The sequence below is a fragment of the Uloborus diversus genome, chromosome 10 (assembly GCF_026930045.1).
Source record: "Uloborus diversus isolate 005 chromosome 10, Udiv.v.3.1, whole genome shotgun sequence".
NCBI classification, from domain to species: Eukaryota; Metazoa; Arthropoda; class Arachnida; order Araneae; family Uloboridae; genus Uloborus; species Uloborus diversus.
Window position 1 is genome coordinate 18749430 of NC_072740.1, and position 121723 is coordinate 18871152.

The 121723-nt window shown below is 32.6% G+C and overlaps 3 protein-coding genes across 3 annotated transcripts; 2 read left to right on the forward strand and 1 right to left on the reverse strand.

Moving 5' to 3' along the window:
- The first annotated feature begins 345 nt into the window (after positions 1-345).
- On the forward strand, positions 346-44226 carry LOC129231350 (astakine-like). The gene is made up of 4 exons (XM_054865642.1): positions 346-403; positions 11732-11803; positions 17626-17698; positions 43898-44226. Exons 2-4 carry the CDS (start codon positions 11759-11761, stop codon positions 44101-44103), a joined length of 324 nt encoding a protein of 107 aa, XP_054721617.1. The 5' UTR covers positions 346-403; positions 11732-11758; the 3' UTR covers positions 44104-44226.
- Positions 44227-55963: 11737 nt separating this feature from the next.
- LOC129231679 (epsilon-sarcoglycan-like) lies at positions 55964-84424 on the reverse strand. The gene is made up of 9 exons (XM_054866042.1): positions 84412-84424; positions 79150-79286; positions 77271-77343; positions 67164-67362; positions 66896-67070; positions 65415-65638; positions 59494-59517; positions 59156-59323; positions 55964-56069 (listed from the first exon to the last, which is right to left on the reverse strand). Exons 1-9 carry the CDS (start codon positions 84422-84424, stop codon positions 55964-55966), a joined length of 1119 nt encoding a protein of 372 aa, XP_054722017.1.
- Positions 84425-85336: 912 nt separating this feature from the next.
- Positions 85337-107784, forward strand: LOC129231426 (charged multivesicular body protein 1a-like). Its single transcript, XM_054865739.1, has 8 exons — positions 85337-85484; positions 92361-92380; positions 94885-94962; positions 99582-99728; positions 101798-101866; positions 102977-103036; positions 103669-103874; positions 107466-107784. The coding sequence occupies exons 1-8, from the start codon at positions 85469-85471 to the stop codon at positions 107485-107487; spliced, it is 618 nt and encodes a 205-aa protein (XP_054721714.1). The 5' UTR covers positions 85337-85468; the 3' UTR covers positions 107488-107784.
- The last annotated feature ends 13939 nt before the right edge of the window (positions 107785-121723 follow it).

Here is a 121723-nt window from a genome sequence, read left to right on the forward strand (position 1 = left end):
TATTGCATGAATAAATGTTGTTCTGATTTATCAAAAATGTTCATCGGTACTTTCTTATTCTCAAGGCCCTTGTTATTGAAACAGCAAATGAGCATTGTCGTTAAACTGGAATTAGTAGCTCTATCATCAAAATAAGAGCAATAACTTGCACATTGTTAGTTTTCGCGATTAATTTAACTCTCAACGCTCATGCATAGCTAATAAGCCAAGATAAGTGCTTAATAACTAAAGCTCTGATAATAAATTAGTACTAATTAGTAATAATAAATTAGTATTACTTTTGATCTTTTACAGAATTACTGATATTTTATGTATTTCTATTTCTGTAGTACGTTTCATTCGCAGATCGCATTTCGGACTAAGAAAAGCAGTACACATTGGTGGGTGCAATTCTTTCATTCAGGTGAGCAGAAATTGTATTTTTTATAATTTTCAAAATTATGCAACAAAGTAATATATGTTATTGCAAAATTATACAACAAGTATATTTTAAAAACTTTTAGTACCGAACCAAAAAAAAAAAAAAGTATTGCAAAAACTTAATAACTGATTGCGAAGATTCAAGTCAGAAGTTGTGGTTTCAAGATCATAGAATGGTGTGCGTCGTACCTCTTTATGCAGTATATAGTATGGAATAAGGAAAGCTAAGATTATTTTCAGTAATTTTGACCTATCTTGAACTCCGAACTGCAAAATACTAGGTATGCCTTAAAGTTACGTAATCAAGATTAGCTGTAACTTATACACAATAGTTTCAAAGTACCGGAAGAAATTAAACCAACTTTGTTCAACTATTCCAACCAGTTTCAAAAGTCAACTGAAATTACTCGTAAGAAGAAATGAAACTTAAAATTTATTAAGTAATCACTTCTATAAAACGTGAAAAGTCTTAACATAAAGAACTTGCGAAAGCAGAGGCTGATGTCTTCTATAAAAAAAGTTTGCAATCATATCACGCACACAATTTGCAAATTTTTCTCTCATATTTCCGTTACAGTTTATTTTAGGTATAAAACTTTCAAATTACTCGCTATGTATTTCTAAACACATACTAAATAGGATGAAGTCCAAAAACTTGATTCATAAAAACTACGAAAATGTTTCTAATTGAAATGATTGTTGTAAAACATTATGTGATAAGGAAACATGTAACATAAAACGAATTCTTCACTGTTCAAATCTATTAAGAACGTAGAGGAATCACGAAGCCACCGTAAATCTATCTAACTCACCATTATGAGCTTGAAACAAACATAAAGCTATCATAAAACCCTGACTTCACGCGACAATTGCTTGTCATCAACTTCCAGGAGACACCAAAGACCTTTCACCAAGGCACTGTAAGAAGGACGTCAAGAAAACAATGCTTTGAGACTTGTGGCCGACGTCATGCTTGGGAATAAATTATTTATAACTTTCTTTTAGGAACACACTTATATTCTTTTTAATTTAGACAGGGTATTGTCTAAGACTCAAGATTCAATTGGTGAACAGAAGACTAACATCTGTTTCCCGGAACCATCCAGTTATACCAATCGCAAGCCATCCAACACAGGATTCGACGTTGGGCAGTAAAATTTCGTTTTCTTAAACCCAAGCATTTATGTTACTTATTCTACAGTGAACTCTTCTACAAAATTTTGTGCACTATATTGTGTTACGTGGTAAGTTCCAGCTGATTTTTTGTAGAATTTTCGAAGTTCTGTTTTTTCTTTTTATGTTATGAAAGTTACTTTGATGAAAACCAGTTGTTACGTATTTTCATTACTAAGTTCTATTTTGTATGTTAAGCATGGTTTTAATTTGAAAAGAAACACATGTTTTTCTTCGTTTTGTAAATGTTTAGAAGAAACTTTAATGTTTATGGAGTAGAAAAAATAAGCTTTTTAAGAGCTGGGTAAAAAAAAGAGGGAGGGGATTATTGAATAAACGTGTAGAATTTAATATTTTTATATGAAATAAATATATATCTAACCATTCCGTTATTTCAAGCAAAATGTATTCATTGCTTCCATTTTTAAGGCTCTACGTAAAAAATATCAAAATTCATATCAAGCAATTTTTTTTGTACAATATTTGATTTAAAATAAAGTTTCAGATTGTATAAGTGGATTTATGCAAAGTAATTAAGCACGTGGGAGTAGCCCGAACGGAAGTACCAAAACAGTTTTCCAAAGTTAAATAAGTCCAAAAATATTTAATGCCTTGCAGGCAAGATTTTCATCAGTGTCAAGTTTCAAATTGGAGATTTTGGTCTGAATTATTAAATGCAATTACAAATCTCAGCAATCTGAAACTTAAAAAAATCTTGCATCTTTGAGTTGCTACTGTTGAAATTCTTTACATAAATTTGAAAAGCAAACTTGTTACTCTCTCTTGTAAACTATGCTGCATGTAAATATTATCGTTTCGAATAGTGAGTTTTTCAAGTGTTAAGTTTGCAACAATTAGTCAAAAAACAAAAGATGACAATTATATATTAATATTTCTTTAATATCAGATAAATATCGACTTCGTGAAATAAAATATTTCCATAAATGCAAAAATGTTTTTTTTTTTAAATATTTATCTCAAAACAAAAGTTTTTTTAACGCTTTAAAAGTTCCCCATCCTTCGCTGTCGCTTACATTTATTAAAAATATTTTTCCTTTTTCAAATCTTTATAAAATAATTTCGCTGCTTTAATGGTATATCAAACTACTGTAAGCTTGCGATTCCCCGGATTCACTAACTTATTCATATTTTTATCTGTATTTTTCTCACAAACAGTTTATTTATGCTAATGATTACCTCTCCCTCTTGGAAGTATACATTGGCAAATCCATCGTAGCTTTGCTCAAACGGATTGTTTCGGAAAAATCAAGTTGAATTTGTTAATACATGCAGGAGAGGATCAAAACATTTTAAACTGGTTAATGAAAGTCTTGATGTGCTTTACTTGATGTGCTGTTGCAAATTTTTGAAATGATTCTTCACGCAGCAACTAGATAATAACTTTTATGGTACTTGAAGACGTCAATGACTAAATGTTACAACTGCATGTTGATTTGAGAAACTGCTATTTACTTGAACGTAAAAAAAGAACTTACTGTAAAAGAGAAGATAATGATTTTTGTAAAATAAATATATTGAAGTTCGGCATTTTTTTTTTTTTTTCATAATAAATATTATATGAAATTTCAACATTTTATCTCTCTATTTGGTTGATCTTTAAGTTTGCATGTTAAGCCCTAAAATTCGAAAAAGGATCAAAAATGGGGAAAAAAAATTAAGGCTTTGATTTTTCTTAAATTGATTATTAGTAAGTTATAAGACATGCGTAGGGGAAAGGGGGTCCATGTGAGCACGGGGCACATGTGAACGAGGTATGTTTTACTAGGATTACGTCGAGCAAAAAATCTTTAAAAATTCTCAAGTAATGGCAGTACTAGTCCTATACTTCTCAGCCAAACTTTCAGAACAAGGAGCCAATTTATGCTCCTGTGATGACAGCGTCTTGTTTTAGCAGATGACGATGTAATTTTGTCACTGTCCTCTTTACGTAAAAACATATTTTAAGCTAACTAATCAGTTAAAGCTTAATTATTGCAAACCATTATATGGAACAGTGAGAAACAAAGGGATGTAAGTGGACATTTTCTAAGTTTTGAGTAAAACGCGTTTAAGGATAACATCCTAGGTAGGCTTTCATTGATTTTTTTTTCTAAATCATGCTGTATAGCAGCAACTACCAGGGCTACTAGTACCATCTCTTGCCCCAAGACAAAGGAGAGGTTCACATACCATGTGTACTGATTATCTCCAAATTTTTAATTTTGCCACTTACATCCCTTTGCCTCTCACTGACTCATATGAACATTCAAGTAAATTTATGACAATGTTTTTTTTAATTATTATTATTTAATCGAGAATTCTTTATTTTTGCAAGTAACTTCTGAAGTAGATAGGGCACTTGTGAATACAACATTTATTGGCACATGTGAACAGTTCCCATATCCTCTACGTACTATTAATATTAGTGTAGGGTATTTATTATTAAAAATGTGTAAATATTTACAATAATTTTTTCTCTGCAATCAGTTTGTAAATTTATTGTTAATTGATATTATTATTAAATATTTATTTCTATTATTATTTTAAAATTTATTTGTAACTTAATACTTTAAGAATTCAATGTTATACTATATTGTTCCCATGTGCCCCCCCCCCTTCCCCCCTTCCCTTTCCCTTACTTAGAATGTAAAAGCAAACGAGTATTAACCGTATTTTTCGCCATGTATGACGTCAGAAAATAAATCATAAAATTAAAATTTGTAAAGGTTCTGAGTTGTTGCATTTTGAAGTCACCATATGGCAGTTATTTTATGTTCGCAACTACACAGTTAAAATTCTTTGAAATGTTCAAGAATTATATGAAAAAATACTGCAGTATGGTAAAATTGTTTGGTGCGTAGTAATACAATGAAAATAAAGCAATGAGTAAAAGTATAAAAATTTGTTTACAATTTAACAGGTATAATTAAAATTGAAAAGTTAAATATTCCCACCATTTAACTGCCCAAAAAACGCTTAAATATTCCAGTGAATGTCAAGTTATGTCATGTCATAGTTTTAATTTCTTTAAATTTTATTTTAGTTTAACTTCTTAATTCAATAACTTTTATTTCCATACTACCTTCTTCGGAACGCTGAAGTAGATTTTGAGTTTGCTTTCCATTTTTGAGCTTCGAGTGACTGAGGTCTTCCATACGTTTTATCCCTAGCTCGGCTGTGTCATATGCTACTGTGAACTTCTTGATAAAAGTTAAAATTTCAAAGAACTCGAAGTCTTCCAAATGCCTACAAAATATTTTTGTATCAAGCTCCATCTTGATTCAACAAGCTAAAACCTAACATGAATTTTCCTCAATCAGCTGATGCAATTTATTGGATTTATTTTAAACAGGAAAAGGATAAACCACTGAGAAGTGGCATTTAGTTTTGCATTTCATTGAAGATGATGGAATCTTTTTGTAATCTTCTTCTTCACGGATTTAGTACCCATAACATATAATGATGAGGGCTGCGTACGTAGCGCTTTGCCTCCATTACATACATTAGTAAAAATTCATTAAATATATTGGGATTAGGAAACATTTTGTTATAATTATGCATATATATATATATATATATATATATATATATATATAAAATCTCAGAAATGAAGGAAAGGAAACTATGTAATGTAGGAGACTCTCTTTTGTCGTGGATAAAAGGAGCTCCCAGACAAGATAACATCAGAACAAGGCCAGGATGCTTCTCCCAAGCAGAGGCGGCAAATAGGGGGGGTCAAGAGGGGGCGGTTGCACCCCCAAATTTTTTGAGCAGAATGATAGAAAATGGGTGAATTCAATTTATGTAAGTCGAAAATAAATGTTCACTAAAGGAAATCTCGCTGGTTCTAAGCAACTATTTGATGAAACTCGACACATTCTCAGACTAGAAGAAGTGTTTTTCGTTATTTGGATGATGACTTAGAAATTCATGAAGTATTTTCGGCTTTTTCAGAACATAGAAAACTGATAGAAAACCATGGTTAATTTTAATTAAAGACGACATTGCCTTATATAGGCTAAATATTTCACACTTGTGTGCCCAGTGTTACGATGGTATGTCCAATACGAGAGGCTCGTGAAAAGTGGTGTGGCAGCATGGTTTTCACAAGAAAATTCCTTGATATTTTACATTCACTTTTACGTTCATTTTTTAAGTGTATATTTATTTAATGAGTGTTCATTGCTTTCTTCTGCTAGAAACACGTTTCAGCTGCTCAATACACTATAATGCTTTCATAGAAACTTCTTCAAAATGCATGTGATTATTACAAAAAAAAAAGACATATTAACCAAATACCTTTTATGGGGCTCTATAATTATGCAATCGCGGAGTGACACAAGATATTCTTCAAGAGTTAAAACGATAAAACCATTTCTCTATAACTTCAAAGCAGTGATTTGACGACTGGAAGAATTAATGCAAAACGATTCTTTCAATAGTGAAAAAGCTCATGCCCTTTAGCATGTATGACTTCGTTTGAATTTTTATCCAATTTGTTTGCATCGGGAGAAGGTTTTTGAAAAATGCTTTACTCTATCAAAATCTATGTCTTCAAACCACAGTTCAATCTACAATTGATCTGTGTGTACATTTCAATCAATCATGAAATTTTTCAAAAAAAAAATTCTTCCTCGTAGACAATTTTAAAGAGGTGCAAAAAAAAAAAAAAAAAAAAGTGACAAATCCACATGATGATGTGAACATTCATTTTTGAATATTTTGTATGATTCAGTTTCGAATGAAATTAACACAAAATTTGATGATAATTATTTTTCTGTATGGTTGGCTGGGATTATGGTTATTTGGATTGGGTTTTGAAAACGAGAAATAAAATGTTTCAACTGTGAGTAAAATTTTTAGCATGAGGAAAGAACAATTACAAGTAATATACCGACAGAATGGTTTTCACATCCAGAGACTGCAGTTTTGTCCTTATTATGGGCTCATCAGTCTGGAATAGTGAATAACAGAGCTGGAGGCAGATGATATCTCATTGAAGCTGCGAGCACCAACATGACTAGATTATTCAATGATGAAAAGTTTAAGCCCCTCACAGTTTTTGAAGTAGCATGGGTGATTTTGAAGAGCAAGATATAAAAAGTGTTTTTATATATAACTTCGTGTTACTTCAATTATTTTTTAACTATTACAATCGGTTTAGCTAGTAGAGAAAGATTTTTTTTTTTTTTTTGTGTGTCTCAGGAGGTTAGAGAAATATTTTCGAAGCACAAAGGGGAAAAAAATACCTTTTCTATTTAGCTGAACTGGCAAAACAGCACGACATTGGGCACTGATAGATTAGTAACACGATTCCCCGCTCTTCCGAATTCCAAAAATCATGCATTATAACTTTTCCAAAAGGTATAAAAACTTTAGTAGCGAGATGTTTTGTATGATAACTTTTTAGTCAATGAATCAAAATTTTGTTTCTAAACACTAATTTTATTCATACTAAACCGATTTTATGACAACTTCTTGTTAGCTAATGTGTGTTTGGTTTCGCTTTGGGTTATACATATTTAAAAAACTCGACCCCCCAAATAAAATGGTGAAATGCCGCCCCTGCTCCCAAGGTTTGGGATTTTCATGGCATCTTGGCTAAAAATATCAGAAGAATTAAAGCCGTTAGTGGATAAAAGATTTAGAATAACTGTTCTTTGATCCTTGTTTTTATCGCAATTCCAAATAATATGATCAGAATTTTCGATTTTTTGGCAAGTATCACAAAGGGGGGAGTTACATTTCCTTATTTTGATTTTTGTAATCTAATAATTGCTATAAAATAGAGAGCAAGTGTTGCAACTTCATTTGTGAAATACCAAAAAAAGACTACTAAAAGTAAAAGGATAGTTCGGACAACCCAGAGTCGAATTTATGATAAACATGCTTTGACACTCCCAACGATTCAGAGTACTAATCATTCACCAGACTTGAACAAAATTCAAAGCAGAGAACAAACATATCTGATGCAGTTCTTGTACTTGATAATTGTTGTATTCCAGTTATTAACTAAATAATGTACTGCAGACCTCATACCAGTTATTTATAAAATAATGTTTCTAGCTTTGAAATTCTCGTTTCTTTCTGTCGATGAACTCGACGTAGGAGGGAGGGAGGAAGTCTCCCAAACGTATCGGCTCGGTCCCTAATGAAATCACTTCTAAGAAACACTTTTAAGGATTACTTTGAATAAGACACTTTCAAACTTACTAGAGTAAGATTCTTGACTTAAAATTTTTTGAAACGTGGACAATATTTCTTTTAACTGAATGTGATCTGAACACATTGACGATTTCCGCTGAATACCTTCATGTAATTTTAAAACATAGGGCAGAAAAATTAAAAACAATTATTCTATCGCTTATTTTCGAACTCATTCTTGTACCTTAGTGCTAATTCAGACATTAGTCAAGCTTTCGAAATGATAAGCCAATTTGGGTGACTGAAAAGTGGTGTCGTTTTTTAAAAACAAGCTTTTAGCCTTACTCAGTGATGTATTTAACTTCATTATCTCAACTACCTTTTTTCACTCTAGTTTACAAATTTTTGCTGATATTCAAAATGTCATTTCCAGATATTTTTTAGGTTGGAAGCAATTGACTTTTATCTGTATGGGATTGAAAATTTACACATTAGATATTAAAAAGATGTTCGTTACCTGAGTAGCTAAACAAGACGGGGGAAGTTGATTAAAAACAAAAACTTGTTAAAAATTTATATGTTTGGAAAAAAAAACCTTACTATCTGGGATCCCCTTATGATACTTTCCGTCACAGAGCTTGCGTGCTTAAAAATAAAATGTCAAACTTTAACTTCCTTAGTCATTACACATTTCGTCTATATTGCATAACATTTTATATTCATCACTAGGGGGGAAACTAGGGAGACTTGACCCTTGGGGCGGTTCATTCCATGAAAAGGATATTTAAGAAAGTTTTAATTATATTATTGCTTGACCAATCACACAACAGTATTTTGCAAGACGAAGTCATTTAAGAATTATCAGTGGTTTTCAAGAAATTCTGAATTAAATGATACTGCACCTTACAAGTCAAGTTTGAACGTTTTGGAATTTGTTGAATTTTAACCTCCAGTTTTGAAAGAAATGAATTTTCAAAGTATACATGTTTTAATCATTTTTCTAGCTATATATTGATATTCAGAAGTTTCATATATTTTTAATCTAAGTTGCTAAAAATTTTAGGTGAACAAAAGAAAGCTACCTAGGGAACTTTGACCCGAGCTAAACAAGGTAGACCCAAATACGAATTTGGTGTTTTTGTTTAATTTGATGTTTCTTCAAGGAATTTTTGTTAATGAATAGCTAAAATATTGTGATTTAGGCTTAATGCTTTTATTTGATTTAAGTAATAACTCTAATATTGCGAATATGAAGACCTGTTTTTGTTTTTACTAAATGAATAACTAAAATGTATAATATTTTGGTCGAATAAATTGTTTTGATTTGACGATTAATTAAAATACTAATAATATTTAAGCTCAATGATTTGTTTCTCAATGAAATAACTGAAACATTGTTTGGGTCTGATATGATAAAGTTCAACTTCTGCTGTTCTGCTGATGTGGAGTAAGATTAATTTAAAAAAAAAGGAACACTTCACCTAAAGAGTGAACATTTTGCACATTCACTTCAAGTATCACTTATTAAAACAAAAAACACCATCAAACCTGCGTTTTTGATTTCAGTAGCTATGAGTCTTCTTACGTTCATGAAAGGGGTCATGTCTCCCTAAGCGTTGGGTCAAGTCTCTCTAGATATAGGGACACTTGACCTATATTTAGACTTGAGGAATATAATTTTTTGTACCAATTCTACTTAGATTTATGCTATTATTTTTACCCGTAACAATGTGAAAATTAACAAGCTATATATATATATATATATATATATATATATATATATATATATATATATATATATATATATATATATATATATATATATATATATATATATATATATAATCTTTATTTCGTTCTAACTTTTCTAAAAAAAAATGGAAAATAAAAAACCAAAAATTGGTCAAGTCTTCCTAGTTTCTCCTTTAGTGAATTCAGCGAGAACTGATAGTGAAAGTAAACAAAGCAATTTGGCACTTGGTGGCACATTATTCAGGTCATTAAAATGAAGGGAAGGGAATAGTTTTACGCTTTCATAAAGTTAGAAAGTTACAAACCACTCGTTAAAACTGAGTACAAACCGGTTCCTTAAATATTTTTTGATAATCCAAGCTCGTAATACAAAGACCAATTTTTGAGTTAAAAGTTGTAGTTTCAATAAGGCATAATCTGAATGAGTGGAATTTTGTTCGTACATTATCTGCAACTATGGCTGTACACAGATGACGCTTGTAATTGTTTACTTATATATTTTCTTGAAATAAATAATTATGAACGCTACATAATGTAAGTGAAAGTAAATTACAATTTGCCGTTTTCTTTTTTAAGAGTTTGATATTGTGAAAGTGCTTATTATTTTAAGATATTAAAATACTTTTTTTATGATAATAAAAAAGCGGTCTAATGCGAAAACGTAAAAGAAGTTTAAAAGGCAATTTATGTTAAAAATGAATATTTTAAATTGAAATTCAAATCCTGGAAACGGAAGACTATCCTTAAACAGAAAATCATACTGATTCAATATTAGAACATGTGATGTGGGATAAAATTAATTTTAAAACTAAGTATGGTGACGCAAATAACGCCTGAATGAATGAAAAAGCGGGGAAAATGCATCTACCTAAGGAAGATTTACGATATTTTGTCATAAGCATAGAATTTCTGCACATTGAGTTTACTCTTTGAAAAACTAACTTGCAACTTGTGTTCGTAACACACATTGAATGAACTCAAAAAGCATTGAATTTGAATCGTCATTTTAAGCAGTATTCAGTTACGCTAAAGAATGGTCAATTATGTAGGCTTTTAAAGAGTTTTAACTGCCTTATTTTGCTTCTTGATTTGTTTCTTCAGAAAAATGTCTTACGAAAGAAAGACTTAAAAATAATTTATGAATATTTCGCAAATAACTTTTTTAATTTATGAGTGCACTTAATTTTATTCGTTTTTGACAATATGTTTATTGGAAGAGATTATTTTACAGTTTAAATAAAATATTTTGACTGAAGTTGCGAAAAAGTGTTCAAAATATTTAGGGAGTACAAAAAGTAAAGGTTTTATTTTAAGCCAAGGATATCCTTAAAGAGTTTTTCCAAGATTTCTTGGGTACAAACAGCGCTTCATATTTTATAAACGTGTCTGAAAATTTCCTTTGCAGATTTGTGCTTTAAAATGCTGGCTACTAACAGTCTCATATGGAAATGACATTTGAATATTATTCCTTTTAATATTTAGTAGAGAAAAAATAGTACGACTTAATCAACTCTTTTGGATTATTTCTGTACATAAGAAGTTCAGCTTGTCGAAATAGAAGTAAATTATACAGCTTAGTAGATAAAGATGTGTTACAAATAATACTTTGAGGAAAACCATCTTTAAAGATTCATATTTCTGTCTAAAGCGCTTTTTTTTTTGAATATTGATATGATAAAGTAGAGAATTTAGAATTTATTTTTTTCTGCTGTTAATTTTAGTTCGGTAATTAACCTTATCCAGTTGACTTGAACGGATTCAGTCGTACCGTTAAAAATGAGTATATTTAAATTCCGATCAGAAAGAAACATTTCACGCTTAAAGGAAACAAGAACGATGTTCTTCAGCACAAAAATCTTCATTTCCTTTAAAAAAAATTCTTAAAAGGCTCACCCGTTCAAACCCTATAATCAAGCCCCAAATACGTTTAATCTCTTGAACGTGAGACATTTTTGTGAGTGGATTACATATTTTAATGATTCGATTTTGAGCCACACCACTTTAGTGCGTCTACGCAAACGCGTACTATCTTTCCTTTCATTAGTACGTGTAGCTTCAACATTCTTACATTTTTAACAAGAATGCTTTATGCGTGACCCTAATATCAGGCTCATGGCTGACAAATGTCATTCTTGAAGCATATGCAGTTTTACATTCCATACCATTTAAGAACACTTAATGAATTTATTACATTTTTTTTGCTGTAAAAATTTATTTGCTTTTACTGAAATATTTGTTATAGGTGGTGTGCGGAACAAAACTTTTCATCATGAAGAGAATAATACTACTGTTTGCTTTTTCACTACTCTTTCAGGTTAGAATTTTCTCTTTCTAGAAGAAAAACAATTTTAAAATATTTATGATTACCGTTGTTTGGTATGTTAAGCAATTATTGCATAAATATATTTTGAAGAAATAATTTACCTAAACAGTAGTATAGAGAGTAGAATGAGCTTTTCTTTTTCTTTTTTGCTTGTTTCAAAAGAAAAAAAAAATTCTTTAGGTTGACGGATCTTCACACGTCAAACCCTAGTGACTCAATCGATGCGAATATTTTGTCAAAAAGTTAAGTTCAAATATTTTTAGAGCAAATGCAACATTAACTGGTGTTTGTTCTTGATACGATGGCTATATTTTACTGCAACTGCCCCCGCACTTTTTTCATCATCAAATATTGCCTCAATATTAAGATTTAAATTCAAAACATTCTGGATGAGATTTCCCGAACACACCAAATACTGTTTAAAATTTCAGCTTTAAAACTTCAATTTTGAATATTTTCCTGATGAAAATCCCCAAGCGCACTCCCTCTTTCCTTTAAATTCAAAGATGACCTAAATTTGCGCTATAAAGACTCCAATTTGAGAAAAAAAATCAGGAAGAGAATCCTCTTAGCTGGCGTAAAACCGCGTTTTTAAGACTTCAAGTTAAAAAAAAAAAAAATCCGGAGATCTTTTTCTGAAGTTCCCAAAGGAAGTTCAAGACTGAGCTCTTAGGATTTCATCAGCTCAAAAAAAAAAAAAAAAAAAAAAAAAAAAAAAAAAAACTGGGAGAACCATTGAACTACTTTGTTCCTCCATAAGGAGACATAAAAATCGTCAAAGTTTGATTTTTTTTTTAAAAATCATTTTAAAAACTACTCCGTTTTCCTCTGCTTAAAAGGACATTTGAATCTTGTTTCAACCTTCATTAGAACGAAAGATATAATTAGTTTTGTTGCATGCATATAACTAAAATTGCATTTAACTTTAAAACTTTAAACGCGTTTTTCTTCATGATGCAATTTGTCCCGATTTCTTGCATTCAAACTCTTATAAGTCAGGAACCGATAAAGTAATAAAATTTGGAGCATATCTTTTTCAAACAGTTTACTTTAATTTTCATTCGGCGAATTTAAAAAAAAAAACGTATACTGCAAAAAATATGATTTTTGCAAAAAAAAAAAAAAAAAAAAAACCCCTTCGAATTTACTGAAATTTTTCTTCAAATATTTTTTTCTTTTCATTGAATTAATATTTTCAAAATCGCCAAATAAAAATTAAAGCTTTGATATTTGTGCATAATGGTTTGAAAAAAAAAATTGAAAATTGACCAAGAATATTTTGAGTTATAGCACTTTAAAGCGACCCCATTTAAAAAAAATTAAATTTAAATAAAAAAACATTTTGTTTAATATTTATGTTATGATATTTCTTATTGAATAGATGGTGAATCAGTGCAAAAAATTTCAAAATTTTAAATTATTTAATAAAATATTTTTCAAAATGTGTCCCAAACCCCCTTAAGTCAATAAAAGCTAAGTCTGAAATTACGTTTTAAAAGACGTTTAAAAAAGGTTTAAACTTTGCAAAATATCTGGGAGCAAACCCCTTGCTCTAAGTTTGCCAAAGATGGTTTTAACTTGCGTCTTTAAGACATCAGTTTAAGATTTTTTATCCGGGACGTGCTTACCTTTACATTACCAAAAACAATCCAAACTTCTTCGTTTTTATTGCTATTAATTAGATTTTATTTTTAAAAAAATGTTATTGGGACAACTCTGGAAACTCCTCTCCGTTCCCCAAACCGTCGACAAAGCTCTACTATTTATATATTTAATTAGAAGCTAAACAGCTTCACATACATAGAGGACTGCCTGCCAAGCGCCTTGCATTCGGACACACACAGGAAAGATTTACAACACAAGAGAAGGAAATAACACCCAGGGCACCGGCGAGAATCGAACCCACGACCACCAGCTTAGAAGACGAAACTTCTACCGTAGACCCACAGAGACCCCTTACAAAACTCTACTAAAACGCCGTTTTTAAAACTACAATACTGAAACATTTACGCGAGAGAACATTGGAAGCCCCCCCCCCTCCCCCACAGTCACTCAAGATAGCCTAAAATCAACTTCAACTTTCTAAAAATTTGGCCCCTGCAATTATAAGCCCCACTCGCCGCCTCTGATTGGCTTAAAAAAGCGAACGTTTCTTGAAATTACATAACCTTCATCAAAAAAAGCCTTCATTTTTTTTCTCCTTCTAAATTTATCTTCTTTCATCAAACTTTAAGTAAGTTAATGAACATATTAACCAGCGATATCTGTATAGCTAAAACATATCGCTGACATAATTAAAAAGTTACAGAAGAACCTCGATTATCCGAGCTTCGATTAACCGAGGTTTCTGTTAACCGAGCCGATAATGAATTTTTTTTTCTTTTGTCTAAATACGTAAGCCCATAAATGGACGAGGTGTTTTATTTCTGTGCCTGTGCTGCCTGCTGCTCTTCCTCAAAAACTAATTTCTAAGAAACATAAGAAAGACCTATATTTAGAGCAGATGACAGATGCTAACTACACTATAGAAATTTTGTTGCTGAAAAAAATTGCGTGATTGGAGAGCTATTGCCAGAAATTTGGACTTTTGCGAAGAATGGTAACAGATTTAACAACAATTATGTACAATTAGTAAAATAATGAATTTTCAATTAAAAAATTAAATTATTTTCTGGAAATTTTGTGGTTTTTTTTTTTAAGGCATCTGTTTATATTTTAAATTCTCATTGTAAAAACATCGATTGACGTTTTAAAACTTACTAAGAGTTATTTTCCTGTATAAGTATTTTTCTTGTTTTTAAACTGTAAAGCATTATTTTTTCATGTTCGTTTTTATCCTTTAAAAATATTCTATTGTATTTTAACTAACACGTTTTAAAGCATTGCGATCCTGATATGTGTTTATACAAAGTTTCTACTAACCGAGATTCCCGATATCCGAGGCACCAGCGGTCCCAATCAGTTCGGATAACCGAGTTCTACTGTATTGCGATTATAATTCATTTATTTCGTTCAGACAGAAGAAGTAGGATGCGACGACTACAATCTCTTCCATAAAGAATAATGAATCGTCAATACCCACTCGAGTGCAAAATGAAAGGATTCGAGAAAATTTCATTGCTTCAGACTTGTAGATATAACATTGTTTTAAAAGAGGGTTAACTCGTATTTATGCATTTAAAGGTTTTTTTTTTTCTTTTTGAAAGCCTGCGCCCGATTTATAGAAGTATTGCAGTAAGTCACATAGGCATATCGCACCCCGTTGTAGAGAAAGAGAATATAATCTGACCTTGCCCTGATATGCATTTAGAGGAACCTTCACCATGAAATATTTTTCTTACTGCTTCTTTACATACACGTAACAATGCTCACATTTATCTGAACTCATTGACCGTTACATGCCTTGTTGCGAGCTTTATTTCCCACAAGTTCAGCAAATGTTTGTCTATGAAAAAAGTATTTCGTTATTTGTGATTGGTTAATATTTCTCTAGTGAGGAAGGAAGCATAATTCATCAATGGGTAGAACCCCCCCCCCCCCCCTAAAAAAAGAAAAATCGGAATAAAGCTTCAAATTAGTATTTTTAGTTCATTAAAGGCCTAAATGAATCTTTAACCAATCTTACGTCAAAAGAAAATTTTAATGTAACAATAAACGAGAAAAATGTCCTTACAAATAGTTAAGGTTTTATGAGCTTAACCTTAAAGAACTCGCACCATGAGCAAGATACTCACTCCAAGAAAAAGAAGTATAACTGATATTCTACGCCACACACACATAAGGAAAAGGTGTTATGCTCTCTAGTTTCTAGTTGTTACCATCTGTTGATGTCCACGGTGTTCCGCAATAAATAGTCAGTGGCTGATTGTCACGAGCGGGAGGTGGGAGGGGGTGCCAGTCAAAATAGTATGAATGTTTTTCCCATCGGCTGAGTTCTGGTGAGCCTTTTCTTTCGAATTTGAGAGTTTTTCTCATCAATCGAATACTTGCTTGATTTTCGAAAACTGGTTTGAATTTTGTTTTGTCAAATATTAAACCAAGTATGTATCTAAATGGCCTAAAATTAATGCATAAATCAATTACTATAGTGTTTGAATTAATTGGGACAAAGGTATTTTGCGGGGACTTTCAACATGCTTCTCAGCTAGCTCCCCTAAACAATTCTGTCTATCTTAATGCCATCAGGATGTAAGTTCTGACTGCTTGAAACTAGTCTAGATAAAAAGAGTTTCAGGCAAATTGGTTAGATGACAGATTGGTTAAACAGTTCTTTTTGATGCACTAAAACTAAAAACAATGAGTTTTCCACACCAGAACTTTTTAATTAAGGAATATGCACTCTAAAAAAATCGACGCACCGTTGTCAATGAAACGAAATTTTACACACGTGGGGACAACATTCAGAAATAAAGTGATTACAAAATGAAAGCAAAATGATCAATTATTACCGGGAAAACCCCAAATGAACAGAGGTTTTAGTACCCTGTTGAGCCACCTCAAACACGACTGTACGAGGCGAAACAGTCGACCACTGAGGCATAGCAGTCTCTTGCAATGTCCTACGTCATCCCGTACCACAGTTACTGTAAACGCACCACTAGTTCTATCAAACCCAGTCCAATTTACCGTCTCAACTGATCCCAGATATGCTCGATTTGTGACAAATCAGGGCATCGCGCAGCCAGAGCAGGTGATAATGGTGAAGAGGAAGTCCCCTGACACCTTTGCTGTGTGTGATCGACCATTGTCCTGTTAAAAAAGGGCTCCTGGGAGTTCCGCCATGAGTGACAACACATTTGACTGAAGCATGATACAAACGTACCGTAATGTCATGGTGCGGTGGATCAATATTAAAGGTGACCATGTTTCGTTTACGATAACACTCATAGCATCACTCCAAGTGTGAGTGCGGTGTGCCGCTGAAAAGCAAAGGCTTTATTAGGATATTCACACTGCCGTCTCCACTTGGAATAATGTCGAGTTCGACGGGATTGGACGGAAAGCGAATGGATCCAGTTCGTCTTTAGGGATGAATCCAAATAGAATTTGGGCAATGAGGACATTTTTTTACGCTTGTGGGAAAAAAAGCCATTGTACGCTCCCAAATAGTGCCTAGTATAGTAACTGTGGTACGAGACGAGACGACGCGACGTAGGACATATCATACGAGACTGCTTATGCCTCAATGCTTGAATGTATCCCTCGTGCATTCACGCAACAGGGTATTAAAACCTCCATTCATTTGGGATTTTTTCAGTTATAAATGATCATTTTGCTTTCATTTTGTAAAAACTTTCTCATATCAGTGTTGCCCACCCGTATGTAAAATTTCATTCTGACTACTTCTTCTTGGTGCGTCGATTTTATCGTTTGGAAGTGTTTTTCGCTGTTCTGGGAGAACATTGACGAATCTGCAAAATTAATTGAAAATTAATTATTGTCGTCACTGGGTCCAAACGTGGTCACCCCATACGGATAAACACTGTGTTTCAACTTTTAGCCACCAGGGCAGTAATACAACTATGTTTCATTGTATGAGGTTGTTTCATGTATATTTGGTTCTACTGTAAAATTACACATTTTGAAGTTGCGTCAGTGTTCTACCGGAACAGCTCTGTATAGTTTTTATTATATTTCGAGTACAAGTACAAAAGTTACTGATGAGTGGAATTTTTCTTGTTGCATAATCTAAGTTTTTTCTACTCGCCTATTTTTTTTCTGAAAACTCTACGAGTGTTATCATAAATTTCAAAAATATATGAATAACTAAACTTGCATTATTATTAAAAATAGTTATTCTTTTTTCTTTATAGGTTGCTCTTTGCTACATGCCACGAAAATGCACAACCTCAGATGATTGTGCACCTTACGAATGCTGTGTTCTAAGTAAGTGAATTAAAAAGTTAAAATTTTATTGTATTTATTCACTAAACTCTAACATTCTCGGTAAATGATAAGGTTTCATAACTAACTTTTGTTTTTGCGAAATTCCTAATCTACTTTACTAAAAAGGAAAAAAAAAAAGTGATAAATGACTAACAACTAATAATCTTTATAAATGCTTTGATAACTCAAGATTCTAACCAAGGGTTAGAACCATACGTTACTGTAATAAGGAATAACGTTATAATGAATACTCTTACAGTAACGTAATAATTCATTATTACCTTGCTGTAATAATATTTGTTTTAAATAAGCCGCAATTGGAAGAACAAGGTGAGAAATTTTTAATAAGCAGCAATTGAAAGAACAAGGTGAGAAATGCTCTTGATGATTTTAACTCATGCTCCCGTGTCGATGTCGAAATACAAGGTCCTAAAATTGCCGGACATTAAAGGAAAAAAAAATCGCCAACTTGAGCTAGGAATGAACAACTTTAACAGCCGCTCTAGCGTCGTTAATATTCGAAGATCGTGATATTCTGAATAACGTTCCAGAACCTTCCATTTCTCGCTAAATTTGGCGACTTTTCTTAAAATTCTCCCGTTCTTAAGACCTCATATTCAAATAGCGGGGAGGGAGGGGTACGAGGGCAAATGATTTAAGAGTCGTGAAACATGTTTCACTACTCTTTTAACTGCTATTTTTTTAAAAATAATATTACACTATTCGTTTGGTTCCGTGGTAAGTAGTTACGGTCTTTTAACATCATTATCTGCAAGAAGGCCTCATCAGTGGTTACCTTAAATGAGCGATGACTTACTAGAAAACGGCCTAGTTAAATCTTTATTTGGCTGTTTAGCGCTCTCAGCACTCGCTAACGCGAGAGCCAATCTTAAATTAAGTTTCGAATTATTTGCCATTTTTTTTCACTAATGCTACTGAACAGCAGAGTTCACTCTGGATTTAGTAAAACTCCTTTTTATAGTTATATTAATTTTGCAAATATAAAAGAATTTTAGTAATATTACGCTACAATGAAAAATAAAAATTAAATGAAAATCTTTGATATTTAATTATCTATTATGGATGTAATTTGCGACATTAAAACAGGTAAGAAATTTCGTTTTCTTTTTCAAGCCATCCTCGTTCTTTCTCGCAAAGTGCATTTTTGCAATGAAAGAAATATTTACAGAACTTTAACATTTTAGATATTTTTTTTTACATTTTGCATAAAAGAAATTCTGATCTCTAAATTTTTTGTCATTTCAATAATTTTAATAGAATGCAGCTACTAACTTCACGAAAAATTAAGAATAAAGCTAAAACTTGTTTTAATTGATTGGTGAAAGATGAAACTTATGCCAAAAAGGAAAGTAAACAAAAAGAAAATATTTCACTCACAACTGATATTTTTTTTAATATTGCTTTCTGTTTCGCAAAATATGCATTTGATTAATTTGTGGGTCAGAAAGTGACGCATGATTTATATAATTCTCATGTATATTTTCATATTTATGCAGAACGCATTTCATATTCAATTATATACTTTTTAGAATACTTTATTGTAATAGCCATTGCGTTACTACGATAGTGGATGGGAAAATTTAAAGTATGTCGTTCTTGTTTAAATATGAGTCTATGATGGTTAAAATTTAAATTTTTCATTTATGTTTACTTCGTTATATTGATAATTAAGACATTATTTTTTGAATCTAATAAGATTATATGACTAATAACATACGGATATGACACAACGTATTGAAAATTTTAGTTAATCTTGTTATTCCCTACGTTCTTTCTTATATATCTGCTCAATTTAAAGAAAAAAAGAGCGTTGACTTAGAAAATAAACTTTTAATTTCTCCTTTGATCAATGTTAATATATTTGGTGAACTACTGTTCTCAAAATAATAGCTTTAGTGTGTCAAGATACATAAAGTAAAGCGATTTTCATCGGGAAATTTCCTCTGAGTCAGTCTCTTTCGGTCACGTGACGAAACCAATAATAGGGCTTTCTATATAGGAGGTGGTGCTTTTACGCAATGTGAATTTTAAAATAATAAATCCTGACTTGTAATTGATTACAATATTTTGTTCCAATAACTGCTTTTTATTTCGGAAACAATTGGTTTTTCCGCATATGATAAAATAAGAATAATAAAGTAAGAAAAATGTTCTTTATAACATATTTTAAAACTTTAGTTCTGGAAACATGTTCCGGAGGTCCCTGAAAGTGGGGACAACAACCCGGCAATCGGACACTAGAGATAGAAAATTAAAGTCTGCTGCAATAATTGCAATATTTAGTCCCTGCTTATCACATACGAATTTATCACTTGGAAATGATATTATATGTTGTTCCTACTCTTAAATAATTTGAGTATTTCATGAAAAAACGTGTTCGTTCAAAGGTTTTAATTCGAGCAATCAATGGGAAAACTAGTAATATAGGATACTGTTGCAGTCTTACAATTATAAGAGAGTCTTAATTTGTGTATTCCTTTTTGATTCTGGATTATTTAGGCATATTCGGCATAAGCAGCAATATCTCAAAATGTTCTCAAATCCCGTTAGTGTGGATTGTTTGGGAGGGAATATTTCTTCGAAATACGTATCATACGAAGGCTACTTTATTTAAAATTGAACAAAAAAAATCAGATTCAAGTTTGAAAAACAAAATTATTTAAAAAAAAGTATTTCAGAAAATGAAAATGGGGTATTGGAAAACCGTAAATAAAATTTATAGTATTGATTACGCATCTTCATATCAAACTAAACGAAGGAAAGGAACGTATACATTTAATTCTACTCCCGACAGCACCTAAATATTCTTTCAAAATCAGTAAACATTTTGAAACATTTATCCTAGAATTAATAAAACTTCTCGTATCGTCTTTGGATTTGCCACATCGATTAAAAGTTTCTTTTAAGAAATCAATATCTGATTAACTGATTTAAATACGGAATGTAATTTTTGATATGTACATTTCAAACTTCATACAATTTCCCCCAGTAAAATTTTGCAGCTGACTATAAATTCCAATAGAAAGAAATTTGAAATCCTGCAAAAGAACTGTTTGTAGTAGTGGGAACTATGGGTAACAGAGTATTGATCAATCATGTTTGACTATCGGGTTTCATCGATAGGTTTTCTTTACTCTAGTTATCAGTATCGAATTGGAAATCATGGATTAATTTAGTTGGTTCATTCCACGTCAAATCGGCCAAATTAATAGTCGGCCGTGCCGTCATGTCTCAGATTTTGTCCATTATTTTTTTACGAACAGATAAATATCGATAATCATATCTCCGGAGTACCAACTAATATCTGCATAAATGATTTTTGTAGTATGATTATATCATTATCTTGCTATGCTCGAAATATTAGAAGGGTGTTTTTTGTTATTTTGAAGTAAAAAAATAAGTTTGTTTTGGCGAAAATGTACTTCAAATACAAGTTTTCTATAACTTTAAAGCGCTTTTGAGTTTAAAAAAGCTCAGAAACTTTTCAGAAAAATTAATACTGGAATGGCAAACAATAAAAATTGATTTGTATCAATCGTAAATCGTTAAAACATAGTTCACTTTGGACAAGAATTGCGCAAAAACCTACGTTCTTTCGTTTCAGACTTGACTTGAAAAAAATCTTTTGATTGAAAATACAGTGAAACTTCACGACAAGCGGATAACTCGATAACCCCCGTAACTCGACATTTATTTTTCTTACGGTTGGCCCAATGCTAATTTCAATGGGCGAAAGCCTAGCTAACTTGACACGGATTTGCAAGAACCCCTTGAAGTCGACATCCAATTGCTATTGTCTAGTCCATTTTTTTTTCATCCCTTTTCAAAAATTATGGATTTATTCCTCACGAGGTATTCAAATGATATTGGTAATTTTAATTATGTACTTTTCATTTTTTTTTTTTTTTTGAAAAGAAAATTCTTGGAACTAATTTTTATAATGTGAATGTTAAGCATTAGTAGGGGAGTGATACAGAAACTCTTAAGGAGTTAAAATTATGGAACCTCAGTAAGTTGACATCCGCTTAAGTCGACACGTTTTCATGTCCCCTTGGGTGTCGAGTTATCGAGGTTCCATTGTATACTAAATATTAATAATAATAAGAAGAATAGTTTTAAAAACAATTCTAATATCCTTGTTTTGCCTTTTTTTCAACATTAAAAAACAAAAATAATAATAATAATAAATAATAATTACTATTGAAAAGGTTTCATAACATGAACTTGTTTGTATTACTTAACACCGTGACCTCCACTCTTACATTATACTCATGCAGTCCAACTCCAGATTTCTCTGAGGAAGATTATTTTTACTGATTGAAGCATATTTTAAAATATCTTAAGTTCTGATTTTCTCATCGTTTGATACAAAACAAATGTGTTCCATCAACAATCTTCTTAAAGAGCTCAAACAAAAGATATTGAAGGAAACTTTAAGTTATTCTGCAAAAAAGAAAAAACGTGGAAGATAACTTTTAACTGAATTAAGAAATAGAGTTTTTTTTTAAAATACAGTCGGCATAAGCAAGCCTTTTATTTAACATTTTATAATCGTCGAAAGCTGTGTCGATTCACTTTCAAAGCGCAAGAAAAATAATACGTACTATGTGTGAAAAATGTGTGTGCAACAAACTGTGTTGTTTGCTTCATTTAAATAATGTAAACAATTGCTTGTACTCGTACCAAGTATAAAATTATGCAAATCCAACCGAAAAGAATTTTCTTCAATCAAAGTAGTCAAAAAGAAAAAAAAATCAGTTTTTTAGACAGTGAATGTGAACCAGTTCATTTAGGTAACAACGAAACCATTGCAAAACTAAATGAAAATCTCTGAACTAATAATGATTTCGCCATTATAGTTTAAAAACGACCTGCTTTTGTACCTGATACTAGAGCACAAGCAGTTGCTTATAATTTCTTTCATAATGCAAGCAACAATATTTAGGTCATAGTACACATTATTCTTCTAATGCTTTTGAAAGTAGATCGACGCATAGATTTCGTCGATTATAAAACATTAAATGGAAAGCATACTTTTGCCGACTGCATTTATTCTCAAATTTACTCTATCTTAATTCAGTTAAAAATTACTTTATTTTTTTTTTCTGATTGCAGAACGAATTAAAAGTTTCCTTCAATTCCTTCTGTTTGCGATGATGAAGGAGCATTTTTAAAAAGATGGCAGATGAAACATATTTCCTTTGTATCAAAAGAGGAAAAAAATCAGGACTTCTGTTAATTTTAAAATAGGTTTCAAAAATATTTTTGAATGTACTTCAATCAGCAAAAAAATTCTTACTCGGAGAAATCTAGAGTTAAGACTACATTGGTAATGTAAGAGTAGAGGGTCATTGTCAGCTGTTGCGCATAACACTGACTTTAGATGAGGAGTGGCACCACTCTACTATTCACAGAGTACTTTCTATTGTTTACACTGAAGGAGAAAAGTACTAGCATAAAATTGATACCTCATGCAGTTTAATTGATTGAAAAATAGAGAAATCAGAGAGATTTTTCTACATTCATACCAAAAATGTGTCTCCGAAAAGTGATCAAAAATCGAATTTTTGAGAAACTCTCCGTAGCTTAATTTTCATTCAAAATTAAAAAAAAATCATTTGAGCTTCTCTCATAGATATCTATTCGTAAAACAATAATGGACAAAATATGAGAACTGACGACACATGGCATTAGGCGATTTGACGTGAAATGAGCCAGTTGAAATTCTTCAGTGTTTCCCTTTTTAAATGACGTTTTCTACCTTATTTTTTTAAGCTTATTTATTAAGGCACCTTGTCAGTTTGGTTGCCACGGTCTCTCATTTCATAAAACTTTTAAAACTCATTCTGCTCTGATTGCAAGTCTGGATTGAAAAATTTGTAACGAATCAATTGTTATATTTGGAGAAAGGAAAAATAAATTTATTACAGAATCCTAAAGCCACTTTCATGTTTTGTTGCTTTTTTTTTTTTTTTTTTTTTTGAACTCTTACTCCTGTTTCGTTTTAGCTGGCTTTAAAAGTTTGTGTTATCATACATGCACTCCTAACATCTTGCTTCCAATGACGTGGTATAGCTCTTTAGTCGTGACGTTGATGTAGCTTTTTATGTATGCATCTTTACAATAATTTTAGTTTATAATCGTCCAAGTAGAGAGCCACTTGTAATGATTCGCTTGATAAGAACTATAATTATAGGGGAAGTTGCTGTACCCCCAGACGGTTGTACCTACGGACGTTGGTCGGGAAATTCCGGGTATTGTCGCAAAAAAATCGAATGTGGGGTTCAAAGTGTGTCTCAGCCCTCTCCAGTATCTCAGGAGGTTTCAACGTCATCAAACAAACATGTAAAATTCTATCGCAAATTTTCGGTTTTAGTAGGATCTAAGTAAAAAAAGAAACATGCACATTTTTTTTTCGTACGTCGTCTATTGTATTATTTATTTTTGCTGTAGGTATCATGTTTCCCTACATTTTGAAGATGTTGTTTCTGATTTTTAATGTCGTGAAACTGTGGTTCTGTCGATGTGACTGGCTTGCAAAACTAAAACGGAGTGCCTTTGTACCCAAGGACGCATAACCATGGGTACCCCACGAACGGCAATTTTTAGTGTAATTGAGTCACATCTGAGTCTTCTTACAATGTGAAGTACCTCAAAATGGTATCTTGTCATAAACGTTCGAATTTTACTTTCAACAATGATGATGAACTTGAAGTAAGGCTTGAAGATATAGAGTTGAAGTAACCCCCACCTGTTGTAGGATCTACAGACCGTCAATCCCAACTGTTTTCATTTGAAGTTGACTTTTCTGGGGTTTTGTTGGGATAATCTAAATTTAGTTTTTTTGTAACGGGTTCATTTTGTGAAGGGTTTCAATTTTCATATAAATTGAAGTCATTATGTAGGTACATAGTGAGCCATACTAGTCATGTATCTAGATAATTTTTTGTTTAAATACATAATAGGCTCTCTTAAGAATATTTTTTTAAAAAAACAGTTCACTGATGTTAAAAGTTAAGGACAATTTTTAAATAAAACGGTGAAAACCTTAGGTATTCTGTTAATTTTCAAAGTTTGATTTCTGATGGATTTTTTTTGTTTAATGTTATTTTTAATGGATGTTTGAAGTATTTCAATATGAAATAGCTTATGAATATGTATTGAGTATAATTAAGTTCCTCAGACATATTTATATATTTTTTTTATATGTGAATGAGTACAAAGGTCCCTGTCCATGGGATGAACGGGGTATTGTACCCACGGAAAAAAACGGTGATTTTAAAGAAAAAATTTTTGCAGTTGAAAGCTTTCAGATTTTCACCTGACAAAAAGTGCCAAGTTAGATGATAAGTTGTAGAATCTGCCAGAAAATTTTACCGATCGATTATTCATTCACAGAGACCAGCAAAAGTTGAAAAGTAAATTTTGTCCGTGGGTACAGCAGCTTCCCCGACTATACCATTACCACTTTGTATACAGCAACTTCTTAAATCATTTTGAAAATGATGTTTAACCGTTCTTATATCTTTCTGTGAGTAGGCAATGAACATTGACGGTTTTAAAGGGGGGGGGGGGGCGTGTTTTTTCGTTTTTGTTTATAGAAATAGTTTTATCATTGTATAAAGTCATTTTAAATGACAGTAGGGATCAATGCTCCCTACATATGAATCGGCCTTTCTTTTGGATGAATTGAGACACAAAACTTTAAGCATTATGATCAAGACCGCACTCTCTCAGAATAACTAGGTATGAAAAATTTGTCTTCGCCAGTTTGCTAGCGAATGAAATCATTTTTCCTTTTATTATCCGTTTTCACAAGAAAGCACTTGACTCCTCCCTCATCACGTGGTATCCGATGATTCTATTTCGCTATTTGCGGCAGAAGGTATATTTGGATCATAGCATTTTGTTGTAAAAGCAGCGGTCTTTAAAATGCAAGAATAACTAAAATGACGACAGACAAGTAAAGCAAGTAAGTGACACTATTACTTTTTTGCACATTAAAATGCACACCCAGGAAGGTTGTCTCCTCTAGAAGCGCGAGGATTACGTACCGATCACCCCGCGTAAAATGGAACTCTGCGTTCGAGGAGGTGTGGCGAAGTGCCGTCTCCTGAAAAATGGACAATACACTAGCTTGTTTCCCTTTACCTCATCAGTTGCTAAGGGGTGAATGGAAACCTCCCATTTTTCGCAGCGAGGTTGATGTAGGTAGATAATATCACTGTACATAATCAGTTTAGTAGCTTAACAAGTTCTACACTACCAGTAATCAATCTGTTGTCGGTAGGTCGCATGCGACGCAATAAAATCTTCAAATGTAATTTGATATCATTTAAAAAGAAAAATTGTACAATAAAATAAAATTATGCGAAGCATTTTTGTGAAATACACACCAGAATTTAATCTTCCAAATAAATAACTACATTTTTCTTTCTTCTTATTTATTTTTCTCTATTTACCCCAAAGTACAATATTTTTGGAGCAAATGGAGACACTTTAATTGCACATCAAAAATAGCTTGGAGGTGAAACTCACACATGAATTACTTCAGTTACCTTCCACATGACAAGCAAAAGTAGTGGAAACGAGTTACTTCGCCTTTGTAGATCAGCTGGAGAGGAAAAGATAACACACATCCCAAAATTAAAAAAAAAAAAAATAAATAAAATAAATTTAAAAAAGAAAAAAAAAACAATTTTTTTCAGTGTTCTCTTCAAACAATGATGACGTTTATACAAGTGTTTGAAAACACGCGGAACTCTCAGAATCTCTTCTATATGTTACCTAGTCTTAACTCAAAAACAGTTTATTTTCAAAAATTTCCGGAAGTGCAGCAGTAGAGTTTGTTTCGTCATTTTACCTCATCTTTCTTTTTCGTTCATCTGACCCCACTAAAAATAGTATCTCAATTTATTTGAATTGCCGATTAGTAAGACTTTCAAGTACAGCTTGATGTATGCAATACATTTTCACAAAATATACAATAAGTCTCGACGTTATTTTAAAATGCCAGGAGACATGTATAAAAAACGGTCTATTAAATGAAAACATTTCGTCTTTTTTGGCACGCCATTACGTATCATGCTATTAGGGAAATAATTTATTATTCTTGAAAAAGCGCAAAGAAAACAAACATGCATATCCAGCGGCGTTGCTACGGGGGAGGGGGGTCCACCCCGGGTTTCACCCGTTTTGGGGTGAAACTCTCATACCCATTGAGGTAACAACCCACAATGGAATTGCAAGTTTTTGAAAAATATAAGCACTTAAACTCAGAAAAATTTCCAATACAATTTAAAATTTTGTTTATTCTATTAAACGCAGTTGCATCCCTAAACATTATGAAAGCTCATCTAGAATGGATTTTCAAGACTACAAATTCAAAAATTTTCGTGAGGAGAAATCATGGGACCACCCATATCGTGGAGTGAATATTATACTCAGGATTAGGTTCAAATTGCCTTACAACTAGTGGTGACTTTCTTTTAAACCAATAAACTAAACCCAATTATCTTTCCCTGTGTTTAAGATACGTTTGAAATAGTTAAACGGCCATCAACTTCATACACCTTCTTATTTTTTTGACCTTGCAATGGCCCTGTACATATGTCTAGGGTAAGTGACACAGAAAAGCGTCCATAGTAGTGTACATTAGCCTTTTGTTAGCTAACTTAAAATTCCTTTAAACCACAAATAAAGTTTGCTTCTAAAAGGTTTATGAGTTTCATGTTTACAAAGAACATTACAACTTTTTTTTTCGTTTAGGGGGGGGGGAGGTGACACCATAAATTATTGCTCCGGGTGTCACCAATGCAGGTATGCCACTGTGCATATCGTTTCTACAGTAATCTGGATATAGGAATTCTACTTTTGTTACAAGAATGACTCTGAACTAATTTTGTCTGCTTTAAACTTAAAAGCTGTTTAACACATCTGCTTTATAAATCTCACTTTCTTTTTCCCGGATTAACCACCTGGCGGCTTTCAATTCTTTTATAAAATGGAGCATACATTTTTATTCCAGGCATGAATCGATATGCGACTCCTAAATGCGAAGGTTACGGTCAAGCAGATGATGATTGTTTGATGGAAAATGAGCCCGAGAACAAAACTTTAATTTATCCAAATGGACCTGTAGACTATACAGGAATCTACAGGATAATGTGTCCTTGCGCCAAGTCATTACAGTGCGTCCGTGCAAAGTGTTCTTATTTTTAAAAGCTGTATACAACAAATGTGATGAATATTCTCAAATAAAAATGATCTCAAAACCACGCGGAGTTAATACATTCAGTCTTTCTCCCGGTTATTAAGCAAACATTCAGTTCGCGAGTGTCGTCATTTCTATGTCAATAGCTCATAACTCCAAGAGAATTTATCAAGATGTTCTTCTGGCGACCTTTTGGAATAAAGATGGTTTTTAAAAAATGTATCTCATAAATTTAAAGTATACACATTAAACTTCATTACTCAAAACAAAATATTGTCTTCTGAACAATCTATCTGACCATAATTTCAAATAGTTGGTAGTATACAACAGAAATCTGACTTCTATTAAATGACTTTTGAGGTGATGCTGAGAAGATTAAAAGCATGTATACTACTACTAATGTATGAATTAAAAAGGTTTTAAGAACTTATCTTTAGTGATTAAGAGCTAATCTGCCAGGAAGTAAATTGTCAGGTTGCCGAATTACATTCTTCCTACGTTGGGAAATGGAAGATACTTGCTGAAAAAAAAAATGATAAAAAGGTATCTAACATCAGTACACTCATGCGCAAAACTGAAAAAGTTAACAATTTTAGAAATATATATATATATTTAATTTTTGAAAGCTTTTCGTGGAAATTATCAAAACGAAGTTTGTTTCGATTGAAAGGAGGAACTTATGTGAATATTACCAATAAAACATTACAAGTCAAGCGAAAGGGTTTCGTAAAATTACTAGAATCACTGCGATGCCTTAGGAGATATACAAAATAACGCTATGAAGCATGGTATAAGATGCGATATCCAAGCTATTTTCCAGCAAAAAGAAAAAAAAATGAACAGAAGAATTCACATCGTTTACCTTTGAAGAAAAAAAGTCGGTAAGTTGTGTGTATAGAAGAGAGTGTTGAGTGCGGAGGAAGCAACTGATATTGCTCCCCACCCCTTGAAAAAAATAGTTTCTCGAAGCTCCTTCTCTGAGGCACTCATACAGCGATGAAAAAAGTTTCAGAAGATCGTACTAGAAAAATTAACAAATGACAGTTATGACATGCTTGCTGTTTAGCAAACAGAGATTGACCGATTAGCTGAAAACATTGCTCGGCCAATTTGTGAAGTAAAAGCGTATTTCAAGTGACGCCATTAACCATGGTCAGATATTTTATGAATAAACCTACTAGCTTGCCATGGTAAAAGATTCAAATCACTGAGATTCGTTCATCGGCAGTAGCGTTTGCACTGATACAGATACAGGGACCATTCTCTGGCATCACCATCGTTCTCTACAGGGATGTCCAATCTTCATGCTTCTAAGAATTTTGGACAACAATTAGTTTGGAAAATGAAGGGCGTAAGTTTTTATTCAAGTAAAAGCACACAAACAAAATGTTTATGTCGCTCCTGAGCCCTTGGGTCGTTGGATGCTGTTCAATATCTAGACTTCGTTGTTTATAAGTCACTCGCAAGTCTCGTCTTTAAGAGGTTAGCAAGAAGTTTTCTTGACACTCCTTTTTAGACAGTTTTCTATTTGTTGCTTCATGTTTAGAGCCGGGATCCTCTATATCGATGAATATCATACTTTTACATTGACCTCTTCCTCCCAGAGATTATTCGAAGACTTCAGGACTGTTTTCTATCTGGTTATAACAATGTATTCAATAAAATATTTTCTTAAATAAATTCCTATGTGTGTACGTTATTTTTCCGTGATGAAGTGATTCCGAAGTAATAAGAATTCCTGAGAATCCCATGATACACAATTTAATTTTTCTACAATGTAGAAATTTTCAAATAAAAACAAAGTCTTTGAAACATAAGGTCTTGCTTGTGCAGTACATTTTTTCCTGTATCTGGTGTTGCGATTCTTAACCAGGCATTCCTAGAAACCCAGGGCTCCATGAAGCATTGCTAATGGTTCTACAAGAAAGAGTCGCAAAAAAATAAAAATAATATATAACTGCCTTTTGAAAGAAATAAGGGTCATTCCATCTCAAATCAACATGGCAACTTAACCTAACCATCTCAGATTTTCAAAAATCTGTCAGATATCTTACTCTTTGATATTTTAAATTTATGTATACATATTTTTTAAAAAATCTATCAATCATAACTGATGAGTAAATATTTTTTTAATTCGTTAAAAAGCACCTTTTTCTTTTACTTGCCGGCAATGCTTTTAAAATGATATAATTCAAGTTCTGTGGGAATTACTAAGTTGTATAATAGCTCATAAGGACAATTGCATTCACCTTAATTTAATATTTAACTTAAATACATTTCTAGAAAAAGCAACTCACAAGATTTTAAATTTTAAAAATGCAAACATATTTGAGATAGCGTCTTTTTTTTGAAAATGTATGATTTTAATGCATTATAATAAATACATCCAAAAATTTTCAGAGTGGGACAATAAAGGGCTAAGCTGTTGCAACAAATAATGTAGTATAACTAAATACACAACTCCATAGTGGCAACCACTGGCCGTCATTGAACGCTCAAATCTTGCAGTAAACGGGCGAAAAAGTAGTCTATGAAAGTCAGGATGCAACGCTGCTTGCATCCTCGTAGGCGACGGGAAAAGTTATTTGATCGCAAGCGCTAAAACACGTGCATACACTCTTCGGACGCTTGCCCGTTTACTATTCAGGCCCTGGTTGTCCGTGGAACCGATTTCTCGTTGTGTATCTAGTTAGATCAATGACTTGCACATAACGATCGAGGCCAGCGACGTGAGCGTGAAATTGTTAGTCTTAACAGAGAATCATCAGTGAGTGAAATAACCACAGGAATCAATGTGGGACGTAAGATGGACGTATCTATTAGAACAGTGCGGCAAAACTTGACTTTTTGGCTATGGAAGCAGACCACTGATTCGAGTGCCTTTACAACCAGCATGACATAGCCTGTAGAGCCTCTCTTGGGCTCTTGACCATCTCCGTACCTAGACGACTAGAAAACAATGGCTTGGGCTGTTGAGTCACAATATCAGTTGATAATAGCTGATGGTAGGGTTCGAGAGTGGTGCAGCGCCCATGATGCCAAGTTGTAAACAAGGCATTGGGTAAACTGGTGTTGAATCCATAATGGAGTGGTCTGTTTTTACATGGTGAGAACTAGGTCCTCTGATCCAGACGCACCTATCACTTACTGAAAATGATTATGTCCGCTAATTCAAGATATCTTTCAGTCAGTGGCATAGCTAGAAAAAAGGAATCGAATGGAGAAATGGTTAGTTTCTAGGAGGTTCTTCTAATAGGAAACATTCTGCGTTTCGGTGGATATCCCCTAATCTCCCCACAGATACGCTATTGCTTTCTGCCCTTCATGGACTTCATCTACTCAAACAACGATGGCACTTTTATGGATTACAATGCGCCATGTCACCTGGCCACAACCGCTCGTAAGTGGCTTGAAGAAAATTCTGCACAGTTCCAGCGAATAATTTGGTCCCGTCCAATACGAATTCCCTCGACATTTAAAGGACATAATCCATAGTTCAGTTCGAACATAAAATCTGCACCGGCTTTCGTAATTATGAATGTTTTATAGCGGCAGAACGGCTCAATATTTTGGCGATGGACTTACAACTTGTTGAGTCCATGCCAGGTCTAGTCGTTGCACTTGACCAGGCAAGATGAGGACCGACACAACAGTAGGAGGCATCCATAACTTTCTTCTCCCTCAGTTTAAAGTGAATGTAATTGTTTTAAAATAAGCTATTATACACAACTCTGTAGCTTTCATAGAGATAGTGCAATAACATTTTTAAGTAATGCAGGCAAGTACTCGTAAAAAAAAAATATTTTAACGACTTTCAAAAATAAATTAATCATAAATTACGCATGAGAGATGCTTTTCTTAAATTAAAATTTCGAAAGAAAAAGATTTTCAAAATTTTTATGAATATCTCGGATGGTCAGGTATTTTTTTTTAGGTAATATGGCATGGAATGACCCATAATTTAAAATTAACTGGCGGCAACTAGTATGTCCGCAGACTGTATGTTGTAATTGTTTGGAAACAATTACGTATCGAAGATATAGTACGTATTCCTTCATAAATTATTACAATTTCAATTGTCGAATGACGAAGCAGGTAAGTCTCCAAAAGTCAGTTGATTTGAACTTAGTCACTAGGTAAATACTTCTGAACATTGAAATTACAGAAAGAAGGGAATGTAGTAGAGATACGAAAGGTTAGCTCTTATCAATTGTCAGTGAGAGGGGCTTCAGTGTTTTAACAGTTTGATCATGCCTAACTGAGACATCGAATTTTAGGAAAAGTCATTGTGGAATATTCATACAATGCTTCACGTTCAGTAACGTATGAGCTATGACTACTTGTCACAAAATGAGATGGCCAGAATACTTTTACACTGAAGGACATCAGTCGGTGCGTTCGCAGCAACTAATGATCCCAACAACTAATGATCGCAATACCGATATACCGAACACAAGTATTTCGAGCTTTTTTGCACTTTAGTACCAGTATTAGATGAGGCAAAATTTTCGGTATCAACTGCAAGTAATAGTTTTTGATGAAAAAGTTTTCATTATTACTCATTAGATATCTACTGTTATTTTAGATGTGCATTTTTTTTCCCGATGAAACAGTAAAAAAATCAATCTATTGATGTAAATATTTGGCTTTAAAAGCAATAACCAATGGAATATCAATAAATAAAAGTACCAGAACGAATATAAATGATATTTTCATCAGTTGATGTTGTGAATCGCATTTTCGAGCATTTATGCGCACCATGTTCTTATTTCTTCCACTTCCTTGATCATCCACTCTTGCCCTTTTGTATAAGTTATTTCTAGTATAATTACAAATGTATTTGTGCTATGAAAAATGTTTCCCAATCATCAATTGCAGCAACACTCTATTTCAAACTTAGTTAAGTTAATCGTTAATTGCAAACTAAAGGGTTAACAAAATGCAATGCAAACTCATCCTGATCAAGAGGAACGCGCTTAATATGATGTTAATATTGGAAAAGTATCGTCTCTCGAAGAAAAATTACAGCTAGCTATAGAAAATTAAAAAAAAAAAAAAAAAAAAATAAAAAAAAAAAAACAATACAAAACAAACTCAAACATACACATAAAAATGATGTATCTAAAACCATCACGCAAGAGACCTAATTATTTGAATATGAAAGACATCGAGACAATTAGGAGTGTATCAAGCATTATTAACAGTACCACCAACCTTCGTGAATTCAGAAAGAGTACTTTCAACTGCCGGAAATTTTTGCACTAAAACGAGTTCCAGGCTTAGTAACAATTCAATAGATGCATTAGGTTTCTTTCCATTATTGATTTTATATTATAATAGTCGTTCAATCATGTTACGTTTCTCCACAATAAATTTTCATAACGCACGTGTTGCATAAAATTATGAAATATGACAACGAAACCACTATGTTTTTAATCATTTTTTGAGAAATTTCTAATACCGGTACTCTGGTATCATGTTTTTTTAAAAAAAATCCTAATACCGGTATTGAGTTTTTAGATCGGTATTGCAATCACTTGAAACAACAAACTCGAATTTTGGAAAAAAAAACTGAACAAAAACAAACCGTCTCATTAGGAGAGGGATCATACACAACGAAACGAATGATATTAGATTACATTTCAAGTTCAGGGTGTCTACCAGTGTCTGTACATACGATCAGAAGGTATTTGAACGAAGTAAGACGTTTCGTTAAAAGGGTAGTTGGGGAGTGGAAGCACGGTGGTTCGTTTTTTTACTTTTCATTTCTTACCTCATCAAAAAAATAAATGAACAGTTTGCTTTTTTACCCATGAGTTTCATTAAATATTTGTCTTCATTCAAGATCTTTTTTTTTCATTTCATTAAACATTTTTAGATTATTTTTTTAAAAACAGAACTTAGTGAAGTGGACCAACGTGCCCCGAACCCGGGTACGCTGCTCTGCATTAATTTTAATGATAAATATTATCCGATATTTGTAACTTACTTATGTTGTTTTGTGTTCAGAATGAAAAAACATAGAGTTTAAAGATCAAAATAACGTATTAAATTAGACCAAATATTAAATTAACCAACTTCTACTGTTGCGCTATTTATGCCAGAACCATCTACATTTTCTTATCACAACTTATGTTTTCATCAACTTGGCTGCTGCTATTACTAAAATATTGATTTTCTAATTGTTCTAGAAATTTTTATTTTTTTGTGGATTTTCTAAAAGTGGACTAACGTACCCCGGGTTCTAGGTGCGAAAAAAATGCTGTCATATCCTTTTTTAAGCAAGAAATAAGGAAACTATAATTAATTATAAAATAAAATAACTTACTTTAGGAGAGCAATTCGATTTATTGCTCCATTCTTCATGAAAACCATTAAAAAAAATAAATAAAGCTGCAAACATATGAAAGTTACTCAGCACTGCCAAAATAACAATAAATTTAGTAAATTACCGCCAATTAGCCAGGGCTAAAGCAGAAATACATGAAATACACCGCCAGCTCAGTCATTCTCCGGCTCAGTCCTATGCCGGGCTAATGAGTGCTAATAAGCACGAAACTGCAGTCCTCGGCTGGAAATGACTGAGCTGGCGGTGTATTTCATGTATTTCAACAATAAATTTGTTTCTCGAATAAAATGAATTCTGAAATAAATTTATTCAGTACAACTGTACCATGTGATTTCATTACAGGATTTGTAAGACACAAAAAAGTATTTGATGATCATGAATTAAAATGATACGTTTACTACTATTAGTATTTTTTGGGATCGGCCCAACGTGCCCCGTGGTCCAGCGAGCCCCGACTCCCCTACCATTGAACATACACTGCACTTGAAGGTCATTGCACTGCACTTGAAGGTCAGCAATGTGCAAAACAAGACGGAATTGTAGTTTGAAATTGTTACAATATTTTTAAATAGCTATTATTTGTATATTGTTTTGTGCTTAATTAGTTGAAATCTTGCTAAATTTGGTGTTTATTCATATAAGTAATAAACACCCAACTAGGAAATAAACACATTCTTTTCTTTAAAAACTTTATACTAAATATTTTTTATTGATAAGAAAACTTTTAGTTAAAAACGAAAAAACGTTATTTTTTCACTACATCCGCTGAAAATATTTGCAATATTTATGTGAAAACTGAGATTAAGAGGAGGAGGATAAGGTTATAAGTAAGTTGCATTGGAACCTTTAAATCTTGTCGACGGTACTGCCACTCAAAGCAGAAGACTAGACTTATACTTCGAGGAAAATTTTCCAAGAATTTCCCCTTAACTATCCTTGAGAAAAAAATGAAAAAAAGTCTTACAGACTTTAGTTCAGCTCTTTTAAATGCGCACAAAAGAAACAAGTACTGAAACATTCTGGTATAATTTCAGTGTGTCTGTTAATTTTTAGACAACAGTAAAAGGCTGACAGCATCAAAAGCGCTGTGATTTGGACAAACGTAATCTTACAGCAATGGAAGACCACACAGATCCTGCCAGGTTAGGTTTACCCCAACTACAGAAAAGCCGTATTTACGACATTTCCGATCTCATGGAAATTAGCGCTCGGTTTCAAAAAATGAAATAAATAAGGCTACTAGAAATTAAAGAGCAAAAATTTACTGACATTCATTCGAAGTGCAAACAGCGGTCAACAAAAATAGTAGAAACGAACTTTTTGAAAATTTGCCATTTTAAAAAATAACTTTTTACAAAAATATCGACCACAAAAAACGAACCCTTTGAAAAAACAGGGATTGCAAAAACGATACTTATCGCACAAATATATGAGCATCACACATTTATGATCGTGAACAGTATCACATTTTTAGTTTACAACTATTTAAAACACCTTTTTTCAACAACAACAACAGAAAGACAGTAAAGCGTACCCCCCCCCCCTTTTGGAAAGTAGGGGGTAACACTATAAGAGAATTTTCTTTTTTTTTCCCTAACCTTTTTTTTTTTTTTTTTTGCCCTTGGGGGGGGGGGGGGAGAAGAAAAAAAAGGCTCCAGACATAGAGTTCATTGTAAAATTTAATGAGCATGGCTTCCGAAAGATTTTTGTTCTCAAAATACTAGTTGCCATAGCATCTTTTTTAGTCGCCCTGCATATATATAACGAAATTAGAGAATTTTATCAATACAATAATAAATTGTGTTGTAAAAATAGGCAACTTTGGATTCTAAATTCAATGTTCAAAAAATTTTTACAATGAAAAAACGGAATGCAACAAGAAATTAGAAATTTTTATCATTGAAATTATGAAAAACTAAAGTGACGCTTATTTGTTGTCATATTGATCGTCCAAAGGAATATGTCATTAAAATGCACGTAATTTTATTAGAGACCTTGCCGTCCAAATGCGTTCTTGACGAAAATATGATGTTTGCCACAACAAGGTTATCAACCGGCTATGATAAGAATAGACTATTAAGAAAAGAAAGAAACGCTAAAATAGCTTGAAACGATAAAATTTCATCTAAACAGCATGATTGCTTTTCTGTTGTTAGGATAGCCAAGGTTAGAAGTCCTAATCATACTTTATGTATTATTTACTTTCACATAGTTAACATAGTTTTCTTCTTTATTTCTTATAACCTTCAAATAAAATTGCCGGCATATATCAGCCTTGTAGCGTGTACACAAATCAAAACTAGACATAATCACTCCATGGGCGTCGCGACCGGAGGGGGGGGGGGGGTTCCGAGAGGTTCAGACCCCCTCAATAATTGAGAGTCGAAAGAAAAATGGAATTTGTTAAGATAAAATCCATTGTTTTGGGGGAATTTATTGCTTTTTTAATTCCAAAAGAAAGACGATAATGCACTGTTACTCATCACTTATTAGGTAATTAAATCAAAATGAACTTCGCTAGCACAAAATGAAAGCAACTGTCTGCAGTGAAAGCTTAAAAGAGCAAAGAGTTGCTGCTGAAGCGCTGCTAATTATAATCAGAAGTCTTAACTACTTCGCAAACAGGTCCGTCATCCTGCTGTCCCCCGAATCTCTCATCTGCCAAACATTACCAAAAATAGTCTAAAACTGCGTTTATCGATCAATAATCAACCCCGACCCCCCATTTCTTAGTTTATGCTTCAGTTGATTAAAAGCTCAAAATACACAAACCACGATAAAATCATGTTTTCTTGTATAACGCTTCATCAAAATATCTTCGCAACAGGAAAATAAAACAGTTATTTTTATCACACGTGCTGAAGGGAAAAGTTTCTTTATTTTGCGTTGTGAATATGCAAGAAGTTGCAGTATAAAATGATAATGTTAATCCATTTTGACTACACACATATATATATATATATACATACATATATGAGGTAGTGAGAAGCTAAGGGGTGGTAAGGGGAGTAACACGCGTTTAAAGTTCAGATTCTAGGTAGGCTTTCATTGTATTTTTTGCAAAAAACATGCTATATAGCAGCACCAACCGGGGCTACTAGTACCATTTCTTGCCCCAACACAGAGGAGAGGTTCTCCTACTAGTTGCACTGGTTACCTCCATTTTTTTAATTTTGGCACTTACATCCCTTAGCTTCTCACTCTCTCTCATATATATATATATATATATATATATATATATATATACACACAGGGTGCTGCAAAACTAATGGTTCATACTAAAAGAGGGGATATACCTTGACAAAACAAACAACTTTCACAATGCAATGGGTGCAGGGAGAGGGTACTTGGTTCGCAAAAATAACGAATGCAATAAAGACCAAGAACAACAATATGAAGACAAAGAACCTTTATTTATAACTTTATAAATACGTTATTTAGATGGACACCAGTACTGTATCTTCTTCCAGCAGGTGTTGCCCGGTTTATGAACATGTACCAGCAAATGTTCGAGGCATCATGTCAATTCAACACAACGGAGTACCAGCTAATTTTTCCAGAAACCTTTGGAACTACCTGGATACTGCCTTTCCGAACAGATGAATTGGCCATAAAGGTCGAGTCTCTTGGCCTCCCAGATCTCCCGATTTGTCCTCTATAGATTTTTTTTCTCTGGGGAAACCTAAAAAGTATCGTATACGAGACAGGGCCCAAATTCCCAATAGGCAGAGTAGGCAGTTGCCTAGGGTGGCAAAATTTTCAGGGGCGGCAAATTTTGCTTTAACCACCCATTTTTTAAATGAAATTTTTATTCTTTAAAGTAAAATATTAGCATTCTTTCATTTTTCACGAAGACAATTTTTTCTTGTAATTTAATAATGAATACTTTCACACATCTTATGAAAATCAAATGTTTTTCAAACATGGTAATTGATCAGCGTAAAATAGTAAGTGAAGAGGAAAAGCCGGGAGTGGATTTCAGACAGAAAGTGTTGTTGCGACTGTTTAGACTGAACAACTGTTTGACTAAGATTTTTAAAGCTATAATAAAGTTTATTCAGTACTGGATTCATAAGTGATTGACGTTTAATTTCTTTTTTACATTATTGATATTTAAAAATTATTTTCTGTTTACATTAAATGAAAATGAGTGACGAGCGAAAAAAGCTGAACGATTTTAAATAAAGGAAACATGCTAAATTTAAAACCGCGCGAAGATCAAAAAACAGTCTTCAAAAACTTTTCTAAAATTTAATTATTTTTTTTCTTTCGATGAGCAGTTTTCAAAAGCGGAAACGTTGGACTCTTTGCAAAACAATCCAGTTACAATTTACTAATGAAATACCATCGAACAGTGAGGGGTGGTAAAACACAAGTGAGCGAACGTAATAAGAGAGGAAATTATTCAAATCGTTGATTCGTAGATGAGGGGAAAAAACAGGATGAAAATGCTGTTATAAATAAAGATGACAACTGATAAAATGGTAAAGCACAAGACATTAAAGTTCAATGCTCATCAAAGATGCAGCTATATACATATTTCATAACTAAGCTAGAGTTTCGATTTCAAAACACAGTTTTGATCAAAAGAGCACTAATACGTAACTTTAAAAAAAAAGGTAACAGAATTAACTCGGAATGTAATCGCTTTTTTTTTCCCTTCTGTTTTTTTTTTTCCCTAAAATCAAAATATTTTTTTGAGCAAACGATAACAAATAATGAAACAACAAAGAAGTTAGTTATTTCTTTCTCAAAATAAAGATGCTGTCTTATGTGAAACATACTAACATGCTTAGCATTTGAGACATTTTCCTTATAGGTCTAACTGAAGTCAATATCATTTTTCAGCAACTCATCTGCGTTATCATTGTAAGGAAATGTTTTAAAACTTCAAAGAATGAAAGAGAACATGTTTTATGAAACTATAGGGGCAATGCAAAAATAATAAACATGCTCTATCAATTAATAATTGTAAATAAATATGCATATTGTAAATATTATTTAAATTGGTCTTATGTGAATCCCCCCCCCCATGTACAAAATTAAATAATATAAACAGAGGCGCATCGAACAAAAAATTTTGGAAGGAGGAAAATTATAATTTTACAAATGATAAAATAACGAGCTTACGCGCATATTAAACATACGTATATAACATCTAATGAGAAGGAACGTTAAGTATACCATTAAAAAACAATTTAAAAAAAAGAAAAGAAAATAGAATATTTTGCAATATTATCTCCGAATTTTTCGAATAGTTAGCAAAATCTGCTGAATAGGGGATTTTTTGGGAGATCGCTGTGACCTCCCATCGGGGCGTCCCTGAATGTGAAACGTCATCATTTCTTCATAAGTTTGACAGCTTTTGATCTGGAGCACTTTTTTGCGTGATTTTGAGTTTTTGCTTCTATTAGTGTGGAGGGGGCGGCAGATTTCAAATCTGCCCAGGGGCGGCAAGGAGCTAATTTCGGCCCTGATACGGGACGCCCATCGCGTAACCAGAGGATCTTTCCCGAAAAAGCGCTTCAGCTGCAGACCTTTGAGATGGGACATGAATATTCTAACGGGTGTGTTGTTTATTGCATCGCAAATTTGAAGCTTGTTTTGAAGCTTTAGGGCGCTCATTTAAGCATTTATAATAAATAAAGACTCTTTGTCTTCATATTGTTGTTCTTTGTCTTTATTGCATTCCCCATTTCTGCGAACCAAGTACCCTCTCACAGCCTGCCGTTTACTTTCCGACTCCACATTGCATTGTGAAAGTTGGTTGTTTTGGCATGGTCTATCACTCCTTTTAGTGTGGACCATTAGTTTTGCAACACCCTGTATATACACTCATGTTTTAAAATTGCAATACCAAGAAAGAATTATGCAAATACTGAAATTCAGAGGAAATGTATAGCAGGATAAGATATGCAAATGATTAGAATTGCAAAGACGTCGCGCATGCGTGGACCGAGTTACGACCTCTGAACTGCGGCGTATACTCTATATATAAAGGGCTGTAAAGTTTTTTTGGAATAATTGTATGAGTATCTGCCGATGGTAGATGTTTTTCTAGTACTCAAGATACCTCGTCTAAAATGCAGGGCGTCATACGAACGTGTAACGGAAGTCAAATGGCGCCGCATGATCACTCTTCACTCCAGGGACCCCCATTCCTACCACTATTTGTGTTTTAACCAGTTGGGTGGAACCCTGAAGACAGCTCTGATTTTTTGATCCAGACCAGAAACCGAGCAATCCCTGAACTCCCAGAGGTTTGGAGGACTTTGTGACCACGAACATATTTAACCTCCCCCAGTCACCATTAATGAAGACGGTGGATCTTCTATCCGGCGGGGATCGAACCCGGGACACTCCAGTCCCGAGTCCAATGCCTTACCGATCAAGCCACCACGGCCTAGCCGCATGATCAGCATGCGTGAGGGTTAACTTACGTATAGAAAATTCAGCGGCTGCATGTGGCGTAATGCCTCAACTGTGATGCGTATTTGTAAAAGATGGACAGAGAAGGATAAAATTAGCCAAAGGACCCGCGCCAGTCCACGCAACCGAACGACGCCACGACATTATGGACACCTCACCCGCTTAGCTGTGACGGATTGTATACAGTCCTCTCGTAGATAGAGGGTGAATTCCAGTGGTAACGGAAGCACAGTTTGAACAAAAAAATCAATGTGTTTCTGTTTGTAAGCAAATCAAAATATATATTTTTTCAAAAACTGATGCATAGACTTTTATACACATCATAGTAAGTAAAGCCAAAACCAAGATTTTTTTGCCAGTAACTTTTTTTAAAAATGAAATTTAAAAAGCGGTAACGGAAGGACATTATTACGACATGATTTTCACGCAATCATGTTCTCCCCAAAAGTTCAGCCAAACTATGAAAGGGAAAATTCTATAAAAATTAGAGCACATACGGGAGTGTTCAATCATTAAAATTTCACCACCAGTTTAAAAAATAATTATTTTGAGCATATAAATTACGTATTTGTTAAGGGTAACGGAAGGACAAGAAGTCGAAAACAATTTCATTTGGCAAATTTCAACTTAAAAAAATTTATTCAGCTAATACAGCAGTCTGAAACAATGACATCTAATACCTGAACCATCTGTTAAAATTTTGAATTCTTGAAACATTCAAAAATATTATCAGAATCCGTTTAACATTTATCTTCTTTGTCAGGGTATACAAAAATCATTCCCACATTATTATGCATTGTCAAACAAGATATTTTTACTCCTTTATCTTCTATATGAAGTACCTGTCCAACATTGCCCTTAGTTAATTTCTTTCCCTTCCATTCAACTAACAAAACTTGTCCAAATGTTATGAATCCTTTCGCATATTCTCATTATTTGGTGCTTTTGATTCAGCTGTATCTTTTTTTTAATATTATTTATAACTGTCAATCTGTTGACTGTCAGTCTGAAGTGAAATCTCCTTTGATTAGTTCAAATACTGAATTTATTCAATAACATAACTTGTTACAGGTTTCAAATAATGCATGTTTTGTGGGTCAAGATGATATTGGATATTACTCCATCTTTTTGAAAACTGATCTTTGAATTCAGTGATCGCTTCGCAGTATGTTTAAGGGCTGAACTAATGCTCTCAACAGTCCTTTCCTGTGACTTGTGTTAACAAATCTGAAAGCAGTTTCAATATTGTATTGTTCCAATATAAATATCAAGTTTGTAAGCAATTATTTCTGCTTAAATTGGCTTGCCATATCACAAACATGTCATACCAAAATGATTTTCATATGCTTAGGAACTTTTAAGTGTAGTTTTCATGATTTTTATCACATACAATAGAATAAAAAAAATCACAAAACATTTTTAAAAAAAAATAAATAAATAAAAGTTTATTTTTTAAATGAAAGTACACATAATTTTTGTACAAATATTACTTATATATGTTTTAAATGTGACTTCTAACTTTAAACAATAGTTTGTTTTCCACTAGTATTCTAAAATTTAACCCTGTATCAACTTATAGATGTCCTTCCATTACGGTATTTTTTTGTCCTTTCGTTACCATTAAAAACCATATAAATTAAATCTATATTAAAACTCTAACTGAGCCCCCTTGACAAGGAACATAATTCTGCTTTGCATAAAAAAACATTCGCTTTTATACCCAATAGGTTCTTGGTGAACTAACTGAGATTTAGTATTTTGGTAACGGAAGGACATCAAACTGTCACCTTAGTAATGGACCTATTTCACGGTTGAAAAAAAAGAAATTTTAAATTGCTTACCAAAAAAAGTTTAACTAGACATTCAAAAGATAAAAGTTAACCTAAATATTATATGCTGAAAACAAGTATATTGAAATTACAGTATGTAACAAAAAAGAGATCTTTTGCTCTGTAAAAACACAAAGAGATAACTTGATTTTGTAATTGATTTTCTGAAAGTCATCAAACTATTGGGAAAAAAACAGGTTAAGATTCAAGAAATTCATTTATTTCTGAAGAGAATGGTATATGGCAAGTGACAGAATATTAATTTTTAAAATTCAAGTGTCATGTCCCCTTTTCCCAGAATTCACCAGAGAAAGGGAAAAAAACTGCCAAATTAAGTGCCGAATGAAAAAGTACCGAGAATTGCACTTTCAAATGTAAGGAAAGATTCTTGCATTAGCATCTGTGACCTAAAATTGCAGAAAAATGGTATGGAACGTGCATAAAGAACAAAAATACCATAAAATATTGCATTAGAGAAAGAACGAAAATTGCATCCCTTGTTTGTCGCGAAACGACAAAAATGTTTTACAGATAGTCATTTTTTAAATATTGACTATTTACACATGATTCAATAGATTGCTCGCGAAGGTCGACAATAGCGCCAAATTGATACCAGATTCGAAAAATTATTTTTTCGCCAAATTTATATATCACCAAGTTGGTGTAAAAAACTTGGTGACAAAACGCTTGGCCGATGGTCGCCAAATTATAACATGTCAGCATTGAATAACACCGATTTGCCCCCCAAAAAGATGCAAAAGCCCCCTTTGCAGTGTGAGCAGAGAAAGAGAGAAAGAAAAAAAATTTAAAGAGGGATAACACAGCCGGATTAGATCTCTCAGAAAAAATAAATCTTGAAATAAATTTTAAGAACCACATAAAAAGTACGTTTTTATATCTATAAAGGGACTCCTTGAACAAACAGGCTTAGCATGTTTATGAAAGATTTCTGTGTGTCCCACCACTATATTCTTTTCATTACCATACTTCAACTACCATGAAAGTATGAAAAACTTTAGTTAGTTATTCTGACATTTTATATATCTCAGGTTGAATTTTTATGAATAGATATAGGCATTATTCTATTTCAAAAAATTTAAGCAGAAGACTTCATTGGACATTATTAGTTTAAAGTAAGCACAGCATTTGATAATGCCATAAAATGCAAATAGTGGTTTAATTTATTAGTAGCAAAATATGAAAAATAAAAAAGCACACAAGTGAAAACAAGCATTTACATCATAATGAATGTAAGTAAAGCAAATTAAAAAAAAAAAATAGGTTAACAAATATTAACAGCATCTGAAAATTTAGGACATAAATGACTTGCTAAATTTACATTTATAATCTACTTTCAGAAGAAGAGAAGTATGCCGTACCTCAGTGTGCACCTATGGGCAAAACAGACGACTGGTGCCGCCCAGGAGCAGAACCAGAACAAAGAACAATATATTATCCCAAGGGACTGATAATAGATGCTGATGCAGTGTACACTGAAAATTGTCCTTGCGCAAATCGTCATCAATGTAATGCCCAACGGAAGTGTGAGATATCAAAAGGTTGAAGATCCAAAAGTATATGGAGAAGACTTGTTTTACTCTACTTATTATACTGACAGAATGTGATAGTTATTTATTTAAATTTAGAGCGAATAAAATTTTACGAAATAGACTAAAAATCTTTTCATTGAAGTGTTTTTTTTTTTTTGACTTATCTCGGGCATGTTTAGCAATGCTAAACAACCCCCATGAATCCAAATATCTGCAAAAAATCCAAGAACAGCAACGGGTCACTAAGGACTTCATCCTTCGTAAAACCCAAACAAGATAGAATGTGCTCAGGTGAAACCTCTCCAGCAGAGCACCAACGACACTCCGGAAAAGTCTTGATATTCCCAGAGAATCTAAGAGCTTTTGTGTGGCCACTCAGGAATCTCGAATATGTTGTCTGGAGGAGTCTACCCTTGAGTCTAAAGGACTCACCAGGACATTTTGCAAAATACCAGGCGTGTCTGGGAGGTGTTTTAAATTGGCGATTGAGCTCCATTCATTGAAGTGTACACAAACACAGCAAATTCATAACGTAATATTTTTTGTAACACAAACTACATATGCTAAAATTACCTAAACATTGTAAAATGTGGAGAAGAATTTATATATTGAACAAGTAATAGATTACAAGATACAAATAAGCTAAAGGCAAGAGTGTTTATTCTAATGACAGAGTGGCAATGCCCCCTCCCCTCCTTCAAAATATCCCTGACACCATCATTCTTACTTATTCTTACGTAAAATGACCTCCTGAATTTAAATATGACAACCATTTTCCCTTATTTTCCTCCCCCACATTTTGAAAATAGCATCCTCCATTTTTTTTTTCAGTTATCAATAGTTTTTTAGCCATTATTGTTATTTTAAGGGGAAGGGAGCAAAATATTAACATTCATCTGAAGGGCTAGAGATGTGAACAAAAAAAAGCATGAACATTTGTAACAAGCTGGGAGACTTATGGGGTATTCCCCTCTAAAATGTTTTTTAAATCATCAAGAACGATCTTTTTTTTTTTCTAGGGATTTGATTTTCAATTTTTCTCTTGAATTTTCGGTGGAAAATCAAAGTATCAGAATCATTCCCATGAGCCATATGTTTGAAAAAAGGTGAAGTTTTTTTTTTTGTAAAAACTGCGGATTGCATAGGAGTCAAACCACAGATCTTCAGTGAAGAAACTTCCCTAATTATTTATATTTATTCAAGTCACAGATGTAACTGAAATTGAATATGCTTTTAATATAGCATTAATGCATATTTATATGGGGATGGACTGCCCCCCATTGTTTATCCTTATATTAAGAAGAGATAGGGTTATAAAATGTAAAAAAGTGTGACATCATTTATGGGCAGACCCTTGGAGAAAATCTTGATGAGACAAAGATCAAAACAAAAAAATAATTATGTATTAAATCTAAAATGGTTTCAAAATTGTGTTTATCAGTGCAAGGCTTAATAAACATACAGTGTGTGTGTGTTTATATAGAACCAAAATTTTAACTAGTAGAATACAGTCGACTCCCACTACAAAGCGATTCAACTTAGGCAAAATGGTTATAATGCAATTTTTTCACCAGTAAATAATTTTAGTCCTAACACGAATTCCTTGCCCATAATACGAAAATTTTCAGAAGGGAATCGCAGTGTGAAAGTATCAACTTTGTTATTGGCTACTAAAAGTGGACCTTCATCCCTTTAGCATCACTGGAATCGAAAGGTCCCACACTGTACTAGTATGAACATATCTTTGTGGATACAAATAACTACTTTACCATATTTTTTTCAATCTAAATAAGAAAGTTAATGAAATATAATGACACCTAAGAGCACTACTCCATCTAAAGTTCTCGAAGACAGAAAGAAAAAAGAATGTTTCTGACAATTAAAGAAAAGCTAAAGGTTCTCGATGTGTTTGAACAACTAAAAAACATGTCGAAGGTCGCACGACAATTAGGTGTGAGTGAATCTTCCATATGTACAATGAAAACGCAAGAAAAGCAAATCCGTAAAAGTTCGCAGAGTAGGCAAAATGCAAAAATTATGAAAATGGAAGCTGCTCTTGTATTGAGAATTAAAGAAACCAGGAAGAGGGGTGTTACAACATGGAAAAGTTTTAAAAACTACTGAAGCAACTGTACTTAAAAATACATTAGAATAACGATTTGATTACGCAACATAAATCATCAACATCTTACAAACATCATTACTGGATCTACTGTCCTTATTATAGTACATTATTTTATTATTACAACATACTGTTAGTGTGGTACTGATTTATTTTATGTCTCTTTCTGGCTGATCACTTGATTTTGTGCATCGTAACAGTACTTTATGTTGATTAAAACAGCTTCTTTAGAAATACAAATAAAAAATCAGTTCTTTATGTAAAAAATGGTAATGTACACCTAATTAAGGAATGGTTCAAAATAGAGTGAGGTGGTGTTAACAAGTGTCTAAAATAATTAGGTATATTAATAAAAAAAAATTATACAAACTCTTTTCCACAACGCGAAATTTCGACTTACGTGATGGGTTTTGGAAAACTTACTTTTAGAGAATATAAACATAATATTTTTTTCTTTAATCTTTCTTAGCTAAAGTCAAATGATAAATTCAAGTAAAAAATAATATTGTCCATGGTAAATAGGAAAATAGATTCAAACTTACATTTAACAATAAATATTAAAAAAAAGCAATTAAAATCTTCACTAATGAGTTTTGATAATTTAACATGTTTATTTTCCACGAAAAACAGAAGTAAATCATATTTTTTAAACAAATTACATAATGGGAAACAATTTATGAAAATAAATGAAATAGTTTTGAGTATCCATACACTAAAATAGGATGACACGTAATATAAATAACAAAAGAAATAACATAGAGAAAAGTGGTTTAATTTCTAACACTATCAAACAAACAAATGAGTTCACCGAGTTATTCCTCTCTTATAATAACAAGTAAATATTGCACAGATGTTGGCATATTTTAAATATTTTGCTCTTTCTCACTGGCATATAGTATCAAGTTTGCAAACTTCACAATTAATGAAACATCAAAATCAAAATATAGGAGCAACTGGTGTAATTGTTGATGGTTGGCTGAAGATGATTCTCTCTCTCTCTCTCTTTTTTTCTTTTTTTTTTTTTTGAGATTAAAATTTACACTACCAAAGAATTAAAATATCAAATTCGAAGTTATTTTAATATCCTGTTGTAAGTAGTTAACATCAAACCTTTTAGCAAAGCAAAGATGTATCTTACATGTCTAGTTTAATAAACAGATTATATCCTTAAATCTTGAAAGAAAGCAAACTGTAAAGCCACATTTGTCTCAGGTAAAATATAATAAAGGATAACTGAGGCACCAAGCTTGAATTTGGCAATATAGGGATGCTTTTTGTCAACAAACTAAAAATATGACTCTCTTTCATCTTAATTGAAATTAATACTGATATGCTGTAGCAGCAGATGCTGAGAACAAATTAAAAGTCATGAGACTAAATTGCATGAATGAAGTTAAAACTGAATTTGTACTAAAAGCAGAATTTATTTCTTTAATTCCGTTTGAAAATATTTTGGCAGTCTTGCCAAATAAAAGTTAAAAAAATATGCTGATATGCAGGATAAGTACCAATTTAATGGGCTGTATGAAGGTGATTAACTTTTTTGCCATAAAATGTAAATTTTCATTTAGTGAGAAGCAAAGGGACATAAGTGACAAAATTAAAAATTTGGAGATAACCAGTACAAATTTTAGGCGGACCCTCTTTCTGTCTTGAGGCAAGACATAGTACTAGTAGCCGTAGCAAGTGCTGCTGTACAGTATTATTTAGAAAAAAATTTCAATGAACCCCTACATTGGATCTGAACTTTAAATGCGGATTTACTAAACACTTTAAATACTCCACTTACATACTGTCCAATCTCAAAAGCTGTGATTAGCACCGTTGAATGGTTCTATTTTAAAAAGGTGTGGAGCTTGATGAAGATAATGCACCATTGCAGCATTTCTGCTTTACCGATAAGGAAGGGTAATAAATTAAAAAAAAAAAATCTCATCTCAAACCAACACCTCTAATAAACGAATCCAACAGAAAAAAAAAAATCCCCTCACATTTGTTATCTCTCTTATCAATATCTCCCCTATTTTGATGAAATCAGAAGCAACCTGACACATGCGCAAATTTGAGGAAGGTTGCGGTTTAAAATATCAAACAGTACATCCCTTTCCTTCTCATTGCCTCAAATGATCTTTCTTTTTTTTTTTTTTTTGTATTAATCTTCATTGAGCAACCAACTTATACATTACAACTTATTGATTGCATCTTAAAAAGTTTTTCATAAGTGGCATAATAAAAGTTATTTTTGACAATTATTTGGAAAACTAACATTTTAAATATCCATCTTTAAGTAAACAACAAATTTGATTGAATCACGTTTTCCTATCATATATGTTATTTTTAAATGAAGAGAAAATGTTTCACTCTTGCCCAATTTCAAACCAATTCCCTTTTACAGCCACACTTCCTGCAAAGTAAGGGATAAGTGGCATCCAAAATTTTTTAAAACTTCCCTTTGAAATCTCTGTATGCATCAAATGATGAAAAATTTACCATGACAGCTCAATTTATTTGCCTTCTCAATTCATTTAAAGTCAAATTTTAGTTTTTCAAGGCAAACTTTCCCTAGTTGACACTAAAATGTTGCACAAAAGTTAAAATACTGCATAAAGTGGCAGGATTGTTTTTTGTCTTCATCAGACATAGTAGAAAATGTAACGCCATACCTCTTTTTCACTTTGATAGATAAATTATAAATAGGTATTTTTATACTGTGGAGGTTTTTTTTAAAAGATTTATTTGTGTTTGATCGAACTGACTTTTAGACAGGTAAATTTGCTTAAATGAAAAAAAATTCTTACCCTCAGTTTTACCAATCTTAAAACTTGCACCCCAGGTTTGCCTACTCATAAATTAATTAATGAACAAGTAAAAATTTTTAAAAGTTATGACTGATAGACAAATATAGTTGCAATTTCCAAGACATTAACAACAGCAAATGATCCCAACACAATAAGATACATTAGAGACTAGAAAATTTGACAATATAATTCTGCTTGTTAATATGCAATTAATCAAAAAACTGAAAGTGCATTAACATGCAAATCATGTTCAATTTCATATTGAAATGTATATAAATGCATTTTAAATAAGCACTTGCAATAAAGCTGAAATAAATTATCCAAAACATGAGATTTCTAAAACAAACATTTCAAAATGAAATAAGATAAGAAAAAAAAATGAAACAAATTATGTAGAAAACATTTCGTACAAAAACTGCTTCAACATTCAACTAATACAATTAGCTAATTATAAAAACATGCTGTTTTTATAGTAAGCTCAATCCATTTGCACAGGTGTGATTTTTGTGCGTATATTTGCACTTCATTCAGGGAATTTATATGTTTTGCTTTTAATCCTTATAAATTTGAGTATGAGGGACTATTATGCATAATAAAATATAGTATTGACTTTCTGAAAAATATATTTTTATCTAAAACCTAAGGATTTGTATGTGTTGCAGGTGTGATTGTACAGTCACATTCGCAACATGTATTATTTATCAAAATAATTGATATCATCATTATTTATCAAAAAGTACCAAAAGAAAAAAAATCTACATGTTGACACTGTATACTGATGCATAATGGTTTCATACACTCAAATATATCAAAATTAAAAGCCAGTTTAAAATTACAGGCTCCCAAAAGTTTAAAATTCTAGGAATAAACTCCAGGAATATATGCCAAAAAAAAAACACCCCCATGGAAATGGATTAAGCAAGTAATGCAACCAACTTTCTCACTATAAATAGGCAGCTACTCCATTACATTTGATTCTTAGCTACAACTATGTAACATTCTATACATTAATGACAGCATAGAATATATTTAATAATTTATGCATAGTCAAGTATTATGGTAGTGCTGGATATTTTAAATCACAAGCTTAAAGCATGAAATGACAACATTTTTGATATAACTTTGGCACAAATGAAATTATAATAAACAAAAATAAAGAAACCAATATTGCCTTGGGAAGGTAAAGGGCAGTAACAGCTATTTTTTCAGCTTTCATTTTTTTTTTGCATTTTTGTCATCTATTGTATGTTAACGTTATTGTACAAGCTTGCTTATTTGGTTTCCATTGGAAATAAAAGCATGAAAGAAACGTCTAATTCCAACCCTCCCCTTTTGTTAGTATCAAGTTCAAAACACAACTCTTCAAATGTCAATGTCTAGAAAACTCATTTCTGCAAATACTGCCATTAATCTGCCCACAGCAGTATGCTTTTTCAACTTTGTCAACGACAAAAAAAAATAAATGCATAAAATTCATACACACTATTACAGAAAAGAGAGAAAAAGATAGCTTTTAAGAACGACACAAAAATTGTTCTGTGTTTCAATTTAAATAAAAAATAATACTAGATCCATATTTCAGTGATGGTTGTAACAATGAATACAACAGAATTCCAAGCATAAGGGAAATTTTCAAACCAAAACATTCATTTATTTTTAAAAAAAACTCATGGAAACAATTTTGGGAAAAGTAGTAGAAATAAATTTGCCACAACCCAGCTAGAGGTAGTAAACCTATAATTAAAGCTCAGAATACCTTCACACTGATAGTTAAAACTAATTTAGCACACCAGTTAGCGTCCGCAGACTGGTGTGGATCACCTCATACAGCAGTATGCTGTCGTGGTATCAGCAGAAATGAGTTTTTGAGATATTTTAAGAAACCCGTTTCAGATTCATTACTAACAATAGAGAAATGTTGAGATTAGACTTTTTTGGAGTTTCTTTAACAGCAGAAATCAATAAGCAAACTTCTACAGTATATCCTACACACAAAAAATGACTAAAATGCAAAAAAAAAAAAAAAAAGAGAGGAATGAAAAATTTGCAGATATTGCCCAATATATGCCCACAGCAGCATGAAACTGCAGTATTTGGATGCTAGAAGTGAACTATTAGGTATATGATTTAGTTCTGCATCAGTCCTGGCTCAAGACAGCAAATTACGAATGATGTATCTTTTAGCAGTATATATTTTAAAGTGCTACCAATGAATATTTTTAATATATTTTTCATGTTAAGTATAGCTAGTACAATGTATTCTTGCAATTCAGTGTGAAATAAATGAGCTAAAAGTTGTATTTAGTTTAGTAATTTGAGGTTTTTTCATGTTATCTGAATTGAAAATTTGTACTAATTTCAATTAAATATGTCTTCTTTAGTTTTTAATTTTTCCGGTAGAACACTAAAAGAGGGAATGAAATTGTTAATATTAATTTTTACTGATGCTTCAATATTCGGCATTTCAAACATTTACATTAGTTACTTATTACTTCATAATTCTTAAATCGAAAATAATATTTTTTAAACAATACCTTATTGTACTACTATTATAATTATTAACTTGGCATCGACAGTTCAAAAACCTCTTTTATAAATTAATAAATACAGCCTGAATTTTCTGTCCAATGAATAAATTTTCTAGAATTTACTACATATGTACCTATATTAAAAAAAACTCCATGCTTCAGAACATTAATGTTTTAAAATCTAGATTATGTAATTAATGTAGCATCTCTAACAGATAACAGGAACAAGGAACGAAATAAAAGCAATTCTTTAAATAATATAAATACAAGTGCACACTAAAAGAAGACTTGATTTATGCCAGTATGCTTCGTCTTGAGCCCATACTGCACAGAAGAAAAATGAATTAAAATATTGACATACTACAATGCAAAAAGTGATGATTAAATATTCTTTTCAATACCAAACAAATTCTTTAAAATGTATAAAAAATAAAGGTATAGAAAATGAAAAGGAAAATATTATTAAACCATACTTTTGGGCATGAATTAAAATTTCACTAGTTTAAATGCTGCTGATTGTTGACATTTTATTAAAATTCTTACATTTCATCAACATTGTTCAACATTATAAAAACTGCAAAAAGAATTACTTCAATGCTGTCCTATTATTGACAATCAAAAATTCACATCCGAAGAAGAGACACTAATGAGTCCTAGCATTTCAAGATCCAATGTGGCCTCAACTGGCAACAATTAATCCATACTGTGACAGAATTTTAATATTTGTCATAAAAGCATGCTAACTCTTGAAAATGAAGTTATTTAAAAAGTTGTACAGAGGAAGGATATAAATTTTTTTTTAATTTTTTCCATGCCTAATGAGGCAAGCCCACATTGCAACACCAAGATTGAGCCTTCAAACTCTAGAAAACTTCTGGAAGAAAATTTTCCCGCTTGTTCATAATTCAAACATAAAATAACAGTCCAACAGACAGAATATTGGAGCAAAAGTGAGAGTGAGCAACCATATGGTCAGCGAATCCAAAATATAATTGCAATTTAGTTTACAGTTGCACCAAGTGACATGACACCATACTCAATTGTATCTGCTGAATGCATCTCAACTGTGTGATTGAAAGTACAATATGACCAATAAATATTATTTTCCATCACAATTCAAGACCAGCATTATTCAACCTTTAACTGACCTCATATACTGATGCAACATCATGTGGTCTCATTGACACATGGAATCAGTTAGCTGTGTTTACTGCATCAATGTTTTTGGTCAGGAAGTGGACTCAGCAAAAGTTTTAAATACATTACTCGGCAAAAAACTTTCTCTAAGAACTTTCAGTAAAGTCAATTAAACATAACAAAAGCTCATTAAATTTAACTTAGTGGAATAATAATGAGTAAGGTTTTTTTCTTTTCCAAAAAATAATTCAATTCAAAATTCAATTAAATTAGTATTTTTGTTCACTTTTGCTGCGGGGGTGCGATATGGTCCCAATTGCAATACTGACATACTATATGCAAACAAAGCCAGAGGCTGAACAACGGAGAACAGGTCACAAATAGTGTTAACAATAACACAAAGATGATTTTACACATTGATTTAGTTTTTAAGAAGGCTTCAAGCAGTTCTTGAAAGTTTCCAGCATGGAAACTTTATCAGTTTCCTGCATGGCTTGCAGATGTAATGCACAAGTCTGACAAACAATGTACCCAGTAAGCAAAACATCTTGCCTCAGTACTGCATTAAGGTTGACATGCAAGAAAAATCATCTTGCATTAATGCTGCCTCAATGTTGTTATGTTACTTCATTTATGCTGTCAGCAGGCTGCCACAATATTGACTGACAAGGTGTATGCAGCATAATATCAGGAAAATATCAAGGTAGGCTGCTTTTGTAATATTGCATACGTATTGATATGACAGGATAATATCAAGATGTTGTCATGACAGCATGAAATCAAGATCTAGGCAAGATGATCTTGCTTTTGTAATCTTCCATACGTATTGATATGACAGGATAATATCAAGACGTTGTCATGACAGCATGAAATCAAGGTCTAGGCAAGATGATCTTGCTTTTGTAACATTGCATACGTATTGATATGACAGGAAAATGTCAGGATACATTGACATGACAGTATGAAATCAGCACGTTTGCAAGGTGATTTATCTATTTATTTATTTGTATTATTTTCACTTTAAACTCGAGAATTTAAATTCATTCTTTAATTATTTCTGTTATTCTTCAAGATAGTTTTCTAGCCTAAGAATATTTTCTTAAAGCTGACATCTGATCGGAAATTCATATAAAGGCATTAATAGTACTCGCAATTCAATTTAAAAAATGGAAGTTTCTTCGTTTTGCATAATACTTGACTTATTTTTTAAATTCATGCTTCTAATTGTATTATAAAGACATAAAATGCCTAGTTAGGAATAATTGCGGAAGTTTTTATAACACATTTAGGAGTAATGAAAGCAAAATAATAAATAAGTAAATAAATACAATTAAGTACATTTCCAAATGGATGTCAGCATTGAAAATATCCCATTGACAAAACACATGAATTTATCTTAAAGAATAACATAAATAACCATTGAATAAAATTAATCTTACTCATGAGATTGAAGTGATAATACGAAATTCTGGGCTTCATGTCCTTTGTTTCAAAGTCTAGGGACGAAAAAAGTTATTTTCCGCCATTTTTAACATTGATCGCACATCGTCTGCGATATGACTTGTTTAGTACTATATTAATAAACAAATGCAGTTATCAGTCATTCATAAGTTATTCCTAAAACAATACGATTCTACACTAATAACTAAGCAACTAACTTAACGAAGCCTAAAGAAATGCAACGCCACGTGCAGCTCCTCTGAACCGACTGAATCAGAGGTCGAAGGAGAAAGATGTGCCAGCAAAGCGAGGGACGCTGAGTAGAAAGAACTGTGCGCATGCGCAAGTACCAACGAAGGTCCACCTGTTCTATTGTGTACTAATTACCTTGACGGCGACAGCATGAAATCAAAATCATCTTGACGGTATCAACATGTATGCAATGTTGTTATTGTAAGGTAATATCAATATTGATATTTTAAGATGAATGCAATGTTGCATACGTGTTGTTATTGTAATATTGCTTTTTAATCTTTATGCAAGCTTTATGCAGTATGAAACACGCCAATATTGACGCCGTCAGTATAATATCAAGATCTGTCAAGGTTGATGCAAGAAATTTTGCTAGTAGGGTACAGATCACCAGCCATGCTAGAAAGCTTTCATCTATCATTGTGTTGCAGGGAAGGATTGGGGGGGGGGCATTTACCCCTGGCAGCAGCATATCTATTGGGCTACAAAATGACTAACAAATTCATGTTTTAAAAAAATTTCATTGATATTAAAAACAACATTTTGAAAACATCACCAAGATAGTCCAAAGTTGGGGTTTCTATTAGTACAAAGAGTATAGTAGAGAAAAAAAGTATTCTTTTTACAGGCACAACTCTTAGGTTAGTGACCTAAATAATAAGATTCTATGAAAATGAAGTTGATGATATCACAATATATGCATATGAGCATTACAATTTCATTAAAAGTATAAAAGTGTAAAAATAAGGATCATGTTGAAACCAAATAGACTTTTTCTACAGTAGGATTAAAAAAAAAAACTTTTTTGGGAAATTTGAAGTTGATAAAAAGATACTCCTACAGACCCACATACACCACAAATTTATTTTTATTTAAATTAAAAGATATTTAGGTAGACCGCACAAGGCCTAAAGATTATAATTTCCTACCAAAAAAATTCAAGATTTTCAAGCACTTTTATGGCTCAAGACAAATTAACTCTTTTAAACCATATAAAGTGCCTAGTGTTTGAATGCTCAAAAATTTTTCTACATTGAAAAAGGGGTTTTACAACTCCTAAACATGAGTATGCAATAATTTTAAAATTTTCTAATTGACTAACATTTTTTCAATCATTCACATTCTGGTTATTTTGAATTATTTTCAAAAAGCTTTCAGAAATTGCAAAAAGTTTCTGCATTCCTTTTGTTTAGAATTGGAATTAGCTGAATAAGTTTCTAAATTTTAAATAAAAAACATAAATTTTAGTATAAGCAGGGTTGCAGTGACAGGAGTAAATCAACCTCCAGAACCCTTATTTTTAAGTAATAGTGCCAATCCCACATAAGGACTATTAGGAGAGGAGATAAGGAGTAATGGTTAAGTTGGTGGGAACATATTGGTGGTATGAAATTAATAATTTGAATAACACAAGTTCAGCTAAGAAAGAGTGTACAGCATTTCAACTGTTTGTCAACACAATATTACATGTGCTTACATTTACTAATGATTGCAGTATTTTCTCGACAATTCTATGTAAAGTTTACAAAAACCATCAACATGGACATTAAGATATTTTCAAAATTAAATTCCAAAGCCCCTTGAGTGGTAAACTTTTCTAATTTTTCAGGAAAATATGAGAATGTGATACTTGCCTTGTTGGAGTATAAGGAGGTGGAGGTGGAATCATAATCCCTCGAGTAGTGCCTGTTCTACTTGATGACCTGATTAACACATGAAAAGTATTTCAATTATTAATAATAAGAAAAGCTAAAGAATAAAACAATACATAATGTCCATCCATCTTTTGCTGAATAATTAAATAAAAGCTGAATTATTTTTAAATAATAACTTATCTTTAAAATTAACTTAAAACAAATTTGAAGGAAGACAAATTATAACATTTATTAAGATATTACATAATTTATAAAACTAATTAAAGAAAATTATTTTTATTAAGAAAAATACTGAAGATTTCTTTTAAATCAGAAGCAGATAAGTTGCAATTAAAAAACTTGTTTAATAAATTCCATAATCTAGAGGACATAACCAGAATAATTAGTTTGATAAAATGCTCTGTACATAAAAAAGATTTTCTAAAATATATATGTTGATAATTAAAATGCAACCCCATTCGCAATTTGGAAACATGAGACATTCAGTACAAAATCTAAAATGCTGAGACATGCACAGAAGCTGGACAAATACTTTGCAAATAGGTTTTGAATACTCTTTTATAAAACCTCTTTACAAAGCCTTTACAAAACCATATAAATTAAGTTGTTCGCTTTAACTATGCTTATACAGCAAGAAATTGCTAAGGAACTGACATTTGAAGATGAAATAAAATTAAACCAAAGTATATGCACACATTTTTTTTTTTTTTATCTTTAAGTTCTTAAAAGGCTATTTTAGTTACAGTAATTTGCTGATTAGAATTCAAATGACAAGAGAATATCTTCATCAAAATTACCCTAGTACAGGAAGCAGTTTTATCTGTTGTCCTTTTCTATTGGAAACAAGCACATTAACATGCTGTTCAACAGCCAATCTCACAAGCAAGAGCAATTCTCACACATTTTGAAGTTTTGCAACCAACTTTTCCAAAATTCAGCCAGCAGGATTCACTTCCTTCTCAAGGCACTGAATATTTTTGGAAACATTTGATACATTACTCAATTTATCATATTAATCTTATATTTAGCATCCCAGAAGCATGTTTCATGCCATTTGACAAATGCTCCCCCCCCCCAACCCGTTCTGAAGTTATTGCTCTGATAAAAAAATTATAGTAAGCTGAAAACCAATCATCTCTCTAAAGGCAAGACTAAAACTCATAGAAAGCCATGACAAAAAAATTCTTTAACAAATGATGACACATCTTTATTTACATTTTAAAAACCATTGTTCGGTAACTCGTTACCGCTCAGAGCAAGGTCTTCTGCTTGCTCCTCCCTGATCCGGCATTGGATTTTAGTATTTATATTTTTCAAAAACTCTGAAATATACTTTGCTGTCACGTGATGCAAATGCCCCTCCCCCCCCCCCCTTCTTCATAGTGATGTTACTGTGTTTGATAGCTTATTTAAAAAAATTGCCAGGATTTCAATATTTCTATTTTTCAGAAACTCTTAAATGGACTTCTGTGTCACCCCCTGAAGAATGTCAGCTGGTGAAAATGTCCCCTGTTGTGATGCTACAGTGATTAATCGATCAACTATATAATTTAAAATATTCTATAAAAAAACTCTAATTGATGTGTCTGCATTTTTCTTAAACTCTTAAATGGTTTGGGAACACCCCTAAGAAATATCAGTTTGCTCAAAAATCTCCCCCCCCCCCCCAAGGCTTACTGTGTTTAAGAGAGTAAATATAATGTAAAATATTTGGGGACATTTTCAGATTTGAAGTATTCATTTCTAAACTCACAAATCCATTCAGGTGTCCTGTCCAAACAGAGGTGACTTTCGGTTCAAAATCCCTCCCCCCCCCCCAATGCTATTGCGTTTAATAGAGTAAATATATAATGTAAAATATTGAGGAAATTTTTCAGAATTGAAGTATTTATTCCTAAGCTCGCAAGTCCATCGGGGGTGGGAGGAGCAGACCGCCACTACCATCACCCTCCATAGTGACACTGCTAATATATTTCTTAAGCAGTGTTCCAATTCACTGCGCAGAAAGGGGTGAATCGGAACACATGTCAAAGTCTTTATTTGTAACAATTTAACCTATAATGCAGCTTTAAAAAAAAAAAAAAAAACAAGTCATATTAATGGGGAGGAGGTAAGGAAAAAAAAAAAAGACACACAAAATAACTTTCAAACAAAATCTTTATTTTTCATGTAAGTAAATGTAGGAAGTAAATAAAGATCCAAATTCATCCTAAAAAAGAATGTTCCTAAATTGAGAAATATAAAGAAATATCACATATTGAATTTTTCATGTTGTGTATGAAAGTTATCATGTCCCTGAAATGAGCAGATATGCTCTCATTTGGCTAAAGTTTCCTTTATGACAGCTTCTGGAAGAAACGCTGCCTCCTCCTCTGTTTCTTAATATATCCAGCTATTGGATACCCCTTTTGTAAATTTCTCCCACACATGCCTCATTGACTCATTGCTTGGGTACAGGACTTTGGTTAGATAGAGTTGGCATGAGTTGTTTTGCCCCAGAAACATTGATGAGAGTCCAAAATGTGTCCTCCTCAGAAGTTGTAGACAATATGAGCTTGCAGTTTTTTATTATTTTTTATTTTTTTAATAGAGTAATTGGAGTTAAAATCTTCAGAAAAGGCTGAATCGTTTATTTGGTTTATTTTCATTTTATTCTTTTTTTTTTTTTTTTTTGTCTTTTTAAAAGTTTTGACCAAAACTTTGGTTAGCTATTTATACATACACTAGAGTAGTCAGCTTATGTCTTCTGAAGGGAGGGGGTAGGGGTTACAACAGAACAGATCCATACATACATATAAGCTAACAGACTAGGATTGGCAAAATATGGCCCTAAAACCAAAGCTTCTGTGAGGATTTACCTCCTATCCTACAAAAAAATTCAATATAAAAACAGTTTCAAACTAATGAATGCCTTATTTTTAAATTTATAAAGCTTTTGTTTTCTGTCTTGCTCAGAAAACAGACAGCACATGAACATCAGTCTGAATAATTTTATTTCAGAAAAAAATAATGAAAAATATACAATGCATTGAATGCAACAAAAGACATATCTGCAAGCAACATGAATAACATTTTGCTCTAAAGCTCAAAAAATATGCATATGATGAACGCATATAAGAATATTATTTCATTACCTAAGAGTACAGCCTTTAGAAAGAGTCACTGAAGGACTGTTTGCATTAGAGCATGGAAAAGAAGAAGCTGGAGTTGAAGCAGATTCAGGCAAACTATTTCTCTTCACTGACAATCTAGAAGCTTTAACTGATGCATGTTGTAAAGTACTATAATGATCCATTTGTAAGCTAAAAAACATAAATAATTGAATTTTTCTTAGAAAAAAACTTCAATTAATGCTTTTCTTTGCATTTTTTTTTCATATTCTTGTGTAGATAAACATTAGCTAAATCAAGCTACTTTGCATTAAATATCTAAATTTAAAAATAGAGGAAATTTAAAAAAAAAAAAAACTTACCTATTAGAATCCCCCTTCTTCTCTCTAGGGAGGAACAACACAAATCAAAGGCAGAAAACAACAGCATGAAATCAATTTATATAAACAAAGAGTAAATTCTATTGCAATCTGCCTCTCAATTATTATTTTCTGTTATTATTTTTCAGTTTTATTATAATAACATTTTACTTATCTAGGTTTTAATCCACAAATCTTTACAATAAAATAAAAAAATATTAATAATAGTGATAAAATTCTTACAAGTGAAAACTGGAATACTATGATTAAAGTCAGCATTTTGAATTGCAATTCAAAAGAAACAATGAAGAACATCACATTCAAACTTTTCTCCCAGAAAAAACATCAGAGGAAGTGGGTGGAAAACTTATATGGGACTTGGAGTTACCAAGGTAAAAATAAATCAAAATGCATCTCATCAACTAAAACAGTATCAATGAGAGATAATTTTAAAAGTTTGGAGTAGTAAAATAAAGGAAGAAATGAGTCAAGCAGTAAAATGTAGAGTTTTGTGGGTCTTCCTGAAGGGGGAAAATATAAGGAAATGTGGGGGCAAAGTGAAATGGTTAAGATAACTTACCTTTTTCAAAATGAACAAATAGGAAATTCATTTTTAAAATTACTGTGCATAAAGAAAGAATAATCTATTCAACAATAAAACTGGCATTAAAATATTATTTTTCACTTTTTACAGTAAATATGAGCTTTGAGAAAAAAAAATGGAACATTTACACTTTGCCTTATGTAAGGGGCAAGGTGAAAAAGAAAATATATTTTCTATTTGATTATTAAAAATATTTTTCATCAGATGAATAAAAAACAAATGAAAAAATAATGAAACACTAAGCAAATTAATTATTTTATTTATACGTGAAAAAAAAATAAAAAAGGAAAAAAATAGTGAATTAATATGAAAATAAGTGAATGAATAAATAAAAAGTGAATATATAAATGAAGGAATGAAATGAATTTGTGAATGAAGTGATTTAAAAAATGAGTGAATAAGTGAATAAAAATAAGCTACTTCACTTTGCCCCGCCCCCCCCTCCCATGTACTCGACATTTTATTAAATATTTAAAATAAAAACACACTGAACATTAACTAAATAAGTACAGCACTGGAAATCAGTAGGGCTAAAATTATATTTAAAATGTTAATTACAAAAACTTAAATCATTTTATAACCCTAAAAATTATTTTTGATAAACCACAAAATAGTACAATATGAAAACAAATTTTGAAAATGACTTGTATTATTAACACCTTGATCTTTAGGGCTGTTTATTTTTTGGCTGGAAACAATTATACAGTTAAGAACATAGTTAAACTATTGCTAGAGTGGTTGCACTGCAAACTGTGAAATATTTTACCATTCCTCTTTGCCCAGCTATATTCTTTTAGGTAATTCATTAAGGAGATTATAACCAAAGAGGAAATATAATTTCACAATGAAATGTTATAATGATAAACACTACAGAATTAATTACAAACTTGGATTTATTCACCACCCTTGAGAAGATAAAACACTGAATGCTCAAATAAGTTTTGTGCACATTCCAAAATGTACTTATGATCATCCACACCCAGCGTTTCTTTAGCTTATGTTCCCCAGAACCCAGGTTTCATAGAACTCACTTAAGGGTTGGCAAAACTTAGTCTTTTTTTTTTAAAAAATATCAAGCTGGTCATTAAAAAATTAACAAAAATCAGGTCTTAGAAAAGCTTTTAATCAGTATCTACCAAATGAACAGCAGGGAAAATATCAAACTGTGGATTACAAAAATATTTAGCGCTAGTAGACAAACTTTGAATATGAAAGTACAGTAATATGTAATTTTGATTGATATGACATCTCAATTCATCCCTGCAACAATAAAAAAATGTACTTAATGTGGGTATTGGAATTTTGGTGCAGTTTAAAAGCTGAATATTTTCAATCAGTTAATAATTACTTTAGTTTACTGTGTTATGTGAAAGTTGAACATTTATAATCATTTTGCAATGACCAATAGCAACTCATTTCATTCTAATTTTAACAAGAATCAAAGACAGGCTACAGCAAAACTTTTATGGTTCAAAGGAAGTTTCTAACTACACCATAAGTAGTGTTGGAACTTTTACCACTTGCAACTACATGTGTGAAATGGGGTTCACAATGTATGAGCCCACAAAAACAAATACTGCAACAGACTTTAAGTGACCTGAGAATTCAATTGTCATCTATTCCATAATGTTCATTCAAGCTACTATTGTAGAAAAACCAGGTGTTTTGCAAAAAAAAAGTTGATGTTTAAAAGGGTTCAACACCAAAGAAGTAAAGAACCTGATAGATGCAACGTAAAATAAATTTTTTTATAAAGAAATATGTATTTTGTACATAATCCTTAATCAATGACTTGATACTTTTTTGTTAATTTAAGTAAACTGATGATTCTTTTGATGATTTAACCAAACTGACAACTTAAATATGATAGCAGTTAAATCATGTGGTAATACATTTACAGTCTAAACTTCACCAGGTACAAGATAGTAAAATCAAAAATGCATATTTATATTTGTAATGCATTGGGTTTAAGCAAAAAGTTCGTATCACATATGTTCTAGCCCTAAGTGTGAAAAAAAAATGTCTAGAATGTTTAACCACAGTACATTAAATTAAACTTATAAATCAATACAAATAAAGTAACATACTTCCTTCTGTGATTTGATAAAAATGTTGAAACAATAACCATATTAAAAGGCAAAAACTTGGACTCAGTTGTTTAATAAGAGCATTTCCAAAAAAATGGAAGTCATGGGTAGGAAGGGGTGTAAATCAATATAGTAAGGCAAAACAAAATCAATAAAAATTTGAGACAAGAATTTTGGTAACAAAAGTTTGCTTTTCAATGAGCAAAAAATGAGCTGCATAATGAAAAGAAAACTAATATAAGTCAGCTATTCTGGAAACAGGTGCAATTTCTTGTCATTTGTTCACAGCAATCTTAGAAAAAAAGGTTTGTTTCTTTTATTACTAGATGCATATGGCTTGACAAAGGGAATTCTGAAACACAGTTTTTAAGGACTTAAAAAAAAAATAATAAATAACAACAGAAATGTGACTTGTTTATTTTCCACTGATAGCAGTGCAAAAATCTTTGAAATGATATCTTACTTTTGAAGTTTGATGAAGCATTAAGGAAGTTATGGAGTACCATAAAAATAATAGCTTCGAGAACTTATGTATATACAAATTACCATTTAAAAATAAGCTTTTGTTTTCTGATTTCATCGCAACAGCATAATTATCTTTTCAATCCTGCTCCAAATGAGGTAAGATTATATATTCATAGAGATTTAGACAAGAATTCAGCTGAGGAAGATGAGTCATTCACTACATCTTCTGGAATATGGGGGTATTGATCCCATGCCCTTCGAATAATTAGCAGAACAAGTTAACCAACTGAGCTAATGGGCCAGCTCAGGATTCTATACACTAAAGCAATGCGTAATAAAACAACAAAATAAGTTTAGAATATTTGTTTTAAAATTTACACCGCAATTTACCAGGTAAAAATAAAGGTTTTGTTTCCTGATTTAAACATGAAAACTTTTGGTTGGTCAGAACCCTGCAATGAGTTTAGATTATATATAGTCATGGAAGTTTGCATCATAATTCAGCTGAAGAAAAGAAGTCATTAAAAAAAATGCTTTGGCCGGATTCAAACTCCTCCAACCAATTGTGCTCTAACCAGCTGCGGCACCTGGTCTCCATTTTGGGATGGTATGGATTGAAGTGCTGCCTAATAAAAAGCAGAATAAATCGATTTTTCAACACAAAAACCACATTGAGTATTTTTTTAAAATTTTTCTTCGAAAGTGCCGAAATTTTTTTGATGATGCCTCACTTATGAAGTTTGGTAAAGAATTGAAGGAGTTATAGCATTCTCACAAAAAACGCCTTTGAGAATGTTTTTCTTTCATTATCATTTATTAGTCATCGTCTGAAGAACAAAAAAAACAGGCATTCAACAGTGCTAAGTAATACCTATTCATGTGGAGGCTCAATATAAGTAGTAAAATGTCAAGATCTGTCTCTTATCAAAAACTAAACCACTGTCTCTAATCAAATTTTTCTTTAATGGTCTGCTTAGACAGACTAAAAAAAAAAAAAACTGAACAGTATCTCTAAAATATATTTTTACAATGCTTCAAGCATTTCAATATGAAATGCTTTATTGAATACAATAAAATGTTTTTTTGCACAGTTGCCTGTCCCAGTATTTTGTGTCATAACTGTCTAACAGTTATAAGTCTTTCAGAACCACTAGCTGCAAATGGCAGCTCAAATAACATTCAGTTTTAGTAGCAGTCTTCATAACTTTGATAATAAGATAAGAATTTTGTGTGTGGAATTTTTTAAGCTTCCTGATTAAGTATATTTAATATTAAAAAAAATAGGAAAATTTATGTTTCTCATAAACATCTTTATGAGAAACATGATGAATTACTTTCAACATTATTGGTCATTTTTTTTCTTCTAATGCTTACATTAAGTGAACCTTGGCTCAAAACACGTAAAATTTTAACAAAGAAAGCCATATTTTATGTCCTGCCAGCTGAAGTAGGTTGAAATGTTATTGCCATGGAGATGAAATTATACTAAGATCACCGTTTCTAATATTTTAGATGCTTGATAATTTGAAAGTTAATTTTTTTGTACGAAGGATGTTTTATTCTATAAGTTTAATCGAAATTTATTAGAAAAATTAGCTGATGAATATTTTAAAAACTTTTCCATACTTTATCATTTTAAGTTTAATTTTCAAATAATATATTTCATAAATCGTTAATTAATCAATTGTTTCATGAATCAGAAGAAAACCAAGAAAGAAAACTGCATTCACAAAACTTGTCCAATTTGCAAATTTAACCAATTTAACCCTACATATCTCCAAAATAAATGAAGATGTTTTGTGAACTTTTGCAGTTTAACAAGAGATATATATTTTGTCTTTCTAAAATATTTCAAACTGCAACCCTTGAGAAAATTTAAAAAGTGTACAAAGCAAAATAACACATTTCTGAAGAATCGCTCAAGTGAATATTTGTATGTTTCAAAATACCAAAGTAAATCAACTGGTGCTATTTCTAAGGTATAGATAGCTGAATGGCACACGATAAATATTAAAAGCACGATAAATAATAAATACTAAAGTAATGCATCAAGGATAACATTGTAACATGTGACTTAAAACATAAAAAACCCCTATGAAATAGGGCCAAAACACAAAATTTTATCCACTGGTGCTATTTCCAAAGGTGCTATAGTTTATGGTTGTGATATAACAATTTCCATAAGGTTTAATCATAAGGAGTAAGTGTGATTCAAAAAATAAATATAAATACTGAAAATTCATTTTTTTTTCTTTTTAAGTACATATCATTGTAATGGCAGAGCAGTCTGAGATTAGCAGCACAATTGACACTATTCTATAAACAAAATTGGTTTTCAGAATAAGTGTTAACTCTCAAATCTGAAACAAGCAGCTTGGACTTTTGATATGAGCTTTTAGATAGAATAAAGTATAATTCAATTCAGTATTTTACATAAAAAATAAAATATAAACAATATGAATTCAAAACATCATAAGAAGTCATAAATATTGATATGCAATCATTCTTTTGATTACTTTAACATTTTTAACATTTCATTAAATTTCCAGATGTTTTTGTGCATTTTGACTTTTTATGGTTTCAATGTAACAAGTTTCATAAGGATTAATCATGTGGCATAAGTGTGATTAAAAAACAAAATACAGTTTACTTTTTAAAAGCAGATTCAAAAAAAAAAAATCGAAATGTTCATGTTTCTTCCTATAGAAAACAAAATAACGTAATCTATTTTATGTTTTAAAATGTAAACACTTGAGAAAGTTACTTACACTCTATCTCTACTGCAACACATGATGCAAGTTAGAGCAGATGACAAAATACCAACTATTGCTGAAGGAATAACAATTGACACAACGAAATCAAACACAAAATCACGACGAGGAAGACTGCTATAAGGAGGTGCATAATCGTCACTTGTTAAGGAAATGGATGAATATGGATTATCCGACCATCCATGACTAGATTCAGATTTTCCTTGATTAAGCCCAGATAACTATATGAAGATAATTAACCAAATTAGATGACATATCAATAAAACAGAGTAATCATTAGTTTGAAAATTTAAATAAATTTTTGAAATGCAAATAAAATAAACTTGGGATAAAATTTCTATCAATAACAACAGTGCTGCAACTCACTCATACTCAATAGAGCAAATTGAAATAGTGATCAATAGTTTTGAATGACAAAAAGTAAAAACAAATTCACAGAACCTGAGCTCACATCTTAGAAGAAATGTTAGAATGTTCTATTAATTGAGCTGTGTAGGCTGACACAAGAATCTATTTTCAAAATAATTATCCATAATACATATACACGCAACACACACACACATATATGTATATTGAAACCACATTATAGAGGAGAATTAAAATAAGAATAAACCACAAGCCCAAAGATGTGCAGTCAAACAATTAAGCCAGGTAAATATTATATAAACACAAATAAAAAAATGGCAAGCAGACGAGGATACATAACAAAATAGATTTAAAAAAATTAAGTAGATGAAACCAGAACTCCTCAGCAGTGGAAGCTTGATCCTAGGGTCAAAAGACGAAAAAATTACACTAAAAACTAAATGGAGGATATCCAGTTCCGAGAAAACTACCATTCAGGAATACATTGAACTAAACCTATCACATGTGAAAAATGAATGCAGATTTTTGGAACTAAGACCTAAAACTATACACTGGGGGTTTTGTCTCTGATATTAGAAGCCAAAGGCTATCAATAATAATACTCCATTGTACCACCAGCAAAAATAGGTAAGACTTTTGAATCTTCACACTTTCAGCACTATGCTTTAATCAACTAAGCTATATGACCTTTCTCATGTGGCGCTATTCATTAAAGCAATACTTCATTAAAACAAAAACAGAATGACCAATTTTTTTTTTCCAAAAACCACCTCAAAAAGAGTTGTCTGCTTACTATTTGCCAAAAGCAGTGAAAAAAAAATCATTAAAATGATGCCTTACATATGAAGTTTAAGAAACTATTTAGGAAGTTATGGCACTGTAACAAAATACACCTTAGAGAAATAGTATATATGATGTTTGTTTTGATATTCCAGAAAGATTAATAATTTTTACAAGCATCTACACAACTACTGTTAATGCATCTACTGTAAAGTGCTTAAATAATGAAAATCAATTTTTCTTTCAAAGAACAGCAAACTAAAATAAAAGTGAAAATAAAAAGTATGCTACATGTATTAAATTTATAACATGAAAAATACTATTAAACTTACTAAGCGAAAACTGCACCAATCAGCCACAAAATTTCTGCTACGAAATAAGCGCTCAACTGAAGTCCTTTTATAATCTCTTGGACATGGTGATCTATTTCGCAAAGGTTGTACTTCTCTTTCCAAATCTTCAAGATCTCGAGAAAACACATAAATACCACCAATTCGAACAACAACTCTGGATGTAGAAAATATCAGTATTAGAGAAAAAAAAAGGTTGTCAAGTACAGGATTAACTTTAAGTAAATTTTCAAAGTAAACAGAAACTTACCCTTCTTTTTCATTTGGGTTCAATGGTAGACGACCTCCGACATCTAAAGATGATACAACTTTAGTAATATAAATCTCACTGCTATCTTTCCAAAGGTTACCTTTAAAAACTTCCACAAGACGATTTAACCTGTCGGATCGGAACATATCATCAACATTCAAATTGAGGAATTTCATTTCTACTTCATATTGAGCCACACCTGTAAATAATACCCCACATTAGAATACAATAACTGAGAATAGTTATTATAAGCTTACTACTTAGTATGTTATATATCTATCAGAAAAACCTTTTACAAAAAAAAAAAACTTTTAGTAGAACATCAAATATACGAACTTTAAAAAAAAAAAATTAAGTTTGGTACAAAAAAAAAAAAAAAAAAAAAAAAAAAGACTGCAAAATGGAATAGTAAAAGAGAGCACTCAGCTGTTTTATGATTATATTATTAAATTCAAAAAGTAGGAAAAACTCGTTCTTCAGTATTAGGAAACGTGACAGCTGAAAATTTAATTAAACTCAAACAATATAGCAATGGCAGTCTGATTCAGAATATATACAGGGTGTTCTGTTTAAACCTGCAAGACCTTTATTTTCACAACTCTTAGTCCTAGATATATACTTCCAATTGCAAAAATGTTCAAAATCAGATGCAGAGTTAAGATATTGAAAGTTTGAAGTGAAAATAAAAGTGAGTTAAAAAATACAAAATTTAACTTTTTATACGGGCCCCAGGTTCTCTAGTTATATTTAGGGAAATAATTTCCATTGAAAAATAATTCCAACACAAAAATTTTTGAAATTAGTACGACCAATATTCACCGAGCTATGAAATGTAGCGTAGTGTGACTACACCACTTTTTACTCATTGTCAATAACACCTTTTGGGGGGAAATATAGCGGTTAAGAAGTGTTTAAAATCATACGTGTGCATAGAGTGAGGTTTTGCAAATTGTTCGAGGTTTTGCAGTACATTTTCGTGTATCATGTCATAACATTTGCATTTATTTTTGAATAGCAATGAAAAATAAAAATACCTTGTATTTCTTACTTTGGCGAGCTGTCATTCTTCTGAAAGAGCGATAAATTCCAGTCTCACCTTCTGCAAGTTCCCTGAAAACTTTGAATTTGAATATCTCCTTGAGTTTTGGTCGCACAAATGTCAAGTTTTCTGTGTCAGTTACAGGGCTTGTTTTAGTAGTTCTGCTGCCCTAGGGGATATTGACAAGTGCCGCCCACCTCCCATTGAATAATAATAATAATATAAAATAATAATATATTAATAAAATAAAAAAGTGGTAAAGTGCTTTAAAGAAAGTGAGTTCCAGTTAAATTCCAAACTGAGTTTTGCATATCCAAGCACTGGTACATACTAAAATTATCTTTTTTAACATTAAAGTAGTGCAACTTATGGCACTGAAACAGATATTAATACTTTTAAAAGACTTAAATCATGCAATTTGCCGCCTCTAAAATTAAAAATTGAACTTCTTGTTATATTTCGAACTACGTTTTGCATATCCAAGCACTGGTACACACTCTAAACTATTAATTTGTTCTACAATTGAAGCAGTGAATTCATGACGCAGAAACAGATATTCATACTTTTAAAAAATATGGTTCAATTTTGAAAATTGCCGCCCTAGGCGGCTGCCTAGGTCACCTACCCCAAGAGCTAGGCCTGGTCAGTTATAGTTTTCAATGGAGATTATTTCCCTAACTATAAGTTAGGGGACCTGGGGCCTGTATAAAAAGGTAATTTTTTTAACTTTTAACTCACTTTTATTTTCACTTTAAATTTTCAAAATCTTAACTTTGCATCTGATTTTGAACATTTTTGCAATTAGAAGTATACATCTAGTTATAACGGTTGCGAAAATATAGGTCTTGCAGGTTAAAACGGAACACCCTATATATATATACACTAAAGCAGGAGTTCTCAAACGGAGGGTTACGACCCCCAGGGTGGTCTTGGGATGTGCCGGGGGGGGGGGGGGGGTTGCGAGATGTGGAAGAAAAGTTAAAGAAAACTAATTTAATACAGCAAATACACAAAAAAGCACAAAAATGGGTCAAAAAATGTCATAAAACTACTGCAAGATTGTAAAATCAGTAAGGTCTACTGTCTCTTACTACAAAATAATTCAAGAGACAAAAATTCATGCTTATTTTACTATTTACTTGTGTTTCTAAGGTTAAAACTAAACCATTTGTGCAGTTTTTAGTTATTGTTTTGGGGTTTATATGGAGTTAAAACTTTGGGGGGTCGCCAAAATACTTAGTCTAAAAGTTTGAGAACCCCTGCACTAGAGATTAGTTGGGTTCAGCCAGGGCCTGAAGCGGGCTCTAGAATCTGAAAAAGGCTTTGGGCTTGGGCTCATGGTAAGACATTCATTTGTCAACCTTCCATTAGAGTTTTTTTTTTTAATTTATTTTTTTTTTTAATTTTACTTCACCGTAGAGTAAAAGAGCATGAAACTTAAAATGTGAGAAAAAAAAATTCACGTTTTGATAGTAGTATTTTTTTTCAGGACTTTCTTTGTGTAATTAACTTACAATATTTTTTACAAAATAAAATATTTATATAATATTAGCCTCATATGTAAATTTAATTTACAAAAAAACATGTCTTTATTACATGTTTGTTTGCGATTACTATTACAATATATAATGCAGTAATGCATCTGAAAAGACACGTTTTAACAAAATATTCTTCATATATAAAAATTAAAGAACAATTGTCAAAACAATCGCAGTTGCAATATAAGTACATATATTTGGTTGATGTAAAGCAATAGCTGAGACTGACATTTCATTAAACCATGTCGAACTCTAGTGGACTTGGTTTTGAGAGTTTTTCACTCCGGTTTGGGCTGTCTCAGATTTTGGCATGAGAGGATATCCCCCAGGCTCAGGCGGGCTCCGTTTAGAAATTTTCAGACTCCGAGTGGCTCGGGCTTTGAAAATTGAGCCTGAACTAATCTCTAATATACACACACATGAAAATGTATTAGATTGGCTTATTTTAGTTTATTTGTTTATTTTTTTAATTTTTGATTTTTTTTCGGGTTTAGTGATGTAGTCCACTAAAAGAGAAAGGGGAGAAAAAATGCACAATTTTTTTTCTGAAGATTTAACTAGGTTTACTTTGTATTTCATTTCTTACAAAATGGATAAGAAAATTAAAAACTCTTTTCAATTTGATTTTGTAACCCACATCTTAAGGTCAGTGAAATAATTACATGCATTATTTGTTGATAGCTTATTGTAAAATTGAAATTCGAAATAGAACAATCAATATACTAGAGCATATTTAACAATCACTGTGTTCCGCATATTTTCTAATATTTAATGCAAGAAATAATACAATTATAAACAGCACAACATTTATATACCATTCTACAAAATTGAAAAAAATGCCAGAAGATATATGAGAGCTCACATTAAAGGTCGAGATTCACGGTCGCCACTCGCCACGTGGCGACCTAGTTTGAAAAAGTGGCGACCTAAAAAAACATGTCCTCAGTCACCATTTTCCCCCCTGTTGTTCATAGAAAAAAAATCTTGGGATGAACAGGCATTATGCACAAACTCAAGAAGGTGGAAGAAAAGAAATTGCTTTGGAAGCACATGCCTGAGGATAAATACATCAAGAAAGATTGTTTTTTGACCAGAACAGCATTACAGTTACGTGTGAAACATAGACGCCATATTTGGTCACTCTCAAGATGGAAATAGGCAAAGAACTTAAGTGCTTAAGTTTGCAAAAACAAAGCAGAATTTTATGTTTACTCAAATGCAAACTAAAAAAAATGACCCGAAATGCGCTGTAAAGCATTTTATTTATTTCTTTATTTTTATTATTTAAAAGTTTTCTTAAGAAATGAAAAATTTTGTACTTAAAATTTCATCTTATCCTCATTGCATTGGATGCTAATGTGCTAAAAGCTATAACAGTTCAATTAAACTGATGTTTAATGAGGATTTTACATTTTATAATTATTTTTATGCTACAAAATTCAAAAACCTAAATCTTAATTTTTAGCGTAGTCGCCATATTTGGTCACTTAAAAGATGGAAGTAGACAAGATTCTTTAAGTGCCTAAGTTCCCAAAAATAGATTTGGAAGTCTATTGCAATAGAATGCAAACTATTGAACATTCCGCAAAATGTGCTGTATTTTTTCCCCATGGATAATTAATTATTTTCTTGAAAAACACAATTTTTTTTCTTCAGAATATTATTTTATCCATATTGCTTGGACAATAATGTGCTAAAAACTGACTCTTTCATGTAAATTATTGTTTTTTGAGGGTTTTTAATTATTAAAATTAATTTCATATCTTGAATTTTTTGTGTAGTCACCATATTTGGTCATTTACAAGATAGAAGCAGACAAGACTATTTAATTGATTAAGTTTCTTAAAACAGAATTGGATGCCTCAGTGCAAATTACTGAAAATAACATAAAAAGGACCAGAAATTATGTTTTTTTTTTCTTCAAAAGTAGTTAGTTTCTGGAAAAGTGAAATTTTATCAGAAAAATAGTATTTTTTGTAAATTTCATCTGAAATGTAGTTTTCTGCAGACTTTTCATTGATTTATTCAGGCTTGGATCTATAAACTTTGGGTCCCCTTACAACAAAATCTGTAGGGCCCCTCCCCAGAGGCCAGCCGTGTATATTTGTAACGTTAATAAGCTTTAGTGCTAGTTTGTTTCCAATTTTCTTCAATTTTTTGAACCATTGCGTCCCTTAAGGACGTGAGCCTTCTCGCATAGTGGAGTCTGCGGGTATGCAGATCCAGGCCTGGATTTAGTTATCTATTTATTTTAGAAAAAAAAAATGTATGTTTATAGCTTTTAAAATGCAATTCTGTGACATTCTATTTATTTGTTTTTTCATGAAAGTAGTGAAAACTCCTCTACCATTTTGTACTTCAAAATTTGGTGACAGTGGTGGCCACCAAGTTTTTTGGGTGTAGTGACCACTGGCCACTTAGAAATTTTCTGAATCTTGCCCTTTAGCTCACATGTAATAATGATTAATACTAGAGTGTGAGCCTCTTTGTTCAAAAGGTAGAAAGTGGATGCCAACATGACAAAGAACCTAGTGGTCAAATGAATGTCGGCAAGAGAAAATGTATTTGGTGTCTTTCTTGCCCCATTCGACGTTTATACCAGTTAATGAACCTTAATACTACACTATTGTAAGATGTGTTACTATCAGAATATTTTGAAGCATTTCATTCAAAGTGTTGTTTGTTACATACAATATACAAACAGCTCAGTTATGACATCCAGAGGCTGTCAGTAACTGTGTGAAGTACTACCTTAGCCCTGGGTTAAGGGTGGTAACTTAATGCTAAATACCTTAGTTTTTCCCTTTGATTTCAAGTTGAATGCACCATCATTTGTAGTCTATTGCTGGTGTGCTATTTTTATTTTAGCTACCATTTTGTTGGCATTCTCAGGTTCAATGAACTGATATCTTCCTAAAACTCGACTATTGACTGATCCACACTAATGAATCCATAACAAGAACAAAACTGCAGTCTCTGGATGTCATAACCAGGCTGTCAGTAAATTGTATGTAGTTCTACTTCAGCCCTGGCTTAAGGGTGGTAACTTACCGCTAAATACTATACGCTCATCATTTTCAACATCAAGTTTCGTAAGACCTCATTTGGAGTATGCTGTTCAGTTTTGGTCTCCTTATCTTAAGAAAGATATTAATGTATTGGAAAGGAAACAAAGGCGGATTACAAGGCTAATAAATGAACTTTCTCATTTAGACTATAATTCCAGGCTTAGAAGGCTAAAAATTTACAGTCTTGAGCAAAGAAGAGACCGAGGGGACATGATTCAGTTGTTTAAATTTATTAAAATGAAAGATGTTACAGGGCTGAAGTTTAGCACTGAAAACAGGACAAGGGGTCATTGTTTTAAGCTATATTTAAATCTCAGGCTGACATGGATATTAGGAAAAATTATTATTATAGCAGGGTAGTGGAACCTTGGAGCAGCTTACCGGAAGAGGTGGTAATGAGCACGGGAGTAGATAGTTTTAAGAGGGCCATTGATCTTCACTAGGGATTGCAAATTGACTAGGACCATTCTAGCTGGGCCCAGAGCCTGTTGCTGGTCGTCACTTTTGTATTTGTATTTTAAATATATATTTCACTTTTAGCTGCTCATTAAAACTAAAACTAAGTATCATACTAATAGCACCAGTTCTCAAAATCTTCAGAATATACAAAATATTAATTTAAAAAAAAATGTTTATGTACTAACTTGTCAAACTAATATCTTCAAGTGAAGAGTTAAATACTTGACTGAAATTGATGGTTTAATTTTCAAATCTTGCAATCCGAAACACTTTCTTGTAAACAGTCTCAAAATATCCCTAAAGCGCATTACAATTCTTATCTTTTCTTCATGAGAGCTAATTTTTTTTTCCCTTTTATCAAAACTGATTGTTTCAACAGACCAGAGTGTTTTAATAGAATTGGAAGAAGGTCAGTAGAAGATTTCAAAAAGAAGAAGGGATAAAAGATAACATTCATCAATTAAAAATCCCATTGTTTAATTGTAATGAAAATGGATTTGTACAGCTATTGAGAAATCATACAATTGACTTTCTATCTCTTTATCTTCCTTTAAACTCACATAAAGTATTGAAAACTACTAGTGTGTGATTTGTATAGATGAATAATAAACTCCTCACTCAGAGAGCTAAGATTTTTCGTGAGTCCAATCCTAAACTAGATTTCAAGTCCAAACTTATAAGGGGCATTCAAATGAAACCAGGTCACTAGCGTAAAGTTACGGCAGCGATTTCATTAACTCAAAAATAGTTGGCAAAACTGTTGGCACATTTATCCCATTGCAACACTAGGTAGTCAATTCCATCTTTGAAGAAGCTAGCAGGTTGCTATCGGATCCAGGACTGAACCCAGTCACACACTTTGTCGTCCATTGTGATATCCGCGATATCCGGTGTGTCGTCTGCGAATACCTTGTTTCAGAGGTCCAAAAACATGAAAGTCACACAGTGAAAGGTGTGCACAGTGAAAGGGTGCACGGTGGATGTTCCAGCTCCAGGGTTTCCCACCGAAACTGTTGCAATGTCGTCTTCATCGCATTGGCAGAAAGCTGCCGACACGGCGACATTGTCGCAGAATGAGAGAGTGTGTGTGCAGAAAAATTTTGTACTAAGGAGGGAAAAATGGGAGGGGGGGGGGGGAGGGGAAAGGTCAACAATAAAATTATTCTGCAGAACAATACCAAAGGATAGCTGTTTCACGGTAAAAAATGTAACTCGACTATGAATTAAGGAAAAGGCCTGATTTTCTGCGGAAAATAAAATAATCGCGACATTCAAAAAAAAAAAAAAAAAACTTTGGCGAGCGCCAAATTGAACGATCATTGATGATTGTGGTAGTCTGCAATATCGGAGATCAGGAGGTATGGCATGGATGGAAACCAGTTCTAACCAGAACTTTTCACCCCTGCAGCGATTTTAAAGCAACCCTGGGTTGATGGTTGATCAAAGAAGAGTGGCTGGCAACGCACATGTTTGTGTTTGTGTGAAAGACTTATGCCGACTTGCTTTTTTTCACCTCTGTTGGAAAAACAAATTTAAGCATTTAAAAAATTGCTTATTTAGGGTTGGGTGTCACAGGTTGCAGCAACAGAAAACAGATGGAGTACTTGATAAATTGTGTGGTATTTTGGGCTGACCAATCATTATTCAGATAGGGGTGCTTACATGAATAAAAATCTTCTCTCTTTGGAGGAATTATAGATTTTTTTTTTCTAAATGCATATTCTAATTAAATTCTTTTTTCTTTGTATGGAAAGGGAACTTTTGTTTGCTCCAGTACTTGATTTAAATTCTTTTTTTCACATGAAGGAGAGGGAAGGGATGCCCAGCCAGGGGGGGGGGTGTCATAGTGCAGACTGAGACATTAAAATTTGTAAGGAGGGGAGGAGTTGTTTTGAGGGGTATTTTTTTCATTGGGGGGAAGGGTCTCCACAATATTGAAGGGAGTGCGCCCTTGCCCTTAAGGTGGGGGGGGGGGGCACTCCCGGGGTGGGATTTCTTTTTGCTTTAGTATTTTAATAAAATCCTATTTTTTTCTGGGGGGGGGGTTGAATTTTCAATTTGTTCTGACTAAAATTTAATGTTTTTTAATTAAATTTATTTTCCTTTTGGGGAGAGGAGGATACTTTGTTTATAATCTTGTGTATTGCTTATATTATTATTATTATTTTTTTTTAATGGGATGGTGCCCTTTATTTATTCATTTTTTTCTCCAACTCGCATGCAGTTTTAGTTTTTTTTTTAAACTGTAATGCATATTTTAATTAAATTCATTTTCCTTTTAAGGGGAGGGGGAAACTTCATTTTAATTGTGTAAAATGTATATTTTGATTAATTTTTTATGGGAGGAGGAGGGGTGATCCTTATTTATTTTTTCCAATCACATGCATGTTTTAGTTTTTTGCGGGGGGAGGGGGGGAGCCCACCGAGCTGTAATGAATATTTTAATTAAAAATTATTTTTTTTTCGGATCTTATTTCTTTGAGTATTGAATAGATGTTGCATTTGTGTTTTTCTGGTATTAAGAACTACAGATAAGTAAGTGCTAAGAGATTAAGACTGAAAACTTAAATATGAGAGTGGCATCTCTGTTTAAACAATCACCCCCTGCTACAATATAATAATTTACACTAGCATATTACATAAATTAGCATAATAATTTACATTGCTTTTGGTTAGATTTGCTTTTTTTCTCCATTTACCAATTGCTGTTACCATGGTGTTAATATTTACCATATAGATTTAGCTCAAGGTCACTCTTTTCCCCCCTAGTCAAAACTGAAAATCTGTTGGAAGCCCTGATACTGAGCTTTAATGCTTTTCATTTTTGTATAAATGAATTTACCTAAACAAGAAGTTGTGTTAAATTCGTTAATAAATAAATAAATTTTTCACTTATGAAATGAATTGCACTTTAGTTTGTCCACTAGTTCATTTTTCACTTCACGGAGCATTCTTGCAGAAAGAAATTGGGTCCAGAAAATTTGTCGCAGAAAGTATAATAAAATTCTGCCACGGGGTGGACGCCTTTGGACAACATGCCTGTCCATTTCGACTGAATGGCTCATCTAAGGCTCTGTAGAGTGGCTTGATAACACTAGGCATTGATGGTGGTTCCCTGTTTCAGGAACTTGACAAGCAGCGGGTCCAGGGAGTGAGCAACCTCCCTCTTAGTGGGCCCTTGTGGTAAAAAAGGACATGTTTGTAGTGGACGATAACTTGTGTGACCACCTTCTCTTTGTCCTTAAACCACACTCACTGTGCAACATGAAACGTTGTGCAAGCGTCATTCTCTCTACCAATATATGGTGTCTCCATACATGCAGTTATGTGGCATCATCTAACGTCTAATGTGAAGTTAGACGCACTGACCTGGTTTCATTTGAATGAACCTTACACTTTGTAATTAAGTGCAATCCACGAAGAAAACAAGACCTTAATATGAAATCCTATGGAAGTAATTTTTGCATTTCATGTTCTGGATAGTTTGACATCCAGACGATTCTGAGCTAATTTATAAATTCAACATCAAAATAAAAAACTCTATTAAAATTAACAGCACATTTATTTTCTGTTTTAGTAGCTGTTAATAATTCAATAAATCTTATGCTTACAATTTTACATTATATGCTCATTATCAAAGGATTAGGAAGCAAAATTATCATCTGGAGCATGCATGACACAAGCTCATTTTAATGAGTAACACCATTATTCCTCAAATTATAATAGCATTTACGGGATAAGAAGTTTAGAAAAGGACATGAAAAGAGACTTGACTAATTTAACAATCAGCCTTCAGTTCAATTTGTTTAATATGAATGAACAATAGATATAAAACAGTATCAATGTAGAATATGATACTCTACTTTTAAACACTTTTAGGAGGCATGCATATGAATTATTTTAATGCATAACTTAGTCTAGCAGCTTGCTCTGAAATCTAAAAAAAAATGAATAAAATAAATAAATATAACAAAGAATTATATATGCAACTACTTATACTTACTTGATCGTGGTTCCACTTCCAGTTTCATAATTTTTCGAGACGTTTCATAGGTATTTTTATTTAAAGCAACAATCTTCAAAAAAAAAAAAATATATATATATACAATAATAAATTTATAACTAAATAATAAATGAACAAAATTGTTCATTTTATTCAATACACCAATTTTTTAAAAATATATAATTTCAAATGCAACAAACAGGATTGTTTAACTAATCTTCTGCATAAAAAGCAACAAATATAACAAACTTCAATTATGTACAGTTAGTCATATTACGCTGACAACAAAACCATTTAATATTTGCATAAATTTTTATAAATTCAATTTGTGATGACTTTTAAGGTATTTAATTTAGGTAATCATCAATCACCTTAAAACGGATGGTGAACCCAGCTTCTGATTTTCAAAGGAGTCACTATTTAAATATGACCGCACAAATCAGAATGTGGTTACAAGATTAATATTTGAGCACAAATAGGCAACACAGATCTGGAGGGTGGGAGAGATACAACCCCAATAGCAACCAAAGATAGCCTAAAACTACATTTTGGGGGCTTTAATTTGGGGAAATTATGGGGTGAAAACCCCAGTCCCTTATCTGTGCCTGAATCATCCTCCTCTCCCCCATAGGGCTTAAGAATTGGCTGACTGGAAAGAACTGACTGGAGTGAAGTTTCAAGTGGAGTTCTTCAAGAATCAGTTTTAGGACATCTTTTCTTAAGAATTTTTGCAGATGATATTAATGATAATATTTCTGGAAACATGAATTGTTGTGCTGATGATGTCAAAGTTATGGGGATTGTGGAAAATAAAGAGTAGGTGAAACAGCTTCAAGAGGATTTGAATCACATTACTAAGGGTGCGCAAGTAACCGTGATCAACCAAAAACGTTTGATGAAGCATTGGTGGGTGAGCAACGGTTAGTAACCGCTGACGTCATTAGCTGTCAAGTGATTAACTGACCTGTAGCTACCAGTTGAAATTGCCAAACGTAAGCTCAGTGAGTAGATAAGTAGAACATGTTAATGTTGGGGGGTCAAGTGTTACATTTGAGTCACGGAAATGGTCGTACAAGTTATTTACAGGGTTGAATCAATAGTCAGGCAGAAAATTTTATTGATTTGGATGTCTCAAGGAAATCAGGACTTCAAGTTTAGTCAACGAGTGCAGCACTACAAGTAACAAAGCCAATAGAATGCTTGGGTTTATCAATAGATCTATTTCAAACAAATCTAATAAAGTTCTGGCATTATACAGAAGTTTGGCAAGACCTCATTTGGAGTATGCTATTCACTTTGGCCTCCTTATATCAAGGAAAGAAATCATTTATTCAAAAGGGATCAAAGAAGGTCTACTGGGCTAGTAAGGGGGCTTATAGATTTAGACTGTGCTACCAGATGTATAGCCTGGAGCAAAGGAGAGTCAAAGAGGATGTGATTCAGCTGTTTAACTTTATCAAAATGAAAGATGCTAGCGAGTTAAATTTTTGCACAGAAAGCAGAACAAGGGGTCATTGTTTTAAGCTATTAAAATCTCCAGCTAACCTTTAAATTAGGAAAAATTACCACTTTAGTAGTGTTGGGGGTACTCGAAACAGCTTACTAGAAGAGGCTGTAATGAGCAAGGGGGTGATAGCTTTAAGAAGGCCATTGATCTTCATTGGGGACTAATAAACTGATTAGGACCAGCCTATCTGGCCAGAGAGCCTGCTGCTGGCCATCACATTTGTATTTGTGAAAAGAAAATAAAAGAGTCAAAATTAATTGTAGGCAAATGAATTCAAAAATACAATTTTTAAAAAAAAATTAAGAAGAAAAAGATTTATTTTGAAAAGTTTGATGATCAATCTATATTTGAGAGTAAGAACCTGTTACATACCTCTATTTCTACAAGTCCTGAGTCTTCAGCAGATCCATAAAGAAAAGCATCACTTGAGTTTTCAGGGTGATGACAGAACATCCAATTTGGTAAATCTGGCATGTCTAACAATGAAGCACTATATTCCAATTGATCCCCTGTTTAAAAAGAACACAAAAGCATAAACAAAAGTATACATTTTTCCTACTTTAAAACAATTTTGAGCTTTAAAAAAAACAACAGCTAAAGCAGCATGAAGTAATTTCTTTTGAATACAGGTGGTAATGGAAAGCCAGTTTATACAGAGAAATCTATGTATTTATGTCTGTGAGCAAAACAAAATACATATTTTTTCAATACTTGATGTTTTGAATTTTATACACATTATAACAAGTTGCTAAAATAGCCAAAGATAGGCGTTTTCTGTTTGTAAATTTTTATTAAATTCAAATTTTAAAAACAGCAATGGAAGGACATTTTTGGACATAATTTTCACTCTATCATATTTCCCCCAAAGTTCAAGTGAACTATAAAAGGGAAAAATCTGAAAAAAATTGGAAATCTTACAGGAGTTTTTAATCTTTATGGTTTGACACAGAGCCGTGTCCAAGGGAAGGGTTTTAGGGGTTAAACCCCTCCCATTGAAAGAAAAAAATCAATGAATCATTAAACAATTTTCTAAAATGTATTTTAAGTTTTAATTAATTTTAGAGTTAAACTCTGATACAGTATTCACCCTCTTTAATATTTCCCATGTTTAACAATTAGCATTTTCCTCAATTGTAGGATTCCCAAGCCTATTCGCTTCTAAGTACTTGAAAAAATTAACAAAGGAGGAATGGCTGAAGAGTCCGGCAATGCTGTAAGCATGCAGGGGAAAATTATTTAAAAGAATATTAGACAATTGACGTAACCCCCCCCCCTCCAAAAAAAAAAAACTTAGGGACAGGGAAAATGGTTACTTTGCTTACTGTTAGATTTTTTATGGTACGCCTTTAGTGTTGGATGAATTAGTCGTTTCACACATTAGAAAAATGTTTCTATGCGAAACAGCAATTTCTTTTAAATAAAATTTTTATTTTCATTAAATTCCTGTTCAATGTTATTTGATGGAAAAACAAAAGAAAAAAAAAGAAAGAAACTAGCATTAGGTGGCATAAAAGAAACATGTGTGCTTTTACAAAAAGTTCAACTGTACAAATAAGATTTCATTTCAAAAAAAAAAAAAAAACTATATAAGAAAAAAAAAAGTCTAGTTATCGAACTAAACTGAACTATTCAACACGCGTAGTTAGTTTTCCTTTGATAACGTAAGTTACTAACGTAAAAAGTTTCAACCCCTTCCTTTATGAAATCCTGGACACGGGCCTGGTTTGACATCTATTTTTTTAAAATAATTATTTTAAGCACAAAAATTATGTACGTGTAAATGATAACTGAATGACAATAATGGAAGTACAAGAAGTACTAAGTAATGAAACTTGATAAATTTCAATTTATAATCCTTTATTCAGTTACTAAAGCATTCTGAACTTGATTATTATGTTTTTAAAAAATAATTTTTTTTAAAATTACACACAAAAAAGATAATTAGACACCACTGAAGTATTCTATATTTACTAATTCCATGCATCTGATGCTTTTAAAAAGCTTTTACATGCATATTTCTTTTCAAAAAATTCAGAGAAAGATCTGGAAACTATACTGCCTTAGACAGATAAACAACAGTATCTACAAGTTTTTTGTTTTCTATATTTTTACAATTTTATCTTACTTTAGTTCTATTGTTTTAACAAGTTAATTTGGATCTTGCTGAAAATAAAGCATGAAACAAACTTCAAAATTGAAATATTTTACTTATGTTTGTGGGAAATCAAAAATGTGTTTCTTGAAATAACTCCAAAACTCATTTTTGTAGATACTGCTATTTACCTCTCTACTACGTTTTGCAGATATACTGACATTAACCTGCTCATGGCAATATGCTATGAGCCAAACGTGCAAAAAAATTCTTTAAACCTTGTATTCTAGTGATGGAAGTACATACTTTCAGATTTCCAAACCAGTAATCACATTTATTCAAAACATTTCAAATTAAAATAATTCAATTGTGTAAAATGATGAAGTAAAAACAAGCTAATTTTTAATCATCAGGAATGGAATAGGGTATGCAATCTATTACATTCAAAACTGATATAGCATACCACGTAAGAATTCTGGGAACCAGTCATGATTAATGGGTATAAAAAAAGCTTCGGAGGAACGGACTTTCCTGGGTGCAGATACATATAAATCTGAAAAAAGAAAAAGAAACAAAGAAAATGAGTATAAAATATTAAACTGATCCCAGTCATATAATAAAAGAAAGGAGTACCCAAACCAGGCATCAGCAACCATTTTTGGAAAAGTATCTTTGGAAAAGGAATTTTTACACTTTTCAACTAAAATGCAATTATTAAGACTTTTGTTTATTTCTTGTTAACATACATACGCATTGTCACCTCAGAGCAACAGTAGGATATCTTGGTGCTTTTTCTGGGATTAAATGTCTTAGGGTTGCTCTGAGGCAACAATATAAATTTTCTATTTTACAGTTAAAATCCTGATACAACAAGTGTCAGGGGATGCAAATTTTATTCCTTGAACCAGGAATTTTCTTTTAATGTAATTCAAGCAATGTAACAAAAATTAAATCTTGACTGAAAATTTCTTTCATTGTATTGGTTATTCATTGTAAGAGGATTTCAGAGTATATATCAAAGGTCAGTTTTTGTATTTTGGAGCCAAAATACCATCCTGGATTAAAAGTACATTACTTTTGCATTAGACAGTGCCAGATTTAGGGGGAATATACCCCCCTCCCTCAAATTTTTCTTTGAAAATCAAAAAAAAAAAAAAAAATTGAAGGAGATTTTGGAACGTAAGGATTGCAGTTTCAAGATTCACCCTGGCTAAAAAAAACGAAGATTCGGCACTAGCGCAAGTCAGTACATTATTCATCAACTGACTTAGGTACGACAAGTCAAAAATAGTCAGCAAATACTTTGGTTCTTACTCTGTTGCAAAGGAATGCTTTCAAGATAATCAGAAATAGTAGAATTATTTTAAATTTGAATAAACCCTGTTTTTAATCAAAGCTAGTGGAATAGTCATGGGGAAGCAGTTAGATAGCATCCCCATGCTTTTTATTTTAATACTAGTGTCTCCCCCCCCCCCTCTCTTTTTCTTTCTTAAACAGTCCAGTTTTCAAAATAATGTTGAAACATGTCATTAAAAGTTTAAGGATCAGATGCTAAACGGCGATAATTATATAAAACTAGTTACAATATTTGAAGCAATCCTATTTTCCCCTTACCTATAGCTATGTGTTTTCAGTTCTAAGTTCCATGATATGCTATTATTTCTATTTTTTATTTAAATCATGAGCAGGGGGGGGGGGAGTAAAGTCTTACACAGCAATTTTGTGTTTTTAGATAAATCTATAACAACAACATCACGGCTATTGGCTATGATAAAACAAACTTTTGATTTGGCTATGATAAAACAAACAAAATTGTAAAAACAAAACAACTGACTTATGTTGCTAATTTCTTTTCAAAAAGCAAACTAACATTAACAATAAGGGCTACATTTGCCAGTATTAGGGATTTATCGCTTGTGAAAGCACCACAAAGAAGGGTGTGGACATTCTTTTGCAAAAGTGGAAGATCCTTGTTTAAGCTGATTTTCCAAATTTTATCTTCAAAAACGTTTTCAAAAACTATAGGCTTATACATTAAATATGAGTTATTTTTATTTTGGATTTGCTTTTTCAATAAATAATTAGTGAAACGTCTGTTTTGGTTAATTGGAATTTTGTGAAGGGTTCGTTTTGGCGGATCAGATTTTGTAAAGGGTCCGTTTTGGCTGATCAAATTTTTGTGAACAGTCTGTTTTTGTTGATCAGATTCTAGCGAACAATCCGTTTTGGTTGATCAGAATTTTTTGAAGGGTTCACTTTGGGCGATTCGATTTTTATGGAGAGTCCATTAACGCATCCAAATTTTCTCAGGCCAGACCCCTGTACAGGTAGCATGTTCTTAATAGTTTTTAATTAAAGGTAAAGTTTAACATCCTGTTTTTAAAAAAATCTCGGCAGTGCTGATTTAGATATCAGAGTTATACACATTACATTTATCTTGCAGACTATTATTTGGACTTTTAATCTGTATTGAAGACTGTTGAAAAAGATTCTGCTACTATGCTTCCCACAAATCATGCTCATGATTTATGCTTATCATGAAGCATCATTATAGCTATCAATCATTTTATCTATCTATTGGCGCAGTGAAGGGAGGGGGGGGGGATGAAAACACTCCCCAGGAGCCATTGGTTTTAACATAAATGCAAATTCTAATACGTTAGTCTATGCGTATGAAAGGGCTGTTTTGATAAAAAAAATCAAATTCTGAAGGAATTTGTGATCAAAAAATCATCTTCAGAAGGTATTTTTGATGAAAAACTCTCCTCCAAAAGGTGCTTTTGATTTTAAAAAACCCTCCATAAGTTAATTTTCATCAAAAAACTTCCTCCAGCACGTATTTTGATCAAAAAAGCCCTTCCAGAAGGTATTTCTGGCTGCGCTGGTATATCTATCATGAGTAACTAAATAGTTATAAATAAAAAGAGACCAACATTACGTAGCAAATGTTTTAAGATTGTAAAGAAATCCCCTGAAAGAGAAAAAAAAGTGTACTTCCACAAGTTTCTCTGCACAAAGGGATAATGGTTTACTTTTTAAATTGTCATAATTTAGCAAAGAGTTGTTAAATTATTTACATTTAAGTATTCAATTCTTAGAAAATTTGCATTTGCATTTATCAGACTTCTTACATTACTTTGAGCAAAACAAATCATAAAAGCTCTATGAAGGGCGAAAATAGCCAAATGACATTGTTACAGGTGTGATTAAAAATGGAACAGCAAAACATAAAACCAGCATCATACTTCATCCCCCTGTCCTTTCTCATTATGATTTAAATGTCTTCATTTGCTTTATGCAAATTATTTTAAGTCTAGTTATGTGGTAATACTAAGACTTCATGCTAAAAAGAAGGAAATTATTGGAGAAAAGTATGTTGGCAGTCCTAGAGGTGCTCACGAGGAAGGTTCATAGTGCAGATTGTGCCATTCAAATCTTTAGGAGGAAGGGTAATTTAAGAGGGTTTTGATATAATTTGGGAGGGGGGTGATCCACAATATTTGAGAGGCATGCATCATCAAAGTTAAGGAGATTTAGCTAACCTGGTGATAACATCTTGTATTGCATTACAATCCAAAGCAATGATTTTGGAGTCCAACTTAATCAAAAAAAAAAGTACTCATTTTGTAGAAAACTTTTACACACAAAATATTCTTCATGATTGTGTGAAAATAAATTATATGGACATGATAGGGGAAGAACTTCCAAATTTAATGAATATAATCACACAGTTCCAATTAACAAAAACAGTATTACTTTTCTTGTTAAAAAGTTCATTCTTCAAGCTTAAACTACAAGCACAGACTGAGATTTATTGTAATGGTAAAAATAAAAAAGCAATGCAATATAACAGGCACAACTGTACAAACAGATAGCCCTAATTGAAAACATTAATGTACGAGTTTTTTCTTTAAATAGATTTTCACTAAAGTTCAGCAATATAAGAAACACGAAAAAGAACATGAAAAGAATTGAAAATATTCTAAACTGCAAAATTGAAACAAAAACAATAATGAAATGTTATATCTTCAATCTCAAACTAAACTAATAACGACTTACTTGCATGTACAGTGAATGGAAAATAAATACTCATCAAAAGCCATCCCATCATATTGATGTTATTCATATTAAACAAGAGAAAACTGAGATATGAACACTGTATGAGTTTGGTATTACTATTTAAAAACGTTTGAGCACTCTTTTTGACACATTTCTCCCGCAAGAAATACAATCAACAGAAACGAAGTAAATGTGTCAAAGAAGAAAAAACAATTCTAGAGCAAAACAATAGCGCTTTCAGATTCCTTTTAGGCAGGGAGCTTTTAGGATGATTGACAGTCGAGAAAATTTTCTTCTGTTTACCGTTTTGTTGTTTTAACGGGTACAGTTAAGCAAGGGACTAACCTCTTTTTGGTGCCACTCTGGGTGAGGGTGAGTCATCTACATGAATCGACTCACTCAGCGCTCTGTTCACCCCGTGTTGTGTTTACTTCGGTTGTGCAATCCATCTTTTCTGTGCTGACTTTGATTATTCAAATGAGAAAAAACAATTTTCTTTGAAAGTTGGTGTAAAAATCGGTGAGACTTGCTCTAATAATCATGCCTGATATGCAAGGTAATGTATTTCATTGAATCTAAATCATAGTGAAACATTAATTTTCTGTCAATCGTTCTTCGAGTTTCGGTTTGAAGGAACATTTATGTGCTTCTAAATATGTATAAGAAATGTTGAGCTTTTTACTGATATTATTGTTTGTCTGCGTAAATGCTATCAACTTCCAAAAATCTCAGTAAAATTTTAAACGAACTCTTTCTTGCAATCATGTTGCGAGATCGTGACATTTTAAAAATGTCATGAAGTTTCTTTTTATCTAGTAAGCCTTCTAGCAAATATAATATGACATCAAAATCTTTGAAATGTTGCTCTTACTGTTTTTTGACGTTTCAATATTTGTCAACGATTATTTCAGACAAGTGAATATGCTCTGAGTACTTTAAATGAATTTAAAAAAAAATAATTTCCATTTACTTCTCCCTCTGTTTCATTGACTTTTATCATGAGTGCCCTTGTAACTTTTCATGAACATGCCTAAACGCTCAAAATTATCATTCACTGTGGCAATTATCTATATTTTAAATCACTGAATATTTTTAACAATAATATTTAAAAAAAAATCATTAATATTCTGTGACATTACAACAGTTATTTGTCAAAGAGTCAAGATGTGTCTAAAATGCAGAAAAACATTCAATGGTGCTTACTAGCAGACCCGTCCCCCTTTTCAGTCTTTCGTCCTTGTATCACTTTATTTTTCATGTATTAAATTTCCTTCTTAATAAACACATCTGGAACCAAAGCATTAGAAAGAAAAATACTCAAGTGCTTGGGCTGAAAACTTTTCTTTTACTCCTTGAAGCCATACAGCTGAATATTTGCCTGTAGAGCAGTGGTTCCCAACCTTTTTGGGCCCATCACTCTCTTCTAAAGATTGTCTGACAGATATTGCGCCCCCCCCCCCTTTTTCCTTGAAAGAACCATAGTTAGTACTACTGAATCTCGATATTTCTACATATAAGTGCATAATTTGAAGTAAAAAATGAATAACAATTTTATCCAGTTTTAAACTTAAAAAAGTGAACCTTTTTTACGCTTTATCTCTCAAAAGAGAATTGATACTGGAAGGGAAATTGGTAACTCTAAAACCAATGACATACTTTTGATAATGTTTGAAATAATCAAATTGAGCCATTGATCAATGTTTGAAGAAATTTAATTTAAAGTGACAGGGATATTGCCAGTCTTCTAAATAATTTTTTCCCCCATTGTTTTAAACAAAAACTGTATCTAATAGTTGATTCTCCTGCAAGACACAAGCTATTATACAGCTTGAGGATTTTGTGTTTTCTAGGGAGGATGTTTTATTTCATTTGAAAAAAATCAAAGCAACTGAAGCTCCGGGGCCTAATGATATTCATCCAAAAGTTTTAGTTGGATGTGCAGAGGAATTAGTAAATGTTATTTTAAATATTTTCAATGCTTTTTGCAACTAAAGGACATTGCCTGAGGATTAGAAGGTGGCTAATGCAATGCTGCTCTTCGAAAAAGGATCTAAACGCAGTGCAGGGAATAATAGAGCTATAAGTCTGATTGCAGTGGTTTGTAAAATTTTTGAAATTTTTTTTTAAAATCAATAATTTGAATTTCTTAGAGACTAATAGTTTATTGATTAGTTTGCAGTATGGTTTTGGGAAAGGTAACTCATGTACCACTAATTCATTGCATTTTTATGACAAGTTTATGCTTTTGATAACAAAAGTGTGTAGGCGATGTTTATATTCATTTTCAAAAAGCTTTTTGGTAAGGTACTGCATGCTGCTCTTCTGAACAAACTAGCTGATATAGGGATAGGAAGTAAAATTTTACTTTAGGTTAGGAGCGAAGGAATCAGAGAGTAGTTGTGAAGGAAAATCATTATAAATGGAGTGATGTTTTTAAGTGGGGTTCCTAAGGGATAAGTTTTAGGGCCTCTTTTTGTTTATTATTTTTATGAATGATATTCATTAAAATATTCCTGGAAATGTGAAATGTTTTACAAATACAAATGTGACGACCAGCAACAGGCTCGTGGCCCATCTACGCTGGTCCTAGTCAATTTATTAGTCCCCAATGAAGATCAATGGCCCAGCTTAAAGCTATCCACCCCCTTGCTCGTTACCACCTCTTCCGGTAAGCTGTTCCAAGTGCCCACAAGCCTACTAAAGTAGTAGTTTTTCCTGATTTCCGGGTTAGCCTGAGATTTGAATAGCTTAAAACAATGACCCCTCGTCCTGCTTTTGGTGCAAAAATTTAATGCATTAATATCATTCATTTTGATAAATTTAAACAACTGAATCATGTCCCCTCTGATCCTCCTTTGCTCTAGGCTATACATATCAAACCTATTAAGTCTGGTATCATAATCTAAATCTGAAAGTCCCCTTACTAGTCTAGTTACTTTTCTTTGAACCCTTTCCAATACACAAACATCTTTCTTCGGGTAAAGCGACCAAAACTGCACAGCATACTCCAAATGAGGTCAACTAAATTCCTATATAAAAGCAGGGCTGCCACTGCAGACTAAGAAAGCAACTATTGCTACTATTTTGAAGAGTTGCAGAGTATGACGACTATTTCAGCCTAAATTAAGCCAAAACAGACTATTTTGTAAAAAATTGCTACCATTTTGGCCTAAAGACCAGTGGTTGGGGAGTGAAAAAAGGTCGAATACGAAAGTAATTGGTGGAAAGCTGGAAATTGCTTTAATCTATGCCATATGGGTCTGGAATGACCATACTAAATTTTCCTCCTTCTACTAAGTGAGCTTTAGCCATGACGCCCAAATTAGTGACAAAAAAAAACAACAACCTGTTTTTTCATTAATATAACTATCTCAAAAGTAACACATCCAATGCCATACATATATGCAGAATACGTGTAGAGATTAAAATGCTGAACGAAATGAGTATCTACAACATATATCTCTGTTAAATACTAAGCGCACAACTTAACTTCAAAGTTTGGCTAAAATCACTAATCAAGCACTTCAAGCCAGAACGTACCTTTTCCACTCCCTCCGGCCCTAACGAAGACCCCCTAGAACAGAACACCGTAACACTAAAAACATGGCGGTGCTTTCTTAACCTACGGAAGCAGCTACACAGGTACGTATTCATCATGTTGATATGCTAGATGTTGCTGAAAACATTTTATTTCCTTACAATGTAACAATGAAATGAAAAAGGATTTTATCTTCATACAGAACTCATTTTAGTTCTAAAAGGAAGCGCAAAAATACTGATAGGTTAATTTCAAGTAGATCTATCCAGAGAAAATGACTGATTTTGAGTAACATAATTAGAAATAAAAGTTCACTATTATGTTCAAGGTAAAAAAGTTTTCCAGGTCACTTTTCTTGAAGTAAATCAATTTTTTAATTTACACAACTTAAATTTTTCATCTCTAATAATAAATGTTTAGCTGTGAGACATGGTATTATATGAGATGCAGTTTAGGAATTCAACATAAAATATTACAAATTCAAAGATTTAACGAAATGTGCAAAACAATAGATTAGTATTTTTTTAAAAAAAAGTATTATTACAACAAACGCAGTAACTTTAAGAAGTTTTTAAAACATAGCTAAAAAGCTTTAAAAATTCAGGCACATTAACCATAAACTAAAGAAATTGCAAAAATTACTATAAAAAATGGTTCAGAAATGCAAAACTCATTTCTAAAAGTATGTATTGTGAAAATACATTTGACTCTTTTTAAGATATTTTTTACTGATCAGCAACAATTCATTAAAAGATATTCATCTTTTTTAGCAAACGATAGACAATAAATAAAAATTCACACCTATTTCCTTGAATGCTCAACTTTTGCATTTCATCAGTGCGTAATTTCTTCAACGCATATGTCTAACAGTTGCAAAGAGCAAGCAACTTCTGACATTCTCTGAAAGCAGTGATTTATGTAAAAAATGTTAGAATGAGTCAAAAAACCAAACCTAGTGGCACGACAGCTTATGAGGGCCAAGGCCTACTGTACCCAACTCACTCTTTCTGACCAAGGGCTCTGGGGTGCTAGGCAGATGTTCCGGTTAAGAAGTCAGCCTAACGCGGAGCCCCCGGGGTTAAGTTCCCAAGAATGCTTGGTACTCATTTTATCGACCCACTGAAGGGATGAACGGCTGAATCAATTATGCCCGACCTGGAGATCGAACCGGATCCACAGCATGGAAGCGATACCACTGAGCCACTGGGCTTCAGAGATTTTGAATATACAGTAGGCTCTCTGTTTAACGACGCTCTATTTAACGATTTTCTCTATTTAAAGACAGCTTTTCACGCTCCCAGATAGTCCCCTATATTGTTAAAAGCATTCTATTTAATTACCCACTCTACTTAAAGACGATTTTTGTAGTCCCTTGAAAGTCGTTAAACAAAGAGCCAACTGTAATTTATGAGGAAGAGAACAGTGGGCTACGGATTCTTTAGATGAATTATCTGAATACAGATCGGTCAGAAATGCTGCTGATAGGCTAAGGTGCACAAATGCTCACCGTGTACTTCAAATAGAGAGAATTCCGCAAGTGTTTCCGAACACATTTACGGAATAATCATGCACTTTACTGGAGAAAAAGAGCTGACTTAAGACTGATAATTATAAAACTAGAGGAAAATATTATTGTAGCAAAAAAAAAATAGTGATTACTATATAACATTAATACTTATATCATACCTCGAATACCACTTATTTGATCCGATAGTATTGTGCCTTTTAAATTCAAACGTAAACAATTTCCTGCTAGATTAGCTTTCCTAATGGCTATAAATAAAGCACAGGGTCAAACTGATTTTGTGCAAACATATTAGCAGTAATATCAGGTTTCACGATTCAATTTGTCGCTTTACTTTGTCAATGTGGTTCAGTTCTTAACATCAATACCATTGCAAAAGTATATGAAATGTTTCGCTCTTCAGATCTTCACGATTTAATTTATCACTTTACTTTGTCATTGTGGTTTCATTCTTAATTTCAATGCATTGCAAAACTAAGTGACATGTTTTGCAATGAGAATTGTCCAATAAATTAATTTAGTCTATGTGGAATATCATAATACATACAAAAATGTGGTTGGAGAAAATTTTTCAGTATTTACAGGTTGCAGTTAGTAGCAGGACTGTGGAGTCGAACTGGTTTTTTGGTAAAGGAGTCAGAGTCAAAGGTTTAAAATTTCAAAAGACGGAGTCGGTAATTTTCTCTCAAAATTCGCAGCTCTGCCAATGTTTGCGGAGTAACAGCTGGAGTCAGACTAATTTTGGGTAAAGGAGTCGGAGTAAAACAATTTTTCCTCCTGCTTTGCAGGCCTGGTAAGTAGGGAACTTATATTTTTTGTAAGCACTATGGTTAAAGGAAAACCTTTCGACAGCAACATTGGCTATGCAAAGGATTAAAAAAAAAGAAGAAAATCATAATACTTCTCTACATACACGATTGAAAATTTCTGGGTTTTCAGATACAACAGAGACATAATCGAATGATCTGACTCTTGAATGACTTACATATGACATGTCCATGACTAAAAAATGGTTTTGTCAATTCTAAACAAATTTTATCAGAAGTTTGACCTTATGCATTATTTATAGTTATTTGGGGGGGGGGGAAAGCTTATCTAACAGGAAATTGTTTACGTTTGAATTTAAAAGGCACCTTTACTATCGGATTAAATAAGTCGTATTCGAGGATAAGTATCAGTGTTATTCTTAGCATTTTCTTTTTAATACAATAATATTTTTCTCTAGTTTTATTACTATCAGTGTTAATTCAACTCTTTTAAACTTACTTGATTTGCAATTTGCAGTTCACTGCGTGCGTTTGCACGCCTAAGCCTATATCAGCAGCATTTCTGACCGATCTGCATACAAATCTTTCATCTAAAGACTCCCAAGCCCACTGCTCTCTTCTTTGTAAATTATATTCAAGTGATCGAAAAAACTCATTCTAAAATCAAAGTCCCAACGCTAGAATTCAAAAGCTAGAACTTGAACTATATCTAACACTTGAAGCAAGTCTGCAGCACTTGATTTGATTTGGTAACACACATTGAGGTCTTTAGTTACTCTCAGCGGAGAAGTTTTGTATCTCCAATAATCTACAACGTTTTTCCAAATTTTATCCCCAAGATAATACACATGAAAGATTTACAATACATGAGAATGGAAGAACACCCAGGGCATGGTGGGAATCGAACTCACACCTCTGGCTTAGAAGACACAGCTTCTACCACAACGCCACCGAGGCCCCACTCTCTGTAGCACTTGTAAACAAAGCTGATCGTTGCCAATGGAGAGAAGGCAATAAAGGCTTGTTTTGCGCCACGCATAAGTGTTTTATATACATAGATGTACACTTTCCTCATACATCAAAAAAGATTGATTAGTATAACTGAGTAATAAAATTTCTTCCTAATGAGAAGATTTATAGCTCATATCCTTTCCCTTTGCTACCCCTCTATCATAAAAAATTGGGTCATTGTGGTATTTTGAGGAAATGTGTAGAAATTTGTTTTGATGCCCTCACTTATTTTTTGTTAGAATAATCACAATATTCAGTAATGAAAGCTTGACATGGGAAAAGGAGTAAGTCTTAAAAAAGAGCTTCTACTTGCTTAGGTACTTCATACATCCAAATAGCAGATGTATCTAAGTCTTCAAGTTTTAAAAAAATTATGGGGACAGAATTCAACCTTATTCATGAAACGTTTTACGGTATTTTTGTCATCAAAACTTTATATAGAGAGATAAATTTGAATAGTTTTTGTATCTTAAAAATGCAGCATTTGTGACTTATACCCTTTTCCATATCAATGCCTCAATTATCCAATTTAATGTATTTATATGTTCTTTTTTCGTTAAGTTTTTACTTATTATAACCTTTTTATTACAGATATGCTGTTTCAGCTACGAGTAAGTTATATTTATTTTTCTTTTGGTATAAATTTCAAATTACGCAGAAATTTTATATTGTTTAGTTAGAACTGAATGCATTAGAAAAATTTCGAGTATCAGTAAGAGGATTCAAAATGTAAATGAACAATAATAAACTGCCAATGTTTGTGCAAAGTTTTAAGATGATATATGTTGTTTTTTGGCAAATTTAAGTAGTAAACTGTTGAGCGTAATCCACATTTCTCGATTACCCTATGCATGCAGGTTCCTTATTGCCATGATTCGTATGCTTAGGGAAAACCTTCAAAACATCTTGAGAAAAAAAGTTTAATTTTTAAGTGCTTGAAAACCTTCAAAAACATTAAAATGTGTCATTAGTCCTTGAATTTTGTGATTTTTTTTACAAAAGGTACATTAAAATAACTTATCAAAGGCATTTAGGCTGTCATTTTTCCAAGGAGTTTCTCCGATTTTATTCCTCCACTACAGGAATCTGATTTTTAAAGAAAAACTGATTAGTTTTGCGAAACTTTTTCTTGAAAAACCAGCGTCAAATTTAGCATACTGAAAGAAAGGACTTATTTGAGATTGCCACTTAACTAAATTTTCATAATTAATAACTCATATAATTAAAATCTTATATTTTGAATCTTGCCAACAATGAGCTTGAGCTTCGCTGAAAATTACATGCAGTGTTTGAAATCTCAATCCTTTTGCATCCTGTTAATTGCATTCTGTTGTGATTAAAGAGATACAAATCACAAGAAGCAAAAAAGCATTTTTAATGCATATGAAAAGTGCACGTTTTAGACATAAATTTCTGACAAAAAATAAAAATCATCAAATATTGAGGGAATCTATAAAAAATTACAAAAATGAGCACTATAAATTAATGAATGGAAATCTTCACACTTTGGTGTCTGATTAAAGGGATTAGTTGTTCCAGGGGTGAAAGTTCGGGGCTGGATGGCATGATATCCTCCGAAGACGAAATATCTTAATCTGGCCCTGTGCAAGATTCTAGGGAGAAATTTTTATAAAACAATTTGCAGGTTTTTTTTTTACTTCCTTTTACAAAGCGAGCTGATGTGTGCATCACATAACTTCCTTTTACTCCAATTTTAATGTCATTTTCCCATTATTGGCAATTTTCATGTGATTCAATAATTTACTCACTACATATCACCACATGTGGCCAAAGTGAAACAAGATTTAAAAAAAAAAAAAAAACGCCAAATTTGTCGCCAACTTGACGACCAAAAGACTGGCATCGAAATTAACAATGATTTCCCCCCAAAAAAGGGGCAAAAGACCCCTTTAGAAACACCTGAATGCAGCCAAAAGGGGAGGTGCACAACTAGACCCCACTAGGAGTCTACGTACCAAATTTCAATTTTCTAGGACATACCGTTCTTGAGTTACGCAACATACATACGCACATATTACGTACATACGGATGTCACGAGAAAAGTTGTAATTAACTCGGGGAATGTCAAAATGGATATTTCGGGTGTTTATATGTTCTAAGGCACTTATCCGCGTGTGGTCAGGTTGAAAAAAAAACTCAACATTAATTTGGGGGTGAGCAAAATGGAAATTTAGGCCGAATTTTGAGTGAAAATTTTTTTGCGAATACAATAATTCCTTTTTTGTAAAAGGAAGTAAAATAAAGTATTGGAAGTTTTTGGAACTGACCATACGTGCATAGATATACCTAAGAACTTATAGACGCCCGAAATATCATTTTCATGATTCCTGAGTTAATTACAACGAGTTTTCTCGTGACATATGAATGTATGTATGTGTGTATGTATGTCGCGTTACTCAAGAGCGGTATGTCCTAGAAAGTTGAAATTTGGTACGTAGACTCCTAGTGGGATCTAGTTGTGCACCTCCCCTTTTGGTTGCATTCGGGTGTTTCTAAAGGGGCCTGTTGCAGCTTTTTTGGGGGAAAATTGTTAATTTCAATGCAAACTCATGTGGTGTTATAATTTGGACACTCGGTGATATATTACCAGTGTTTTGGTCGCCAAGTTTTGTCACCAACTTGGCAACAAATTTGGCGTTTTTTTTTTTTAATTTGGTTTCAATTTGGCCACTGCTGTTGGTATTATTTAGGGAGTTAAGTATTGGATCACATTAAAATTGCAATAATGGGGAAATACCATTAAATTGGTGTAAAAGGAAGTCATGTGATGCACACATCAGTTCGTTTTCTTTTCACTGAACTAAGTTTTAATAGAGGTAAGTAAGGAGCTTTTTTGTTGAATTCAAAATTCGTGCAATGAAAAATATCTTGTTTTGACTTTTTTTGGTGGAGTTTAAAGAAATTCCAGAATTTGATTTTTATTTTACCCCCCTTTTTTCCTGCTCTGAATTACTCTCTTTTAGTTCTTTTTCCAAAATTGCAATGCACCATGAGTTTAATTTCATGTTTTTTTTTCTTTTCTGTTATTAAATTGCTATGTGTTTGTAGTAATAAAAGTGTAACAGTTTATTTTGTACCAATTTTCTGTGTGTAGTTCAGTAGCAAGCAGTTAGAAAGATTGTCAAAGCGAGCAGAAAAAGATGAAAAAATACAGAGGAATAAAATCAAAAAAGTAAGCTAAATCTGTCTTTTATTTAAATGTGTTTTATATTGTTAAATTAAACATATTTTTGTTTAAACATTAGCCTCTATTGTTTCAAAATTGAATGATTATGCTTTAACAAGTAAATACTTTCATTAACTGTGTCAAGTTTTATTGTAGATGTTAGAAAAACATTATTTTGCAACAAGTTATTATATGCTCAGCATTCAATATTACTTTTAGGTTTTGAAAGCTCGAGGTAATGGGGATCAATGGAAATTCAGATATCTAAAATTATCAAAAAATAGATTACTTGATGTTTATTTTATACAATTGTAGGGGTTTTACTGTAGCTTCAAAAAATTTTTTGCTGTTCTTTTTTGTAAAGTTTTGTTCTACTTTATGTTCACCATTCATTTCATTTCTTACATAAAGTTCTGCATATTAACATAAAGAATTATGATCAGTTTTTTATTTAAAAAAAGTTAGGGAAAATTGCTACTGAATTGGGGTTTTAACATGAAAATAAGCTGAGTTGAGCAGAAATGATTTTTAAATTTCATTGGGGATTGAAAAATTGACTAAGACGATCCTAGTTGAGCTCAGAACCTGTCACTGGTCATCAATGTTATATTTTTGTTTAGCACTTTTACTAGCTCCACTTGCACCCAAGCATTTTATTGCTTCAAACTTAGTTAGCATTGATACAAATTTTCATTAATTTTTTTCCATTAATAACATATGCAGCATACTACTATCACTAGCCAGTTTTAATTACACTGCTTGACAATTGCTAAGGAACAATTACATTTTTTGGAATAATTAAGAATAGATAATGATTAAAGAAGCAGAAAGAAGTATATAGTTAGTAGGGATGATGTGCCTTTATTATAAGTACAAAAAAAATACAGATATTACTACATTAATGAAGTAAAAACTTAAAAATAAAAAAAAATCCTACTTAGATGATTTTCATACAACCACAAAAAAATTTATCTAGGTCAGAATGAAGGAGACATGAGTACCTTAATATGATGAATGATTACTAGGGACACTAATGCACATCTTACATCTATTTTCCATATTCCCCACTAATTATTGAGGAGTGCTTGGGGGATGTTTTCCCACTCCTCTCTCAAGGCGGATTTGAGTTCTTCTACTGTTCTGGGAGGGACGGTTCTTCACGCAACACGTCTGTTAAGATCCTCCCAGGCAAGTTCAATTGGATGTAAGTCGGGAAAGTAAGCAGGCCATTGCATACGCAGAATGTTTTCACTTTGCAGTGTGTCTGACAATTCAATGCTCCTGTGTGGCCGTGTATCGTCATCCGTAAAGAGAAAGTCTGGGCCTACAGCCCCCCCTAAAAAGATGAACATGGTCCAGCATAACTTATCTGCAATACATTTGCGACGTAACGCTTTCTTGTTTAAAAATTTGAAGCTGTGTTCTACCATTGTGCATGATGCCCGCCCACACCATCACGCCTGGGCCGTACCGATCATGTTCGCAAACAAATTTTTCCGCATAACGTGTTCCACGCTCTCTCCACAGTAGTTGGTGACCAGAATCACTTGTCACACTGAAACAAGATTCGTCAGAGAACATTACTCTAGACCAATTTTGACGATCTCAACCAACATGTTTCTTACACCAGCGTAATCTCTCTTGACGACTTGGATGCAACGTGGACTTCCGTGCATACATACCAACATTATTTACTCGCCGTGAGATGGTTCTTGCAGAAACATGCGTACCGGTAATGGTTGTAAGATTTGCAGCTATCTGTCCAGGAGTGAAATTTATGTTCCTTTTTACCACGAGGGCTTTATAGCAATCCTCTGAAGGTGTAGTGTTCCTACCATGACCCCTGGCATGCTTTTGCAAAACATTTCATCCTTCAGCGGCCTTCTTTAATTCGGAGATGGCGCTTTTTCATACTCCCATTACAGCAGCCACAGTGGTGACACTTTGACCTGCTTCCAGTCGTCCAACCGCTCGTCCATGATCATAGGTACTTAAATGATGTCTTGCTGACATTTTACTCTTAAATATTTCAAGAACCAAACAGAATTTCAAAGAAAAACCTTCTTTAACATCCGCACTATTTTTGTTAAAAACCAAACAGTGTGAATTTTCGTACGAACACTGTTTTTTATACAGATAATGAGTCCTGATCTACCACGCCATCTGAACTTGAATTTGTTTCCATTGGCCAGCTGGTTGAGGTACAAATTTGCATAAATTACTTGTTCCTTAGCAATTGTCAAGCAGTGTATATCAATCCTGAAAGGTAAGAAATATACAAAATATCTATATATATACAAGACATCTGCATCACTTGCCGTTAGAACAATGGAACTGATTATGGAGTATGCATATCGCCTAACCACGGTCGTAGAAAAAAGCAAGGGACCTTGGTAAAGCTCAAAACTCGCGGTCGCCAGTCGCCAAATGCGACCAATTTTCAAATTTTGACGACCATTATTTTCACTTCAGTCGCCAATGTGGCTACCATTCGCCAATGCAACCTTCCCTGACCTATAGTCTTGATATATGACCTTTCCCCAAATTCTTTTGTCCACTAAAAGTTTGTCTATCGGATCGCCAGGGATGAAGGAGGGAAGGGGGGAGTATTGTCCAATTGTGGCTAATTGTGCTATGTGTTCTTGTTCTGAATAGAAAACAAAAATCGCAATCACCATGGCAAATTCGTTACAAAACTTGCTATTTCGAAAACTCGGCTTTCTTTACACGCGATCGTAAAAATAGACAAATTTCGTACACCAATTTAGTAAGTTCATTTTTCAACTTTATTTCTCCTTAACAAATGGCTATTTCTTCGTTTTGCGGTATTTTTAAACTACGCGTTTTCAAAATGGCGTCACTTTGTTATTGTTTATTTTACCAGTTAAGACAAAAATGTCCTCTCCAAAATAAAAAGAATTAATCTTGTACATTTGGTTTACATATGAATAAACAAAAATGGCGCCTTTGAGTCAAAATGCACCGAGACAAGGTAAAAACTATATCGCTGAAAAAAAAAGTTTTTTTGCAAGATTTTTGATTTTTTGTTTTAATCATATTGTTAGTTTTTCCTTTTTTTTCTTTAAAAAAAAAAACCTACTGGAGGAGAGGACATATCCGTTTATTTACTTTATTTCTCCTTAAAAAAGTTATTTTTAAGTTTCGCGGTAAATTTTCAAAATGGCGTCCCGCGTTTTCAAAATGGCGCCACGTTGTAGATTGTCCATTTTCACCATTTAGAAGAGGAAAATGTGTGTTCCAAAATAAATAAATAGAAGTACAATCGTATTTATAAAACACATAAATAATATTAAAAAAATGGCATTCCTGCATCTAGAGAAGGTGGAAAGAATACGGCTGAAACCCTTTTTTTCTTCTGCTGGATTTTTTATTTCACTTTATTTTTTTTTTCGTTTTGTTTTATATTGTTTACCTTTCTTTTATTTATTCATTTTTTGACACTCTGGCTTCGATCTTTATAAAATTCTGCATGCATTTGTAAAAACAAAAAAATATTTTTGTAGAATCGCAAATGGTTTAGGTTTTACATTCTGTTCAAGTTTTTTTGGTATTTTGTTGTTTTCTTTATCAAGGAACTAACTCGTGTTTTAGTTGAAAGCTGTGATGTTTCTAGAAGTTTTGAAAGCTGAAAAAAAAAAATTAATAATAATAATAATAATCTTATTTATTTATTTATTTTTTTATCCTGATGTGTTTTGCTTAAAGATAAATTAATGCAGATTATAGTTTGCAAAAGATGTGTTAAATAATATCTGGGTAGGGGTGCCCGTTCCCCCCAAGTTCAATTCCCCCCCCCCTCCAAAATTTTTCCTCAACCCTCTTTTCCTTTTTTATTTTTAGCTTGTTTTTATTTTATTTTATTTATTTTTTTAATATTTTTTATTTACTTATTTATTTTTAATTATTATTTTATAAGAAACGTTCTTTGCTACGCCAATGACATATGCACAAATACTAAATAAATAAACGGATTAAAATAAATTAAATAATTTAAATTAAAAGAAAGTTTGGCTATCATTTTTTGAGATTTGGCTACCATTTTGTGAGGATCTGGTAGCCATTGGCTACCAATTCAAAATTTGAGTTTTGAGGTATAGACCTTGGACAGGGGTGGATACACACTACTATTTTAGGGAAGGGGGGTCCATTCTGAAGAATGCCCCCCCCCCCCCCCCCCCCCCCATGAACAAAACTACAGTTTTGGGTACGAAAATGTTCTGAAACTGCTTGCATGTCAATAAGAAGCACCAAATTGGCCAGGAATAAGGCACCTAATAGGACATAAATATTGCCAATTAATTTCATAAGCAGTGAAAAATCATAATTTTGATATGAAATATTTATTATAATTAAATACAGTATGCAATAATAATAGTAATTGGGAATTAAATTCCTATCATTAAATCTTACAGAATAAGTACTATTGTATGGGAAAGTATTCTTAAATTGTTAAACTTGCTTTTTGTTGACCTTTTGCCTAAGATATCTCTTTTTGCAACATTTACTGTTAAATTGTTAACATAGCTCAAAATTTTTTATTGCATTTTAAGAAGTGTATTATTTTTTATTATTTTGGGAACTACATTAGCACTTGTATTTTTTAGGCAATTCAACAAGGTAATATGGAAGGAGCCAAAATTTATGCTGAAAATGCCATTCGTAAGAAGAATGAGGCTTTGAATTACCTACGAATGGCTTCTAAGATAGATGCTGTTTCATCTAAAGTCCAAAGCGCAATTACTATGAAAGGGGTAACTTAGTTATTTTCTTTGCTGCTTGAAGATTCCGTGTAAAATATTTTTGATACTCAATATCAATTCATAATTATTATGATTCAGAAAGACTAAAGGAAAATGTTGCTAAAGCGTAAAAATAGAATTATTCTGAATGTAAGATTTGAAAACTGTTAAACCTTTTTCTTTGTGCCTGTAATTTCATCAGTGCTTTAATGTTTACAATTCAATATAAATGACAGTTTGCTGTTACATCCTGCAACATTTGTGAATTGTTCACATGTGAACATCCAATTGCACTGCTACTTGAGTCCCATTTATTTTATACAGGGATGTAGCCGAGGGGGGGGGGGAGTTTGGAACTTCCCCAAAATGTATTGAAAATCAAAAGTTACTTTCAAAAACTTTTTTTTTAATGCAGTACCATCTTTTTTGCAATATTCTGTGATAGTTAAAAATCAATTTACAAAAATAAAAGGAAATTAAGTCAAATTTTTTAAAACTTACTTGTCTAGTAAAACAATTTTGCAGAAAAAACAATCTGCCGAAAGTTAAAGTAATTTCTATTATTATAATTAGACATTATTTCTCAAGTTCATTCTGTAATATGACATAAAATAATTGCATTTAAAATCTAATAATATTACCTTTCAAAATAAATTTTTTCACTTGAGTACGAATTGCTGGTACCAGTTAATAACACTTTTTTAAAATCATTGACTTAAATCATTTGATTTTTTATTTGTTTTGGAATAAAGTAGAGTTTGCATCATGTCTAAACCTATCCAAATAGGACATAAAGAGCATGAGACTAGGGTCAGATTACCAAATAGGCAACTTTGACTGTTGCCTATGAGCATCCAGGTTTTAAAGGGACCCTAAGAAGTCCTGCAGTTGAAAAAAGTCCTGTTTTCCAAATTTCAACACCTAAATTTTGCACCACAGCTGTTTTTTCCCCTTCTATATCTCTTTATCTATTGCTGCATTAAGGCTCAGCACTTCAGGGTGTCCCGTAAATACTACTTAGGTGGTCAGTCTTTGTGATCCAGACTGCCTAATTTTGTTGCAATGAAAGATTAAGCAAGTTGGCAAAGTGCATTTCTCCAAGTTCTTGTAGAATCAATGCCATAAGCTAAGAACTGAAATATGGGTACTGATGGTCGTGCGAAATGAGGAGAGAAAAGGTTTGTACAAATGGTAGATGCAGATGTAAAAATAATAACAATCAAACTTTATTACTTGTTCATGACTCAATTGGCCTTAAAAAAATTTCTGGAAAATAGGTGACTTTTATGTGGACTTCTTTAGTTCCTGTGCCTCTCCTAATCTTTTAAAACTAGTAATTGGGAAAATTGAGTACACATGGAAGCACACTTCCAATGGGGTTGAGGGACGTCGTGCTGTTGCCTCTCGCCTAATCTCTGAATATTGACCTTGTTTATTGCATGTGGGGTTTTTTATTCTGCAATCGGAATTGCATTGCAATAAGAGGTAGTTGAAACCCTTAACTTTGCTTGTATGCAAGTAAACTATAGTTTTATTATGACAGGTCGAAGAAAGTACAAAAACATTTTGTCATACTTTGGGACTAAATATTATAAAGATAAAGCAGAAAAGGTATAAGTTTTCTGTAATATTCTCAAAGTAAGATTTTAACTTGCTTCTCACCCTTCTTGGGCTCTTTTTCTGTTTTTAATTTTCTGTGATAAGTTTTTCTTTTTGTTCACAAGTTGAGAACTATTTATTATTTTTTTCTTTCAAAACATTGCATCATAGGAGCGAAATGATAATTTTTAAAAATTTTGAATGTACCCAATTTAGGGGCGTTTGTGAACAATTGAAGACATTTTTTTTTATGAAAAAAATCCAGGGCACAAAAAAAAGATTATTCAATCATGGACACACATTTTCTCTGAAAAATGGATAATATTGTTTGAGAAGTTAAGAAAAGAAAAAAAAAAACATCTGCTCCCTTTTCCCCTATATGAAATTTTGTTTAATTCTAACAATCCCTTCTTTGTGTATGTGTGTGTGTCTTTTTTTTTTTTTTTGTATATATGTAATGTGTGTAAAATTATTTTTTCTAGGTTACAAAAAACATGGGATCCGTAGTCAAAGCTTTAGACAAAGCTATAAATTCTATGGACTTACAAAAGGTAGGTATTTTTGTATTTACCTTTAACTAGAATTGGGGGTGTTTTTCAATGCTGATTTTTATTTATCTAAAAGTGTAAAATTATCGATATTTTGTTAAATTTTACGATGAAATTTTAAACAAAGCTTTGGTTTTGATACATGCACTAAGGTTGAAACTTGAATAATATTGGCATTTACATGAAATACGCTGCCAGCTCAGTCATTCCATTTGAGGACTGCAGTTTCGTGCTTATTAGCACTCATCATCCCGGAATAGGAAGTGCCTGAGCTGAAGGTGGTAAACCTCTTAAGGAAGCCAATAATGCCAAACAAACTGGTAGCTAATATAGAATGTTTACATCTAACACGAAAGTGATACATATCACTAAGTCTTTTAACACTAGTCCCCCCCCCCCCCCTGCTCCCCAGTATTGTGTACATCAAGTTTTTAGCAGTCTGGGAGTCATAGGTCACCAGTTCCGTTGGTAGTTCGAATTGAGTGGTCTACTGCCGCAATCTCTTGATCAGTTCTGAAGCGAATGACACAAAGTGGTTTTGTCATCTTAAGAATCAAGTTTAAGTTACAAGAGCTTATGTATGTGGAACATGGCTGCATGGTACAGCACTTCTCAGCCCTATTGATTGAACAAATCAGCCACAGCTTGTGTAGCATGTGGTTGAGCATTGTCATGCCAAAGTAGGGGCATACGCTGAGAGCATTGCCTTTTTTTTTTTTTTTTTTTTGTCAAAGTTGGTCTGTTATGATGTTCTAAAGACATCAAAACAGCTTTCAAAGATTTTTTTTTAAACTTCAATACAAACAACATAGGTCACAAGCTAATTCAAGGCTCAGTTCTTTGCATCCACATGCATGTAATGTAGGAAAGGTGTGTCTTTTTCCTATATAATAAGTATTCCTAAGTAATTTAAGCATATAAAAATGTGTGAAATAGGTGACATATTTTGGTTTTGTTGCATGGCATTTTTCATTGGCAGTGTTACCGGCATTTAAGTTCCAACATTTTAGCTAAGCTTGTTTGGGTTTTTTTTTGTAAATGATTTAACTCTTAGTTTTTTAAAATTTATTTATTTTCTTATTTACTTTAATACATATGATTTTGTTAAATTAGGTTTCTGCTGTAATGGAGCAATTTGAGCAGCAATTTGAGGACCTTGATGTTCGTACCTCGGTAAGTTTTAATTTCAGTTAAAGTTTAAAAGAGTTGAATTTGACAACACTTCACTCAATGACAATCTCTATTAAAAGTGATATTTGTAGTCCCATGCTCTTCACCATAGAATATTACATAGTGTTTCTGTTTTACGACTTTTTTTCCTGAAGTATAAAGGCCAAAAAAAGCTTTCAAGAAAGTGCAGTAAGGAGCAATCAACTGTTATGCTTCGCAGAAATTTGATGGGTGTTTAAAATTTTCATCGTGGTTTTAGGAAATTAAAAAAAAAATAAATAAATAAAAAAAAATGTTTCAAGTACATCCCCAAAGATCCTTGTGAGCACTGAATAAGTAAATGATATCTAGTTTTATTGGCTGCAAGTTAAAATCTTTCATTCAATATTGCAAAACAAAAACAGTTTTGCTTTTTTATCAACCATTTTATAGTGTTTGGAAGATCACACATACTACAAATATTCTTAGGCTGAAAAGACTTATTAACTTCAAGCAAATTTCAAATTTAATGTACTTGGTAAACTGATGTATCCATTGGTGAATAAGAGAATTTTTTAGCATTAGTTTAAAAAATAGTTGTTAAAAATATGTAATTTTTTTAAATTTATATTTACAAAAAATTTATTGCCTTGCAGGTTGTTGAAGATGCAATGGGAAGTGCAACAACTACCACAACACCATTAGCCCAAGTAGATAGTCTCATACAACAAGTTGCTGAAGAAAATGGGCTTGACATTATGGATCAGTTAGCTCAAGCCCAGTCTGTACCTTCAGGTAGTATTTCTTCAGCTACTGCTGTTGGTGATCGATCTCATACTGAAGAAGATGCTCTTTCTCGCAGGTAGTAAAATCAAACCATTTCACCATTACTTGTAATGCTATTCATTTATACTTTTTCAAGGAATTTCATGGAGTAAAATAATGTAGTTTTTATATGAAATATTTTGAGCTGTTCCCAAAACTTCTTACATTGGTTCATATTTCAAACTTAAAGAATACCCTTACAATAAATCATGCTGAAAATCTTTCCTATTTTACCTTCTTTCTGGTTTCACTAGAACCTTGTGACCAATGTCATGACTGTTACACATAGATATTTGCTGAATGTAACTTTTCTCTGTTTATGATGAAGTTCATTGTTTTGAAAAATTATACAAGCACTTTAAAAAGATGAGGAAAATGTTCAGTGCTGAAATGAGCATTATTCATTTATTTTTATGGAAGACAGACAAATATTGCTTCATATTGAGTAAGAGCAAAAGAGAGGAACTTTTGTCCTTCTAGATTTGTGATAATGTTTAAGGCCAAGCCTCAGTAAATGCACATGGCCTAGGACTGTATAGTTGCCAATACTATTATTTCTTTTTGTGTCCCTGATAGATGATAAATTCCATATCATTTTAATGAGGTAAGTTTAGAAGTGGACATTTCACATATTCAAATTTGTAAAAGGAGATCATCAATAGATCACACAAGTCAGGATGAACTGAAATGGGTTTAGTTAGGTGGAGGGTGTACCAAAATCTGCAGCTTAATCTTTTTTTTTTTTTTTTTTTTCGATGAACAGATGACACCAGCATTTGGTCTGTGATTTACAATTTTACTTAAGTACTGAGAAAACACTTTCAGCCTTCCTTTGACTGCTATCTTTTGAACAATGAAAGTTTGTTGGCATGATAACATCTAGGCTTTTTTTTATAACTGGATGACGGGTCTCTTTTCAAACATGTGAAGAGTGTCACACCTAGCCTAAAAATGACAACTTCTGTTCTGGTTGACTTCTTGAGGAATTCAGTTGCAGGGGTGCCCATAGGAGAAGGGGTCATGAAGTAGACTGTGCACCATTGAAATTTGTAGGTGATGTTAGTAATTTTAGTGAGTATCCTTCTTGGGGGAGGTTCATAGCTTTTAAAGGGTTTGCAATCACTCTTAAGGAATGGTCACCCTTATGATTTGAATGATTTCATATTCAAATGATTGCTTTTTGAATTTTTATTTGTATAGTTTTGTCGTAGAATATGAGCTGTTAAATGCTTGGTTAGTGATACTTTTGGATGATTTTGTTGTCAAATAGTATGTTTCTTAAGTGAAAGGTGTTCATGAATCATCATACAGGCTGGATTATGGGAAACATTGGTTGTGTGTCCCAGCTTAGTGGTAAAATCGTGAATCTTGTCTTTGCGCTGCAATACCTAGATTACTTTTAAACCTATACTTTGCTAAAATTACAATTTAAATTGAATTATGTATTGTTGAATAAAATGCTTAGTTTCTTTAGTTTTGCAGTCAAAATGTTTTCTGAGATATTTCTTTCTAAGGCTACAAATTTTATTTTTTTATATTGTGCTATTTTTATTATGTCTACCTATCTTTTTGTTTTATAAAAAGATATTATGAATCTATATTTAATGAGAGAATTTAAAAAAAAAGTTTACTTTTGTATCATTGGGTTTGACGATACTCTTTGGAATATTTAAATTTGTAAGAGTATTAATGTTTTAAATAACCTTTAACTAATTTCATGTGTAAAAAAGAAAGTGATAAATTTCAACATTATTGAAGTGCAAAATTACAAAAATATTGCATTTGCATTATCCCTTTTTAATGCATGCAAAGTTTTAAATCTCTGATGGTTAAGCAGCCAGGGCCGTGCCAAGCCTGATTGGCGCCATTATGCAAATTTCTTTTGAGCGCCTTTTTGCCATGTTGTTCAGTGAATGTATAGTTAACATCTGGAGTGAGATTTTGTAGACAAATATTATGGGAAAAAATATGTTTGGCATTTAACTTATTAAAAAAGCAATGTAATATTTAAATTGGAAATTCAATGTACATTTTTACTGCATATCTGAAAGTTATTTGGAGTTCAGTAGCTCCTCTGATATGCTAAAGCGATCTGGAAAGAGAATTTAAATATCAAAGTTAACACCCCTCTAAATGTCTCTCTAGTCTCAAATTGATGAACAATTAAACTTTTGTGCCTATCAAAATATGACAACAGGTTACTGGTTATAGTAGTTTTAAATTGAAAAATAAAGAGTGAATAATATAGAGCATATTCCACCTTAAAATCTGAAACTGAAACTCTTTCAGGTAAAAATAATTCTTAGTACAGAATCGTTTAAAATGCATTGAGTTTAATATCTCAAAAAATGCACTGTCCAAAGTTCTTTTCTTAATTTAATGCATGAATAGTTGAAGAAAGGGAGTACTACTTTTGCTGTTTACTTTGTTCTAATCAAGACTTATAGATTTTGCTTGTTTTAGAATTATTGATGCTAATGTGGATTTTGAGAAACTGACATCTTAATCTAATAGAGACTTTTAAACCAGTGCTTCTCAACCAGTGTGCCTGGGCACACTGGTGTGCCGTGACAAGGTCCTTGGTGTGGCCACCGTATTTTTTAGAGTTGTAGGGAAAAAACATTGATGTATTTTACCGACGCAAGAGATCAAATATAATGTTGCGAGTTTTTCCATTGCAATTTCGTTTGATTCGGTGGGTAGAGAGTTTAGCTGTTGCACAAAGGACATTTTGCGACACTTAAAAATGGTTGTTCAAAAGGCAGAGGTTGCAAATGTTGAACCGGATACAAATACGTATGACACAGTAAAATCAATGTTGATGTGCAGTGATTTATTGGAAGTGAAGTTGGATTTTTTTATTTCGATGGCATCAGAATTGCAAGGTTTTTTTAATGAGATTCCAGGCTGATACACCAATGGCCCCTATTCTGTGTGAACAGATGTATTAGATGTTTAACAGTTTAATGAAGCAATTTCTTAAAAGTTCTCAAAGTTTCCCAAAAAACAAAAAGTTTCCCAAAGAGCAAAGTCTGTTTTAGGGAGGGATAGATGGATGTAATAGTTTGAAATTTACATTAAACATTAATATAAAGGTAACATGTGTAAAATATCACAGAAGCACAGCCAACCATTAAGAAAATACCGAAAGTAGCTAAACTAACCTTTAAAAAAGCACCTGGAAAATTTTGTTTCGGGTATGGGGAAAAAAAGGAAAAGTCAGAGAAGTTGATTTTTTTTTCGACACCCTAAGAAACATATTAAAAACCATGCTCTCTTATGTGCAAATACAGTAATTTCTCAAAGTTAGTGGGAAGTAAATGTAAAGTAGGTAGCCCTGACCCTCCTAAATGACCTGCATACATGCGGCCCTCGACTAGCTAACCTCAGTGTGAGTGGCCCTTCACTGAAAAAAGTTGTGCACTCCTATGCTAAATCTTACATTATTTTTGACTTATACTAAATAGACAACAATGTTTTAGCCATGATATAATAGGAATCAACTTGTGCTTAAGATATTTCAAAGTGGAAAAACCCATTGTTAAAATTAACCTCAAGTTATAATTTTATCATTCGTTATCTTCTAGTAATGTTGATTGCATTTATTGATTACACTTCTCTTTGACAGGCTTGCTGCTTTGCGGAATTAAGTTCACAGATGAAAATTCGAAAATATTTTTTGTCCTTAATTATCAGTTTTACTTTGCTTTTACTATCCTATAAATGCAATTAAATGCAGCTTCATTAACAGTTTTAACATTTTGTGTCTTCCTGTTTTTTCTTTTTTTTTCCTTGAAATTCTAGCTGAAAAATATGACTTAATTGATATTTCTTTCGTGATTCTTCATCCCAAATTGTTACAAAGATGTATATTTTTCTCAGTATTCATTGAAACTATGTATGTAAATTGTTTGTTATATTTTTGAATAAAGATCTAAATGTTCTAAGTTCTTGTAGTTAAAGAAATATACATATTAGAATGCTTTTCTTACCCTTACCATTTAGTTTTTTTATTTTTATTTTTATTTATTTTTTTTTTTTTTTTGTGTATTGTATTGTTTCAAATAAAACACATTAGCATTGTCTTCAAAATCAAATTTAATTAAAAAAATTTCTTCATAGGTTTTCATGATCACTCATTTTAATCTTAAATCATTTTGTATCTATTATGTTTATTTATGAAATGGTAAATAATATTGTTGGTCTTTACACCTTTGAATTTTTGAAATCTGTATCACTTATCAAATACATCATTCCTCAAAGATGTTTTTTTTGTGACAATGCCATAACTTCATCAGTACTTTAATGAACTTCACTAGTAAAACATAATTTTAAAGAACTGTTTCACCGTTTTTGGGAAAAAATAAAGAAACATTTCATATTTTTTGGGTTTTTCGGAAATATTGATTTATTTTGTTTTTATCATGCATTGTTTCAATGCATAGTATCCTGAATTGTAGAGTCATTTGTTCGATTGGTTAGAGTGTCATGCTATTAATGCGAAAGTCATGAGTTTGAATCTCTATGGGTGTGCCAAAAAATATTCTTTTGCTGTTTTATTTTCTTCAACAGAATTCTAACCCAAATTTCCATTAATATGTAATCTTAACTCATTGCAGGATTCTGAGCTGCAGTTCTACTGTTGTTATAATCAGGAAGCAAGATATTATTTTTAACCTGGTAAACTGCACTATAACAAAAAAAAAATAGAGGCATCAATTTTAGTTTATTGCTTTAGTGTATAGCAACTCAAGATGGAGGCCCATTAGCTCAGTTGGTTAGAGCATCCTTCTGTTAGCGCCAAGATCACGGAATTGATCCTCTCATAGGGAAAAAGATGTAGTTTTTAAAAGACCAATTTTTCTCAGCTGAATAATATTTTTAATTTCCATGATTATATAATCTTAACTTATTGCAGGCAGGACTTTAAACCAGTTCAATTCATTGAAATCAGGAGAAAAAGCTGTTTTTTTATCATGATAAATCAGAATCATATACAGTGAATTTGCGATAACTCGATGTTTTTAGCAAGTTCCCACCCTTTTGCCTTTAATTCTGTGCTAATTATTCTCAATATCTTAAAGTTAATTTCCTTTAATTGGAAGTTTTTTCAAAGACAACTCAAAATTGATTTCGAAAGAACAATGAAAGAAAGAAAGAAAGAAACAAGTGACTATGAGAGAAAAATTAATTTACCTTCACTTGCAATTCCTTCACAATAGCCCTCGAAAGCAAAGAAGAGCACCTGTTGAGCCAGTGTGCGATAAAGGAGTTACATGTGCGGAAATGAGTTAACTTGTTTTCTTTAGTTGTACTGTACTGTTTACACTTTGACATGTTACTGGACTACAAATTTGTGCTTAATCTGTCAAGTTTTCAAGTCAACCGATTGTACCTTTATTCAAAGGCTGACCTAAGTTAAGATGCATTCCCCTTCATTCTTTAGTTTGATCATTTGCTGATAAGTTCCTGAGAGATAGAGTGAGTTTTCTTTACTATTAAAGATCAAGGTCTAGGCAAGTACTCTGTCAAAGATATTAAAATACAAAGATAAACTTCTAAAGCGGTAGAATCCATCAATCTGAATTGGAAACGAATGAAGATGTGCATCTTTCCTGAAGTAGAATTAGCTCTGTTCAAGTGGTTCAAGCTGTATTGAAATCAAAACCATGCTTTTGATTTTTTTCTCTCAATATTTTTGATTAAACTGTGCATATTGTGCTTAAAACCTTTAAAGTTCTGTAATTTTGTCTGTTATATGTACATATTAATTAAAATATTCCATGGTTTTTAATATTAAAATGTCAAAAACTGAAACTGGCGGTAAGTCGAACTTCCGATAAGTCGAAGTTTTTCGTTGGTCCCTTTAGATTACAGTTATAGCAAATTGACTGTATGTTGGTCCCAAATATAGATTACAATTATTGATAATTTTTTAAGCAATATTTGCTTCATAAAGTAGGTTTACTTTCATTAAAAACATGTTATATTGGAACTTAATAACGCTAAGTCAGCATTCATTAACCTGGAATATTTTCTAAAAGCAACTGGAAAACCTGGAAATGTCAGGGAATTTCATTCTTGAACTTTTGTGGCAACCTTGATGAAAGAAAAAGAAAAGAACAGCCATGAAAAATAAGTACAAATAAAAGAATATATATATTCAAGGAGAAATAAGACCACATCGGCCACATCATGCACTTAATAAAAAAGTGAAGACGTAGAAAATATCTTTGAACTCGTATTGAGAAAAAATTAACTATATATGAACGGAAAAGAAGTCTTGACTATTCTTGTTTTGTGGGAAAATTTTTGAAATATTACCTCAAAAAGTTTTAAAGGTATAGCAGAATTGGAATGCTAGATGCAAGAATTTTAGTTCGCATTAAAAAAAAACACTACTTTTGAACAAATTTCCCAAAATTCAGAATATTATATCGAAGTAGAACAAACAATCTTTATAACAATTGTTTGTTCTTTCAAAAATACTGCTTTTTGAAATCCATCAGAAGCCATGCTTGAGAAAATACTCACAAAAAGTTATCAAAAAAAAAAAAAAGGAAAGTTTAATGAAAATGTTTCTAGATAAAATTGTGTCATCAAAGTGCTCCTCTAAAAATAAGTAAGTTTATACATTATGTTTAGGAATTCTGATTCGTGAACTTACCTTCATAAATCACTGTACACTTTTTGCATATTGCAAGTGCACGTAAAGCACAGTCAATGAATTTTCTAGTTATAATTTGTTTTTGGCTGTATTTGTGAGCTATAATTCATAAAAAGTATGATTGTATGACAAAAAAAGGAAATTTTGCATTGTACTCTCCGCACAATTTTTGGTTTAAATTATTAAAAAAAAGAAAGCTGATTCAAATTTTAGAAGAAAATATTTGGGGGGGGGGAGGTACTTTTAGCCCTATGCTCCAAATTAGTTTTGTACAGAATTTCATGAAACTCGATCAAGCGGTCACAGACAGACATACAAACTTTTTGTTTTGTCACTGGATGAATATCTTAATTTTTATCATCATAACTCTGCCTCAGAGCCAGACTAGTGCAAGTCCAAAAATTGCGATTTTCCTTTCTATTAGGACATAGTGTACAATAGGGGGAGTGAAAAACTTTTTTTCGAATTTTGAAACTCCTGTGGTCTGAAAAGTTGCCTTTTAGCATCAATAGATCACCCCTAAAATTTTAGCCTTCTAGGGTAATATCTTTAAAATCCAAAATTGCCCCAAAAATGAAAAAAAAATTTATTTTATTTTTTTTAATTTTTTTACAAAATTGAAAATATGATTTTAAAAATGTATGAGGGGGTAAATGCTAACTCTTGGTAACATTAATATCTAGAAAAGTTTTACTTCAATAGAGTAATTTCTTTAAATTTCCAAAAAACAGCAAAATAAACCAAAAATCAACCTGTTTTTCTTCGCAATTTACACAAACTTACAAAGCAAAAATAGGTTAAATGCACAAAATATAAATATTTAAACATGAAATATAAACGTTTTTACAAGTTATACACAGGGCTGATCCTAGCAGGTGTGCAGCGTGTGCACCGCACAAGGGCGGCCGCAGGCCGCATCATATAGTTCTTTTAATCAAGAAAAATTCCTCAAGAATAACTCACAAGATAACTTATAATAAGTCGAATAAATATGCTGAATTTTAAATGTTCAATTATCAAAGTAAGTGCCAATTTCCCGACAGCATAGCATAGTTAAAAAAAAAATAAATGTTAAGGAACATTGTGTTGGTTTATTGTCTATTATCATCTATTCTTTACACACATGCTTCATTTGGTTTTAAAATTTGTGACAGAACTGGTAATCAGGCATGGATCCAAGGGAAGGGAAATGAGGGAAATGGCTTCCTCCTGAAGCATGATAATGTGCCTTCTAAAAGGAGCACCGAGGGCGGCCACTAATGTTTACCCCCCAAGCTATTATAGACTATAGATACAGTTTTATTTTACATATAAAAAAAAGCTATACTGATTAGATACTCTCGCAAGCGTTTCAAACAACAAATTCTGTGTTTAACAATCGGGGATACGGTAAGTGACAGTGGAAAATTACAACTCACTTGAGAGTCAAACATATACGAATGACGAACAAAAATTTTGTAATTTTCTCGTTTTGCAGCAATTTTTTCTAATTAAAATCACTTATGAACTGCTCGGTTTCAAATCTGGTAGGCGGACGGGGTTCTTGACTCGGGTAGTAAATTTAAATGTGAGTCCAAAACAAAGATCCAAAAGAATGCCATGACCTCCTTGACAAGATTAAACAAGAAGTTCCGTCTAGAACTATACGAGCCTACTTTCCCGTATACCCGTACTACTTTCTAGTACCTGATCAATATTCTCAAAAATAGCTAAAATCGCAAATTGTTTCAAACATATTTTTGCTAATTTCTGGGAATAAAGTATTCCCTATACATCTAAAAAAATTAGATGCGTAAAAAAAAAGCAGCAGCACTTTTTAAACAAAGCAGCTAATACACTTTTTTCCCCAAAAAAAAAACATTCTTTGACAGCTTTCAAAACGAAAAAATAATAATTAAAATTAATAAGCTTATTAAAATAAATACATATCAAAAAAAAAAATCTTTTCTTTTTCTCCTGTTGCCAAAAATAATTTTTTAAGGGGTCTAAGAACCCTTAACCATCAAAATTTTCAATTTTCTGGAAAAAATATATGTTATGCATAATTTAATTCTGAACAATTTGATACCTTATTTATTACCATACGCAAAGAACTTTTCAAGTTATCGTAAAAATGCGTAAACTTTCCCCATAGAGATTTATGTTAATAGCAGCTGTTTAAGCCTCTTTTTCTCAGGTACCGGTTTCTTCGGTTTTCTCGTTTTGCGCGCATGATATCTCACAAAGTTTCTTATATATTTCCGTAAAACTTTTTATACATGTTTGTCTGGTATATATTTATGATCTGAACCTAAATTTTAACTAAAAATGAAAGGTAATATTAAAAAATATATTTTTTTTGCCCAAAATTTTGGAAATTTTTGATTATGACTTGTAAAATTTCAAAAAATGAATAAATAATTTAAAAAAATTAAACAAATTTAGGTTCAGGTCATAAATATAAACCAGACAAACAAGTAGGAAAAGTTTTACGGAAATATATAAGAAACTTTTTGAGATATTATGCGCGCAAAACGAGAAAGCTGAAGAAACCGGCACCTGAGAAAAAGAGGCTTAAACAGCTACTGTTAACATAAATCTCTATGGGGAAAGTTTACGCATTTTTACAATAACTTGAAAAGTTTTTGGCGTATGGTAATAAATAAGGTATCAAATTGTTCAGAATTAAAATATGCATAACATATATTTTTTCCAGAAAGTCGAAAATTTTGAAGGTTAAGGATCCTTAGACCCCTTAAATGAATTAATGCACTTACCAAAATAAATAAAAACAATAAAATGTCAACTTAAAGAAATACTTTTCATTGTCAAAAAAAAAAAAAATCGTCTGCGCATATCGTTATGTAGAAACATAAATGACTTTGAGTTTATTCGCCGAAAACTGAATACCTAAATTAAAACTTTAGCGTGAAAATAAAAACAAATCATATCAACAATAATTATTTCACAGTGAAAACCATAGCTGCGGAGTCGGAGTCAATCTTACTTTGGGATAAAGGAGTCGGAGACGAATATCCAAGAATCGGAGTCAGTCATTTGTCCTCCGTGTATAAATTTTTGCCAAAGCTACGAAGTCAGAGTCGAAGTTGGGGAGTTGGAGTCCGATTAATTGTCGGGCACAGGAGTCGGAGTCAGGTGCCTCTAAATTCTCGGAGTCTGGAGTTTGGCGTCAAGAGCTATTTCCAACAAAATTTGTTTGAAGTAAATCCGCCTTCAAGTACGGAATCTACATTGACTTTCAGTTTCCCCGTAGGCGCTAATGTTAAGTTTTTTTGAACTGTTCAAAATTGAACAAAAAATAGTTCAAATCAAAAAGTGAAATATGGGAATGAGGTGTCCTCGCCGAGATCTTTCGAACAAAAAAAAGTTTGTTCGAATCGGACTATTCATTCAAAAGTTATTAGGGGGGGGGGGACAGACCGACAGACATTTTTCCCCATCTCAATACCCTACTTTCCAATTTTTAATTTTTCGATATTTATTTGATTATCTTATTTATTTTTGATTTTTTTTTTTTTTTTTTTTTTTTTCGCGACCTTTTTAAGATGCATCTTTTATGCTTTTTTCTTCTTTTTCTGACTTTTACTGGGAAAGTAGGCTAAAAAGGCTCAAAATGTGTTTTTTAGGACACTAATTTCTGAAAATTTCGCTGGTTGAACCACCGATTTTAAGGGCCCAATTAAGCCTCCGATTTACCCTTCTTACCTTAACTGAATCAAACATAGCGTAAAAATGTACTCCAAAATCCAAAATATGTTTTCAGAAGACAGCACTTCCTAATGTCATCAAAAATTGCTTAATGACATTTTTGGATTTCTTTTCGAAATTTTTGTGATGGAGGGCTCCGCAATCCATTCGCAAACATTACTACCAAAGATAGTCTAAATTGGCGCCTTTAAAGTGGCCCCCTAATCCCATCCCCTCTCACTTCACGTGTTGAAAAACGAACTAAAATAGCGTTTTACAAACATCAGTTTCAAGAACATTCGGGGAAAGACCCCGGATTCCCCTTTTTTCCAACGCAATCACTATACTTCTAAGATTCGTATTTAGACAGTTCCGTGGAGCCACAAAATCCTTCCTGCCAAAACTAGTCTGAAATTGACTTCAGTTTCAAAAAATAGTTCGTGAGGGCATACTGAACCCCCGCCCGCTCTTTGCCCCATCGTTATCAAACAATGCTTAAAATACGATTTTGGGACTTCAATTTTTAAAAAATTCCGGTGAACTGCCTTGCTTACGTAATTTTTCACGGCGCTAGGGCATACCCATCAATCGTCGAGGTGAGGTGGACAAAAGTGTATAGTTGTATTTTTCAGATATTAATATCGAAAAATATCCGAAAGATCCGCCGAAGCTTCCCATTTTCGTTAACGTCATCAAAGATGGTATAAAATTGTGATTTTAGAAATATCCGCTTCAGAGCTCCAAAACCCTTCCTTCCCAAAAATAGCCTGAAATGGATTTTAGTTCCGAAAAATATTTCGGTTAGGAATATTTTCACGTTTCCCCTTATCGTTTTCAAATATAGTCAAAAGTGGGTTCCGAAAATTGGAAATTGGTGGGAAATTAGCGAAGAAAAATCCCCTTACCGTCACCAAAAGTCATCCTAAATTTGCGTTTAGAGCTTCAATTTCGAAAATTTTTTATGAGAGACGATTGAATCTCCCTCCCTTTAGAAACGTCAACAAAGATAGCCCAAAATTGCGTGTTTAAAACTCCAGTTTCGAAAAAATTTCAGGAAGAGTGCCGATCCTTCCAAAGCTACGGTCCAAAAAAATAACTTCAAATTGATTTCAATTTTGAAAGAGTTTTAGGAAAGAACTCCAGCTTGCATTAGTACTTTCCCTGAAGTCTCGGAAAAGTTCCTAAAATTGCGATATTTGGCGTTAATTTCGAAAATTTCTCCATGCACCTTGAATATACCCGACTCTTTAGTCATTGCACCCAAACACAACCAAAAATTAACTAAAACAATTTTTCATACCCCATTTTCGATAATTTTCTGGGATAAATGCCCCCCCCCCCTGCTTCCTCTCATCCGTCCTTCTTCTGATGTCACAAAGACAGACTATAAAATGGTACAGACAGACTAGTAAATTTTGGTATATTATTACTTTTTTCAAAGATACAAATTGTACCTAAGGAGTTTCTTACTATAAAACTTGCTTCCTTTTTATAAGTTCATCGTTCTTCTTCTTCTTCTTTTTTTTTTTTTTTTTGTTATTTGAATCAAAATTTGACATAGAAATTTGAAGAAAGATTTATATGGACGTTAAAGATTAGTCAAAATATGCAAATTACTCTTTGAGGGGCGGCACATTAGTACTTTGCACACGGGCGGCCGACACCCTAGAATCGGCCCTGGTTATACAGGGTGTTCCGTTTTAACCTGCAAGAGCTTTATTTTTGCAGTCCTAGATGTATACTTCCAATTGCAAAAAGTGTTCAAAATCAGATGCAGAGTTAAGATATTGAAAGTTTGAAGTGAAAATAAAAAGAAGTCAAGAAATACAAAATTTAACTTTTTATACGGGCCTTAGGTCCCCAAACTGATATTTAGAGAAATAATCTCCATTGAAAACTATTACTAACACAAAAAACTTGACATTTGTGCGACCAAAACTCAAGGAGATATGCCAATTTAAAGTTTTAAGGGACTACAGAAGAAGAGATTGGAACTTATCGCCCTTTTAAAAGAATGACAGGTCGTCAAAGAAAGAAAAACAAGGTTATTCTATTTTTCATTGCTATTCAAAAATAAATGCAAATGTTATGCCGCGATACGCAAAAACACACTACAAAACCTCGAACAATTTGAAAAACCACACTCTATGCACACATATAATTTCAAACCCTTGTTAACCGCTATATTTTCTCCCAAAAGGTGTTATTGACGGCCATTGAAAAGCGGTGTAAGTCGCAAAACGCTGCGTTTCATATCTCGGTGAATATTGTTTGCATTAATTTCAAACTTTTTGTGTTGGAACTATTTTCCAATGGAGATTATTTCCCTAAGTATAAGTTAAGTGACCTGGGGTCCGTATTAAAAGTCAAATTTTGTATTTTTTGACTTATTTTTCTTTTTACTTCAAACTTTCAATACCTTAACTCAGCATCTGATTTTGAACATTTTTGCAATTGGAAGTATACATCTAAGATTAACGGTTGCAAAAATAAAGGTCTTGCAGGTTAAAACGGAACACCCTGTATATTTAATTTCTTATTTGGATAATTTGTTGTAACATTATAAGGGGGAAAAATAGTATGTTGGCAATAAAAACATTACATTATCTCACTTTCCATGAAATGGAGTACTTGATTATTTATGAATATATATGTCCTTAAAGTTTCTGAAAGCAACTTCACGAACACCCAACGTGAACAACAATAGCTTAGGCATGAACTTAATAAGCATGAAATTTAACTTTTTATACGAACCCCAAATAAAATAAAGATATAACTTGTAAAAATGTTTAGATTTTGTGTTTAAATATTAATATTTTCCGCATTTAAACACTTTTTGCTTTGTAAAATCGTGTAAATTTTGAACAGAAGCACGTCGATTTTTGGTTTATTTTGCTGCTTTTTGGAAATTTAAAGAAATTACTCAATTGACGTAAAACTTTTATGAGATATTAATATTACCAAGAGCTAACATTTACCCCCTCAAACATTTTTGATAGCACATATTTTCATTTTTTAAAGAATTTCACAGAAAAAAAAATAATAATCTTTCTTTCTTTTTTTTTTTTTTTGCATTTTTGGTTGTATTTGGAACCTAAAGATATTATCCTAGGAGGGAAAATGTTAGGGGTGATCTATTGGTGCTAAAAGGTAGCTTTTGAGACTCCAGGCGTTTCGAAAGTCAAAAAAAAAAAAAAAAGATTTCACTCCAATGTACAATTCTATTCCACATCGAGCCCTATGAACGTAGTTCTAAAAAAAAGTCTTTGTAGTTATTTTCCAATTTAAAAGACCACACGTCCCATCCTTTGTATGCATCACGCAAACGTTTTCCCCCTCTCCTGTAAAGTAGCGTTTTTGTGACTTACGTTAGTCTAGCTCTGAAGAACAGAATTGTTGATATTGGATCAAAATATCGGGAATTTGGCTTTAATGCATGTTAAGCGATCGAACTAATGGTTCAGTTGTGAGTTACTTCGGGCAGAGATCCCTTTTTACTTCCTTTTGCAAAAAAGGAAGTATTGTATTCGCGAAAAAGTTTCCACTCAAAAATCGACCTTAATTTCTATTTTACTCACCCCCGAATGAATATTGAGGTTTTTTTTTCGACTCGACCACACGTGGATAAGTGCCTTAGAAAGTATAGACATGCGAAATATCCATTATGACGATTCCCGAGTTAATTACAACGAATTTTCTCGTGACGTCTGTTTGTAAGTATGTACACTCCTGTTTGAAAATTTCAACACCACGAAGGACTTACGCGAGTGAGCTGAAAATTGCAAGAAATGTAAAGTAGGGCATGATATGCAAATGATTAGAATTGCAGACCGGTAGCGCATGCGTATCCTGAGCAGCGCCCTCTGAACGGCGGATCGAACCGAATATAAATAGACGGTTGTAGCGAGGCGTGTATGATTATCGGTGGTTCTATGCTAGAATAAACGTTAACTGAATCTTTACTATGCCTCTTTGACGAAAGAAAACGAAATTTGAGCAAATTTCGGAGTTTGAACGGGGAAGAGTAGTCGGCCTTCGTGAAGCTGGATTGTCTTATCGTGCAGTAGCCGCTCGTGTGCAGCGTAACAGCAGCACAATCATTCGTGTTTGGAAGCAGTGGACGGACGAGGGTCGGACAGTTCGGAAATCCGGGAGTGGACCCCGAAATGTGACTTCAGCTCGCGATGACAGATACCTGGTGAATATGGCGCTGACGGACCGCACAGCTTCTTCTAGACAATTGGCAGCAAAGAGGTCAACAGCTACAGGTGTTTCATTGTGTGCTTCATCAATTCGGAGACGTCTACTGCAGCGTGGGCTGCGCACAAGAATTTCTTTATACAGGATTCCTCTCACGCAAAACCATTGCCGCCTGCTGCTACAATGGGCCAATGTGCATAGGAGCTGGCGTGCTGATTGGCAGCAGGTCGTCTTTTTTGAAGAATCCCTCTTCAATTTGTGGCACCATGATGGCCGAATTCGTGTCAGGCACTATGCCGGTGAACGGCACATTCCGGAGTGCATTATCGAAAGCCACAGTGGACGAACACCCGGAGTTATGCTCTGGGGTGCCATAGCATATCATGGACGATAACAATTGCTACGAATTGTGGGCAATTTGAACAATAACCGATACATAAACGAAGTTTTACAGCCCTAAGCTATTCATTTCCTGCAAGGATTGCCAAGGGCTGTATTCCAGCAGGATAATGTCCGTCCGCATGTCGCCAGGACTGTCAAATCCTACCTTGATTCGCAGCAGCTACAGCTTCTCCCTTGGTCTGCATATTCCACGGATATGTCACCGATTGAATATGTGTGGGATTTCGTTGGGCGGCGTCTCGCTCGTGATCCTCGTTCTGTTGCTTCGACAGACGAACTTTGGTTGCGCATACAAACAATATGGAATACTCTTCCACAGGCAGATATTCAAACTTTGTTTCACTCCATGCCGAGTCGTGTAGCAGCTCTTTTCGGCGCATGGTGTCCATACAAAATACTAATGATGTATCTCTTTTTATTGTTTCTTTGGTTTGAAAATGTAATCATTTATTTGTACCATTACCACTCAACTGTGTATTAAATTTCATTCAACTATGATGCTTCATTCATGGTGTTGCAATTTTCACAAACAAGAGTGTATGTATGTGCGGATGTATGTCGCATAACTCAAGAACGGTAAGCCCTAGAAAGTTGAAATTTGGTCCGTAGACTCTTAGTGAGGTCTAGTTGTACACCCCCCCCCCCCCCCGTTTGGTTGCATTCGGGTGTTTCTCGGAAGGCCAGCACGTTCAGTATATCTGAATCATATTGAAAATGTTTGAGATGCTTAGAGGAGCAGTCACGCTGAACGGCAACGCTCTCCAATAAGTAAGGACACCCTTATATCCGTGACTGACAGAAGAATGGGATAAATTACCCCAACAGTTGCTGGATAATGTGTAAAGCATCACATGACGTGTGGAAGCTAGCATCGCTCTCCATGGTTGCCATATCCCATATTGACATCTTACACCGGAACGCCTGGGGGCGGTAATTACATTTTACATTTATTCACTTTTACGTATTCAACCCAAAATGACCGTTTTGTCCTTTGAGCACTTTTCAACGCCTTCTAGATTTCAGAGCACAATAAATTATTGCCATTGCAATATTCTAGAGTTCTGGCATTAGTTTATTTCATTTGGCATCGAATTTACTTTTTTACGTGCTACATAACTCATTGGAATCCGTCCATAGCAATCGTCCACCAGTGTACTTTTCTCCTGTACTTATTTCGCAAAAATTAAAATGATGCTTTGTTTTGGATGGAGGAAGTCGAATCGTGGCCATCTGACTCAATTTTTCAGTCCGTTTCTCGAATTTTTGAATGGTCACTTTATGGGGATTGACGTAAAAATTCATAAATTCATTTCAAGAAGTCGAATCGTGGCCATCTGACTCAATTTTTCAGTCCGTTTCTCGAATTTTTGAATGGTCACTTTATGGGGATTGACGTAAAAATTCAGTTTTCAAATTTTTGAAACAAAAGCTAGCTTTTAGGGGGCCGACCTCCGAACCTCCCCCTCCCCTCGCTCTTTCTTTGACCCCCACTTTTTTGGTGCACCAACAGCCTATGGTAATATGAACATAATCGTATCTCCTGCGCTCAGAAATAGCGAGTCCGTTTGTCTTTCCTGTCAAAATTTTGAAATTGCAGTTTGAAAAGCACATTTTCAAACGATCTCTGATGATCTTAGAGAGGCGGCAGGTTTAACGGCCCTTTCCCCAAAATCTTTGCAAATTGAAAATCAAAAACGCAATTTTAGACGTTGAAATGAAATCCAAAAAAGGAAAATTTACATGACCTTAAACATCCTTGAAGGAGGGCTTCGGGGGAAATGTCCTAGAACTTTTTTTTGAAATTCAAGTCTTGAAAATGAAAGGTTAGATATTGCTATGGGAAGGCACGAGGTTCAGGACAGAAAAGTTTTTGTCAACTATAGAAAGTTTTTGAAATTGAAATTTCGAAAACTCAATTTTTTATAGCATCTTTGATGATATTAAGGAAAAAGGGTACTTCCTCCTTACTTTTGACGGAAATTGAAATTTTAAAAACGCAATTTTAGGCTAGCTTTGGAGATATAAAAGGAATGAATTGTGTTCTAAGACTCCCCACTTCCCCTCGACTACGTCCGTATCTTATTTTATTCATTTTAAATAAAAATAAAATGAGAAATCCTCCTTTGGTTTTTCTTTTACAAACGCACATTTGGCCGTATTGGTTTTCTGTAATTAAATTTTCTGTTCCCACCCTAATATAGTTATATATTGGGAATACAGACGTCTGAGAATTCGTTCCAGACAGTGAAAAAAACTCGTTTTTACGGGGGTTTTTTTTGTGTATAATGTACAGTAGAGTCTCGAAAATCTGAGTCTCAAAAGTCCGAGGTTCCGCTTAATCCGAGGTGCTTTGTTGATATGTTTAATGTATACTTTATATAGATAAATAATGTTTTAATCTGAAAACTGAAATATTTTGCTATGTGGAACTTCCCTAACAATGTACAATAAGGTAATAAAAAAAAATTGAAAAGTTTAGAAATGCCTTGGAGGAAGTAGGTTGATAAAAATAAAAAAAAAAAAATAAATAAAAAAAAAAAAAAAAAAACTTGAAATTAAAACATTGTTTTGCCTCAAAGGACGAACAAACAGCTGTTTTGGAATATCCGATTGCAATTTAAAAGGGAAATGCAAAACTTGACTCTGTACGAAGCGTATATACGAAATTTTATCCTTCTATGACTAACGTTTTTGTATTATGTGAGGTACACACATAATATACGTAGAACACACATAGAAACCAATGTCGCGACAAAACTTATTCGAGGATGATCAAAGGGCAGTTTTTGGTTATCTGCAAGTTTACACACAAGTACATGCAGATATCAAGAAAAAAACTAATCAAAACTCGTTTAATAATAATTAAAACATAAATTAATGTTGATATTTGAGTGATAAATATTTAGAGGAGACAATATTTCTTTTTCATT

Coding starts and splice junctions, on each gene's coding strand:
- LOC129231350 (XM_054865642.1), top strand. CDS start 11,759: ATGAAGAGAATAATACTACTGTTTGCTTTTTCACTACTCTTTCAG. Junction 11,804..17,625: donor CTTTTTCACTACTCTTTCAG/GTTAGAATTTTC, acceptor TTTTCTTTATAG/GTTGCTCTTTGCTACATGCC. Junction 17,699..43,897: donor TTACGAATGCTGTGTTCTAA/GTAAGTGAATTA, acceptor ATCTACTTTCAG/AAGAAGAGAAGTATGCCGTA.
- LOC129231426 (XM_054865739.1), top strand. Junction 92,381..94,884: donor ATATGCTGTTTCAGCTACGA/GTAAGTTATATT, acceptor TTCTGTGTGTAG/TTCAGTAGCAAGCAGTTAGA. Junction 94,963..99,581: donor AGAGGAATAAAATCAAAAAA/GTAAGCTAAATC, acceptor TGTATTTTTTAG/GCAATTCAACAAGGTAATAT.
- LOC129231679 (XM_054866042.1), bottom strand. Junction 67,363..77,270: donor GGAAGTGGAACCACGATCAA/GTAAGTATAAGT, acceptor TATTATTTACAG/GTGTGGCTCAATATGAAGTA. Junction 59,324..59,493: donor AAGAAGGGGGATTCTAATAG/GTAAGTTTTTTT, acceptor TATGTTTTTTAG/CTTACAAATGGATCATTATA.